A 129,848-nucleotide genomic window follows, 5' to 3' on the forward strand; every position below is an offset into this window, starting at 1 on the left:
AAAGAAAGAAAGAAAGAAAGAAAGAAAGAAAGAAAGAAAGAAAGAAAAAGAAAGAAAGGAAGGAGGAGGGAAGGAAGGAAGGAAGGAAGGAAGGAAGGAAGGAAGGAAGGAAGGAAGGAAGGAAGAAAGAAAGAAAGAAAGAAAGAAAAAGAAAGAAAGAAAGAAAGAAAGAAAGAAAGAAAGAAAGAAAGAAAGAAAGATAGACGGGTCTTTGTGATTCCCAAGCTGCTTGCTGCTTCTTTGGCTTCCCTCCCTCACTGCTCACTCCTGCAGACTCCTTTCCTCCCTTCATTTGTGCGCTGAGACAGGTATTTGTTTAGGGTACTGTGGAGACAAAGATGTTCTCAGCCTCTTCCTTGGTGAGCTCCTTCATCTTCTATCCTCGGCTATTCCTGAGTATGGACTGTTGGTGGGGGACGGGACCTGGAATCGCCTAAGCCCTGGGGGGGCGAAGTGACTTTTCCAAGCCAGTCTACTGGTGAGGGACAGGACTCACCCTGACTCTCCGCCCAGGGTTTCAGCACGCCAGGCCTTGACGGGGGCCTCTCTCTCCAGTGTCATCCTCACCCCTGGCCTCTGTTTTTCCTCCTCTAAGAAGTTCCTCATCCTCAATAAAGACCCAAGAATTCACTACTACCTAGACCTTGCCCAGAAATGCAGGGTTTTATAGGCATTCCTGGCTAACCCACTATCAACAGAACCCTCAAGGGCTGAGGAACCCCAGACCAGGAATCTCCCAGGCTAAGGATAGATGTTTGGTTCTCATACTCAGGGACACCCCTCAGTACATTTAATCATTTTGTCATGCATCCATGAATTTATGCAAGATTTCCTGTCAAGCGCTGGGCACCTTGGAGCTGTGGATGACAGGAACCAGCTCCTGGGCTCAGGGCTTCGTCTGGTGGGGAGACAGCTCTGGGGACGAACGATGACATAGCAGCTGGAATCTCATCCACGTGGGGGAGCCCACAAAAGGAAGCGGGTAGCTCCCAGCTAGTCATTCTGTTTTGAACGCTGACCTGACCCCTGTCACTTAAGCCTTGGCTCTAATGTCACCTGTTGGAGAAGCCTTCCTGAGCAGCCTGCTCCCTGCAGTCTGAAGTAGTTCCTTTCCCGAGTTTCTGACATATCTCCCTGTTTTATTTCCGTTGATGGCAAGTATCACCATCTGAAACCATCTTCTTTATTCATTGCCTGTCTCTCCCCTCTAGAGTGTACACTCCAAGAGGGCAGGTCCTTATCCATCTCACTCAGGGCTGTATGCTCAGAACCTAGCAGGCACTCCATATATGATTGTTCAATGTACAAATGTTCAAATGTTCTCTGCAGTGAATCCCCCAATACAGGAGGTCCTGGGCTGTGATCTTGTGGAGAGAAAGGGCTGCAGAGGTGAGGCTGCCAGGAAGGAAAATGGTCATTAATGGAGGAAGGCTCCCTGGGGACAGGGTATGTGTGTTTGTGTGTGTGTGTGTGTAGAGGGGGGAACTGGAGTTTCCATTTAAAGGGGACAAATTGCGGTAAGCCCACAGCCTAGTGCTGCCCTGAGAAGCTGGGCCCCTTGCCTCACCTCTCCCTGCCCCACCTCTTCCTCCCCATTTGTTCATCAACACCTCTGGCAAACCAGAAAGATGAAGGGTGGGGTAGGATTGCCAGTTTTATCACTTTTATCAGATAATCAAGTGACAATTTCCCTCCCGGTTGTGAGGCCCAGGAAGTTTCAAAGGTTGCAGAAGAAACACGAGACAATCTGTGTTTCTCATTACTGTGTGTTTTCAGTTTCACAGCGTTGTAACATTTGCTCAATGCCAAGTTTGGCCAATTTCTAGCAGACTCACCTTGGACAAATTACCTAACTTTTCAGTGCTTCTTTCTTTCTGGAATAACCATACTTACTTCTTGTAAGTATGGGGTGCCTGGCTGGCTCGGTGGGTGGGACACGTGGCTCTTGATCTTGGGGTTGTGAGTTCAGGCCCCACGTTGGGTGTAGAGTTTACTTTAAAAAAATTAAAATTAAAAAAAAATCAAAAAGGAAAAGTATGCAGAGTTCTCAGACCAGAGCCTGGCATGCAGTGGCCACTCAACACGGTAGTAGTTTCCAACTTTGTGGCCTGCTGTCTTCCCCTCTCCTAACACAGGCCACCTCTGTGTCTTAGCTCCTGTGGCAATCTGCCACCCCCCCAATATGGAGTATAACACTAATTTCCTAAGGTCTTTATGTCTTTGGGGATTCCAGGAGGCTCCTTGCATTGCTGGGGAAACCAGGTGGCTGGTTTTAGAGGAGGGAGGGGAAGGAGGAGGTGGCAAGGCAGACTGGTGCTAAATGGATGGGAGGCCAGTGGGCAGGAAAGGGCTAGGCCCTCCTGTCTAGCAGTGACTTCCCCTACTCTTTTTCCGATCCCCCTCAAATATAACCTTTAAAAAGGGTTAATACTGAATTACACAGTAAATGTAAGAATCCAGCCTCCTTGTAAAAAAGGAAATAATAGGGTTATGATCTTATTCTCCTTTGATCCTCCTCCCTTCCTTCAATTTTACTTACCTCCCCCTGCAGGTAATCACTGATATCCTTTTGGTCACACTGTCCTTTTGTGACATCTCCTCCTCTTCAGGGCTGCCCAGATCGTATCAGGCTGCAATGGCTGGGGAGATGCCACTCAGTCCTCTCCCCCTCCTAACCAATCCTACACAGGACTCATTAACTTACAGAACACTTTCCAGAAGCTTCCAGTTCACACCTTCTCTCCCTCCTCTGAAGTCCTACGAGGACTTATCTCAGGTTTACAGAGGCCCAGTGTTCCCTGTCAGTGGCCAGTCTTGTTTTTTCACTAGAGTTTAAGCCCTTTGAGGCCAGGCCCTGTGGCCTCCGCATCCTCTATATCCGCAGAGTCTCTCTGGCAGAGCACACAGTATGAATGAGGTCAATCAAAGTCCTGAGGAGTGAAGAATTCCCTCTTTACCTATTTGAACAAGGGAGGGCCTTGGAGTGTCTGCTTCTGGTCAGCACTCTAACCAGCGGTTGAGGGATTTCTGCTAAGGATGCCTAACCCTATGGCCTCCCCGATGAGAGAGGAGGGAGAGCTATGCCGTCAGGGGCCCAGACACCGGATTCAGACAGATCCTTGCTCAGCCACTTCCTGGCTGGGTGACCTTAGACAAGTCATTGAACCCTTCGGAGCTTTCCTCCCCTGTAGAATGCAGACCGCACCAGTCCCTACCTTACAGGCTGCTGTGAGGATCAATGGGGTAATGGGCTTAGGCTTAGGCTGTTTCTTTTCTTTTTTTTTTTTTTTTTTTAAGATTTTATTTATTTGCGAGAAAGAGAATGAGAGACAGAGAGCATGAGAGGGAGGAGGGTCAGAGGGAGAAGCAGACTCCCTGCTGAGCAGAGAGCCCGATGCGGGACTCGATCCCCGGACTCCAGGATCATGACCTGAGCCGAAGGCAGTCGCTTAACCAACTGAGCCACCCAGGCGCCCAGGCTTAGGCTGTTTCATGAGGTTCCGGGGTTACACAGGTTTGAACACTGACTTAGGAAAGATAAAAGAGTAAGATTTGTGAGCATCTCTCCAGCAGACCCTGGCGGGGGCAGTGTGTACGTGGGGTGGCTATCTCGGGGTGGGCGGGGGGTGGGGGGAGGAGGATGCCGCCGCGTAGACTACGAAGCTCTTCACCTCTCCAAGTCAAACGCTGCCACGTCTGTCCCTCTCACTTTCCATCCCGAGTTTACCTCCAAATATTAGACTATGGGAGAAAAGATCAAATAAAACGTTCACTAACCGAGCACACGTCCATCGCCGGGTTGTCGTGGGTCGCCGGGCACGTATCTCCAGGCCCCGCCCCGCCCCGCCCCTCCCCGCCGCCGCGGGACTGCTCATTGGCCCGCGCTGCGTGACGTTACGCGCGGCTTTTTAAGGCGGAGTCGCGGGGCCGGCTCCGCAGTGGCAGCAGCGCCGGCGGTGCTGGCGGCCGTGGCACGCGCTGGGGGCGGGCGTGCAGTTTCGCGTGGAGGCTCGGGTGGCTGGCCTGGGGAGAGTGCGGCTGCCGGAAGGTAAAGGGGCTGTTCAGGCGGAGCTGAGGTGGCTCCGGTGCGGGGACCTGGGGAGCTGGAGTCGGCGATCCGGGCAAGGCGAAGTGTCACGGGACAGCGGGAAGGGGGTCGCGGTGTTAAGGAGGGTCGTGTCAACCGCTTGGGGACGTGGAGGGCAGGCGGGAGCGGGCCTTACTCTCCCGTCTGAGCGCCCGTACCCTAACTTAATTGGGGGGCGCTGCCCGACCTGCTCCTTCCTGTGAGGATTCTCGCGTGGGGAATGAGGGTCTCTGCGTCTGCGACCGCGCCACGAGCTCGGAGAAGAGGCGCGGGAAGCCGACCATCTCCAGATCAAGGCCTCACCCCCCAACCTGTGTCCAGGACCCGGGGGTCTCTGTAGATCTCGTCTCCCCTGAAAGCGGGGAGCGCCTCTGTTACACTTGGAGCTGTTTAAAAAAACAAAACAAAAACTGGAATTTTAAAAAGGAAGGATGGGCGACTGATTTAGGACAGGATCTAGAAGTTGCACATATCATGTTTATTTTTAAACGTCTCCTTTTTTTCTCCCCTGACTTTTTCCCGTTCAGATAACCCAGCCGCGGTCCCCAAAGCCTGCAGTTCAAGGCCACCTTCCTGCCTCTCCTGTGTGCCCCCTGACCTGCACCTTAGCTGGAGCTCACCATGGGGAACCACTTGACTGAGATGGCTCCCACTGCCTCCTCTTTCTTGCCCCACTTCCAGGCCCTGCATGTCGTGGTCGTTGGGCTGGACTCTGCTGGAAAGACCTCGCTCCTTTACCGCCTCAAGTTCAAGGAGTTTGTCCAGAGCGTACCCACCAAAGGCTTCAACACAGAGAAGATCCGGGTGCCCCTGGGAGGGTCCCGTGGCATCACCTTCCAAGTGTGGGATGTCGGGGGGCAAGAGAAGCTGCGACCACTGTGGCGCTCCTACACACGTCGGACAGACGGGCTGGTGTTTGTGGTGGATGCGGCCGAGGCTGAGCGCCTGGAGGAGGCCAAGGTGGAGCTACACCGCATCAGCCGGGCTTCGGACAACCAGGGTGTGCCTGTGCTCGTGCTGGCCAATAAGCAGGATCAGCCTGGGGCGCTGAGCGCTGCCGAGGTTGAGAAGAGGCTCTCGGTCCGAGAGCTTGCAGCCGCCACGCTCACGCACGTGCAGGGCTGCAGCGCTGTGGATGGGCTGGGCTTGCAGCCGGGCCTGGAGCGCCTGTACGAGATGATCCTCAAGAGGAAGAAGGCAGCCCGGGTAGGCAAGAAGAGACGGTGACCCGAGGCTGTCCCCTTCTCACCAGTAGGGGTCTGTACACCTGGACAGCCAGGCGGAGCCCGTGGCCCCTCCCTCAGCTCTGGGCTGCAGGACCTGTCCGCCTCAGTGAAGGACCAAGGAGCACACTGGGGGTCCTGTTCTAGTGCAGCACTGGGGAGGGGAGGGGAGATGGGATGTCTTCTCCTCTCCCTCCCTCATCCCCACCTCTGGAGAAAAGAGGGCTGCAGGACTGGGGAGGCTTAAATGTAAGCCGTGACTCTACCTCGACCCTGTTTCTTCTTTTCTTCTCTGGCTTGTTGATGAGATGTGTTTTGGAGCAGAAGAAGGTTGTTTGGAGCAAAAGAAGGTTGTTTGGAGAATGCATTTGGGATGAACGAGGACTGTCTCCCCACCTCCACCCCCCCAACTGGGGGTGTCCCCCAGGCTGCTTTTCTAAGGATGCTAGTCACAATAGTCTTTATTTTTGTGTCTGTGTGAAAGTGCCAGGAACCCTTCCCCACATTTGTAGATCCATAACTGTTTTTATAAGCCGTGTGTGTCCTCTGTAGTATTATTAACTATTTTTTAGCATTTGCCTATAAGTTATTAAAGACTGATGATACTGTAGCTCTGACCTTGGTCTGGCATTTTCTTACCCAGCCCCAGGAGTAGTCCCAGATTTCTGTATGGGTGGCAGGAATGGGTGGGGGGAGTTTTATCTTGAAGCTGAATTTGCAAAGGAAACACGGGATGGCTGGTGGAAATTACAGATGGAGTTGAAATTGCCCTCTCCCAAGCTATTACCTGATTTCTGCAGGTTTTTTTGGGGGGTGTCCCTTCTTTCTCCTGCTTCCTCCCCCCTCCCCTCATCCCCTGGCTCTTACTTGCCCCTCATACCAGCTGGTCCTTGGGGACACTTTCCTAGGTTTATATAGGTAAGTCCTCAAGGAGCCATTCTGTTCTCATCCTCCCCCACTCCTTGGCACTCAGGCTGATCTGTTTTTTTTTCCACCTTGGGGGATCCTGTGAATATGGAAAGTAATTCCTTCCTGGCTTTCAGCCATCTCCGTGTGCTGAATCCTGCTGACCACAGCTCACCGGCAGCAGCGGCAGGGGCTGGTGCTGGGGAGGTCTGGGCTGGATTGAGCCAGCCCGGCCCTGGTGACTAAGCTGTGAGTTGTCCAGCTCTGGGAATGGTGGCTGTTCCCACAAGAGGGGCTGTAATAGCAGTCGCGGTTTGTGCCTGGTGGGAGTGTGGACTACTAGACATCCACTCCCCCCTCCAGGGGAGGAGGGGGAAGGTGTAGGCCACCAATAGTGGTAATAAGAATAATATGCTAGGGGCACCTGGGTGGCTTGGTTGGTTAAGCGTCTGCCTTTAGCTCAGGTCATGATCTCAGGGTCTGGGATCCAGCCCTGTTATGGGCTCCCCGCTTAGCAGGGAGTCTGCTTCTCCCTCTCCCTTTGCTCCTCCCCCTGCTCATGCTCTCTCTCTGAAATAAATACAATCTTTAAAAAAAAAAAAAAAAGAATAAAATGCTAATGTTGTGAGGTCCAGAGGGCCTCTGCCCAGACTTTCAAGTCTGCCCCCTCCACCGACACCCAGGGCTGGCTGAGTCTGAGATGATGAAAAATCAGATCCTCCTAATCTGGATGGGGGTAGTGGGTAAAAACCAAGCACAATTCTTTCCATCCTTCAGCCCCCCAGTCCCACCCCTACCCTTTGTGCAAACGTGGGATCCAGAGCAGGTTCAGAGTCCCCACTCCAGAATCGAATAAAGGACCTTGGGAGGGAGAGAAGGTGCCGGCAATCCTGTCCTGGGGGACTTCCTAAGGAATTTGCTTCTTCCTAGCTAGGGCCAGCAGAAGCTGAGTTTTGCTGTGGAGTCCGGGCTGGTTCATATTTGTCCCCCTTCACAGCTGGCAGGATGCGGGTAGGTATGCATAGATCCGGAAGGGTGCCCGAGTGTGCGTCAGTGCAGGGCCTGCTTGACAGAGCTGCTGGGCTGGTTCTGCTGGGGACACATGCTACCTGGCCCCCCTCTACGCACACCTGTGACTCATCTCACTCAGTCCTCAGGGCAGAGTCCTCTTCTGCCCAGGAACAGGCTGGGGAGGACTTGGCTAGAAGGGCCTCTGTCCTGCTGGGAGATCTTTCCTCCTCACTCCACCCCAATAATGCCCTTTTGTCTCAGAATCTCCAAGGACATGTTTTCTCCATTTCTGGTCACCTGGGGGACTGAGTCTCCAGATTGGAAGAAGAGCACACCCCCTCCCCCTGCAGAGGGGCCTCCATGGCCCCTCTTCTGGCTCTGCCAACTACCTGACCTCCCCCTCTGGTTAGAGTCATCTTCTGCTCCCCCAGACTCCAACCCTGGGCAGGAACCATGGTTCACAGGAGACTGCCAATGTCCCAGCTCTTCCCCACATTCCTCTGGCCTGACCAGCTGGTGGGGGTGGAGGAAGGGGTGTTGGCAGCCAGAGAGTGAGATGGAGAAGCCAACTGCTTTGAAGGGGTTGTGGGGAGAGGGGAGCCCTGGAAGATTCTGGTAAGAAAGCTACATTCTGGCTGGGTGGGGATCAGGAGCTTTGGAATAATCCTCTTGCCTCGGTCCATCCTGCCACAGGGATTCTTCTTCTTTTTTTTAAGATTTATTTATTTATTTAAGGGGGGAGGGGCAGAGGGAGAGACTCTTTCAAGCCAACTTCCCCCTGAGCACGGAGCCCCAGGTGGGGCTCGATTTCAGGACCCTGAGATCATGACCTGAGCCAAAATCAAGATTCAGACACTTTTTTTTTTTTAAAGATTTTATTTATTTATTTGAGAGAGAGAATGAGAGAGAGAGAAAGAGAGCACATGAGAAGGGGAGGGTCAGAGGGAAAAGCAGACTCCCTGCTGAGCAGGGAGTCAGATGCAGGACTCATCCCATCCCGGGACTCCAGGATCATGACCTGAGCTGAAGGCAGTTGCTTAACCAACTGAGCCACCCAGGTGCCCCCAAGATTCAGACATTTAACCAACTGAGTCACCTGGGCGCCCCTGTCCCAGGGATTCTGCATGCTGAGCTCTGGCCACAGGCTTGGAATGGGGGTGGGATCAGGGTTGGAGGTAGGCTGTATTTTCCTTGTCCCGGCTTCTTTATCAAGTAGAATTTCTTTGAGGCCCTGAGATGGATGTTGAGGAGATGCTGAGGGCAGAGGGTCTCAGGGGGCCAGGAGTGGTTGTTAGGGGCTGGTGGTGGGGGGCTGTGGGTAGGGTGGAAGGCTCCCTCTGAGCTGCCCTTCCCCCACCAGCCACCTCCTCTCCTTGCACAAGCTGGATGGTAACATCCAGGTAGACCCCACTTGCCCTGGGGGCCTTGCCCATCCCCCAGCAAAGATGGCAGTGGTCCCTCACCTCCTCTGCCCTCTCCAGTCATCCTGTGCTGCGAGTGCTCCAGGCAGAGAGAAAACAAAGAGGAAGGAAAGAAGTCTCTAAGGCCCAGAGGATGCAGCAACTTGCCCAAGAACACATAGCTACTTAGTGGCACATCCAGATCCTTCCTCCCAGGCTGGCTTTTTGTACTCCCAGGGCCAGACAGATAGGAGATGGGCCACAAGTCTAGCAATTCAGAGCTCCCACTGCCCCTTCCCTCTCTCCTTCCCTCCCTGCGTCCCTTCCCTGATTAGTTCAAAGGCCAGCTTTCCGCTCCCCTGCTCCCCTTCCTGAGGAGTTGGAGCTTTATCTCTGAAGTCCAGAACTCTGGCCTTAAATCTGGCCAGAAGTCCCCACCCTCCTTTCCCACTGACCGCATGTCATCCCAAGTCTTGCTTGAGATGGACTCCTCCACAGGGGCCTGGGAAGCACAGACTTCCACTGAGGCACTGGGGCGTGCACAGGACAGTGTGTTCTCCAAAACAGGCCTTTTGTGAATGGAGGCCAGTGGGAGCAGAGGGAGTGAAGACAGTAAGGGAGGCCCAGGCCAGCACTGGGCTGTAAAGGGTGGGCAGGGTGTAGCCACACATCACTTCCAAGGCCATCAGCTGGGGAGTTTGTGGGTGGGTGTCATGGGACCTCCTCCCCTGGCTAAACCAGAGGAGGGGATTTGTTCTTCCTTCCTTTACAAAAAAAAAGTGTTGTTTTTTTTCTGTCCACCCCCCCTCCCCACCTGATTACAAAAGTAACAGATCTTTTTGTAAAGAAACTTAGAAAATGGAGAACCCCTTAATCTAAATTTCCGAGCTAGCTAAATGTCGGGGACAGGTTTTTATATATAATCTTTCAGATATTTTTTTTCTCTGCATATACAAAGAGGTATGTATTAATATCCAACACACAGGGAATTATAGGACGCATATGGTGGTAGAGTTTTGCTTTTCTCATTTATATCTTGGGCATTATTCAATGATGGGACATATGGGTTTTTCTTGTTCTTTTTGATGACCATGTGAGATTCCACCATCTGAATATGCCATCATTTCTTTTTTTTTTTTTAAGATTTTATTTATTCATTTGAGACACAGAGATACAGAGAGAGAGAGAGAGAGAAAGCATGAGCAGGGAGAGAGGCAGAGGGAGAGGGAGAAGCAGGCTCCTCGCTGAGCCTGGAGCCCGATGCGGGGCTCGATCCCAGGACCCTGGGATCATGACCTGAGCCGAAGGCAGACGCTTAACCATCTGAGCCACCCAGGAGCCCCTATGCCATCATTTCTTAATTAAATCCTCTGTTAAATCCACAGTGTGTCCACAGCGATGACCTCCTTGCACATACTTCTTAGGTATGTAATCACTGTGTCAAAGGGTATATGTATTTCACATTTTCATAGATGCTGCCAAAATGTGTGTGTAGAGATGGTTTGGGGGGCAGGAACTTTAATCCAGCCTTCTCATCCTCCATCCCCAGATTTCAAGGCCTCTTCAAGCCAAGGTCTGTGGGTGGGGGATAGACATTATAGTGCCCTTGCTTTCAGGGAGGTAAGAGAATCTCCAGCCACTTGGCAGAAGATTTGCAGGTGTGGGAGGGAGCTTGGGCTGATTTTCCTGGTCTGGGAATTGAACCGCTTGGGGGCTGCCTGGCTGATGGTGGAGGTGGGCAGATGGTGAGGACTCCCTAAGCACCCAGCTTCTCACAGACGTCAGGCAGAGTGGGCGAAACATCTCCGGAAATAAATCCCAGCACTCAGGGAGGGAGCGTGGCTGAGACACAGAGTGCATGCTCCGAAGGCAACATGGAGAGGAGCTCTTCAGTCTGAAGAAGGGCAGCTGAGACCCTGGACTTCCCCCAGGGTGATCCCCACTCTTCTAGCAAGGTCCCCCCACCAGCTGCTCTCGAGCATGGACTCCTGGAACAGGAAGCAGAAGCCCAAAGTATTAGATACCTCGGCCACTCTGGGCTGTGTGGGGTACCACTTCTCTGTTCATTCTGGGCCCTGGGCTAATCTTGGGTCCGTGCCCCTGCAGAATGGGGTGGGGAAGGCGGGAGGGCTTATCTCTTGAGCACCTCCCACACCCTCCTATGAAATCTGGTGAGCAGTTTGGTGGAGTTGTGCAGGGATGACAGCTGGGTTTTAAAGATTGCTGAGAGTGAGGTTTTGTGCTTTTGATTGTGTTTGTTTTTGCAAGATTATCCATTGCTTTCCATTCCAGAGGCTGACTCTTATCCTTAGGGAGTGAGACGGCAGAACTGCTTACTCACTCTCTGGAACTCTCCCAGGCTGACGTGGGGAGGGACAGAGCCACCCGTCTGACCAGGCAGCACCTCAGAAAGGACCCCACAATTGGCCTCAGTTTACACATCTGTAAAGTGAGGGGGTTGAGTAGACAATATTGGATCTTTTCTGGTTCACTTTCTATGGTTCTCAGTACAAGGTGGGCATGGGGAACTCCTTCATGATCTTTCTGCCTTCATTTTATCGCCCTCTGAAATTACCTTGTTTGTTTTGTTTTTAAGTTTGTTTGCTGTCTGCCTTCATCTCTAGGCTACCCATTCTAGGAGGACAGCCCTCATTCATTTTGTTCACCATGTATCCCTAGGACAGTAGTGGGCACACAGTAGGAGCTCATCTCATACCTGTGGAATGTGGGGTGTCCACTCAAGGGTTGGAGGGCTGGGTATCACCCCAGTGAAGAAGTGGTTTCCGTCTGTAAATAGTGACAGCAACCAGGAAAGAAGCTATCAAGCAAGGTTGGAGAGTTTATCTGGGAAGGCCTCTTGGAGGAAGTGAAGCAGATTTGGAACCCAAGTTAAATATTCTGATTAACAAGGGACTTGGAGGATCATGGGCTTCAGAGCATTTTCTTGCCTCTACCTACTGCTCAGGAGAAAAGATCTGAATCTGAGGTTTAATAAACATAGTTTCGTTCCTCCCTTCCCAGTAATTAATTACCTGACCTAGGACGCTCCCTAGAGTCTGTTTACCACTCCCCTACCCCTGCTCCTCCCAAGCTCACCCCAGGATAGTCAAGTTAGATTGCCATTCTTCCACCCCAGAGGAACTGAGTGTAGGCTGGTGTCAGGGAAGGGACCCCCAGGGAACTCTAGACCCGTGCTGTCCAATATGGCAGCCACCAGACACGTGTGGCGACCAAGCATAGGAAATGTGGCTGAACTGAACTCAGATATGCCCTGAGTGTGAAATACAACAGATTTCGAAGACTTAGTAAGAGAAAAGAATGTAAAATATCTCATTAATACTTTTTAAAATTATTTTTTAATTTTTAATTTTATTTTTAAAAAGTTTTTATTTATTTGAGAGAGCCAGCGAGCACGAACAAGGGGAGGAGCAGAGGGAGAAGAGAAGCAGGCTCCCCGCTGAGCACAGAGACCAAACTACATGGGGCTCAATCCCAGGACCCTGGGATCATGACCTGAGCTGAAGGCAGACACTTAACAGACTGAGCCACCCAGGTGCCCTCACATTCTACTTCTATTGACAAGGCAGGTCCAGATATTTGGGGGAAGGAGCATCATGGGGAAAAGAATGGGAGATCCATAGTTCTTCCTTTCTTCTGAAATCAGAAGAGAAACAGACCAAACTGCAGCAGTCTGGCAGGAGGGTAGATTCTAGGAAGGCCTTCTTGATGGGGAGAACTGAAAAACCTGAAAAGTCTGTGTACTCTCCTTCCTGGAAAGCTTTCAGGATAGGTAAAGACTTTGTGTATCTTGAATTATCTTAAAATATCTTATCAAATTATATGATTCTCAATGATCCCAACCTGGTTGTCTAGCAGGCGATGTTCCTAGCTTCATTCAGGGTATTTTCACTCCTCTATAAGACAGCTCTTTAAATGTCTCTTTCATGTGGAGCCCAGATACCTGGAATCCACACAAAAATCCTAAGGTGATTTTATCCAGTGGTTTCTGATCTTTCACCGGATGGCTGTGAGAGTAACAGCAGCGCTGACTGACTGAGTTTGCATCATCATCTTGCCCTCCCCTGCTGCCTTCCTCTGCCCAACCCTACCAGCTCCCTCAACCTCCCCTCCCCCCAGCACAAAGGTCCTAGAACAGGCAGGTGATGGGAAGATGCCAGCCAACTGGGGGTCTGGATAATCCACAAACTGGATTATCTGCCCCTGCGTTTGCACACATACATAAGCTGGTGGCCTAGATGCAGACGGGATGTACTGGGATGAGCCAAGGGGATAAGGTTAACACCTTATGTGTGACTGTGTGTGTGTGTGTGTGTGTAAGTGGGGGAGGGGGCAGTCCTACAATAAAAACCCCACCCACTTATCTCCCATCTTGAGCATTAAGCCAATCAATCACTCCTTTCAATCAACCACATATAATATTTAGCATTATTGTGCATGGCCATATTGTCCTAGGCACTGGAACTAAGAGGTGCGATTTGTACAGAGAGAAGGTGTCCTGGTTTCCTGGATGCAGAGCCTGAGACAGGGATTCAGGGGGTGCATGGTTTATTGAGGGCACATTTTCAGGAGAAAGGGAGGGAGGGAAGTGGGAGGGGGCAGGGCAGGGGCTAAACAAGGACGTGCTCTCACAGTTGGAGTCTAATGTTGGCTTGCTCCTGTGGGGAAGCTCTGGTTAGAGAATTGCACCTCAGAAAAGATCCCCCAGAGGCAGAGAGCCTGGTCTTTTATACCGTTCAGTCAGCGAATTGGCCGCTGTTTGCTCAAGTCTCCAGGGAATGAACAGCCAGGAGCCATTGGAGTCAACATTCACAGTCAGCGGAGGGCATCTGGGTGCCGTGTCAGGGGCATCCCCTCAGGGTGGAGCCCGAGAAGAGAAGAGCAAGCTGCCCTGGGCAGGCCCTGAGTCCTGACAGCTGTCCTTGTTTGGCAATCCAGTCCTCTTTCTACTCTCACTCTCGGCCTTGGCCTCAGCCTTTATCTGCCCTTGTCCCGCCTTGTCCCCAGCTCCCGACACCCGCCCTTGGTTTCTGCCTGGGATGCTGCCCTCTCTCTTCTGGAGATGTATCTGAAACTCAAGATGGAATGCTGAGTTTCTTCAAGAGCCTACAGGAAGCTGGGGCTACTGAGTCATCCCTGTGGACCTCTTCCCTTGCCAATGGGTCAGCGGAGCCCCACTGCTTCCCTGGGCAGAAAGCTTTGGTGTGCCAGGGGATATTGAAACACACCCCTTCTCCTGGGCCCTCCCTTTCCTGGATGTGCCCATCCTCATCTCTCCTACAGAAAGGACAGTTCAGGAGAATTCATTCTCCAGGCTTGACTCCTGCTTAAACATCACAGGATATGTCCTCTGGAAGGGAAGGGTGGGATCTGGGTTGGCTTCCTTAGAAACTTCAGAACAGAAAAGAAGTCTCCTTTCTCTGCCCCCTCCCAAAGTCAAACAGGGGCTGTCAGAGAGGAAGAGATGATTGTGTCTGTCCAAATGCTGGGTGATTGATGGTCTGATCTCTGAAACTTTTTTTTTCTCCGGCACAACCTGGTTTGTAGAGGTACCAGAATTCTGAGGCAAAAAGCAAGAGAGAGAAAAAGAACATTCTTTGAGGGCATTTGGTTGCAATTTTACACACAAAATGACAAAGAGAGGGTCTAGTGTTAGGTCCTCCCATCTTCCTGTGGTATGTCACACCACACACACACACACACACACACACACACACACACACCCTCACATTGTTGACACCAGAGTGCTGGCTCCAGGGAGGGGAGTGAGGGAACAGCTGTGGACAGGTGTGGGTGGCCACATACTTCTCTTTTGGGAGGTAACACTTCCAGTACACCTCCACAGGTTTCATCTGAACCTCACCCTAGCCTTGGCTCTGTGTGGTCAGGGTGGGCACGAGGGACAGAGGAAGAGAGCTGGCCCAAATACCAACAAGGAGTGCATCCTTAACAGGCTCCTCAAATGCCACCAGATCAGTTCTCCCAAGAACCAAATCTGGAGGAAACTGAGCTTAAAGAACAGCAACAGGAACCGGGCCTAGATCGCTGGGTGAACTTCAGTGGTTCTGGAGAAGTTTGGGGAAGCACCCATCCTCTAGTATTTGTCTGAAGGCAGGGTGTGGGGCCAGGATAAAGTTTGGGGTCTGGACTGGGGAATATGACCCTGGCAGCCCAAAGCATTTGGCATCTCGGAATCAGGGCAAGGGACTGGACTGCCTGGCTGGACGTGTCACCCCCATTAGGCTGGGGCTGAGGCTGTAATTGCTGTAATTCGTTGATGAATGCAATTTGCAGCTGGCTTCTCTCCCCGTGACAGGCCTCAATTAGAGCTGCCAGAAGGATCTGGAATGGGAGGGGGAGCTGGGTGGTTTCCAATGGCTTCTCCTGGTCCCCTTTCAGCTCTCTGCTTTGCCCTAAAACAAAAGGGGGTCTTTAGGCTGATATATTATCACCGTCCCCTTACTCCTGAATTTGCCCCCAGAGATATAATTTCAGAATAAGTGGCATGGAAGTTGAGAGGGAGAAAGGCGTAAAATGAAGGATGCCTTCCTGCAGGTTGGTCTGGGAAGCTATGGGTTTAAAAACTCAACCATGTTTAATTAAGTTTAGTATTTTCTCATTTATTTTAGAGCTTCTAAAAGTCCTAAAAGAAGGAAGTCTTTTGAGCCATAATACTTATTTCTATCTTGTAGTCCCCACTCCATCTCACCAGACAAAGGAAAAAACCCAAGTCAGAAGGATAGAAAGGAGAGAGAGTAAAAAAAAAAAAAATCAGGTCCACACAAATATATAATTTTAATTTTAAAGGACTACAGGGACATTAGAGATCATTTAGTCCAGTGGTTTTCAGACTTTTTTTTTTTTTAAGCAATGAGTAAACAAAATCGAACACAGAAGCTCAGTATGTAGGATATGTCATGGCTGATCCAATTAAAGTGTACATGGGGGTTCTGAGCCCCCTGGACTGTCCTTCTCCCCGAGACCTGCCCCCCACTTCCTGCCTCCATGGCCTCCTTGTGATATCTGACTTTAGAAAGTTCTGCGTCCCAAGAAATCACTCAGACGTGGGCAAACTGGGACAGTCGGTTGCCCATATTTGGGCAATGGAGCATAGTCAAAAAACCATTGATATAATCCTTTTGATCTATTGAAGACACAGCCCAGGAGAGGTGATGTGGTTTGAAGTCTGGGTCATGGGTAGATTCCCCATGCCCAAGAGTAGCCTATAACCTTGGGAGGTAAATCCTGCCTCTCTGCCCTGTGCCCCTTGTGAGAGTTAAGATTGCCCACCTTCAAATTTCTCTTCTCTTTCAAGACCCTTTCTTTTTTTTTATTTAAAGATTTTATTTATTTGAGAGAGAGAGAGAGAGCACATGAGAGGGGGGAGGGTCAAAGGGAGAAGCAGACGCCCTGCTGAGCAGGGAGCACGATGTGGGACTCGATCCCGGGACTCCAGGATCATGACCTGAGCCGAAGGCAGTCGCTCAACCAACTGAGCCACCCAGGCGCCCTCAAGACCCTTTCTTATGAAACCTTCTCTGATTCCCCTGGAAAGAGTTATGTCCACTCTTCTGAGTCTTCTTTTAAAGTACTTACAGGGTAGTCATTTTTACTTTGGGTCTTTCTTCTCATTTGGACTTGAAGATTCTTGATTCCCTGTCTTATTTATTTCATATCTCTCAGTGACTAGTAGAGTGTAGTACATAGTAGGCATTCAAAAGACGTTTTTAGATAGATAGATAGATAGATAGATAGATAGATAGATAGATAGATAGATGATAGATAGATGATAGATGTTTTGAGGGATAGATGGATGAATGGGTGGATGAATGGATTAATTAGAAGACGGATAGATGGAACGAATGAGTGGATAGAAAGATGGATGGATAGAAGCCTGCGTGTTGCGTTGAAGTCCTAAGGATGGGACAATTAGGCAGTTTCTAGGCAGGTTCCTCTTGCATCAATTCCCCTGAGATGACCATTTTGCTTGAATTTGATTTTTGGAATATCTAACATACCTATATTCAGATGCAAGGACCAAAGTAGTTTCTCAATTAGAAGTCATTTAAATTGATCATTTTTGGATTTCTTGTACCATTGCTTTCCTCTACAGAAAGTTACGGTTTAAGAACACAAATACAATATCTGATGAAAATACCTCAAATAGGCAGCTGATGGCAGTGACGAATACTGTCTGAAAATAAAACAGTTTAAAAATATCAGACAAGGGAGAGTGTAGGAGGCAGGGAGAGAGGGTGAGCAGTTGGTGAATACAGTGAGCAAGACAATCAGGACTCAGGATTGCAAAGGCTGGAAGGTTGATAGGAGGGATTCGAGGTAGGTGTTCAAAGGACTTCCCAATTATCAGGAACAAGAGACAATAGGATAGAAAGTTTTGAAAGAAAGAGGGGAATGTTGCTGATCATGTGTGGGAGTAAAACATTAGGCTAAATAATTATCCACGACTTTTCCTGGACCTACTATTCATTCAAGTACAATTTAATTAGCATCCATTCTGACCCACGTGTCAGACACGTTATCTCAGCCCATTGTGGCTGTGGGCAGGAAGATGGCGTCTATACATTCTCAGACATGCGGATTCTCCTTGGGCGATCTCATCCATACCCATGGTTTTAACCACAGCAGCTACACTGACTCCCAAGTGTTCATCGCTAGTCCAGACCCCTTTTTGAGTCCCATACCTTACCTCCACTGTCGAATCTCTCTCCCTGGATGTCTGCAGGTGCCTTCAACTTGAGAGACCCCATGCTGAACTCATCTGCTTCCTCTCTAAACTTGCTCTTCTGCCCAGATTCCCCATCCCCATTCATCTGACCCACTCAACACCCAAGTCAGAACCTGAGCATCATCCTCTTCTCCCTATCCCCCACTCTGCCCCTCCATGCAGGTCACCCTGTCCAGTAACTCTACTCCCCACATACTTCACAGATTTGTGTCTTCCTCTTCTTCCCACGGGAATGGCCCTAAGTTCAAGTCACCATTTGTACCTGGGTTACCACCCTCCCCTCCTCAGTGGTCTCCCACTCCCCCATCTTGTATTCTGGGGATCCATTCCCCACTTGGTTGCCAGACTCATTTTTCCAAAATTCAAATCTGATCAATCACCTCTTCCTAAAGCCTTATGATGAAAGCTCAACTGTCTCTAACTTTTTTTTTTAAGTTTTATTTATTTAAGTAATCTCTACCCCCAACATGGGGCTGGAACTCACGATCCCGAGATGAAGAGTCGCATGCTCTTCCAACTGAGCCACCCGGGCGCCCCTAAAGCCCAACTGTCTTTAAAATAACATCCCAACTCCTTCACATGTGTGACCTCCTGTAGTTTCTCCTCCAAAGCTCTCATCCTCTGACCACTCCTCTTCTACACCCTTAACTAAATCATGGCGCCTATTCTTGCTGCCTCAGAATGCCTCTCCTCCTGTTTTCACTGATCTCATTCCACTTTCTCTTCACACAACTCAGCGTGTTGAATGTCACCTTCTCCAGGCAGACTCTCTGCTGACCCTTTGCTCTGGAATCTGGGTGAAGTGCCCCTCCTCTGACCTCTTCCCTGTGTCCAGGGCTCCTCTCTCCCTTACCCATGCTCGCACTACAGCTGCCCGTTGACACGCCTGTGGCCCTCACTCCAACGTGAGATCTCCCGGGAGCAGGTACGCTGTCTTTCACATCTGCCTTCCTTGTGCTGTGTGTGTTGCTCAGCACGTAGTGTGCCCAGGAAATGTTTGTGGCATGAATGTGTGACCTCCTGTAGTTCTCGGTCATCTCTAGGCTTTTGATCTTGTCCTCCCTCTTGGGGAGGCCAATTCAGTACACTTGGAGATAAGACTTTAAGATAGGACTCAGGATGTGCCGTAGCCATCAGTGCATTTTCTTTCTCTCCCTCCCATCTCTCTCAGATTTTGCTGGTGGCCACACCCTTGGCGCGGACACAAGCAGCTCAGTCTGCCCAACGTCAGCTGGCAGCAAACAGCCCCTCCCTTCCTCCCCGGCTCTGTCTTCGCTCAGCACAACCGTTTTTCCTTTTTGGGTGTTCAGAGCTCTGATAGCAGAGGGCTGGGTGGGAGGGTGGCAGCATCGGCTGTCTGCAGGGAGGCAGAAAAGGGGGTGTGGGAGAGCCAAGACGTGGGTGGAAGCATGCTATTGGGCCCTTTCGAGGGAGAAAGAAAATTTAGCTCTTTGGGGCTGTCCTGGTTGGAGCAGCTTGTCCCCTTTTGCTCCCTGGGAGCTGAAATTGCCCTGTTGATATTTAGCCTTCTAAATATTGGTGGGGGGCGCCTGGGTGGCTCAGTTGGTTAAGCAACTGCCTTCGGCTCAGGTCATGATCCTGGAGTCCCAGGATCGAGTCCCGCATCGGGCTCCCTGCTCAGCAGGGAGTCTGCTTCTCCCTCTGACCCTCCTCCCTCTCATGCTCTCTATCATTCTCTCTCTCTCTCAATAAATAAATTTAAAAATCCTTTAAAAAATAAATAAATATTGGTGGGCTTTCTTTTTTTTTTTAATATTTATTTATTTGACAGAGAGAGACACAGCGAGAGAGGGAACACAAGCAAGGGGAGCGGGAGAGGGAGAAGCAGGCTTCCCACCGAGCAGGGAGCCCGACGCGGGGCTCGATCCCAGGACCCCGGGACCATGACCTGAGCCGAAGGCAGACGCTTAATGGCTGAGCCACCCAGGCGCCCCTAAATATTGGTGGGCTTTCTACGGGAGAGAGGGAGGGGGAGAAAGAGAGAGAGAGAGGGAGGGAAATAGATTATGGATTTCCAGATCTGGCCCCATACATTCCCTTACCACCGAAGCACCGGACAGAATCTTGGGTGTCAGGCTACAGCTGTTTCCTTGTTTTGAAGAACATAGGAAAAGAAGATCTGCCACACACCTCATCCATTTTTTCACTCATTTCCTGGTTGATGCCAGATGCTGGGGCACAGGGGTGAATAAGGCTCAGGGCTCCTGGAGCTCACAGGTGAAGGGGGATGGGCCGGTAAGTAGGATTGTTACAACCCAGCAGCCTGGTGCGGTCAGGGAGGGCTGTGAGAGCAAGGGCTTGGTGGGATTGGAGGACAGGTCACTGTCCACAGAAAGGCATCGGCCGAGAAGGTGACATCAGGAGACATTTTTGTACAGTCTTGTTCTCACAACGCCTCCAACTTCAACTCCTCAGAGACTGTTGAACTCTGGCTGAGGACAGAAGTATCACATACGGTAGAAAGAGTGCCAGATTCAGAGAAGACAACACATCCTTCAGGTCCTGGCTTACTGACTCCTTCATTCATTCATTCACTCACTCATTCATTCAGTAAATGCCCTTGATCAGCTGTGAGACCTTGAAAAATTGACAGGCATTCTCTGAGCTTCAGTTTTCTCATAATATAATGGATACTGTGACACCCACCTCGTCATTCTTTCTGGAGGCTTCCGTGTGCTGATGTGACAATGCTTTGTCATCTGTAATGTGCTTTGCAAATGTGATCTGTTATTTATCCTTCCACTTAGGCACTCATTCCATCAGCCGGGAACTATGGAGTGCCCTCTTGTGAGGTCTGACTAGCCCCTGTCTGAGGCAGGAGACTGTTCCGCGCACGCGAGGGTGTGTGTGAGGCTCGGTGAGGGACTACAGCGTGCCTTCATCAAGCAACAACCGTGTGTGTTGTCTGCACGGGAGTCCTAGCCTCCCCACCCCCCAGCCCTCATTCCCCCCCCCCACCCCGGGGTGCAGGCGGGCAGGGACATGTTCTCCCGCCTCTCCCTGGGCCATGGATGCTGGTGCCCGGAGGAGGCCAGCCCCGGGCGTGTGACTCACCCGCTTTAGTCACGTTGCCTATGGGACTTCCCTTCCTACAAGATGAGGACCCCAAATACAAGTGGCTGAAGAGCGAGGTAGCATTCCAGGCTGTGTCTCCTGCGGCGCATCTGAGCCTCCAGGAAGGCAGCCGGATTCACCATTTGCTTGTTCCCCAGCTTCCCCACCACTCACAGCAGGGACAACCCCAGGGCTGAAGGGTGGCAGAGGAAGAGGCGCTGGCCTGGGGGTGCCTGGGTGGGAGACTGGAGGTCACTTTCCCACCATCTGTCGTGGTCTCAGCAGATCTTGGCCAGCCACGTCCTCAGCTCCAATGTTTATAAAGCGATTTCACACACTTTCTCTCATCGGAGTCCCGCAAGAGGCTGTTAGCGGAGAGACCAGAATAGCACAGAGGTACAGCGTGTGGCCTCTGGAGCCCAACTGCCTCTCTGAATCCAGTTCTGCTGCTTTTTCAGCTGTGACGCTGAGCAAACCCCTTAACCTCTCTATGCCTCAGATTCCTCATTTATTTTTTATTTTTTTATTTTTTAAAGATTTTATTTATTTATTTGACAGGAAGAGACACAGCGAGAGAGGGAACACAAGCAGGGGGAGTGGGAGAGGGAGAAGCAGGCTTCCCGCTGAGCAAGGAGCCCGATGCGGGGCTCGATCCCAGGACCCTGAGATCATGACCTGAGCCGAAGGCAGACGGTTAACGACTGAGCCACCCAGGTGCCCCCCTCATTTTTTTTTAAAGATGTATTTATTTATTTTAGAGAGAGAGAGCGTGCGTGAGAGAGCAGCTGCAGGTGCAGAGGGTGAGGGAGAATCCTTAAGCAGGCTCCCCACTGAAGGCAGAGCCCCTCATGGGGCTCAATCCGATGATTGTGAGATCATGACCTGAGCTGAAACCAAGAGTCAGATGCTCAGCTGACTGAGCCACCCAGGCACCCTTCAGATTCCTTATTTTATTTTATTTTAATTAATTAATTAATTAATTTTTTAAAAATTCTTTTTTTTTTTTTTAAGATTTTGTTTATTTGACAGAGAGAGACACAGCGAGAGAGGGAACACAAGCAGGGAGAGTGGGAGAGGGAGAAGCAGGTTTCCCGCTGGGCAGGGAGCCCGATGCGGGGCTCGATCTCAGGACCCTGGGATCATGACTTGAGCCAAAGGCAGACGCTTAACCGACTGAGCCACCCAGGCACCCCTATTTTAATTTATTTTTAACTAGGCTCCATGCCCTGTGTGGAGCTCAATGTGGGGCTTGAACTCATGCCCCTGAGATCAAGACCTGAGCGCAGGCTGAGTGGGATGCTCAACTGACTGAGCCACCCAGGTACCCCCAGATTCCTCATTTTAAAAACGGGGATCACTGGGGCACCTGGCTGGCTCAGTCAGTAAAGCATGGGACTCTTGATCTTGGGGTTGTAAGTTCGAGCCCTATGTTGGGTATAGAGATTACTTAAAAATAAAATTTTTAAAAATTAAAAATAAAAAAATTAAAATGGAGATCACAAGGGGCACCTGGCTGGCTCAGTCAGTGGAGTATGAGACTCTTGCTCTCAGGGTTGTGAGTTCGAACTGTGAGTTGAGTGTAAAGATTACTTTAAAAAAATTAAAAATGAGGATCATGCTAGCACTTACTCTATATGGTTTATTTTATTTTTTTAAAGATTTTATTTATTTATTTGACAGAGAGAGAGACAGTGAGAGCAGGAACACAAGCAGGGGGAGTGGGAGAAGGAGAAGCAGGCTTCCCACTGAGCAGGGAGCCCGAGGCGGGGCTCAATCCCAGGACCCTGGGATCACAACTTGAGCAGAAGGCAGACGCTTAACGGCTAAGCCACCCAGACCCCCCTTACTCTATACGGTTTTTGTAAAGATTAACAATTTACTTGTTTATTGTCCCTGTCTCTCCAAATTAGACCACAAATTTTAAAGATTTTATTTATTTGAGAGAGAGAGAGAGGAAGAGAGAGCACAAGTGGGGAGGAGAGGGAGAAGCAGGCTCCCCGAGAGCAGGGAGCTGGATGCATGGTTCGATCCCAGGACCCCATGATCATGACCTGAGCCAAAGGTAGATGCTTAACTAACTGAGCCACCCAGGTGCCCCTAGACCACAAATTTTAGAAAGAAGCGATCTTTGTTTTGTTTGCTGTCTGGAGTGTTTAGGACAGTGCTGGACACAGAGGTTTTTTGTTTGCTTGTTTCTTTTTTTTTTTTTAAGATTTTGTTTATTTATTTGAGAGAGAGAGAGCGAGCACAGAGGGAGAGGGAGAAGCAGACTCCCGGCTGAGCAGAGAGCCTGACATGCGGCTCAATCCCAGGACCCTGAGATAATGACTTGAGCCCAAGGCAGTCGCTTAACCGACTGAGCCACCCAGGCGCCCCTGGACACAGAGAGGTTTGCAAGATACTTACAGAATGAATGAACAAGCCAGGTGCATAGTATGTCCTATATGTTAGCTATTGCAGTCAGTTTGGAATGCCGTAACAAAAATACCATAGACTGGGTGGCTTAAACACAGAAATTTATCCTTCACAGTTCTGAAGGCTGGCAAGTCCAAGATCAAGGTGCCGACTGATTCAGTTCCTGGTGAGATCCTTCTTTCTAGTTTGCAGAGGGGTGCCTTCTTGGTGTATGCTCAGGTGGCAAAGAAAGAGCTCTTGTGTTTTCCTTTTCATAAGGTCCTTAATCCCATCATGGGGGGCTCTACCATCATGACCTCATCCAACCCTAATTACCTCCAAATACCCTCCCATTGGGGATTAGGTTTGGACATGTGCATTTGGCCTGGGGGACACGAACATTCAGTCCATAGCAGTTATTATAGGATCTTCCCTATTTGGAGGCTGTAGAAACTGATGTTTAGAGCATAGAGATTTAGACTCACACAATGTTGGAGCTGGAAGGAATCTTAGGGAGAATAGTCTAATCTTTTTACTTTATATGTGAAAAAATAAAAACCTAGGATCATTCCACTTGCCCAAGAATATAATACTTGCTTAAAACAAATTTCCTCGGGGCGCCTGGGTGGCTCAGTCGTTAAGCGTCTGCCTTCGGCTCAGGTCATGATCCCAAGGTCCTAGGATAGAGCCCAGCATCGGGCTCCCTGCTCCGCGGGAGGCTTGCTTCTCCCTCTCCTACTCCCCCTGCTTGTGTTCCCTCTCTCGCTGTCTCTCTCTCTGTCAAATAAATAAAATCTTTAAAAAATAAAAAATAAAACAAAACAAATTTCCTCGAGGGGCACCTGCGTGGCTCGGTTGGTTAAGCGGCTGCCTTGGGCTCAGGTCATGATCCCAGGGTCCTGGGATCGAGCCCTGCGTTGGGCTCCCTGCTCAGCGGGGAGTCTGCTTCTCCCTCTCCCTCTGCTGCTCCCCCTGCTTGTGCTCTCTCTCTCTCTCTCTGTCTAATAAATAAATAAAATCTTTAAAAGAAATAAAAAACATCTCCCTGAGGGGCACCTGGGTGGCTCAGTCAGTTGAGTGTCGGAGTCTTGATTTCGGCTCAGGTCATGATCTCAGGGTCATGATCTCAGGGTCCTGAGATCCAGCCCCGTGTGGGGCTCCATGCTTAGTGGGGAGTCTGCTTGTCCCTCTCCCTCTGCTCCTTCCCCTCCCCATCCCCCCACCGAAAGCTCTCTCTCTCCCTCTATCTCTAAAATAAATAAATAAAATCTTAGGAGAAAAAAATCTCCCCTAGAGGAAATGCGGTGAAGCTTTACAGGGACTCTTTTTACTGTTACAACTTTACAACTCTTTCGTAAACCTAAAATTATTTCAAATAAAAACAACAACAGCAAAAAAAAAAAAAAAAAAAGCCGTGATCATAAGGCATGGAGGGGATGAGGGTGGGTAGGGATTGTAAGGAGAGGTGGGGAGGTATTTAAGAATATTCTTCTCCAGTTGCCTTATTCCTCCCCCAAAGAGACAGTGATTGTATTTCAGTGCACTTATCCCATCTCTGTTGTAGCCCATCTGTTAAACCCATCTACCGCTTTCTTATTTTCAGTGTCAATTTGATCTTTTTCTTTTCTTTTTTTTTAATATTTTATTTTTAATTATTTGACAGAGAGAGAGAGAGCACAAGCAGGGGGAGCGGCAGGCAGAGAGAGAAGCAGGCTCCCAACTGAGCAAGGAGCCCGATGTGGGGCTCCATCCCAGGACCCTGGGACCTGAGCCGAAGGCAGTTGCTTAACCAACTGAGCCACCCAGGCGCCCCTTGATTTTTTTTTCTTATGAAATAACTGATTTTTTGTTCTTATTCTCTGTTGAAATTCTCCATTTTCATCCAGTTTGTACATCTTTTCCTCTACTTTTTGAATATATATATATGTATCTCCAGGAAAAAAAAAATATAAAATATATATATTTTTTAGAGAGAGAGGCAGGGAGGGGCAGAGGGAGAGAGAGAATCTTAAGCAGGTTCCACGCCCAGTGAGGAGTTCAACTCAGGCTCAATCTCACAACCCTGAGATCATGACCTGAGCCAAATTCAAGTCAGATGTTTAACCGACTAAGCCACCTAGGTGCCCCTATTTTCTGAGCATAGTAATAATAATTAATAATAATTATTTTAAAGTCCTTATCTTAGGGGCACCTGGCTGGCTCAGTCAGAAGAGCATGAGACTCATGATCTTGGGGTCATGAGTTTGAGCCCGTGATGGGTGTAGAGATTACCTAAATAAATAAAACTTAAAAAAACAAAAAGAAAATCTTTAGGAAGATCATTTGCAAGGAAATGCCAGCCTAAATCATTTTTAAGGATGACCAGTGTCTTGCTTTCCATGACATTTCCCCTGAAGCACCAACACGTTTTCTGGTGATACCCAAGAAACATATATCCCAGATTTCTGTAGCAGAAGATGATGATGAAAGTCTTCTTGGACATTTAATGATTTTGGCAAGAAACGTGCTGTTGGGATGCCTGGGTGCCTTCAGCTCAGGTCATGATCCCAGGGTGTTGGGATCGAGTCCCACATCGGGCTCCTTGCTCAGCAGGGAGCCTGCTTTTCCCTCTGCCTCTGCCTGCCACTCCCCCTGCTTGTGCTTTCCTTCTCCCTCTCTCTCTGACAAATAAATGAATAAAATATTTAAAAAAAGAGAAAAAAACATGCTGCTGATCTGGGCCTGAAGGAGGGGTATCAAATGATAGTGAATGAAGATTCAGACTGTCTATCATGTTCATCTTCATGTTCTTGGAGGGTGGCAGATGAATTGGCTTCCTGACTAAGCATGTTTTAGGGATAATTTTTCTCTTCTGTAGACAATGATCAATATTTGAAGTTCCAGGTGTCTGGGTGGCTCAGTCGGTTAAGGGTCTGCCTTTAGCTCTGCCTTGCATTGCGCTCCCTGCTCATCAGGGAGCCTGCTTCTCCCTCTCCCTCTGCTGCTCCCTCTGCTTGTACTCTCTCAGTCTCTCTGTCAAATAAATAAATAAAATCTTAAAAAATTTTTTTTGAGGTTCCAATACGTTAAACATATACTTATTTTTGTCTATGTATGGAGAGATTGAGGAAATAATTTAAAAAACCCATGCATAATAAAAGGCAATGTTGCATGGTTAAAAAAGTAAGTAAATAAATAGATACAATAAGTCCTTGTCTTTTAATTCCAATGTCTATATCATCTGTGGACCTATTTCTAGTGTATATTTTTTTCATTGGATTAATAGTCATACATTCCTGTCTCTCCACATACTTAGTAATTAAAAAAAATTTTTTTTTTAATTTATTCATTTGAGAGAGAGAGAGCGCAAGAGCATGAGCATGGGGAGGGTCAGAGGGAGAGTGAGAAGCAGATCTCTTGCTGAACAGGGACCCCAACATGGGGCTCAATCCCAGGACCCCGGGATCATGACCTGAGCAGAAGGCAGACACTTAACCGACTGAGCCACCCAGGCGACCCCCTCCCCCCTTTTTTTTAGGTAAGCTCTACGCCCAACATGGGGCTTGAACTCACAACCTTGAGATCAAGAGGTTCATGCTGCACCAACTGAGCCGGCCAGGCGCCCCCATACTTACTAATTTTTTATTGAATGTTAGAAATTATATATAAAAGCACTGTAGAGGCTCCACAAGATGGCTATTTCCTACCAGAGACAGTTCATGCTGCCTTCCCAGTGTGGCTGATCCCCTTAATCCAATCAAGATCTCAGCTGGGTCCAGGTTGTATCACAGATTTGGTAAGCCTCAGTACATAAGAAACTTCTCAGATAGAGTCTTTGCTGAAAGACTCATGGACTGAATGACATTAAATAAGGATTACAGTTCTCTTTTTCTTTTAAAGATTTTATTTTTTAAGTAATCTCTTCCCACAGTCATCTCTACCCTGAAATCAAGAGTTGCATACTCTACCAACTGAGTCAGCCAGGTGCCTTGGGATTACAGTTTTCAGAGTTTATTTTGCTTACAGTTATAAAAGCTAATTCAGCAAACAATTCTACAAAGACTAGATTGAGGATAAAATAACTATCATTTTGCCTTATATTATCATTTAAATTTTCATAAATGTTTCATGACTCAGAAAGGCTATATTCTTTTCTGTCAAGTTTTTTAGCTCAGTGTTACTCAGTGTGGGTCCCTCAGACCAACAGGATCATTATCACCTTGGAGCTTGTAAGAAAGGCCAATTCTTGGGCCAGCCCAGAGACCTTTCAAATAAGAATGTTAAGGGGCGCCTGGGTAGCTCAGTCGTTGAGCGTCTGCCTTCAGCTCAGGTCATGATCCCAGGGTCCTCGGATCAAGTCCCACATCGGACTCCCTGCTTGGCAGGAAGCCTGCTTCTCCCCCTCTCTCTGCCTGCCACTCCCCTTGCTTGTGCTCTCTCTCTGACAAAAAAAAAAAAGAACATTAGAAGATAAGCCTCCTAGAATCTGTATTTTAATTAGCTTTCTAGGTGATTCTGATTGTCCCTAAGTTTAAGAAGCACTGATATAGGGGTGCCTGGCTGGCTCAGATGGTGGAGAATGTGACTCTTGATCTTGGGTTCATGAGTTTGAGCCCCACATTGGTTGTAGAGGTTACTTAAAAATAAAATCTTTTTTTTTTTTTTTTTTTTTTTAAAGATTTTATTTATTTATTTGACAGAGAGAGAGATAGCGAGAGCAGGAACACAAGCAGGGGGAGTGGGAGAGGGAGAAGCAGGCTTCCCGCCGAGCAGGGAGCCCGATGTGGGACTCGATCCCAGGACCCTGGGATCATGACCTGAGCCGAAGGCAGACGCTTAACGACTGAGCCACCCAGGCGCCCTTAAAAATAAAATCTTAAAAAAAAAAGCACTTATCTAGCCAACACACTGTCCTTATATTTACATAATTGTCTATTTATTTCTTTAGACCACCATTTCAAAGTTCTACACTGTTTTTATATAGAGAACTGCCAGTTTTCACATTGTTAAAGCATTTTTATCTTGAGCTCTTCCCCCAAGTGGCCTGAGGTGACCTCTGAAAATGGTTCACTATTCGCTTGACCCAGAAAACCCTACGAAATCATGTAAATCAAGAGGTTCAAATCTCCGTGTTCACTTTAAGAACCCACGTGAAACTGCCAAGGCCATCAAGGGTCTGCAGATCCGAAAAGCCACCAAGTATCTGAAAGACGTCACTTTACAGAAGCAGTGTGTGCCATTCCGTCGCTACAATGGTGGAGTTGGTAGATGTGCCCAGGCCAAACAGTGGGGCTGGACACAGGGTCGGTGGCCCAAGAAGAGTGCTGAATTTTTACTGCACATGCTTAAAAATGCAGAGAGTAATGATGCACTTAAGGGTTTAGATGTTGATTCTCTGGTCATTGAGCACATCCAGGTGAACAAAGCCCCCAAAATATGGCGTAGAATGTACAGGGCTCTTGGTCAGATTAACCCATACATGGGCTCTCCTTGCCACATCGAGATGATCCTTACTGAAAAAGAGCAGATTGTTCCTAAACCAGAAGAGGAGTTTGCACAGAAGAAAAAGATATCCCAGAAGAAACGGAAGAAACAAAAACTTACAGCCCGGGAGTAAATTCTGCACAGAATAAATGCCAAAAAAAAAAAAAAAAAAGCATTTTTACCTTGAGACAGTAATTTCAACACATGGGGCGCCTGGCTGGCTCAGTTAGAAGAGCATACAACTCTTGATTTGAAGTCTTGAGTTTGAGCCTCACGTTGGGTGTAGAAATTACTTAAATAAAATCTTTAGGGGGTGCCTGGGTAGCTCAGTTGGTTAAGCCTCTGACTTCGGCTCAGGTCAGTGGTTCGGGATCCTGGGATGGAGCCCTGTGTGCCTGGCTCCCCACTGAGTAGGGAGTCTGCTTCTCCCTCCTCCTCTGCCCCTCCCCCTGCTCGTGCTCTCTCACTCTCAAATAAATAAAATCTTAAAAAAAATCCTTAGGGGCACCTAGGTAGTTCAGTTGGTTAAGCGACCGACTCTTTTTTTTTTTTTTAGTCTTTTTTTTTTTTTTTTAATTTATTAATTTGACAGAGAGATAGCACAAGTAGGCAGAGCAGCAGGCAGAGAGAAAGGGAGAAGCAGGCTCTCTGCTGAACAGGGAGCCCGATGTGGGGCTCGATCCCAGGACCCTGGGATTATGACCTGAGCCGAAGGCAGCCGCTTAACCGACTGAGCCACCCAGGTGCCCCAAGCGACCGACTCTTGATCTCAGCTCAGGTCTTGATCTCAGGGTTGTGAGTTCAAGCCCTGCATTGGGCTCCACACCGGGCATGGAGCCTACTTAAAACAAAACAAAACTTAAAAAAAGTAATCTCAACACATAGAGCACACAAGGAGATTTTCACTCCAAGTTACGTTGGGAATGCTTGCCTGCATAGAAATGGAATATTCACATGTATCAGTACATTGGAATGACATGCCCTGCTTGTATTACTGATGTTGTTATACGGGTGAGATTTGAAGGCAAAATATGTGGCTACATGATCACCAATCATATACAAGATCAGAAATGCCGTTGAAGGAGACAGAAGCAGGGTGTGCTTCCGTCTTCCAAAGGCCAAGGATGAAGCTGAGGCAGAACAGCACGTTTTGGTCCTATATTGAGATCAAAGCAGAACTTTGAGGCATCCCTGGTAGCTATTATTAACTATCAAGGTGACATTGTGCTATTCAGGGGCCTTGAGGGGTTTCAGTCTTCTCAGCATACCCCACCCCCTACCCCGCCAACCCCAACTCCCAGGGAGCTCAGAGCTTTTCATCTCCAAGAGACATTTCCATCTATTTAGGTGCCCAAGCCAGAAACTTCTAATTTGACACCAAATTCTATGAACTGCATGTCTTAACTTTCTTTCGGCTGCATCCATCTCTGTCCCTGAGCCCAGCCCTGGTTATTTCTTACAGCTTTCATTCTTCCCACCCTATAATCTACTTTTCACACAGCAGCCAAAACCAAAGTCTATATATAAACCAGGTCCTGTTATTGCCCTGCTTAAAACTCTCCATTGGCTTCCCATACTTTGATTATGAACTTCTATCTATGTACTCTAGCTTATCAGGCTCTCCTAGCTCCTGCCTACTATGTCCACCTCCTTTGGGACCACCCTCCTTTTGAATCGCAGGCCAAACAGGACTCTTCTGTTCTGTGAACACTTCCAAGCACTTTCCTGCACTGAGACTATGCTCCCCCTACTTGAAGGCTCCTCGCTGCTACTCTTCTCCTTGCTGACTCCTTGCCGACAGGATGGGCCAACATGACATCCTTTTCATCTTTCAATTCTTTGTTAAACATCACTCCCTTAGAGAGGTCTTTTCCTTTTCCGATCACGCAATGTAATGTAGATCCTTCCTCCTCTCCCCTGTTTGTCCCGTAGGGCCCTTAACAAATGTGTATTTATATATTGATGGGTTCATTTGTTTCACATCTGTCTCCCCACTACGCAATAAGTGCCCTGAAGAAAGAAACCATGTCTGTGTTGTACTTTAGTGTGTCTCCTGTGCCCAGCCCACAGCAGACCTCAATAAATACTTGCTGAATGTTGGAGGAACTCCTGTCTCCAGCCTGGGCCCTGGGGCATTGTGGGTGGTACCAGGCTCTCTGCGGAGACAGCACCCAGCCAGTCTTCTTTGGATTTTGGAGCAACATCCCATGCTGTTTCAGCTCAGATGCCCTTTCCTCTGAGAGGCCTTCCCTGATCTCCCCAGCTACTTATCCCCTTCCCTCAGTATTCTCTGTGATAGTCCCTGTTTCTTGAAAGCCTTTACCATAATCTGAAATTATCCTGTTCATTTATTTATCTATTTGCTGTCTTTCTTCCCTGACTGGAAGGAAAAGTTTGGCTCAACTTTGCACCCCAAGCATCTAAAATATAGTAGGTACACATAAATACCTGGTTGTTTCTACATCATCTGACCTTCCCAGGTTCTTCTAGGTATATGTAGGCTTAGGGGGAATTGCTTTGATTATAATAAAAGTCAACAAAGCTGTTCCACTTGGCAAAAGAAGAAGGATACAAAATTGTACATAATAACACACTGTCAACATGTAACAAACGCACATACACACAAAAAGACAGGAAGGAAACATGCTAAAATGTTAATAGGGGTTTTCTCTTGGGGGGTAGGTTATGGGTGATTGCTGCCTTTTTTTTTTTTTTAATTATTTCCTGTGTTTATCCAAATGGTTAAGGGTTATTTTATTTTATTTTTATTATTTATTTATTTTTTTAAGATTTTATTTATTTATTTGACGGAGAGATAGAGAGAGAGAGAACAAGTAGGCGGAGAGGCAGGCAGAGGGAGAGGGAGAAGCAGGCTCCCCGCCGAGCAGGGAGCCCGATGCGGGGCTCGGTCCCAGGACCCTGGGATCATGACCTGAGCTGAAGGCAGCCGCTTAACAGACTGAGCCACCCAGGCGCCCCAAGGGTTATTTTATAAGAAAACATCTGAAAAAAAGATTGAAGTGGATAAATAAAATTAAAAAGAAAAGTGGACCCACCAACAAGTGCGGAGACTTCTCCAGAGGACCGGTTACTCCTGCAGGTATCTCTGCCCTGAGAGGCTTGGGTCTTAAGAGTCTATTGCACCAGCATTTCAGTGGTGCTTGGGTTGACTCTAATGCCCCAAGCTGGAGTGTCTCCCGGGAGGATGGGCCAACATGACATTGGGAAGCTTGAAGCCAGATACAGGCTCTATTTGGAATGCCTGGCCAGTTGGGACCGGGAATATTCCAGGCTGGGAATAAAGAAACCGAGGCAAAGCATTTGGTTGGCCCGAGGATAGGTTCAAGCTCTCTATCCAATTCCTCTTTAGAATGTGTAGTGTTTTCAGAGGAGAAGATGGCTTTGCTAATTGGAAATAAGGCAAGAAGGGAGGCAGGGGATGTGCAAAGAGGCAAGGGAGTAAAGTGGAAAGAGGGTTGGGCTTGGCTCAGGTTCCAGCCCTGGCTTTTTTATTTACTTGTTGGGCAAACACAAGTAGGCACTTTGTTCCTTTGAGTTGGTTTTTGTTTGGTTTTTTTTGCTTTTTAAATCTGTTAAATAGGAAATGTAATCCCTCTTGTAGGATTAATTCATCACAAATGGGAAGGGGATTCTCTGCCCTGATTGTATCCCCGACAGAGGTAAGAAGTTTCTTACTGAATCTGTTTAGGATTTCATTTGGTTTATTTCCTCTTCTTTCCCAACCTGTCAAGGTGATTGGGGATATTGCATGTGATGATACCAGGTGTGAAGGTACTTTGTAATTCAAAGGGGACCAGGAGAGGGGCCCAACCAGATACCTTCCTATCAGAAGGTATGATCCCAGTGACACATTGTCCCCCGATGCTCCCCCCACGCCGACCTCGCCCCATGGACACATGGTGGTTCCTGAAGAAATGCCCTTTGAGGAGTGTTTTGTGGTCAGAATATATTCTCTACACCCTCTCATTCTTTCATTCATTTGTTTGTTTGCTCACATGGACAACACCTCTTGAGTATAACTCTATGTTAGTCCCTATTCAGGGCACTGGGCCGACAGTAGTGTGAAAAAGGCAGATCCGCTCCTTGCCCTCAGGCAGCAAACAGTCTAAGGGACAGAGAGAGTCCTAGAGGATTCCAATGCTATGTGATTGGTGCCAGGATAGAGGGACACATTGGGGCTCTAGGATCACAGAGTCCTCATCTGCCCAGCATGGCCTCCCCCAGACAACCCAAGATATCCCTTCGCTCTAGGTCATGGGTCTGGGGTGAACAGCAGTTGGGGGAGCTCTAGGAAGGCCCCATAGGAGGAATCGAGGTTGGGCACATGCCTGCTCTAACCCTCCTGCCCAGACGCCTGTGTTTCCCCCAAGATGTCAGAGAGCAGAGCCGGTCACACCTTTTTTGCCTTCTGCAATTAAGCATCACGAAGCCCGGGAGACTTGGAGTGCAGCCTGGCCAAGGGGTTATTTATTCCATCGCTTGAATCACAATACATCTCCAAATTTCCCTTGATTTGGCTAATTCAAGAGATTAAGGCCCAGATGTGATGGGGGCAGGGTTGCCACTAAGTGTCACAAACCCTTCATTTTGTACCAGCTGATGGGAGACCATAATTGCCCAGATGGTGGGAGAGCATGATTTAGTCCTTCTTTTGTGCCAAGCCCCAAGGGAAATGGGAATTAATCGTGGAGCTGGGGTAGAAGAGGCTCTCCTATCTTGCTCTCCCTCTCAAGCTGGCAAGGAGGCCCCTGATGAATATGCAGGAGAGGAAGCTGGTCAAGTCTTCCTGCTTAGCTCCAGTCAGGTCTGGCTATAGCTCAGGATTCTAGCGACTCTGTGCTCAATATAGCTTTTCGCTCCAAGGTTTTTCCCTCTGGCTGCATATTTTCTTTCTTCCATTTGCCTGCACACTTCACTTTTTTTTTTTTACCTCCCACTCACCCCTTTCAATATGTTTTTGTGTTCTTGGCAAGACTCTTAGCAAGGTCAAGAGTGACCTCCTACTCACCAAGACTAACGGCCTCCAGGATTGTCCTCATCTATTTGACCTCCCTACTAATGTTTGAAGCTGTTGGCCACTTCCTCCTTCTGGGAATTCTCGTTTCTTGTCGCCTAGAACTCCCTCCTCCTGCTTTTCTGGTCTTTTCTCCTCCATCTCTACCTCCCTCCCCCCCCCCCACCATCCCAAAAATGTTGACAAGTTCCCAGTTCTGTCTTTGGCCTTTGTCCATTCTCTCGGCTCCTTCAGGGAGTGGAGGGTACTGTTGGAGGCCCATTCCACATTGTCTTTTCTTCTTGTTCAGGGAGGAAGACCCCTCCTCTCTGCCCGGGGATGAATCATGATTGGTCCAAAAAAAAATCACAGTAAAAAATGTGTCTTTATACTTGGGGCACCTGGGTGGCTCAGTGGTTAAGCGTCTGCCTTCGGCTCAGGTCTTGATCCCAGGGTCCTGGGATCGAGCCCCACATCGGGTTCCTTGCTTGGCTCGGCGGGAGGCCTGCTTCTTCCTCTCCCTCTACTGTTCCCCTGCTTATGCTCTCTCTGTCAAATAAATAAATAAAATCTTTTTTTTTTTAAAAAGTGTCTTTGCACGTGATTTAAGGGTGGGCACACGACATAGCCCTGGCCAACGGCCCATGAATAGAAATTAAGGTGGGAGGGATTTCAGGAGACCAATGTGTGAGGAGAAGCAGCCCTTCCTGCCTTTAATCAAGAGATGGGGAAAGGGGCACCTGGTTGGCTCACTTGGTGGAACATGCAGCTCTTGATCTCAGGATTGTGAGTTTGGGCCCCAGGTTGGGTGTACAGATTACTTAAAAAAAAAATCTAAAAAAAAAAAAAAAAGATACGAGGATATAGTGCCAGAAGCCGTAGCATCCATCTTGTGAGCTTGGGGAGAAGAAGCCACAGGCTCGGTCACAGCCATGCTGCCCTGGAGCTGTGATCTAGTTAAGGCGATGAATGCAGCAGTCCTGTGCTGGCCCTGCAATTCTCATTTTTAAGCTGCCAAAAGCATCCCTGACTGATATACTGAGAGATGCTAACGTCTCCCATGACTTCAACTGCTGGCTTTCCACGGATACCTCCCAGGTTTATATGTTTAATTCAGACCTCTTGCCCACAGCATCACGCACATCTTCGTGTGGATGTCCCTCGAAGCTAATGTCTAAAACGAAACACCATCTATAATCCTCTTGTGCTCAGACCAAGTCACTTTGCCTTCTGCCATCCTGCAGTACTTTATTCTTACTTCTGCTAGAGCACTTTTCCCATGGGTCTATTTGTTTTAACCGTCTTTCCCTCTAGAATTTAAGCTCCCAGAGGGCTGGAAACTCATCCATCTTTAAATCCTTGGTATCAAGTAGGAGCTCATTAGGTTCTTGTTGAACAAATCAATTTGCAAATGTTTAGAATGTTCAGATGCATTCAGCTGTAAGTGATACATTACCTAAAGAACAGTAACTCCAATTGTAAAGGCATTTCATTATTTCACAAAACATAAGGTCTGGGGGTAAGTGGTTCCAGGATTAGTTAAGCCACTCAGCAAGGTCAGGGCACTGAGTCAGAATCTCAGGGGTTCTCTTGACTCAGGATCTCTGAGAATCTGAGATTCTTCATGGTTTTAAGGTAGCTGTCACAGTTCCAACACATCCTCCCGCAAGCTGCCTCCAAACAGGACACAACAATGTGGATGGTCAGGTCTTGGTGGCAGGAAAAGGGATTCCGCTTCACATACTTCTCCTTTTGGGCAAGGCAAATCCTTTTATTTTATTTTTTATTTTTTTATTTTTTAAAGATTTTATTTATTTGACAGAGAGACACAGTGAGAGAGGGACCACAAGCAGGGGGAGTGGGAGAGGGAGAAGCAGGCTTCCCGCGGAGCAGGGAGCCCGATGCAGGGCTCAATCCCAGGACCCCGGGATCATGACCTGAGCTGAAGGCAGATGCTTAACGACTGAGCCACCCAGGCGCCCCTAGGCAAATCCTTTTATTGTTGATAGCTCCAACCATTTATATGCTCCCTTGGACCGATTGCTGGCCAAGGGGACAGCAATTAGCAGGAATGGCTTAGACCAATCCCAAGTCATCCTTGGTGCTGGGCACAAGGATGGGAAAAGCAGGGTTCTGAATCAAGGCAGAAGAGGGAGTATCTGCTGGACGGGTGATCAACGATACTTGCCACTGTTGTGTTCTGTCCCGGTCCAAGTTCTTCCGGAACCCTCACTGCTTTCTTGGGCACTTCCAAGATACTTGTAGCTCTGCGATGAACCTGTCCCTATATGCTCCATGTTTAGTGACCATAGTGGAGGCTGATGATGGGCAGTCCCGCAACTCCCCCAGTATCAGAGCTGCTGCAGATAATTGTGAGGGTTGGTTGTTGCACAGAGGGGTTAGAGTCAAGGGGAGCAAGCCAGGGTTGAAAATCCATGCTCACCGAGCCATGCTCTGTGGCATGGGGTTGTGTCTACTTGGAGGGAGGGGCATCTTGCTCCAATTCTCACAAAGGTACCCTAAGGGCTAGGGCTGCCCTGCCTTCTGGAAAAGCTGTGCTAATTTATACACCCACCAGCAGTATGTGAGAATGTGGGTCTCTCTGCACGCCCTCCACTACTAGATCTTATCACTCTAGAAAATCTTTAATAGGGGCACCTGGGTGGCTCAGTCGTTAAGCGTCTGCCTTCGGCTCAGGTCATGATCCCAGGATCCTGGGATTGAGCCCCACATCGGGCTCCCTGCTCCGCGGGAAGCCTGCTTCTCCCTCTCCCACTCCCCCTGCTTGTGTTCCCTCTCTCGCTGTGTCTCTCTCTGTCAAATAAATAAATAAAATCTTAAAAAAAAAAAAAGAAAATCTTTAATAATCTCTTATGTGGTCCTGCGGACTTCTCTATAAATTTGCTATCTACCCTCAGATTTATCTTCCCCCAAATCTTAAATCAGTCACCTCCTTGCTCAAGATCTTCTCGACTATCTCTTAGGTTTAAGCTAAACCCCTTGTTTGGTATTCTGGGCCCCTCGAGATCAGGCCCCACCCGGCGCTCCCGGCCTTATTTCTCATGACGGATCTTTTGCCTAAGCCAAATGTGTCCTTATGGCATTCTCCACCCTCAAATTCCTTTCCTCTTTTCTGCTCCTTCTTGAAGCCATGGCTCAGATCCCATCTCCTGCAGAAACATTCTTGGGCCACTCTGCCCTGTCCTCTTATCACCTCTGAATTCCTTCAGTTCAGTGGTTTTCAACCTTGGCTGCACGTTGGGGTAACCCAGGGAGCTATAGAACATACTGACGCTTGGGTCCACCCACAGACATTCTGATTTAATTGTTCTGGGTGCCAGACTGGACACTGGGATCTTTAGACTCTCCAGGTGATTCTAATGTACAGCCAAGTTCCAGAACCACCTCTCTCTCTCTTTTTTTTTTAAGATTTTATTTATTTGACAGGGAGAGAGAGAGACACAGTGAGAGAGGGAACACAAGCAGGGGGAGTGGGAGAGGGAGAAGCAGGCCTCCCGCGGAGCAGGGAGCCCGATGCGGGGCTCGATCCCAGGACCCTGGGATCATGACCTGAGCCGAAGGCAGACACTTAACCACTGAGCCACCCAGGTGCCCTAGAACCACCTCTTGAAATCACATGGACTTTTGCCTGCATACGGGAGAGCTCTCTGGGGAGCTTTCGAAATCAAATTCCTGGCGGGCACCCCACACAGGTTCTGATATCTCTCATCTGTTTAAAGCTCCCCAGGTGATCCTGATGTGCAGCTTGATTGAGGGCCACTGTGCTGCCATGCTTATAGACATATTTGTTTATACTTCTCATGGGGCCAGGTACGGAGGAGGTGCTTGATAACATCAAAGTGTTTCTACATCGACTAGGGAGAAATAGAACGACATAAATGTGTAAAGGAGAGTTGACCACTGTAATGGGCTGTGCAGGTATAATAAGAGTTTCTTCTTTTTTCTTTAAAGATTATTTATTTCTTTATTTGACAGAGAGAGACACAGCGAGAGAGGGAACACAAGCAGGGGAAGCGGGAAAGGGAGAAGCAGGCTTCCCGCGGAGCAGGGAGCCCGATGTGGGGCTCGATCCCAGGACCCTGGGATCATGACCTGAGCCGAAGGCAGACGCTTAACTGACTGAGCCACCCAGGCGCCCCCTTATGACGTTATTTTTAAAGAGCTCACTAAGACCCCTTTGTATGTTTACTCCACAGTTTTTATTCTTCTATCCTTGAACATTTTAAAAATATTACAAATGTCACTGCAAGGAGTATCTGTGCACCTTTGATTTTTTTCCTCCTGCTCGGAATAAATTCCTAGAAGTGTGATTTCAGTGGCATGGGATTTGCCTGATTTTTAGGGCCTGTGACACAAACTGCCCATTTGCCCTCCAGGAAGGAGAGCAGAAGAGCGGGCTGCCCACTTCTTGCGTCCTTGCCAACACTGGGTATTAGAATTCCTTTTCATCTTGGTCAATTTGAGAGATTTTTTTAAAAAGATTTTTTTGACGGCAACTGTAATGCCATTGTGGTTTTTCCCACCTCAAAACCAATGTTTGCAGGTCATGATGTAGAGATACACGGTGGCTTTCCCAGTCCTTTGTCTCCTAGGCTGTTGCTTCTGACACCTTGTAAGCCCCCCAGTGAAGACAGATAAACAAATGACTTGATGTGGGCTGAGATTCCCCAGATACCTGCTCCCAGATAAATATTTGGTGGAGAGTAAGGTCGCTAGAAGTCTGAAGTTAAATATCCTCTCACCCCTCCTCCAATAAAGGGAGGCAATATTTTGGAACTGATGTAAAAACATCTTTGTGATTTTGCCTAAGCAAACAAACCTGACACCCTGTTTTAAGTCCAGGAGCTGGGGATCCACCCCCGGGGTAGATGTCCTGTCCTTTCACACAGCAGGTGGTGCCTTTGTGTGGCTTCAAGGCTCTGCGGGCTCTTCGGGAGTTTGATTTGGGAAAGGGGGGAACAAAAGACGACTTAAATTGCTGCCATCTATCCCCAGGATGAATGGCTACATGATGGTGCTGATGAACAATTTGCATCTAAGAGGTGGTTTGGGAGTTTGGTGAATAGCCTATGATTGCAGACAAACACCACCTGCCACGCTGGCCCCCGCAGCTCCCCTTCTGCTTGGGAGGGAGAGTTTTCTCCTGGGCAGAAAAGCTCTTCTCCTTTTCCTCCACTCCCCAGTGCTTCTATGCTAATGCTTTGGAGCTTGCCGAGAAAACTGGATTTACGGGAAGTCTAGCCAGTTCCTCTGGGCAGAAGGAAGAGCCGTTTCCAGTGGAAATTTGTCTACATTTTGATTCAGTTGCAAAAATGGTGGTTGCGAGGCCTTTTCCCAGTCTGTGGACTGCATGCTTGCAGGAATGCACATTCCATGGCCCTACACCAGACCCTAGATAGGCCGGAATCTACATTTTTAACAAGCACCCCTGGGTGATCTTACGAACTCTAAGGCAATGGCTTCTAAACTTAGGTGAGCCTCATAATTCCCTGGAGGGGGTTAAAAACCATAGCTCCTCAGGCCCTAACCTCTGAAGATTCTGATTCCATAGACCAGGAATCTGTGGGTGGAAAGTGGGAAGGTTTCTCCCAAGGGATTTTGGGAAGCAGCCAAGTCTGGGAATCACAGTCCTAAGGAATATATCAGAGGTGAAATATTGGGAGCCTCTCCATTCCTTCTATAGTACCTGGAACAGAAAAGCAGGGAAGGAGGCTGAGGTGCTGGGATCCCCTCTGGGGGTTGTCTTTGCATACCTCTTTAGACCTGAGCCTTACTTGGCAAGATGGGTGATAACTCCAGAGGCTGAGAGGCCCTCTGCACCAACCCCTCATGTAGTCCTGGGTGGGAATTGCATCCTATAACCTGATTTCAGCACTGAGCACATCTGAGCAGGGGGAGGCTATGAGGTGGCCTGGAAAGAGCACTGGACTAAGCAGGTAGGAAACTTTCCTTCTAAGTTTGACCAACTCCATGAACTTGGGCAACTTTACCTCACCTCTCTAGTGGGGTTTTGATGTGTAAAATGAAGATAATAATTACCATTCTAGACACTGTGTACAATTTATTAATATAAGGAGGAATGCAATAATAAACAGCAGCAGGAAAACACATGAAATCACAGAAATGCAAATTTAAGTCAACTTGAAATACCACCATTTCACATACGTGGACAATTATTTTTTTAAATGAAGAGTCCTTGGGGCGACCAGGGGGCTCAGTTGGTTAAGTGTGCAACTCTTGGTTTCGGCTCAGGTCATGATCTCAGGATTGTGAGACTGAGCATCACGTCGGGCTCTGTGGAGCCTGCCTGAGATTCTGAGACTCCACGGAGTCTTCCTGAGATTCTCGCTCTTCCTCTCCCTCTGCCCCTCCTGCTATGGTCTCTCTCTCTCTCTAATAAATAAATAAATCTTGGGGAAAAAAAAGAAGAGTCTTTAATGCTGGTGAAGTTGTAGTGAAATTGGTGCCCTCATAGACTGCCAGGAAACAACGTAAATTGGTGCTTATTTCTTGGAAAGTGATAAGGAACTTTGTTCCAAGAGCCATAAAGATGTCCACACCCATTGCCTCAATAATCCCATTTCTGGGAATTATCTGAATAATTAAAACAGAAGCAGAGTTATGTGCATAAAAATATGTATTGCAGCATTACCGATAAAGCAAAAAACCAACCAGTAAACCTGGAAATTAGCTAAACATTTAGCATTTGGAAGTTTGCTTAAAATTAAAGTAGATCCTTTAAAAACGCTTGTAATAAAGATGTTTTTAAGGACCAATAATAATAATAAAAGTAGATCAATGCAATGGAACACTGTGCAGAAGGCCATGTAGCAACATGGAAACCATTTATAAATGTTAACCGAAAACAGCAGAAGCCCAGATGGTTGCTCTTTGACTATACCCTGTACACTGAGAGCGAGTGTAGATAGGGAATGGAGGTAACACGCAAAACAGAGTAATTATGCAGGGAGTAGGAGTATAGGTACTTTTCTCTTTCCCAAAATTAAAAAAATGCTGCATTCTTTTCTCATAATAGGAATGACTCATTTCTAAACTGTGAAAACTGTGGTATGTTTGTGAAGGCTTGTTGGAGGTGAATCTACCATGTATGACTCATATTTTAATCCTTATTATTTTAGGTTGATAAGATTGGACACCTCCATTCATTCAGTGCTCAGCCATATCCTGGCGGTGAGGACTGTAGGCACCTTCAGGCTCTAGGTACAATGCGTGCTCTTCACTGTGGAGTGAGTACATGCACAGATCCCTGGGCCGGTTGCTAGGGAAGGAGGAAAAAAAGACACATGGATATTAGGTCTCAAGGAGCTCACAAAATAAAGAGGTAGACACCTTTTGGGGGTGTCTATTTATCCCACTGGTTCTCTCCTGAGGCTGGTACTCTCCCCTGGGAGCATTTTGATCGTCACAATGATTGGAATGATTAGTACTGGCATTTAGTAAATAGGGTTGAGATAGCCCTGCACAACAAATGATCTGGCTCTCAACCCCCATAGTGCCCCTGTTGAGAAACATTGATCTAATCCTTATTCCATAGTCAGGGCTGCTCTATACGGGTGTACAGGTTGCCCACTGCACAATTCTTAAAGGCATCATTCACATGGTGGTTAAATATGTGGATTCCAAAACCATACTGCCTGAGCTCAAGTGCAGGAAGGGTTGGAAGACCTTAGACATGTTGCTTTATCTTCTGTGTATCTTAGTTTCCTCATTTATGAAATGGCAATAGTAATAGTAATGTACCTCAAAATAATAATAATGATGATGTAAGGGAGCGCCTGGGTGGCTCAGTCGTTGAGCGTCTGCCTTCGGCTCAGGTCATGATCCCAGAGTCCTGGGATCGAGCCCCACATCGGGCTCCCTGCTCGGCGGGAAGCCTGCTTCTCCCTCTCCCACTCCCCCTGCTTGTGTTCCCTCTCTTGCTGTGTCTCTCTCTGTCAAATAAATAAAATCTTTAAAAAAAAAAATAATGATGATGTAAGGATAACCTCATTGGATTAACATGCAGGATTTAGAACAGTGCCTGGCACACGGTAAATATCCAATTAATGTTAGGTGATTATTATTCTCTGAGCTCTAACTTCCCCCACCCACTAGAGTGGGACCCCAGTTTCTACTCCCTGATCTTGACCTTATATTCCCGGATTCCTGCTCTACCTTTTCCTAGTCCCACCTGTAATCTTATTGTAAACTCCCTTGTTGCTTAAACCTTGAGTTGGTTTTTGCAATTTGCAACCAAAAGTCTTAATAACTAAGACAGGGAGAGGAGACTTCATCAAACAAGAGTGGATAATACAAAAGCGCCTTCAATTAAGTGTGAGATTGCTTCCCCAATAAAGTCCATGAATGCCACAGACAATATCTAATCATAACTGAATGAAATTTCAATTCAAACCACAGTCATTTTTTTTTTTTTTAAGATTTTATTTATTTATTTGACAGAGAGAGACACAGCGAGAGAGGGAACACAAGCAGGGGGAGCAGGAGAGGGAGAAGCAGGCTTCCCGCTGAGCAGGGAGCCCAATGCGGGGCTCGATCCCAGGACCCTGGGATCATGACCTGAGCTGAAGGCAGACGCCTAACGACTGAGCCACCCAGGCGCCCCTCAAACCACAGTCATTAAGCGACTGGAAGGCTGCTAGCTACGATCTCATTCTCTGTTCTAAGAAAACAGGATCCAAAAGATCAGGACTAGGACAGTCACATGCCTGAAAAGTCAAGGGAAAGAGACCCTCTCCTCCAAAACCACCCCTACTAGCACCTCAAATTCTATCCTTAGCCATTCATGCCTTTGGTTGGCATCTGGTCTTCTTTGAAAATGTGAATGTCCCTAAGAAGGGTCATGAAGAAAGCTTGCTACATCCTGCTGAGAATGTGTTTTTTAAGTGGCTCCTTCCCTCCTCCTCCACGTTCCTATCCCCAACTACCAATGGGAGCCTGAGCAGGACAGAAGAAGCAAGGCACAGCAGAATGTACTCTCCTTGAACTGTTGATGGTCTCATCAACCACATGTTTGCGGAGAGAGCAGTGGCCATTAAGGAACTGGAAGGAATGTTCTAATTTGTTTCTGTCCAGCTTGGTGAACAGCAGGAATGATTGCATCTGTTCTTTTGGCCAAGGACAAATCCGATCTGATTTCTCTGAAGTCAAGCGGGGGAGGGGGCTGACTTTTGGTTCCCTGGGAATGGTTGTTCATCAACCATTTGCTAAGCCGGTGGTTCTCAAATTTTGTTGCATGGTAGAATCCACCCTGGAAGCCTTCAAAACTCTCAGTACTCAGCTTGCACCCCAGATCAGTTTAATCACAATGTCTGGGGGTGGTTGCCAGACATCAGAAGTTTATAAAGATCTCCAGGTGGTTCCAATGTGTAGCTGTTGGGGAACCACCATCCTAAGCATTTAGTGTGTGAGACACAAAACAGGTGAGAACCTGGTTCCTGCCCTCCAGACACAATGCTTACTTTTTTAAATTTAATGAAAATGTTTTCTGTTGATGTACAGTTCTAGGACTATTTTTGTCCATACAATTCACATACTGTAAAATTCACCCTTTTGGGGTGGGCAGAGGGAGAGAGAGAGAATCTCAAGCAGGCTCCACACCCAGTGCATGAGCCTGTTGTGGGGCTCGGTCTCATGACCCTGAGATCACGACCTGAGCTGAAATCAAGAGTCAGACACTTAACCAACTGAGCCATCCAGGCGCCCCTCACCCTTTAAAAAAATATATATTATTTTGGGCGCCTGGGTGGCTCAGTCGTTAAGCGTCTGCCTTCAGCTCAGGTCATGATCCCAGGGTCCTGGGATCGAGTCCCACATTGGGCTCCCTGCTCGGCAAGAAGCCTGCTTCTCCCTCTCCCACTCCCCCTGCTTGTGTTCCTGTTCTCGCTGTATCTCTCTCTGTCAAATAAATAAAATCTTTTTTTAAAAAGGTATTATTTTTAAGTAATCTCTCTATTCAATGTGGGGCTCGAACTCACAACCTTGAGATCAAGAGTCATGTGCTTCACCAACCGAGCCAGCCAGGAGCCCCAACTCACCTTACTTAAATACATAATTCAGTATGTATTTAAGTACATAATTCAGTGACTTTTGGTATATTCCCAAAGTTGTGCAACCATTGCCACTAATTCCAGAACATTTTCGTCATTCCCAAAAGAAACTTTGTACCGTTTAGTAGTTACTCCCCATTTATCCCTCCCCGCAACCCCTGGCAAACATGAATGTACTCTCCCTCTCTGTGGATTTGCCGGTTCTTGACATTTCATATGAATGGGATTGCACAATCTGTGGCCTTTTGTGTTGGGTTTATTTCACTTGGCATGTTTTCAGGATTCATCCATGTTATAGCATATATCAGTACTTCATTCCTTTTTATTGCCAAATAATATTTCATTGTATGGGTGTACCGCATTCTGTGTATCCATTCAACGGTTGGTGGACACTTGGGTTGTTTCCACTTTTTGGCTATTATAAATAATGCTGCTTTGAACATTTGTGTGCAAGTTTTTGTGTGGACATATATTTTCATTCTCTTGGGATAGATATATTGAAGAGTGGAATGACTGGATCCTATGGTAACTCTATGTTTAACTTTTTGAGGGACTGCCAGGTTGTTTTCCAAAGTGGCTGTACCATTTTACATTCCTTCCAGCCATCTGTCAGTGTTCCAATTATTTTACATCCTCCCCAACACTTGTAATTATCTTTCTTTTTGGTTATAGCCATCCTTTTTATTTTTTTAAAGATTTTATTTATTTATTTATTTGAAAGAGAGAGTGCATGAGGGGGGCGGGTAGAGGGAAAGGAAGAAGCAGACTCCCTACTGAGTAGGGACCTCAACTAAGGGCTCGATCCCAGGACCCCGGGATCATGACCTGAGCCGAAGGCAGATGCTTAACCGACTGAGCCACCCAGGTACCCCTGGTTATAGCCATCCTAATGGGTAGTTCGTTCTTTTTTTTTGTTTAAGTTTTATTTATGGGTGCCTAGGTGGCTCAGTTGTTAAGCGTCTGCCTTCGGCTCAGGTCATGATCCCAGGGTGCTGGGATCGAGCCCCACATCGGGCTCCCTGCTCGGCAGGAAGCCTGCTTCTCCCTCTCCCACTCCCCCTGCTTGTGTTCCTGCTCTCGCTATCTCTCTCTCGCTGTCAAATAAATAAAGAAATAAAATCTTAAAAAAAAAATAAAAAAAGGTAAAGTTTTATTTATTTAAGTAAGCTCTACACCCAATGTGGGGCTCAAACTCATAACCCCAAGATCAAGAGTTGAATGCTCTTCCAGCCAGGTGCCCCCCCCAGGGGATAGTTCTATAAGTTTTGACACATATATAGGTTTATATAACCACCACCATAATCAGGATACAGGATTGTTCCATCACCCCAAAAAACTCCCTTATGTTATCCCTTTATTGCTGTCCCTTCCCCACCCCTATCCCTTGGCAGCCACCGATCTTTTCTCTATCCCTCTAGTTTTATCATTTGAGAATGGCATGTGAACGGCATCATACAGCATGTAACCTTTTGAAGCTTGATTCTTTCCCTCAGCATAAATGCCTTTGAGAGTCATCCAAGTTGTGTGTACTAAAAGTTTGTTCCTTTTTATTGCTGAGTAGGATTCCATCGTATGGATGTTCTACGGGGTTTTTTAAATCCATTCAACCATTGAGAGACATTTGGGCTAATACCAGTTTTTGACAATTATACATATAGATGCTATAAATATGCATTTACAGGTATTTGTGTGGACATAAATATTCATTTCTCCAGGGTCAATGCCCAGGAATGGGAATATTGGGTTTCAGGGTAAATGTATGTATGTTTAGCTTCATAAGTAACTACCAAAATATTTTCTTTTTTCTTTTTTTTTTTTTTAAGATTTTATTTATTTATTTGAGAGAGAGAATGAGATAGAGAGAGAGAGCATGAGGGGGGAGGGTCAGAGGGAGAAGCAGACTCCCTGCTGAGCAGGGAGCCCGATGCAGGACTCGATCCTGGGACTCCAGGATCATGACCTGAGCCGAAGGCAGTCGCTTAACCAACTGAGCCACCCAGGCGCCCCGCCAAAATATTTTCCATTTTGCATTCTCACCAGCAATGGAGGAAAGTTCCGTATCATTGCCAGAACTTGGTATTATCTGTAGTTTTTATTTTAGTCATTCTAATAGTTGTGTCGTGATACCTCATCATAGTTTTAATTTGCATTTCCCTAATGACTAATGATATTGAACCTATTTTCATGTGCTTATTTGCCATCCTTATAATATCCTCTTTGGTAAAGCATTCATGTCTTTTGCTCATTTTTTTTTTTTTAAGATTATTTATTTTAGAGAGAGAGTGTATGTGACCGGGGGAGGCGGGGAGAAGCAGAGGGAGAGGGAGAGAGAGAAAGAATCTTCAAACAGACTCCCCGCTGAGCATGGAGCCTGATGAGGGGCTCGATCCCACCACCCTGAGATCATGACCTGAACCAAAATCAAGAGCCGACCGCTTAACCGACTGAGCCACCCACACGCCCATATCTTCTGCTAATTTTTAAATTGAGTTACCCATTTTCCTCTTTGTTCAGTTATGAGAGTTCATTATATATTTTGGATACAAATCCCGTGTTGGGTATGTGCTTTGTAAATATTTTCGCTCAGTCTGTCGCTGAGACACAGTCCTCTTTGTACATGGGTCTGAGGAGAGAAAGGAATGGCACTGATATTTATTGAGCGCCTACCACGTACTAGACCTCATATTGGGTTGCCGGAAGAATGGGGGCATGAGTAAGGCAGAGTCCTGGGCCCAAGGGAGCTTTCTCCCGCATGGGGGTGGAGAGGGATACCGGGACACCACCTTCCATACCACAAGCAGAAACGTCTGAGCCGCTTGAGGGCAGAAGAAGGAAATGGGAGTGCCCAATGGTTCAAAGCGAGGGCTCTGGAGTCAGCCTGGTCCCAACAGCTCACTTGCCCCCTGTGTGACCTTGGGCAGGCTACTCAACTCTCTGTACCTGAGTCTCCTCACTTGCAAAATCGGGGCAGTAATAACACCCACCTGGAAGGGCTGGGGGGGCAATGAAAGGAGATGATACAGGTGGCACGTGGGAAACTCCACCAATGTTAGCTGGTATTTCTTCCTCTTCTTCTTCTTCTTCTTTTTTTTTTTAGAGAGGGAGAGAGAGAGAGAAGGGAGGGAGGAGCAGAGGGAGAGGGAGAGAGAATCCGAAGCAGGCTCCACACCCAGCGCAGAGCCCGACATGGGGCTCGATCTCACGACCCTGAGATCATGACCTGATCCAAAAATCAAGAGTCAGGGGCGCCTGGGTGGCTCAGTCGTTAAGCATCTGCCTTCGGCTCAGGTCATGATCCCAGAGTCCTGGGATCGGGTCCCACATCGGGCTCCCTGCTCAGCGGGGAGCCTGCTTCTCCCTCTCCCTCTGCCCCTGCTTGTGTTCCCTCTCTCGCGGTCTCTCTCTGTCAAATAAATAAAATCTTTAAAAAACAAAACAAAACAAAAATCAAGAGTCAGACGCTTAACTGACTGAGCCACCCAGGTGCCCTGCTATTATTTCTTTTTGCAGCAACATCCTTCTGTGGCAATCAGCGAAAGCTTCCTGGAGGAAATCTTCCCTAAACGGAGCCTCAAGGGTGGGAAGGACTTCCAGAAACCGAGATGGGGACGGTGAAAGGTAGAAGGTGCACTTTGGAACCATATATTTTGTCCCAAAGCTTGTATTTCTTCTCTCGTCCTTAGTCGAGCCCCTCTCCTCTTTCCTTTCCCTACATTTTCCCCCTTCTGATTCCCCACTGGTGGCCTCCGTGGGCCCTTCTGGTGCCCTTGGCCTTATGAGGTCACCGATCGCTGGACTGCCGCCCTGAGGCTGCAGGGCCACCTTTGTCCCTTGATGGGGACTCTGCACCCCACTCCAAAAGGAAGCCAGATGCTCCGTGGAGGATTCGTCCCCTGCAGCCAGGTGCTGGTGCTCCAGGAGAGATGGACTTAGCGCTGGGTCACTTCCCGTACAAACTGTTGAGCGGTTTTCCATGTGGATGTCAGGCCTATGTTGGAACAACAGCTGCACCAGCTCAGGCGTGTAATAATTTACTGCTGGGGAAATGGGAGTTAAATGAGCCAGGAGACATATTTTGTGTGAACTTTGAGATACCTCTGACAGCAATTTGTGTAATTTTTCCAGGAGGATACTAAAGCTGTCTGAATCCTAATGTCCAGCCTGCCACACTGACCCTCCGGATCCATTTTATTAACATGGTTGCTTTTGATTTATGTTTATTTTATTGCTTTGGTTTCTCTTCTGAGCTCATGACCAGAGCAGCAGTGAGTATGGAAAGTGACCCTGTGAGGAAATAGGTTCCCAGGTGTCCGAGGAAACCTAGCAGCTGCCATGGGTTTTGTCTGCTTTGCAGGGCTGGTTGTCTTGCGGCAAAACCGCCCCCTTCTGCCCAGCTGGTCACTGGGTGTGTGCAGGGCCGGCTCCCTGGGGCGGGGTGGGGGGGGCTGTGCAGTGGGGGCAGGGCCTTTCATTTGCAAGGACCCCACGCTTGATTTCATGGTCTGCTGCTACTCTTTGAAATTCTTAATAATTTATGAATAAGGAGTCCACCTATCGTACTGGGCCCTGAGAATTACGTATCTGGTCCTACTTGTGTGCCATGGTTTTTTGTTTTTGTTTTTGTTTTTTTAAGATTTTTTCGTTTATTCATTTGAGAAAGAGAGAGAGGAGGAGAAGCAGGCTCCCTGCTGAGCAGGGAGCCCGATGTGGGGCTCGATCCCAGGACCCTGGGATCACGACCTGAGCCGAAGGCAGACGCTTAACCGACTGAGCCACCCAGGTGCCCCATTAATAGATATTTGTAGCAATACATTAGCTACAATGAATGTCTTTGTGAACACTTCCTTTTGGCCCACGAGAGGATATATTTGTAGGATTATTCAATTCTTTTAAAAGTCTGGTAGAAAAAAAATAAATAAATAAAAATAAAAGTCTGGTAGATTCTGCCAAATTGCCCTCCACAGGCCTCTGACAGTTCTTGGCTGAGTTGTCTAATTGTATTCCTGCTCATCACCTAAAGCCATTTGACCTTAGGAGAACTTCCCCCCTGAGGTTGCCCTAAATGGAGGTCAGAAAGGAGCTGAAAGTACCAACCTCATTACACCACCCCTTTATGCTTCTTCCATCAATTCATGCCAAGAAACGAGGAATTTTAGATGCAAATGGCGGTAGATAACATCTGGCTCATCAGGGTCCCCGGCTATCTTGTCCCCAGAGACGTTGGAGGAGCCCCTCGGGCCCTGCCAGCTCCTAGTGATGGATGGCTTTCATTGGTTGGGTTGTCCCAGAGGCACTCTTGGGTTCATAGTCCACCTGCCTCCCAATCTTCCAATCTGTCACCAGCACAGGACGATTTAATCATTGTAACGAGGCTGTCACTGAGCATGCATGGCCACCTCTGGTGAGAAAGTGGGTTCCATATCTTCCGTGGCCAACCTCAGCACATGTGGTCTCTCTGCTTACCATCCACTGAGATCTGGGCGAATCCAAGGTTACATGGAGCAGAGGGGACATGGTGTTAAGATTTTGCAGCTAGGAATCTGGATGCTTGGATCTGGAGCCCTGTTTCACCACTTCCTGTATTAGCTGGGTGACCTTGAGCATCAGTTTCCTCTGCAGGAAAAAAGGGGCTAATAACCCCTACTTATTACCTGGAAGGTTCGTCATGAAATTCAAATCAATAATTTATGGGGAAAGGGGAGTGAAAATTATGATGCATCCTATAAATATAAAATATTTTGAGGTTGGCAGTGTAGATGGCATAGGGTCAGAGTGGTTTTTGAGTTATTATTATTTTTATTATTTTGTTGTTGTTGTTTGTTTCTTTACCAGTGTAGCTTCAAAATTTCTCTCCAAGAGGGCTTAAAGGGCCACCACATGGAAAGTGGGAGTGAGAACTTGCCCTTTAGAAAAGATGGGGAGGGCGCCTAGGTGGCTCAGTCGTTAAGCGTCTGCCTTCAGCTCAGGTCATGATCCCAGGGTCCTGGGATCGAGTCCCACATTGGGCTCCTTGCTCAGCGGGAGGCCTGCTTCTCCCTCTGCAGCTCCCCCTGCTTGTACTCTCACATACTCACTCTCTCTGGCAAATAAATAAATAAAATCTTAAAAAAAAAAAAAAAGAGGGGCGCCTGGGTGGCTCAGTCATTAAGCGTCTGCCTTCGGCTCAGGTCATGATCCCGGGGTCCTGGGATCGAGGCCTGCATCTGGCTCCTTGCTCAGCTTCTCCCTCTCCCACTCCCCCTGCTTGTGTTCCCTCTCTCTCTTTGTCTCTCTCTGTCAAATAAATAAATAAAATCTTAAAAAAGAAAAAAGAAAAAGAAAAGACTGGGACAGTCAATATCAATAAGGCCCGGGGGCAAGGCAGGTCACTAACAGGGAATGGGTGAAGCCTCTCTTAGCCACCCCTTGGTGACCCCACTGTCTCCTCCCAGGACTGGGAACTGGGGTGTCTGCTCCTCTGGGTTCCCTGTTTCTCTATGTAGAAGACCCTCTCACGTTTGCTCATCAGGACAGACGATATTGACTCTGCCATATTCTAGAAACTTGCCATTACCAAAGAGGCGACCGTCCAACCTAATTTGAGATTGAACTTCTTCTAAGTTCCCACCTTGGCACCTGGCAGTTCCTGGCGGGAGCTCTTGCAGTGCAAAAAAGAAGCCAATTTGTCAGCACTCTGGGGATCGGAGAGCCTTCCGAGAAGCGGCTGAGGAAGTGCTGAGCCCTGGGGCAAGGGAGGGTACTTCATTCTTACACCACAAGGAGTGAAGTCCTGACCCACCCCTCTCTACCTGCCGGATCTGGGTTTTTGTCTCTGGACTCCTTTTTTCCCTCTGAAGGAAAAGGTGGCAAATCACAGTGTGTGTGTGTGTGTGTGTGTGTGTGTGAGAGAGAGAGAGAGAGAGAGAGAGAGAGAGAGAGAGAGAGATGCAAAAGGATGCATTACTGACCTGGCCCCTTACCATGAGGACCAGTGACTTTTGTCATTGTGAAGTACCAGTGACCTGCAAATTCAGAACGATTTCCAACGTCTACTTGCAGTGTAAATTACCCCCCAAAGCACCATGTTACATCTTCGAGGCTGCCCTCGTAGAGATGCCTTTCTTTGCCAGTTGTTGGGCCTGACAGCCTTACACCCCGGAGGTGGGAAATCCACAAGAATGAAAGTGGGTTCGTCCCGGCTGCTTGGGGGTGGGGGGGACTTTCCCTGGAGAAAACAGACCTAACCAGAGCCGACCACAGTGCCCCTTATCTCACGTTCAGCACCTGGGGGCAGAAATAGATTCTGAACTCTAACAAAGCAGAGAAGTGAGAGGTGGTTGGCGCTTGCATGCTGGAAAAATCTAGTATAATCTTTACAGGACTTGTCCTGGGTGCCTCCACTCCCTCCAGCAAGGGAGATATGCATCTGGCAGAGGGAGCCTCCCAAGTCTGGAGAGGGTGACTGGCTCCTGCCGGGTGGGTGGTGGCCCAGCAGTGTTTCTTCACCGGAACTCTTACTTCCTTGGGAGTTCAGATTAGAAAGCTGGATGAGTCCCTTTCAGGGTTCTGTTCCAGGCACAGGAAAATGGGCAAGTGGAAGAAGGAAGTGAAAATCTTCCCATTCTCCAACCCCATTCCCAGGACTCCCCTGCCCACCTATAGTTCTGAAGTTTGGAAACATGTGGACTTTTCCAGAAAGTGTCAGTTCCCTCCTGCTCTGCTTCAGCTCCCCTGACCTCCTTTCTGTTCCTGGAAGCCGCCTTCCTGCCTCAGGGCCTTTGCGTCTGCTGTTCTCCTGCAAGGTTCGGGGAGAGACTTCCTCTTCAAATCAAAAGTCTCTTCCTTAGAGAGGCTTCTCCTGACCACTGCTTCTAACATAGGATCCCTCCTTTTATCCCCACACTCTCTATTCTCTAGGAGCTGGAACATAAGGTCCAGTGAGCAGGGATCTCTGTCAGGTTTTGCTCATTGACATATCTCCAGCACCTAGCAGTGCCCGGCCCATCCCAGATGCTCCTACTTCTTGTTCAAATTGAACACTGAATGAATTAATCCCCTTGTTTTATATTTCCCATAGCCCTTATTTCTATCAAACATCATCCTGTTTACTTATTTATCTGTTTGCTTGTTTGTTGCCTATAGGCACTATTATTATCCCACTTCACAGATGACAAAGTTAAGGCTCAAAGAAGTTAGGAGAACACTTGCAGCAGCAAAGGAAGCAGCCAGCCTCTGGGTGGGAATGGGGATGTAGACCTATGCCTTTTCTTGGCTCAAAAGATTTTTCAAAATGTTTCCTACTTAAAATTTTTCTAGAATCTCTGAGGCCAGAAGCATTTTTCCTAGACCTGTAGCCTGCCCAGATTAGAACTGGAAATCGGGACCAGGACTGAGAGCCAGCTTTCCCCTTTCACTCACCCAACAGATTACTAGCCTGCAGTTAGTAAGCTTCTCTCAAATGCAGAACTTGCCACATGTCCCTGGTTTTCCTGAGTTGGCCAGAGTCGGGCATCTCCTATGTGAGAGGTCAGGCCATTGGATGCTAATGGGTGACTGATGAGCACATGGGGAAATAATTACCTGCAGCAGAAGCTGCAGGGGATGTCTCTGCTTCGGCCCCTCTGGAAGGGCCATCGTTTCATTTCAGGCACCTTGGTCCATTATTCATCTGTCACCCTGAAGGGCTCCCAATTAATTTTCATCTCTCCCGGTGCTTTACAAGAGGTTCCCTTCCTGGGGTCCTGCAAAAATCTTTCCTTTTTTAAAAATAATACCCTGTCATAGAGAGAATAGATCTCTTTAGAGCTGAGTGATAGACGAAGAACTTTTTGTTTTGTTCTGAGGAGGGAGTGGGCCTGATTTGCCAAAATTCCAATGGCTGGCATTGATTCTGCTTTCAGATAGGATGCAATCAAAAGGGGGCATTTGCTTTTGTTCTATTTTCTTGTTACCGTTTAAAAAATAAACCGTGATCTAATGGCTGTGTGAAATGTAATTTAATAATTTGTGGTACAATGCACATAAAATCGACCATCTTAACCATTTTGAAGTGTACGGTTCCGCGGCCGTAAGGACGTTCATCCTTGTGCAACCAGCACCACCATCCACAAAACTCTTTTCATCTTGCAAAATTGAAACTCTCTACCTTTTAAACAATAACTCCCCATCCTGCCCCCACCCTTTCTTTCTTTTAAAGATTTATTTGTTTCAGAGAGAGAGAGAGAGCAGGGGTAAGAGGAGGGGTAGAGGGAGAGAAGCGGACTCCCCGCTAAGCAGGAGACTGACCTGGGGCTTGATCTCACGACCTTGAGATCATGACTCCGAGATCGTGACCTGAGCAGAAATCAATGGCGAGATGCTCCACTGACTGAGCCACCCAGGCTCCCACCCCCACCCTTTCTTTTGACAGTATGTTTTCAGATGGTCAGAAGGAGCATTAATAATGTGGATTTGTCCCCCTTAACTGATTCGGGTCCCTGTTTATCACTGTTTCTGGGAAGAAATGATTGAACAACCACAGGAATCACACACCTATAATGGGGTCAAGTGATTGAGCCTTTTCCCCTTACAGATGTGGGCAGGAAAGGGACCTTGGAGTCACAAATCACAGAAGCCTATCAAGTTCAATGGCAAGCTCACTGGGTAAGTAATGGTCCAGACAATGGTCAGGTGGGACAGATGCTGGGCTGACATCATTCTGAAAAAAAGATCGAGGAATAGAATAAAAAAAAAACAGTTAAAAAAAAGGAAAGATAATGGGATGGGGTAACTGGATGACGGGCATTAAGGAGGGATGTGATGTGATGAGCACTGGGTGTTATATGTTACTGATGAATAACTGAACTCTACCTCTGAAACTAATGATGTACTATATGTTGGCTAATTGAACTTAAATAAAAAAAATTTAAAGATAATGCTCCGTTGTAACTATTTAAACTGTACACAAGGATATAGAGAAAATTAAGTGTCCTTTCTTAGTTCTCTCTTCTGTTTCTTGTGCTTCTTTCCAGATTAGATATGTATAAAAACATATGTTTCTAAGTGTGTTTATATCCATCTGTATCATCTATTCTTTAAGAAAGAAGAAAATAATGATATCATAGCACTGTGCCAGTTCTCGGCTGCTCACCATATGGCTGTCCTGCAATTCATTTAACCATTTCCCTGGTGATGGGCATTAGGGTGATCTTCACTAACATAAGCAGGGGGGCGATGAACATCTTTGTGCTTCTGGACATGTAACCTCGCATGTTTCTGTGCACACGTCTGTAGCATACATTCCTAGAAACAAGATTTAAAAATTAGATGGATATTGGGGCTCCTGGGTGGCTCAGTCGGTTAAGTGTCTGCCTTCGGCTCAGGTCACGATCCTGCCAAATACTGAAACATAAAATTTTTAGGACAGCTGCTGACCTCTTGAGAAGCTTTCCTCAGGGCCTCATGACTCTATAAACCTAAGAGATCCTCACCCAGTAAGTCAGTTAGGACCATCCAACTGATAGAGGGGCCATGTGGTCCAGGCACCTGCGTTATTTCAGACTGGAGTACTCCTAGCACTGGGAAGGTGCATGTTCATTATAAAGGGTCAACGTGGCCTGATTAAGTCAGTCTCTTGGTGACTTTGGTGAGCATTTTTTTTTTTTTAAGATTTTATTTATTTATTTGACAGAGAGAGAGAGAGCAGGAGCGGGTGGAGGAGGGACAGAGAGAAGGGGAGAGGCAGACTCCTCCATGAGCAAGGAGCCGATGCGGGACTCAATCCCAGGACTCCGGGATCATGACCTGAGCTGAAGGTAGACACTTAACTGACTGAGCCCCCCAGGCACCGCGCCTGACTTTGGTATTAATAAATTCTCTGGATACTGTTCATCAACGTAGGTGGACCAATGCAGTTTACAATCTCCTTCCTTCACTTGAGGTTTGAGGTGGTCAACCATGGGGTGGCTGCACCACCAAGCATTTATCCTGCACCACTCAGTCGTTCTGCTGCATTGCTGGCTTGAGTTACCAAGTGCCTGGAGCCACCCTGGGACCTGGGATAAATCTGAGCGCTCATTTTCTCCGGAGCCCAAGGGGATGCCAAGGTGATTGTGGCTCACTGACCCCAAAGAGGCTGCCCTAAGAAACAAATCATCTTCCCCTGGGACTTACTCTATTTATTTCCTCGGGATTGGGTCTGGTTGGAATCTAGCCAGGAACTCGGATTGTCCAAGACAGATCTGAGTTGGAGATTCACACCCAGCTGATTCTGCCTGCCCGGGGAACAGAAGCATCTGTTGGGTGCCGGGGGAGTTAGTGACAGATGGCTCCCAGGGGGTGCAGGAAGAGCTTCTGCAACTTCAGCTGGAGGAGATTCCCCAAGTGACAGCAACGCCTTCATCCCCATTTAAATTTTGATCTAATTTCTGCATGAACCGATATTCTTCTCGTGACAAGGGAATAAAGCAATGACAGGCCTCAATCATCTTCACGTGCTCAGCAGGAGAAATCACGTTTTCTGCCACTGGGACAGCCTGCTATAGAAGGGCAGGGTTTCCAGTTCCCTTTTACAACTTGGGCAATGGAATGTCCTTCTGCCTCCTCGAATTAGCTTCGCATGCCATTGAGAGTAGCAAAAAGGGAATTGGGACTGCATGTCTGATCCATGAATCACTCACTAGCTCCTGTAGAAATCACTCTTTTTTTTTCTTGAGCATTTTTGTGCTGGAGTCCTAGGTTTCTGAAACAGCTTGCTTGGGAAGCAAGACCTTTCAATGCTAGAAGGTCTAATAATGCCTATGGCCGGTAAACATTTATTTATTTGAAGAACTTTCGGCTGGCTGGCAAGCCTGAGAGGTGGCAAAGGGCACTGCCTCTCTCATGCAGTAGAGAATTAAGGTCTCTGTACTTGCACTACGTGAATTCATGAATGGGTTAGAAATGCTCACAGCATCTTGTAGTCGGGTGCAGAGCGATGCAACCCAATTTTTAGTGCCCCCTCTGCCCTTGATTAGCTGTGTCACATCGGACAAGTCACTTCATGCCTTGGCCCCACATTTTTCATTCATCAAATGGTCGCTGAACATCTGAACATCGGTAGCGCATGAAGTGAAGGGATGAGTTTAATGAGCACCTACTATGCTCCTTGCACTGGGGCACATATCTTTTCACAGTCTTCTCTGTAAAGTATAGGTTAATAACCGCACCTGCTCTCTATCCCTCTTGGGTTGCCATGGGACCCAAAACAAGATGATGCGTGGGAAGGGACTTTGGGAGCAGCAAAGCATATAACCATGGAGAGGCCTGTTATCTTTGCCTTTAGCTCACATTTTCTACTTCTTTTATTTTCCCTTCCCATCCTCCCAAGCCTGTATGAGTTTGTCTGGGTGTGGCTTCATAGGGCTGATTATTCACCATGCCACCCAAGTCCAGTGTAGACACATAGCTAGGAGTGTAACATTTCCTTCCGAGCACATGCCCTAAGGTGCGCATGTCATGTTCCCACAACATCGGTGGGAACATCGGCTTCCCACACTCTGTGTGGGAAACTGAAGCTGAATATGTGTGCGAATCACGTGAGGCTGAAGGGCTGGTTTGATGTCTTTGTGCTGTTCATTCTCACATTGTCTGGGACAAGATCTGAGCAATCAGGTGAACTTGATCTACTGTGGCAAAAAGAGCCACAGGCTCAGGGGTCACCTCCTCTAGTCCAGGCCTCTTTACTCCCCAGTTGCCAGGTGCATAAAGACCACTTGACTCAGGTTACACAAAAAGGGGAATTTAGTGGGAGGATCCAAGAGCATCTAGAATTGGGGATAACTGGAGTCAGGGCCTTAAATACCTCCAGGACACTCTCTCCCGTGGATTTTTTTTTCCCCCTCTCTAATGTGTTTGGCTTTATTCTTTCCGTTTGGCTTTCTCTCCAGAGAGGGGATCATGCTTTCTGGTAGCTCTTGTGTCTCATGGATCATAACTTTACCATTAGAGAAGGTCTGGTCTCTTTCCTCTCTTCCAATACCAAATATCCTAGAAAAGAAGTCTGATTGGCCTGGCATGGGTCAGGTGTCCGTCCTAGACCAATCCGATGTGGCAAGGTTAGGGAGGGAGGGTGTCAGGCAGCAGAGACAAAGCTATTTCCAGAGATCCGGGAAATTCACTGTGAGCCTGGCTGATAACCCAATGATACAGTGACTTCCCCTCTGAGACTCAGCTTGATCGTATGTAAAATGAGACTAATCATACCATCCAATGACATAATGACATTTTGACACTTCCATCCTACCCTTAGATCTAGCTAGTACTGGGGGTTGAAAAATAATGAGACAAACCAGGAATCTTTAATGTATTAATACAAAGAAATTTGGTGACATGCAATATTTACTTTCACATACCAAAAGTATGCAAAGCAGTTACTTTTAAATAAATTATTTCCTGGGCAAGACCTAAATTCTGGAATTCAGTGTCTAATTACACAATACCTTTAAAAATGGTGAATGAAACTCTGTGAGTATTAAAAAATGCAAACTGATCTGAAGCGTATTATTACAGAATGGACAAAAAGACAAAAAGCACTGGTGTAGGCCTAAAAGAACATAACTGAATGTGAAATCTTTCTTGTTTTCTGTAAACCAGGTTTAAAATGAATAAAGGGAAAGGTAAAATGTAGAAAATTATAAGGAATAGTTTTTTTATGAATCAGAAATTTAAAATTATAATAAGCAAGTATATTGATAATATGGATTATTATAGATGCAATTTGTAATCTACAAGAGTATGTGCCATTAATCAGTTTTTCTATTATATTCATAGAAATAGCTAGATGATACCCAAAGAGGATCTTCCCTTGTGCTCTGGAGGAAGAAAGATCTCCTTGTGAGCCGGAGTGATAGTAACACTGTCTCCTAAGTGGCCAAGGGGATAGTTTCTTGATCACAAACTCAGCTGGAATTTACACGTAGCTGTGAATGACTAGTCCAGGCCAAGGAAACTGGGGCAAATGGCTTTTAGAAAGAGTTGGAGGATATAGTTCAAGGTTTAAACCAATCATGCTCAAATCTGCTTCTGAAAAGCAGAGAAATTTGGAGACCCCATCATTTGAGGCCTGGCCAAATGGCCCTGCTGCCTATCTCCCCACTTTCCCATATCTTGCAGTCCCTACTTACCTCCTCAGGCTGTGATGATAACCACTAGGGCATTTAGCCACATGCCTAAGTAGCTACTTAATGAATATTGATTCTCTTTCTATAGCTCAAAAAAAAAAAATTGGGGCGCCTGGGTGGCTCAGTCGTTGGGCGTCGGCCTTCGGCTCAGGTCATGATCCCAGGGTCCTGGGATCAAGCCCCGCATCAGGCTCCCTGCTCGGCTGGAAGCCTGCTTCTCCCTCTCCCACTCCCCCTGCTTGTGTTCCCTCTCTCGTTGTGTCTCTCTCTGTCAAAAAAATAAAAATAAAATCTTAAAAAAAAAAAAAAATCATGGACACATAAACAGGATTGGCTACAGACAATTCAATTGGAAAAGCAGGCCATATGGCTCAAATATTGACTATGGTATCCTCTGATTTGCTTAAAATTGGCCCAGAGGATCCCACAGTGATTATTAATTTCAAAAATATCTCAGTATTCTAAATACTTCCTGGCCCACAATGAATTAGGCAGGCATGAGCATGTTTGGGTGAAGAGTCACATTTCCTCCATGAAAATACATAAAATGCTGATATTGTATCTTGTATTACACAGACACATGGATATAATCATAGTGCATGGTATGCCAAAGGCTCAAAATGGCAGAACACTTATTTAAATTGTAGTTTAGAATTTCTCAAATCACTACCTTTCCTAAGAAGCCCGTGTCCTCATGACATTGTCAGCCCCATAAAAAAAAGCAGGAAATCGTCTATCATCTGAATGTGCAATCTCCATCATCTAGCAAAACATTTCTAACTAGACGTGTGGCTTTGGGCAAAGCTTCTTGAGCCCTTCAACTTGAGGAACATTTTTTGTGCCGACCACGTACAAGGCTTCGGGATGGACTTCTGTGGGATGACTCAGATGTGCCCTTAAGATTTGGAGCCTGAGCAACGTGGAGAATGGGATGTCTTTTAAGCAGCACTAGGAAAAATAGCAGGACGAGTTAGTGGAGGGTTTAGAGATACAAGTTAAAGATCCTAGTTGGATATCCAGCTGCCGCTCCCAGTAGGTAACTGAAATGTGGTGGACTCAGAGCTTGGGAGAGTTGCCGTGGCTGGAGACAGATCTGAGCGTTGCGGGAAGTGATAGTTGAACTTGAATGAATCTGTCAAGGTTGTAGGTTCAGCTGATATAATAGGGATGCCCAAATAATAGTAGCTTAAACCAGACAGAAGTGTATTTCATTTTTTGTTTTTTTGGAAGATTTTATTTTTAAGTAATCTCTATGCCCAATGTGGGGCTCGAACTCACAACCCCAAGATCAAGAGTTGCATGCTCAAGAGTGGCCAGCCAGTCTCCCCAGAAGTATATTTCTTTCTCTGTCACATAACAATTCAGGAGTAAGCAGTCTAGGGCTGGTATGGTGGCTCTGGGAGGTCAGAGACTCAGGGTCCTTTTGTCATTTTGCTTCAACAACCCCGGGGTCATGACCTTGCTCATATGGTCCAAGATGACTCAACACTACCACATCTGCACATCTAGCCAGTGGGAAGTGGGGGAAGTGGGGAAAGTGGGAAAAAGACAGGACCTGAAAGTACTGTAGGATCAGAACCCCAGTTTTTAGCTAGACATGGCTGTCACCATGAAGGTCACATTTCTTGTCTCCCTTGCAGATAATTGGTTAAGGGGAGGTGAGCAAAAGACATGTGAGCAACTTCTAGGTCCACTCTGTAAACATGTTTTGAATATCAATATGTCCTTGCATACTGAGTCAGAGGGCAGTATTGGAGAAAGCCACATTAAGGAGAGTCTTCTTAAGGAGGGTTTTTTTTTTTTTTAAAGATTTTATTTATTTATTAGAGAGAGAGAGATCACAAGTAGGCAGACAGGCAGGCAAAGGGAGAGGGAGAAGCAGGCTCCCTGCTGAGCACAGAGCCCGATGTGGGGCTCGATCCCAGGACCCCGAGATTGTGACCTGAGCAGAAGGCAGACACTTAACCAACTGAGCCACCCAGGTGCCCCTCTGGAGACATTTTTTAACATTTGTGACAACTGGGGGCAGGGGATGCTTTTGGCATCTACTAGGTAGAGAGACCAAGGATGCTGTTAACCACCGTACAATGAGTAGGAAACACCCAACAACAAAGAATGATCCTGGCCCCAAATGTCAGTAGTGCTGAGGTTGAGAAACCTTGCATTAGGGGATTAGGGCAGTGGTTCCCAAACTTTGCTACAAAGTAGACTCATCTGGGAGCTTTTCAAAATCCTGATGCCCAGGTCATACTTAGACCAGTTAACTCAGTATCTCAGAATGAGTTTGATTACATTATTTCTTAAATCTCTTCCAACTCTAAAGGGTCACAGCATGGAGCCCAAAATGGGGCTTGAGCTCACAACCCTGAGACGAAGACCTGAACTGGGATCAAGAGTCAGACGTCCAAGCGACTGAGCCACCCAGGTGCCCCACTCACACCAATATTTGAGTGTAGGCTGTGGAAGTTAGGGAAGATCAGTCTTCCTGGGTCATGTCAAGGCAAATATATGACTAAGAAGAAAAAATATCTTTGTCCCACATATACCCATGTGAGAGAGGTTTATCCTTACTTCCCCCTTCCCTTCTCTCAGCCAGTTTGCAACAAAAGAGGGTAACACAGGGGACCTGGAACAAATGACTTTGAAAGGTGGACCCACAGGCTTGTGTTTACAAGATGAGTAGGGGCACTAGAGAGGGGCAGAGGGGATGCTTGTTAGGACTTGTGATCATTATTGAACCAGGCAGGGGAACCCGGGGCCCCGGAACTCTGCCTCCTTCTGCTGAGGTCTGAAAGCAGGAGCTCGGCTCTCTAATTGCCCCATATGCTGGTTTTATTTGGTGGCTCAGCTGGGTGGAGTGAAGTCCGGGAAGAGATGCATTCATTTTTAGTTACCTCACCAGATTGCTAATTTTCACTCTGGAGGCATAAATCACCATAATTGCTGTAAACCCAAAATGGAGAAGCAGCTCTTCTAGGCATGGGGGGGAGGGGAGGGGGCGGGCAGCAGCTACGCTCCCACCAGAGCTCTGCTCCCTGAGGCTCAGGGCCTGGAGAGCCGGGGAAGGACTCTTGCATGGCTTGCTCTGCGGGACACTCCAGCTTTTGGATGGAGGCCATGCTGGAAACTCATCTTCCTTCACTTGGAAGAAGTGGAGTTTCCAGAGCAGCAGTTTCTTTTGAGTTAGTGGCAAGAACATGCAGATTCACCCAGATCTTTGGTCTGGGACTAAGTGGACAGCTGTTTACATTGTTTGGCTTGCAAACGGAACGTCGGCCCCTCTTTTATTCTGGTCTCTTCCCATCAATACGCTTCTTGGTTGGGCTTGCTTTTTGCATCTTTCCTGAGGAAAGCCTTAGAAGTTCCTAAAGAATTACCTCGAACAGAAACCAGAGGCTACAAAAATCGTTAGAGAAAAAAGAAACGTAATGTATCTTGTCAATTTGTTGCCCATACTTGCAATATTGACTTTTAAAAATTTCCTTTTAAAAAAAACCAACCTAGGGGTGCCTGGCTGGCTCAGTCTGAAGAGCATGTGTCTCTTAATCTCGGGGTCATGAGTTCAAACCCCATGTTGGGTGTAGAGATTGCTAAAAAATAAATAAATAAACTTAAAAAAAAAGAAAACCAACTTTTTTTTTTTTAAGATTTTATTTCTTTATTTGACAGAGAGAGACACAGCGAGAGAGGGAACACAAGCAGGGGGAGTGGGAGAGGGAGAAGCAGGCTTTCCACGGAGCAGGGAGCCCGATGCGGGGCTCGATCCCAGGATCATGACCTGAGCCGAAGGCAGACGCTTAACGACTGAGACACCCAGCCACCCCAAAAAAGAAAACCAACTTAAATTAAGTTTAAGAAGCAGGGTCACTTAAAGGGTGATTAACTCATAAATAAATATGTGAAAGTTCCTTACCATTCTCACAGAAGATGAGAAAGTGGAGATGGGAGAATAATTCTTTTTTACAAAGTTCACCTCATAAGGGTGTCTGGGTGTCTGATTTTTTTTTTCTTTTTTCCTGATATTTTTAAGATAGCCCTGGAAGTGAGGAAGGAGGAAACTTGATTGTGACAAAAAAAAAGAAAGAAAGAAAGAAAGAAAGACAGACCTGTTGAGGAGGAATATTTTTTGCCTAATGCTATAAAGCTTTGGAGAATTTGCAACCAAAATATCCATTATTACTGACGGTAGGTTGATGGCCTAACAAGAGAGGGAATTTTAGGTCAGGGACATTTAGGGCAAAATTGAGGCTGTGCCTGGACATAAAAAGATAAGGCTGACAAATAATGGATTGCAGCAGGAGAAACTGTCCTGTGAGATGACCCTGGCCCTGGTCTGGCCCCTCCCCTCCCCCAACTGCCCCCAGATGACAGGGAGCAGACCTGCTTTGTTTTTTGTCTTCCGATCACCTGCCCTCATGTTTAGGCAGCTCAGAGACCAGAGTTGTAAACACAGCTCTGCCAACCAGCCACAAGTTCAGCATTTAGAGTATTCTAGTTCTTCCTTGATGGCTTCCCACCACCTTCCAGATCTCTAAGGGTCCTTTCCAGAACCTACCAAAGTGCCCGGGTCCAAAGTAGTTTGATGAATTGATTCAAATCTGGAGAAGAATTTGGGGGAAAAGTCAAAGAGGGATTTCACTCCGTCATTTTCTCTGGGGTCCTGTCCCTGTCAGGGAGGATCTCAGATGAAAGGGTTTAGTCCATTTTCATCGATGTCTTTAGGCTGGGTCAGGGCCCCAGTGGAGCAATGAAGGAGGGGCCATTTTGTCTAAAGTCCCCCTGCATTAATAACAATGAATAGCTGAGTGGCAGTTACATGCTTAGAAGCAAATCATTCTGATTTTTGCCTTCCAGAGCGGAGGTGTTTCCCCTAAGATCTGAGTTTTACTCCAGCAGAAAAAGCTAGGGCTGTCTTGGTTGCAGCAATACCATTTTGTTCTGGTGACAGGAAGTCCTGTGATTTTTCTCACCAACTTCCCTGAGGATGCCACCTTTCAGCTACACATACTTAGGTGATTTCTGCCCTCCCCCATCCAATCCAGGATTGTTAAGAGGTTCACTACTTCTCTGCTTCCTACCTTCCCCAACTTCTTACCCAAATGCCAGCAGCTGTGACTAGTCTCTGGGACAGAGCAGAAATAATGCGGGGATTGCGGTTAGGGCCCAACACATATATCAGTCTAGGAATAGGCATCAAAGCAAAGTCCTTGTTACTACAAAGAAGGTGGTGAGAGATCATTCCTTATCCATAATGGGTGGTGGTGTGGGTGGTGATGAAGCACAGGCTATTTGTTTTAACATATTTTTTGGTGAAGGTAAATTATTTACCGGTAACTGTCAATGGCTGTGTTACAAGGGCCACATGGAAGCTGTCCAAGGAAAGCAATATAATAATAATGGGCAATTAAACATATCTGATATAATATTTAGTATAACACTATAAATATTACATATAATATGTAATATAATATATATATATAATAACCAAAGGACAATTAGAATGCATCCACTTTTGGACTACATTTGATTCTGGGTCTCTTAAGGGGAGAGGAAGATCCCATGTGCATCTGTGTTTGGGCTATGAAGTTATCCAGTATGTTTGCTTTTATTTCTTTTCCTTTGGCTTCAAAAAATTCCTTGGTGTTACAGGAAATATGTGTATTGTGTAACAAACCTGCACTCTTGAAAACATGTATATGTAAATAAAATTTAGTAAGTTTTGCTGTTAATATTTACTATTGAGATGTATGTTCAATAATCCCCAAATATCCTAAGAGTGGTAAAAGTTAAACTTTATTTATTTATTTATTTATTTTTTCGAGAGAGAGCACACGGGGGAGGGGGTGGCAGAGGGAGAGAGAGAATCTTTTTTTTTTTTGAAGATTTTATTTATTTATTTGAGAGAGAGAGAGGGAGCACACACACGCGAGCAGGGGGAGGGGGAGAAACAGACCTCCCACGGAGCAGAGGGCTTGACCCCGGGATCAAGACCCAAGCTGAAGGCAGGCACTTAACTGACTGAGCCACCCAGGCTCCCCAATCCTAAGCGTTCTTACAGTACTTACTGCTGCTACCACCACCCATTGTGGTTCTATAGCCCTTTCCCCCACAGCGCTTTTAAGACAAAACAAACTCCATGTTTTCCCCCTTCCAGTTAAATATTGGAGAAAAGCAGAATATAAAATTTCTGAAAGCAGAGAAGCACAGAGAAAGGAAGTCAAATGGAATAAGTCCCTAATATCCTAATTCCAAGCTGGCAAGTTGAGCACGTTGAATCAAGAGCAGGATTTTCCTTTCCATTCACGAGGAAAAAGAATCAGTGCAGCACTGATTCTTTAGGAACTTGGAAACATGGAGCTCTTGGAGTCAGTGAGAGCTACTGCTCCAGGGGTTTCGCTGTCATTTTTTTAGTCCATGGTGAGATGTTGGAGGGACAGAGTCCAAAGGTGCAGCCGTGTAAATGTAGCCTGAAGCTAAAAGCAAAAGGGTCTGATTCCCTCCCTTTTGCTTGCTTGGAGGGCCACTAACTCCGGGTGCCTTCAATTCCTTATTCATCACACAGAACAGTGCAGTGTGGGAAAATCCTTACCTCACCTTAGAGCTGTTGCAAAGGAAAATGGAGACCAGAAATAGAAGTTGGGAGACCCCAGCTTAGGGTCTTAGGTTCACAGCACAGCTGCTTTTGGGGGCACAAGTTCTGAGGGTGTTGGCACGGGAAAATCCGGAGTTGAGAAGCGGTTTTCACAGGAGACGAGCCAGCTGGTTCTCTGGGGTCTCAGACTGAGGGGATCTGAACCTGACAGATGAATTTTACCAGTGACCATTATCTCACGCTTAGGATTATAGTAACCGGCATTCCTAGTGTGTTTACGATGCGTCAGGCTCCTTGCACAATTATCTTTTTTTTTTTTTTTGAGCTTTTATATTTGAGTTTATTCTTCATTTAACTTTTAAAACACTACTATAGTTGAATATTAAAACAAAAACAATAGCAAGTAGTGAGCTATGATTATAGTCCTTCACTCATTCACTACTGCATATAAAATGCCAGCAGTGTTATTCACTGGCCCCATTAAGAGGTCTGACACTGAACACCACCCCTGGGATGATGTTCATCATCCTCATAGGCTTCCCCATTGTAATGGCGCCGTCTTTCCTGATTTGGATCAAAGTCCACCAGTTCTACCTGGTCCATTTCATCAGTCTCTTCTACTTCCTTCCTCTCAGGTAGGAGTTTTTCCAGCAAAGAGAGTTTATCAGGAGAGAGAAAGCCATTCTCAGGAAAGTTTACCTTAAATTCGATGATTAGGCGACCCTTCTCATATGGTCTACGATAAATTGGCATGCCTTCATTTAGCACACACTTGATGTCTCCATGCTTGACAATTTGACCTGGGTGAGAGGTGATGACGATGGTTCGGTTGTCAAGAGTAGATATTGGCTTTTGAAAGCCGCACAGTGCTTCAACCAGCTGTATGTCCATACACATGAAAAGGTCTTCTCCTCGCCGAGTAAAAACAGCGTGGTCCTTCTGATCTAAAACAATGATAATATCTCCTGGTTCCAGTCCTGGTTCTTGGTCTCCTTCACCATGGAATGTTATCTTCTGGCCATCCTTCATGCCTTTGTCAATATGAACTTCTAAAATCTTCTTCTCTCGAACTATCTTCCTCCCATTGCAGCTTTTACATCTATCTTTGGGACTGATCCGTTCCCCATGGCCCTGGCACTCCATGCACACAGACTGAATTTGCTGAACCATTCCAGGTCCTATCTGATGTATTCTTATTTGCATTCCAGTACCTCGGCAATTGGGACAACATTCGACTGCTCCTTTCTTACCACCTCTGCCTTCACATTTATCGCAAATCACATTCTTTTGCAGAGCTAGTTTTCGTGTTGCACCATTATATAAATCTTCTAAGGTTACTGAGAGCTGATGCACGACATTTTTACCTCTCCTTTCTCTCTGCATCCTTCCTCCTCCTCCAAAAAACATATCAAAGATGTCCATGGGGGAGCCAAAACCACCACCAGCTCCACCTTCTTTAATTGCCTGTTCTCCTCCTTTGTCATATAATTCCCTTTTCTTTGCATCAGAGAGTACTTCGTAAGCTTGAGAAATCTGTTTAAACTTCTCTCCTTCATTTGGATTCTTATCAGGGTGGTACTTCAAGGCCAGTTTCCTGTAGGCCTTTTTCAATTCCTCTTGGGTGGCATTGGGTTTGACCCCCAAAACATCATAGTAAGTGGTTTCTTTCACCATTTTCTACAGCCGGTGAGAGGGCCGAGGCCGGTGTGGGGGAGCGGGAAGGAGCGCGTTGCTGGGCGCAGCTCGGGCAGCCGCCGCTCCTCCGCGTCTCACCGAGCGTTCTGGAAAGTTCCCCACAATTATCTTATTTAGTCATCACCCAAGCCCAGTTAGAGCATTATCCCAGTTTATAGATAAGAAAACGAAGTCCCCAAAGATTAATTTGCCCAATGTCACTTAGATAGTGGGAGTGTCAGTTTCCTTATCTGTAAAATGAATTAATAACAGAACTAGACTATCGCCTACTGGTTGTTGTTTTTTTTTAAGATTTTATTCATTTATTTGACAGGGAGAGAGAGAGAAAGAGAGAACACAAGCAGGGGGAGCAGCAGAGGAAGAGGGAGAAGCAGGATCCCTGCCTGAGGTTTGGATGAGAACTCAAGAGATCTGGACTGAGATCGTGGACACCGAGCAGGGAGCCCGAGGTGGGGCTCAACCCCAGGACCCCAGGATTATGACCGGAGCCGAAGGCAGACGTTTAGCCGACTGGGCCACCCAGGCGCCCCATGCCTACTGGTTTGTTACAGAATCGCTCCAGATAGTCATGAGCCACGAAGAGGCAAAGCTCCGGGAAGAGAGGGAACCGCCGTAAAGCAAGTTTGGCCTTTTCCAGGCTTGAATTCGGGTTCCTCTTTCAAAGCGCAGGCGCGCAGGAGGCGTGGGGGTCGTGACCTCCTTGGCGCCCCTTGCACAGGCCACGGTCGCCCTCTGCCGACGGCAGGTGGAAGAACGCTGAAAGTGAACGTGTCCGGGCCTGAGAGCCGACTGAGAATCTCGCTGTCCTGTAGAGGGCGCTGCCGGCGTGCAGGGTAACCTACCCGGCCGTCCCTTCCTTAAGCACTTCCTGTCTGATCTCTATGATTCTTCGGTTGCGTCATGGGAAGTTCCTAAAGTTTTCAATTTACTGTAAACAAAAGGGACGTGCGCCGACCCGGAAGTGGAAACTGGCGCAGGCCCGGAGTAGCTCAGAAGGCCGGCTGTAGAGCTGGGTGGCGGGGGCCGTAGGCATGGCGGTGGCTGTGGCCATGGCGGGAGCCGTCACCACCACAGACCTAGGCCCCGCGGAAGAACTCGCCAAACTCGAGTATCTGTCTTTAGTGTCGAAAGTTTGCACCGAGCTGGACAATCACCTGGGGATCAACGACAAGGATCTGGGTAAGCCCGGGGAGGGCCCTGCGGCCTCTGGGCTTGGGGTCGAGGGAAGCGGAAGGAGAAATGGGGTTGATGGGCTGACTGTGTGTGTCCCTGTGAGTCTCTTTCCCTCTCTGTCGCAGATACCTGGGCCCAGGGAACCCGCGGCCCCCGCCTGAGGACCCTCGGGGCTGAGCTGTTAGAAACCATTGCCTAGAGCTGTCAGTGAAACCCGGAGCGGCTGTCGCTCCTGCTCCTTGCTTCCCCCGCCCTGGTTAATTAAACAGCGTTAACAACGACAGCAGCCGCAGCCGCAGCCGCATTGTAATGACGATCATGATGGCCGACCTTTATTGACAGGGCAGATACTGTGCACAGTGCTTTACTTACATTATCTTACTTGGTCTTCGCACGACCCTGTGAGATAGTATTACCTGTTTTTCGATTAAGAAAACAAGGCTCTGAGTAATTAAGTAATCCTCCTCAAAATTATATACCAAGTGTGAGCCTAATCTGGAATCCCAAGTCTTTTGAAGTCTGCCTTTAACTATTCTCAACCACTTTTTAGGCGTTTGGGGACAGAATGTACCAAAACGTGGAACTGAAAAAGGCCAGGGGGCTAGAGCTAAGGCCACAGGCAGGTGGAGTCCTTATGAAAGCAAAGAGATGGATGGAATCAAAGAGCATGAGTGGAGGGGTTGACCTTTGATAGGTACAGGGATGCTTGATCCATTTTAATAGGAAGGAGGACAGAGAATGTGGTCGCAGATGCAGATAGGTTTAGGGATTGGTGGTAGGACGATGAGGGAGAGACTTCCATTTAATTGTTCTGTTTTCTAAATGAAGAGGAAGTCATCAACGGGAGAGATGGAAGGGAAAGGGCATGTGACAAAAGGGGTCAGGGAGGTTGGATGTGTGACCTTGAGTAAGATACCTAATGTCCCAGAAGCTGTTTTCCTCATCTGTGAAATGGGGATGGTGTGTTTTTCTCGGGGTGACCATGTTGCACCTAGGAAGAAGCCCTGCTGCCAGTATGTTTTAGTTCATTTTTTTCTTGCTTCCCAGTCAAGATGTGCTTGTCCTGTATCATTTTTCTTCATTCTCCTTCTCTTTTAGATGGTAATGAGTGACAATCTTGTAGTTTGCTATCTGGGTTGTATGTTCCTTCGTTCAGCAAACGTTTACTGAGCCAGTGTTAAATCGTTACGATGTTAACCTCATTATATACAAAAATAAAATGAGGTATAAACTCCATAATTTTCTAGCATATATGTAACTGAAGACCCCATTTAATTTGCAAATAAACCACAAATATGTTTTCTTCTGTTTGTAATTCTGACACCATTTATTTATTAAAAATACTTATTTATTTAATTTCTATGGCCAGCGTGGGGCTTGAACTCATGAACCTGAGATCAAGAGTGGCACACTCTTCCGACTAAGCCAGGCGCCCCTGACACCATTTGTGATGTGTGTTTTTGCCAGTATTGGTAAGCAGTTCTGTGACACCAGCTGGTATCCTACATTGAACTGAGTTTTGACACTGTCTTCCTGGAGATAGCATCAGATCCCACAGGTTAAGGACTCAGACCTATAAGACTGCCCCACCCCAAACTTCAGATGCCATTTGCAAGGTCAGGTTGTCAACTTGTGCTGACCCGGTCACTATAGATCAGAGGTTCCAATGACCATACCCCCCCCTCTTGGGTTTGATTAATTTGCTAGAGTGGGTCCCAGAACTCAGAGAAACATTTTACTTACTAGATTACAGGTTTATTATAAAAGGATATAACTCAGGGACAGCCAGATGGAAGAGATGCATAGGGCAAGGTATGTGGGAAAGATTGAGGAGCTTCCAGGCTCTCTAAGTGCCCCACTGTCCTCAAATCTCCATGTGTTCACCTCCCCACTAGCTCTCCATACCCAGTCCTTTTGGGTGTTTGTGGAGGCTTCGTTATAATAGGCATAATTGAAAAAAAAAAAAGGCATAATTGATTAAATCGTTGGCCATTGGTAAAAGAACTCAATCTCCAGCCCCTTTTCCCCTCTCCAGACGTCAGGGGCGGGGTTGAAAGTTCCAGCCTGTAAACACATGGTTGGTTTCCCTGGCAACCAGCCCTCAGCCTCACCCTTATTTAGGAGCTTTCCTCAAGTCATCTCCTTAATGTAACAGAAGACCTTTTTCACTTTCCACACTTTGGAAATTCCAAGGGTTTTTAGGAGTGCCGTGCCTGGAAAGGGGATGAATACCAAACACATATTTCTTCTTATAAATCGCAATATCACAGTGTTAAACACAGATTTATAAAACTAGTAACATTAAAGTTACTAAAGTTGGAAAAATGTGATAGATAGTATTGTTCTGTTGAAACTAAATTGCCAGAGAGATTTTAATAACTAAAAGGTGTATATTTGCTACTTTTATGTTTTATTTATTGACTTGATTCTTTTGATTTTGGCCTTAATGTATTATCTTTTTTTTGGGGGGGGGGGGGGAGATGGGTGGGGAGGGACAGAGCGAGAGAGAGAATCTTAAGCAGACTCCACACCCAACGCAGAGCCCGACGCAGGGCTTGATCTCACCACCCCGATATCATGACCTGAGCTGAAATCAAGAGTCAAGACAGTTAACCGAATGAGCCACCCAAGCACCCTGATGTATTATCACTTAAATCAGTGTCATTATTTTTCCTGTTTTCAGCACTGAACTTGTTTTTAACTACTAATTCATCTTTGGGGCACCTGGCTAGCTCAGTTGGTAAAACATGTGACTCTTGATCTCCGGATCATGAGTTCCAGCCCCACATTGGGTGTAGAGCTCACTTAAAAAAAAAAAAAATCTTGATAGTTCAGTTAATTTAATGATGCCCCCATATAATTCTGAAAATTAAAAAAAAAAAACCTGATTAATGACAGCTGCAGTGTGAATATGCTGCTGATTGCTTTGGAATAGTCTCTAGAGCTTTGCATGCCTAGCACCACGTGACTTACTTTTCCCTCCACATTTCTCTACAGAATGTGGGCTCAGAAGTCAGATTTCCTGGGTTCCAATCCTGGCTCCACCAGTTATTATTGGGTAGGTCAGCATCTCCAACCCTTAGCCTCCTCATCTGCAAAAAAAAAAAAAGGACAATAATGGTACCTACCAATGAGGGTTGTTGTGAGGATCCTGGGGATAACTCACGTGAAGCACTTAGCATAGTGTTCTCTGGGCATGTGGCAGGTGGTCACAGAGCCTTAACCGTTGGCATTGTTATGCATAAGCTGTGTCCATGTAGCCCCATGGCATTTGGCTTTTACTTAATGTCATCGAAAAGGTAAAGGCAAATGCCAGCTTGGAATCGGTATGGTGGCACTAGTTTATGTTAGTTATCCAGATCCTCCATGCTATTATTATTTGTTGTTTTTTTTTTTAAGATTTTATTTATTTGACAGAGACATAGCGAGAGAGGGAACACAAGCAGGGGGAGTGGGAGAGGGAGAAGCCAGCTTCCCGTGGAGCAGGGAGCCTAATGCGGGACTTGATCCCAGGACCCTGGGATCATGACCTGAGCCGAAGGCAGATGCCCAATGACTGAGCCACCCAGGTGCCCCCATGCTATTATTGTTATGTTTTAGGTTTAAAATCAGGATGAAATCATTACCATTTTCTTTACAGCGTGAGGCTTATTATCTCAGCCCCTCATAAAATGCACTTTTCTTCCGTAAGTCTCTTACTTAATAAATAGCTCTAATATTAGACATTTCAAACACTGGGCAGGTTTGTAGAGAAAAATTTGGGGGGGCAAGTGAGTCTTTGATCAACTTGGAGACTGTACCACCCAGCAGCTGCCTGACTCCCGTGGATGGATTGGGTCTGACCTTCCTGAAACTGTAGAAAGCATCCTACTGTGTACGTCCATGAGGGGCGGGGAAAGAGGGCTCTTGCTTTTGGGCATTGTTACCTCTGGAGTCTGTATGGCAATGTGCACAGCTACTAGTCTCATGAGAAGAGTATGATGATCTGGAGAGGAAGGGAGATATTTCTCCCTTTGATGCACTGAAGGGCCTGGTGAGCCATTCTTTAGTAATATCTTCTTTGCATTTCTAAAAATTAACTGGAACATACCTGGATAATCTTGGTACTCTAAATTCTCTTTACTCTCACTGGATGTTGCTCTTTTGGTTTTATGACTGTTGGATAGGCTAATTGGTTTTGCTTTTAATGTACTTGAAAGTGATTTTTTTACTAGTCTCCATTCCAGTTTTAATCCCTTTTCTCTTTTGCAGCTGAATTTGTGATCAGTCTTGCTGAGAAAAATACCACCTTTGATACTTTTAAGGCTTCTCTGGTCAAAAATGGTGCCGAATTCACGGTATGTGTACCTGGAGACCCCTGTTTTGTTTTAATGTCACTACTGAAATTTTGATAGGATTTCACATAGGATTTTGATGGAGAAAGGAGATAATTTGTACATACCAATCAAAGAAACCATTAAGTGTGTAATGTTTTCATGCCACTGAGCAGTGGTGATATAACCGGATTTCCTGCGATACCTTTCTAGGAAAATGGGGCAGGATTTCCATCATTAAGTCTTTATGAGTGTTTATATTCTTGTTCTCTGAATCCGAAGTCAAAAACAAAAGAGTCTAGGTTTTGAAAGTAATTCTAAACAGTGGAAAATAAAAATGGTTGAATGGAACTAAATTACTTTTCCCCCCAAAGAGTCCTAGATATCAGCTTTCTCTGAAGCTATTTTGCTAGGTTCATGCCCATCAAATTCATACTGTGTGCTTCATTTGTTCCAATTAGCTCCATTCAGGTATACAACCACCTTTTCTTAGTTTTTTTCTTTTTTTAAGATGTATTTATTTTAGAGTGAGAGAGAGAGAAAGCGCATGTGTATGTGGCGGGGAGGCAGAGGGAGAGAATCTTAACCCTAAGCTGAGCATGGAGCCCGACATGGGGCTCAATCTCATGACCTTGAGCCAAAACCAAGAGTCAGATGCTCAACGGACAGTGCCACCTAGGTGCCCCTAAAACCAGTGTTTTTAAGCAATAATTCAGGGGCTGATAATTTTTGTTCTGTTTCTTTTCAAAGGATTCTCTTATTAGTAACTTGCTGCGCCTCATACAAACGATGCGGCCTCCAGCAAAGCCTTCTACTAGCAAAGGTGAGTAGAGTGTCTGTCTGCGCTTAGCCTCCAGAACGGTTTAGAGTGTGAGCATCCTGTAAATTGTGTTCTTTCCCTGTCCTGAGCCAAGTACACAGTCTAGTAAAGTTTTACAAATGACTTAAAATTAAACTCATAAGACATAACTAACCAAGTGAATTCTGATGTTTCCCCCCAACACACCCTCCACCACATGACCAGATAGTTTGTCGAGGGTTTTGTCATCGTGTTATTTTTAGGAAATTAAATTATGTTTATAGTAATATGTGAGTAATTTGTAGAAAAATGCCATATTCAGTTTTTAGTTTGATGCAAATCTGATATTGAGGTTCTTTGTTAAAAATCTTCAATATATCGTTTTCTTTTTTTAACCCCTTTATGCTCTTTGATGAAACAAGATCCAGTTGTTAAACCCAAAACTGGAAAAGAAAAGCTGAAGGAACTCTTCCCAGTCCTTTGCCAGCCAGACAACCCTTCTGTCCGGGTACTGATACCATTTTGGGAATGTCTACTATAACTGGGTGTTTCCCCCATCCCTGTTCCTTTTGTCTCATCAGTTCCTAGTTTTAAGTTTGTGTTCATTGTAATATATTTTTTGAATTAAAAGTGTTGGATCACTCTCTGAGTATGCACTATGCATAGAATAGTATTACAGTTCAGAGAATGGTGTTTGAGGGAAATGGGATTGAGAATTGTGGGGAGCAGTGATTAGGGATATGAAATAAGTATGAAATAGCTCTAGAACAGATAGACCTGATACGTGAAATTAGATTTTTTTGCTCTATTACATGTTAGAAGGTCTAATTTTTTAAGTGTTTCTATTTTTATTTATTTATTTTTTAAAAGATTTTATTTATTTGAGATGGAGAGAAAGAGAGGGAGAGAGAGCACATGCGCCTGAGAGTGCACAAGCAGGGGGAGGGGCAGAGGGAGAGGGAGAAGCAGACTCCCTGCCGAGCAGGGCTTGATTCTGGGCTTGATCCCAGGACCCTGAGATCATGACCTGAGCCGAAGGCAGACGCTTAACCGACTGAGCCACCCAGGCACCCCTTAAAATCTATTTTCTATTTATAATCATCACTTGGATGCTTTCACAGGAAGGGTGGTTAGGCTGATTGCCCTCGGTAGGCTTGTATGAAGGACAAAGGGAATTTGCCAAATGTAGTAGTGAGCCTTTGCTCATTCCTTCTGCCTCTCTCTCAAATTGTGCTCGAAATCTCCACCTGCTTCTGCTTCCTTCACATAAAGTGGTCAGTGATCTCGGGGTGGAGTGATGTAGATGGATCTGGAGTGCAGATTCTCACATGATTTCCCCCCCTCTCCTGACTCTGCCGGCCGCTGCTGTTACAGACCATGCTGGATGAGGATGATGTGAAAGTCGCTGTGGATGTCCTGAAGGAACTGGAGGCCTTGATGCCCAGTGCAGCGGGCCAGGAGAAGCAGAGAGATGCTGAGCACCGGTTTGTTCTTAGCGTCTTAGCCTTTGGAGGTTTAGGGTACTGTGATAGTTGAATTTTGTGGACCCACTAAGCAAAATTTTGGGCAAGTTTACAGAATCTAGACTGGCCATGTACCACATTGTTAGATCTACTTCATTGCTCCCTGCAAAGAGTATTGACGCAGCAAATGCTAAGTTGTCCGTAAGATAGAAGTCTGGATCGAAGGAGCCTGAATATGTTTGTGACCTCATCCTTTATTGGCCTACAGGGGTGCCACAGTTAGAGAAACTCTAATTCACTTCGACGCTTAGTAGGCACCTGACGTGTGTGGAGCTGTGCTGCGTGCTTGGGGATGCAGAGATGAAATTGGGCTGGTTTCTTTTTCAAACAGGTGTTTGTTGCTTTGTTAGGGACAAGACGAAGAAGAAGAAGCGGAGCCGGAGCCGCGACCGGGACCGAGAACGTGACCGAGAGCGGGACCGAGACCGAGACCGAGACCGTGATAGAGACCACAAGAGGAGACACCGGTCCCGCTCCCGGTCACGTTCCAGGACCCGGGAGAGGAATAAAGGGAAGTCTAGGTATCGGTCAAGGAGCAGAAGTCAGAGTCCCCCCAAAGACAGGAAGGACCGGGACAAGTATGGGGAGAGGAATCTGGACAGATGGCGGGATAAGCATGTGGACCGCCCTCCTCCAGAAGAGCCCGCCATCGGAGACATTTACAATGGCAAAGTTACCAGCATCATGCAGTTTGGATGCTTTGTGCAGCTGGAGGGATTAAGGTAATGGCTGGTACTCTTCTTTCACACCTGTGATGGGCAGAATTTCTCTTAACATTGGGGATTTTCACATTCTAAAAAGTTATAATTAATGCCGCTTTAATCAAATCAACCATATCAGGTTGTTAGAGTTTGACTTTTTTTTTTTCTTCAAGATTTTATTTATTTGACAGAATGCGCAGGGGTGGGGGGAGTAGTAGAGGGAGAGGGACAAGCAGACTCCATGCTCAATGTGGAGCCCAGTGCCGGGCTCGATCTCACAACCCTGAGATCACAACTTGAACCAAAACAGAGTCAGACACTTAACTGACTGTACCACCCAGGCGCCCCACTATTTTATTTTTTGACCACCTTCTTGGTACTTTTCTCTCAAGTTTTTGTATTTAAGACCACTTCCTATTGTTGAGTTCCAGCAAGGGTGGAAATCGGTTGGGGAAAAGTACTTTAGGCATGCTGCAGATGTGTGTGACTTTCCCTTAGGAAGCGGTGGGAAGGCCTGGTGCACATCTCTGAGCTCCGTCGAGAAGGCCGTGTGGCCAATGTGGCTGATGTGGTGAGCAAAGGCCAGAGGGTGAAGGTCAAAGTACTGTCATTCACTGGGACCAAGACCAGTCTGAGCATGAAGGTAGGTGAGATATCCAGTCTGTTTCTGCATCTGATGGCCAAGGAAACATAAGAGGACAGAGAATGAGTTAGTTCCTATATTTTATATGTGCTTTAGGATGTGGATCAAGAGACTGGAGAAGATCTAAACCCCAATCGACGACGAAATCTTGTTGGGGAGACCAATGAGGAGACCTCCATGAGGAATCCGGACAGACCTACTCACCTCTCCCTCGTCAGTGCCCCTGAAGTAGAGGATGATTCACTGGAGCGCAAGCGCCTTACCCGCATCTCTGATCCGGAGAAGTGGGAGATCAAACAGGTTGGGGCCATTTGCCATTATGGCCACACAGTCATTCTGCATATGTCATACTAGTTAGGAGGGTGAGCCCTGGAGCTCAGTGGCCTGGGGTGATTTCTGGCCGCTTACTAGCTGTGTGATCTTGAGCCAAGCTACTTGACTTCTTTGTGCCTCAGTGCCCTCATCTGTGAAACAGGGCCAGTGGGGGCATTGTGGGGATTAAAGGAAGTGCTTGGGCTCTTGTTTTCACCACTCGTCAGTGCACATCAGAGCCACGGGGCGCCAGGCACTGAGTAGATGCTAGGCTGCAGAGGTGAATGTATCGTGGTTCCTTACTCCTGAGGAACTCAAAGTCCAGTGGAGGAGACAATGGAAACATCATTGTCACAGTTGGATGTTGCAAAACCGGGAATGTGCACAGTGCTGGGGAAACCTGGGAAGGAGCAGGTAACACTTCCTGGGGGTGAGACCCTTGAGCCCTACTTTTAGGCACCATGCTGTGCCCCCTAGGGATGGGATAGATGATGTTTGAGGTCCTGCAGTCCCGGGGCAGAAGAGGAAAAAACCCAGGTTTCCTATGTGGAACCTCTGTATTAACTCCTACAAAGGAAGGGTTTCGATCCTAGCAGGTTACAAAGTGCTGCCTTCTGTCCTTCCACTAGATGATTGCTGCCAATGTCCTTTCCAAAGAAGAGTTTCCGGACTTTGATGAAGAGACTGGCATTCTCCCTAAAGTGGATGATGAAGAAGGTAACTAGCTACTTGGATCAAGCAGGATCATGGATCCTGAGAACCAGGTTCCTCCAGGATGGAGGCAGAAAATGCATTTTTCTGACAGACATTTATATATTGTACTTTTTGGTTATGATACTTTTTTTTTTTTTTAAGATTGTATTTATTTTAGAGAGAGAGGGAGCGAGAGCGGGTGCGCGCTGAGCAAGTTGGGGGAGGGGCAGAGGGAGCGAGAGTATCTCAGGCAGACTCCCTGCTGAGCACAGAGCCCAACTCGGGGCTCAGTCTCACGACCCTGAGATCATGACTTGGGCCAAAACCAAGAGTTGGACACAACTGATTGACCTACCCAGGTCCCCCTATGTTATGTGTTCAGGGTATAAAGAGTTGTATTTTGGGTAGTAAATTTCATCTGATAATTCTTTTTTTTTTTTTTTATCTGATATTCTTAATAATTGTTCTAAAGACCGTGGGTCCAATTAGATTACCTCTGAGTTGCCATGGAAACAACTTTTAACTCAGCCTATTAACAGTTTTTAAAAATTGTGAAATCCAACAATTGGGACATAAAATTTATATAACAGTAATAAGTGAACACTATGTACCTATTATCCAGGTTATGTGGAATTTTACCTGCACCTTTGAAACCCTTACATGTCCCCCTCTGATTAGATGCTCTTCTTTCCTTCTCTGGGTAACCACCATCCTAAATTTTGTGTTAATTATTTCCCTGGTGTTTTTAGCGTTTTCATATCTAAATATCTGTTCCTGACCACTGCCTTGTTTAGTTGGTTTTTGAACTTAATTCCTTTTTTTATCATTCTTTTGATATTTATCTATGATGATTTTTATAGTTGTATTTCGTTTTCATTTCTGTAGTGTTTAATGTATGTAAATTTTACCATAATTTATCCATTTCACTTTCGATGGGCATATGAGCTGTTTCTGTGTTTTTATTTTTGTTTTTAAGATTTTATATATTTTGAGGGCTCATGGGTGCCTCAATCGGTTAAGCATTTGCCTTCGGTTCAGGTCATGATCCCAGGATCCTGGGTTTGAGTCCCACATTAGGCTCCCCGCTCAGCAGGGAGTTTGCTTCTCCCTCTGCCGCTACCCCCCACTCCTGCTCACGCTCTCTCTCAAAAATAAAATCTTAAAAAAAATGTACTTGTAGATTTTATTTATTTTGAAAGAGAGAATGTGAGTGTGGGGAGGGGCAGAGCGAGAGGGAGAATCTCAAGCAGACTCCATACTGAGCATGGAGCCTGACACTGGGCTCAATCTCATGACCCTGAGATCATGACCTTAGCCGAAGGCAGACGCTTAACCAGCTGAGCCACCCAGGCGCCCTTAAGATTTTATTTTTAAGTAATCTTTACATTTAACGTGGGGCTTGAACTCACAACCCCAAGATCAAGAGTCTTATGCTCTACCAACTGAGCCAACCAGGCGCCCCCCCATTTACGCTTCTATCATAAGTGTGAGCTTCTGTTGCTCCACATCCTTGCGGACGTTTGGTATGTCCAGTTGTTCAACCTAATTTTTTTGCCAGTCTGTTGTGGGTTAAGTTACTCCATAATGAAGTTGGATGGCAAATACCTTAGGACCATGTAGAATGTTAGACCACATTTTTCCATAGGCTTAACTTCTTTTGAAGGTAGCTCCTCTGATCAGTTCTTCGGTCAGAGCGTAAATGCCCAGAAGTACCTGGAGGGCAGGAGAAACAGTCCTCTCTATTAGAGTTTCACTTGAATTGCTGGCTTTTTGATCTTGGGAGCTGTCTTTGATAAAGATCACTGGTGCCCATGGAAATCATTTGTTTTGGTGAAAATGATTAGGTTATTTCTCTCTCAGTTTTTTTTCTAATTCTTCTTTTGGGGGGATTTTTAGATGAAGATCTTGAGATCGAACTGGTTGAGGAAGAGCCTCCATTCCTGAGAGGGCACACCAAGCAAAGCATGGACATGAGCCCTATTAAAATTGTTAAGGTGAGCAATGATGGGCCTCTAACCTGGGTGTGCCGAGTGAATTTCTTTTCTTAAAATAACTGTTCAGTTAATTTCTCAGAGCAGGCTATTACATTTGTGGAAGCAGAACTCAGGCTGGAAGATAGTATTGACTGTTGGTCAGGGTCTAGAATGTTTTTGTTTTAAAGGGTGATTGACTTGGTTTTGTTACTTTTGCCTTTTTAATTCTTTTGCTCTCATTCTGCTCTATTTTGGGAAGAAAGGAGGAAATAGGAGAGCTTGATCTACTATTACTGCCCTTGCAGATTCCAAGGCAGTTTTGAAGGGCTCACTTGACCAGTTGGGGCTGGCCCTCAGTAGAAAGCTATAGCACTGGGTGCTGTGGATGGCAGGGCTGTGAAGAGAAGAACTCATGGAAAGTTATACCTTTTGAGGTTTGGAAGAGGGTATTTTAAAGGTCTTCCAGTCCAGTCACCCATACAGTGCTTGTAATTCACTCACGTACCCTTCTGCAGCATTCCTCCCCTGTGGTTTTCTGTCTGCTTGACCTTGTTGGTGACAGGGAATTCGCCAGCCCTTAAGGAGACCCATTCCATCTTCAGAGGGATCTGATCATTAGCTCTTCTTTAGGCGGAGCCGAAATCTCTCTTACCGAGACAGCCATGTTGGTCCTAATTTTAGTTCTTGGGACCATACAGAAGTCTTACCCCTTTCTTGTGTGTCCCATCTCTCTTGGGGTTCTCATCTTCAAGCCAGCAGCCCCAGTTCCTTCAATGTAGTTTAGTACATTGAGATGAATGTCCTTCCAGGGGGGTCTCATTTCTTAGATTCAAGGGGCTTAACCTCTACATTTTATTTCCTGGACATTTACTGCATGCTGAGATCTCATTCTAATGCTGTTTGTCCTCTGTTGCACTAGAACCCGGATGGTTCCCTCTCCCAAGCAGCAATGATGCAGAGTGCCTTAGCCAAAGAAAGGCGGGAACTCAAGCAGGCCCAGCGGGAAGCAGAGATGGATTCTATTCCCATGGGGCTCAACAAACACTGGGTTGATCCTCTGCCTGATGGTAAGACCCTGGGAGGGGCATGTGGACTGTTCAAAAACAATCTGAGCCTTCAGTGGGTTAAGCATCTGACTCTTGATCTCAGCTCCATGTTGGGCGTAGAGCTTACTTTAAAAAAAAAAAAAAATTCTTCTTTATTTTTATTTTATTTTATTTTTAAGCAGTCTCCACATCCAGTGTAGGGCTTGAACTCACAACCCTAAGGTCAAGAGTCGCACACTCTACCGACTGAGCCAGTCTGGCGCCCCAAGAATTTTTTATGCTAAAGATAATACAGCTTTGAAGCTTCTTTTTTCACATAATTCTTTGTATAGTCAATGTTAAGTAACTGCCAGATACAGTCACAAGTGCTCAGTAATTTGTGTGAGGCAACTGGGGAGCTTGAGGCACACTGTGAAGTAAGTAGACGTGATCCCTTCTCTTACGAGGCTTACAGTTTAGTGGGGAAAATGAAAATTAATGACATAGTTACCAGCTAACTAACCACATCATGACCAGTGCTGTGTGAAGAAATACAGGTAATATGGGTCACTTCCCTGAGAAAGTTGAGACCTGAAGGATAAATAGGACTTTGTCTGTCAGAGGGGATGAGGTGAGCTTGGGGCGTGTGTCCTGGGCTGGGGCTGTAAGGTGGAAAGTAGGCCTGTGTGGCTAGACTGGAGTGGTGAGCTGAGTGGTGGGGATGAGGTGGGGTGGCCAGGACTTAGGAATTGGGGCTCAATTCTAGAGTCCACTGGTAGATGCTGCCAGGGTCTAAACAGGGGAAGGGCACGATCAGAGTTGCATTTCCAAGGGATTGTTGAGGGTGCCCTGCAGAATGGATCGGATGGGGCAAGCGTAGACACCTGAGCTGACCTAGGAGGCTTTTCTAACAGAGGAGAGAGGATGGTGGCTTGAACACAGAGGTAGCAGACAGGAGGGATCAACTGGGGAAATGGGATTTGTTGAATGTTGGGGGCAGGGGCACCGAGGTAGCTTGAGGATAATACTAAGTCGCCTGTTTTCCTTTGCAGCGGAAGGCAGGCAGATTGCTGCCAATATGAGGGGTATTGGGATGATGCCCAATGACATTCCCGAGTGGAAGAAGCATGCCTTTGGGGGCAACAAAGCTTCTTACGGGAAAAAGACCCAGATGTCAATCATTGAGCAGAGAGAGAGCCTGCCCATCTACAAACTGAAGGAGCAGCTGGTCCAGGTGAGAAGCCCCTTTATGATGTATTGGTGCGGGAGTAGCGATGTTTTCTAAAAGAAGGATGACATGTTTGAATTGAAATTAGCTGGACGGCTATGTGTACACTTGAAGTGGCTTTTCCAGAGAGGATAGGAAAAAAACAGAACATATCCAAGTACTTTAAAATATATATATATATTAGTCTATACATTTTTTTGGGTTTATTTATGTAAATAAATATCCTGGTGTGGGGCTCGAACTCATGATCCTGAGATCAAGAGTTGCATGTTCCGCTGACTGAGCCAGCCAGGGGCCCCTACATTTTTTTTTCTCCAAAGAGGAGATAAACCTGTTTGACCGAGGGGCCCCTGGAGCGGTTCCGAGTGTTGTGTGGCGCAGAGAAGCATCTCTGGCCAGTAAGAGAGATGGGGGTGCTTGGCCAGGGATCCCATATGGGCAAGACTTTGCTGCAGGTACTTTTTTCCATTTTTTGGAGATTGGATTTGAAGACCAGCAAACTTTCCCTAGGCAACCGAGTTTACTAGCTCTTAGTGAAGCCTTTCAGTGTTATGTCAAACATACACAAGCAAGTACAAATACATCTGTATGTGCATGCATAAACGTTACACGTTTTATGTCTACTATGTGTTTCTAGATGGCAGCATATCGTGCATGTGTTCTGCATCTTGCATTTTCCCCTTAGTGATATAGCTCAGAAAATCTTCCTTTTTTTTTGATGCTCTGTTTTGTGGAAGTGCTCTGGCTTGTTTCACTAGTCCTGTATTAATAGACATATAGGTTGATGGCAATCCTTTGCTGTTATAAACGCTGTAGAAATAAGGTGACTTCTGGGGTGAGGTATTGGAGATTTGGCAGTGGCATTGAGCGGGGAGCCCGTTTTGGGGCTCGATCCCGGAACCCCGGGATCATGACCTGAGCCGAAGGCAGATGCTTAACCGACTAAGCCACCCAGGTGCGCCAGGAACACTTTATATGCCTTTTTTATTTACTGTTGAATTTTTTAACAGTGTGCATATAGTACTTAAAAAATATGTATGTAAAATCAGGGATATCTGGTTGGTAGTTTATGCTTTTAGCATCAACCTTAATGTTCTTATGAATTTAAGAAAACCAATAAAATTTTAAAAAATAGTGTTGAGGGCGCCTGGGTGGCTCAGTTGGTTAAGCGACTGCCTTCGGCTCAGGTCATGATCCCGGGGTCCTGGGATCGAGTCCCACATTGGGCTCCCGGCTCAGCGGGGAGCCTGCTTCTCCCTCTGACCCTCTCCCCTCTCATGCTGTTTCTCTCTCGCTCGCTCTCTAATAAATGGATAAATAAAATCTTTAAAAAAAAAAAAAGAGTCAAAAAAAGAATACTCATAAAGTTTCAAGTTTTTAATTTAAATTATACATGCAGTTCAAATAAGAAAGAGCATCGCCCATAGAAAATCACCATTAATATTTTTTTCTACGCACGATTAAAAATAACTTAGACTCTGGTTGTAATCCTACCATACGTTTATAATTGTATCCCCTTTTTCTTCTTTAGTGTTAGAATGTAAACATTAATTATTTTCTTCCAGAGTAATGTGTGGGAATTTTTTTTTTTAAGATTTTATTTATTTATTTGACAGAGAGAGACACAGCGAGAGAGGGAATACAAGCAAGAGGAGTGGGAGAGGGAGAAGCAGGCTTCCCGCTGAGCAGGGAGCCTGATGCGGGGCTCGATCCCAGGACCCTGGGATCATGACCTGAGCTGAAGGCAGACGCTTAACTGACTGAGCCACCCAGGCGCCCCAGTGTGTGGAAAATTTTTAATGACTGTATTTATACTCTTGCTTTCAGGCTGTCCATGACAATCAAATCCTGATTGTTATTGGAGAGACAGGATCTGGGAAGACAACGCAGATCACCCAGTACCTGGCGGAGGCAGGCTACACGTCCCGGGGCAAGATCGGATGTACCCAGCCCAGAAGAGTAGCAGCCATGTCGGTGGCCAAAAGAGTGTCAGAGGAGTTTGGTTGTTGCTTGGGCCAAGAGGTAAGTGGGTAATGAAGCTGTTCTGGAAATGCCGGAAGAGAGAGTACAGGCCCGGATCTCTATCTGTAAAATGGGAATGGTACTATCTTCCTTTAGGTTTCTCCTGAGGGGGAGAGGGTTCTCGTTGTCATCATTGATCTATTTTCAAGTCCAAGGCAGATTTTACTTGAGGAAATCACTGCACATTTTGGTCAAATTCTTACCTGTTAAGATTGCAGATAACGTTCTGACCGGGCTGAAGTCTTGCCTGGTGATTGCAGAAAGGAGAGGTTTGTGTCTGAGGTTTTCAGCTTCGCTTCTGCTTTAGGTGGGCTACACCATTCGATTTGAGGACTGCACCAGCCCAGAGACAGTGATCAAGTACATGACAGACGGGATGCTGCTTCGGGAGTGCCTGATTGACCCTGACCTCACACAGTATGCAATCATCATGTTGGACGAGGCGCACGAGAGAACCATTCACACTGACGTGCTCTTCGGATTGTTGAAGAAGGTAACTAGGTGCTCTTTGGTGACCCTTCCACTGTTGGGGACTGAGTCCTGGGATCGGATCTGAGTCCCTGTGCCTTTTCGCTTTAGTCCTTCTTTTTTTTTTTTTAAAGATTTTATTTATTTATTTGAGAGAGAGAATGAGAGAGAGAGAGAGCACGAGAGGGGGAGGGTCAGAGGGAGAAGCAGACTCCCTGCTGAGCAGGGACCCCGATGTGGGACTCGATCCCGGGACTCCAGGATCATGACCTGAGCTGAAGGCAGTCGCTTAACCAACTGAGCCACCCAGGCGCCCCTCGCTTTAGTCCTTCTTATCCACGTTGTGTTTCCCTTTTAGACGGTTCAGAAACGGCAGGACATGAAGCTGATTGTCACCTCAGCCACACTGGATGCAGTGAAGTTTTCTCAGTACTTCTATGAAGCACCCATCTTCACCATCCCAGGTCGAACATACCCAGTGGAAATACTGTACACAAAGGAACCTGAGACAGATTATCTGGATGCCAGCTTGATCACCGTCATGCAGATCCACTTAACAGAACCACCAGGTGGGAGGAAAGAGCATTTTCCCCTCTTAGGCCAAAAGTCCTGCCGTGGCTCGATTTTCTCTCATCTTTTAAAAAATGCCTTTTAAATATTGGTCTCTCTGTAAGCCTAAGTCTTGCATGTTCGAAGCAGTGGCAGGGTTTAAATGCATCTATTTAAACGTAGACACACACACAAATAAACATAGACACAAATTTTTAAAAGTCAAAAAATATTGAAAATAAGAACACGCTAAAAATGAAAAACCAGAATAAAAACGGACAGATGAAAACCACTTGATTTATTAGAGGTCGGAATAGGAGTGTGTCTTTCATCATTTGGCATTCTTTTCATGTCACTGTGGCCTTCTATGGAGCACACACACAGGACGTCAATGTTCTCTTCTTAGGTGATATCCTGGTCTTCCTGACTGGTCAGGAGGAGATCGATACCGCTTGCGAGATCCTCTATGAAAGAATGAAATCCCTGGGACCGGATGTTCCAGAGCTGATCATCCTGCCAGTGTACTCTGCTCTTCCCAGTGAGATGCAGACCCGAATCTTTGACCCGGCTCCACCTGGCAGCAGAAAGGTAACAGCAGGCAGGGATGAAGCTCCCGTGTGCTCTGGAACCACGCGGCGTGTGCACCTGGCCCTAACAGGGATTGCCTAAGGTGCACGCGAGCTTTGTTTTTTTATGTCTTAGAAAACAGTCCAACCAGTTTGTTAAGGAATAAGGATCTTGTATGTGGCCCCAGCTCCTCACCCTCTCCTATATTGGACAGATATTGAGCATCTACCAGGCTTCGGGGTACACACCAGGGCTGTGGTGTGAGGCCAGGCCTCTCTGCTGTGGGGCACCCACCGGTAGACAGGCTTTGAACGTATGGTGTGAAAGAGCTGCTGGGGCTGTGGATACCCCGAGGGGGAGCCCCTTGCCCAGAATTCTTAGAGGAAGTAAGGATCTGAGCTCATCCTGAAGAGCACGTGGCTGTTCTCTAGGCAAGAAGGGCAGGAGGATGAGCATTCTGAGAGGACAGCCTGTGATAGCCTCGGGACAAGAGAGTGTGGCCGTCTCAGGAGGCTGCGTCCTTCTAGCAGCTGGAGCTCACTGCGTGGGTGTGCATATGAGACAGTGGGAGAGGAGACAGTTGGGTTTTTTTAAATAACAGCCTGACTGAGATATAATTTACGTACCATACAATTCATCCCTTTAAAACATACAGTTGGGTGGCTTTTGGTATATTCACAGAATCGTTTGACCATTAATTGTCATTACTGATGGTAATTAATCATAACCATTAATCACTAGAGTTAATTTTAGAATAATTTCATGACCTCCAAACAAAACCCGGTACCCCTTAACAATCACCCCCATTCACTCCTCTGCTCAGTCCCTGGAAACCACTAATCTACTTTCTATATTTCTGGATTTGCTTATTCTGGATGGAATAAGACTCTATTCATATGACTTCGTTCATATGAATGGAGTAATATAATATGCGGTTCTTGGTGACTTGTTTCTTTCACTTAGCATGTTTCCAAGTTTCATCCACATTGTAGCATGTATCAGTGCTTTTTTTTTTTTTTTATTGCCGCACAGTATCCTATCATAGAATGATATTCTACATCCAGAATGTGGATGTACCACATTTTTATTTTTCCATTCACTAGTTGTTGGATATTCGGGTTGTTTCCACATTTTAGCTATTATGCGTAATGCCATTATGAGCATTTGTTTACAAGTTTCTGTGCGGACATATGTTTTCATTTCTCTTGAGTACATACCTAGGAATGGAAGACAGATGAATTTGAATAACACTGAAGCGTTAGAATGGACGAGCCATAACGGGTACCTGGAGGTGCAGGGGAGAAGGGCAAGGAGAAGTCAGGAATGACTCCCAGTTTTCTGGCTTGGACAGCTGGATGGAAGAGGGTACCGAGGAGGGAAACATGGAGGAGGAAGAGCTTTGGGGAGGGGAAGGATGGCGATTCCTCCTCTGTTCTCTTCCTGATGATTGGACTTCTTTTTTTTAATATTTTTTAAAGATTTTATTTATTTGAGAGAGAGAGAGCGCACAGAGGGAGAGTGAGAGGGAGAAGCAGACTCCCCACTGAGCAGGGAGCCTGATGCGGGGCTTGATCCCAGGACCCCAGGATCATGACCTGAGCTGAAGGCAGACACTCAACCGATTGAGCCACGCAGGCGCCCCATGGACTTTTTTAAGAGGGCTCTGCAGCGCTGTGGCAGGTGGAAGTCTTTCAGGGCCAGTGAGATGCTGGCACAAGGTGGGATGTTCTGGTGCTTCCTCACAATGATTTTTCCAAGCGATTGTGTTTTATTAGCTGAACCTCTGGGTGGAAGAACAGTGGCAGTGCCAAGCCGAGACCAATAATCTTCTAGATCACACATACTGCTGCATACACACAAACCATGAAATTCCTCTGCCGACTTGTTCATTTTATGATCAGAAAAAAAAAAAACGCATCTCTCTCTTGTTCCACATACACAAAGAGCCCATTTTGTAGTCCAGATGTCCCCATGGGGGAAGAAAAATCTCATTTTGCACTGGTACATGTGATGCCAGGAAATCTCTGCTTTCCCAGGGTGCAAGAAAATTAAAATTGTAGTAATCAACATTGGATCTAGAAAATGAGCTGTGTAGCCATTTGCACCAAATGAAATTGGCTTTGATTGGCCTTTGCTTTTTCCTGTTCCACTTCTCCTCTCAGGTACCACCCCGTCCCCAACTTGACCTTTAAGATGAAGGTACCGCCCCTTCCACCCATTTGAGGCCCAACAGATTAAGTGCTATCTAATCATGTAGAGAGGCAGAGAATGGCACAGACCTTCAGGAAAATGTCTGAGGTCAGATGTCCTGATTCACACCTCGGGGCTGAGCCTGGGCGGCTCAATCCACCTGTGTCCCTCTTGTCTGCAGGTCGTGATTGCCACCAACATCGCAGAGACCTCACTGACTATTGATGGCATCTACTATGTGGTGGACCCTGGGTTTGTGAAGCAGAAAGTTTACAATTCCAAGACCGGCATCGACCAGCTCGTGGTCACTCCGATTTCTCAGGTATGGGAGCTTTTACCCACAGCTGTCCTGAAAATCCTCGTTAGGGCTTCTAAATTTTTTATGGTTTTGTATTTTGAACTTGATTGTTTTTTTCTTTTTTTAGATTTTATTTATTTGAGAGAGAGAATGAGAGAGAGCACATGAGAGGGGGGAGGGTCAAAGGGAGAAGCAGACTCCCTGCCGAGCAGGGAGCCCGATGCGGGACTCCATCCAGGGACTCTAGGATCATGACCCGAGCCAAATGCAGCCGCTTAACCAACTGAGCCACCCAGGCACCCTCTTTTTTTTTTCTTAGAGATATTCCTTTTTTTTTAAAATACTGTACTTAGTCATAGACATCTGAGATAGTAATAATTCATGAGATATTAATGTGTTTCTTTGGTAATTGTGGAATAATTTCTTGCCCAAATTATATTTAAAAATGAATAACCTGATCAGCCTTTTTGAGAGCATTTTGGCTACAAGGTGTCCAACATTTAAAAGTTCATCTTTTGAATGTAATGGTTCCACTTGCAGGAATACATCTGAAAGTTTAGTAAGCATGCGTCTGAAGGTAAGGGAAAAGGGTGTTCACCGAAGCATTATTTTTATGAAAGGAAACTGGGGAAAATTCTAAATGAACTCCAAAAGGGAAGTCATTTCATAAAATATGGTACATCCCCGCCATAGAATGTTGTGTGGCGTTAACATGGTGGTGCGCATCTGTATTTAATGACATAAGCATATAATCATGATGTGTTATTTGAAAAAAGTGATCTGAAACATAGCATGTAGAATCCCAACTTTTTAAAAATGAATGGTGCGCGCTTGTGTGCGTGTGCGTGTGCGCGTGTGTGCGAGTGTGCGTGTGCGCGTGCATGTGTGCGTGTGTGCGTGTGTGCATGTGTGCATGTGCGCGCCCGAGACAGCGTGTAGTCGGCGTGGTAGTTGGGTTATTTGTCGGTGGAACTGCTGTTTACTGTGCTGAGGGGGTGAAGTGCGTTTTTTCTCCTTAGGCTTTTACATATTATCTTAATGTTTCATAGAAGGGATGTGTGACTTTCATAATGCATAAAAATCAGAAGGCTGTTGTCATTTTGAACCTTCAGTAATGCTAGCCACCACGTGCAGAGTGCTTACTAAGTGCCAGGCACGAGGTACTTGCACATATATGAACTCCTTGCGTTCTCGCATGCATTCTCGCATCCATCCCCAGTGGTGGATGTTGTTTTTACCCTCATTGCACGGATGAAGAGGCACAGAGGGGTTAAGTGACTTGCCTAAGGTCACACAGCTGGTGGAGCCAGGATTTGAACCAGGGCGGTCTGGCCCCTGCATGTATGCTCCCTACCATTTCTCGGGGTGGTGCATGCAACTCACAGTGATTGAGAAATTAGCTACACTCGTCCTCTCTCATTTGGAGAGAGACCATCTGTTGAATGCTGTGGAGTCTGCCACTGTATGTGATTGCAGCCCGCCTCGGTGTGCTTAGTGACTTTGCATACTCTATCCTTTGGTTTGGGGCTGGAATAGGAATTTGTAAAATCCTGATGCCATTTGTAAGACAGATGGTTTTGTCAGCAAATGGCCCTCTTCAGATTGCCATTCATTGTTTCCTAGCAACCTATGGCTAAACTTACATATATTTTTTAAATTTAAAAATTAGCGCCCCTTAGGGCGCCTGGTTGGCTCCATTGGAACAGCATGGGACTCATGATCTCAGGGTCGTGAGTTCGAGCCCCACATTGGGTGTAGAGATTACTTAATTAAAAAAAAAAAAAAACTTTTTAGAAATTAGTGCCCCTCTCCCCTAAGTAGTGCAGAGAAGTATTACATTATTTTGGGGGGAAAGAGGAGAAAAAATTTTAAATTGCTCATAATCCTCCTACCACCCCTGTCATCATTTTGATGCTTTTCCTGCCCATCTTCTTTTGTTTGTTTCTTTCTTGTTTGCAATCTAGTAGTCTACTAAGTGTGTGGTTTTGTGTATTTTTTGTTTAAATATTTAATTTTCTTGATTATTATGGTATAATAATGTTCAACATCAGATCTTTGATAAAAGTCAATGGAACTGATCTGTAAGCCTACCATGAGAGTTAGCCATAGTTTTAGGGCATTTTGTCCTAGTTTTTCTTTCTGGTAGTTTTTTTTGTTTTGTTTACAAAATTAGTATTGTTCTGTAACTTGCTTTTTCACCTGTGTGCATGAACATTTCCTTCTGTTATTGAAAGTCTCAAGCCTGATTTGGGAGGGGCACTGGGTGGCTCAGATGGTTAAGTGTCCAACTCTTGGTCTCCGGTCAGGTCTTGGTCTCAGGGTCATGAGGTCAGTCCCTGCGTTAGGCTCCATGCTGGGCCATGAAGTCAGTGGAGCTCATAATTCTTTTGTAAATGGAGCCTACTTACACACACATACACACACACACAAGCTGCAGAGTCATCGCTGATATGATTAACATATCATTTCTTTTTTTAAAGATTTTATTTATTTATTTGACAGAGAGACACAGCGAGAGAGGGAACACAAGCAGGGGGAGTGGGAGAGGGAGAAGCAGGCTTCCCGTGGAGCAGGGAGCCCGAGGCGGGGCTCGATCCCAGGACCCTGGGATCATGACCTGAGCCGAAGGCAGATGCCCAACGACTGAGCCATCCAGGGTCCCCTAACATATCATTTCTTTAGTTCACTTAACGTTTTTGGTCCCAACTGTGAGGATGGTATTTTTCATATTGCGTTATGCTTTTTCTTTTATATTGTGCCACATTATTTTGAATGTGCATTTCTACGATCTTTACAATATTTCTTCCATTCACGGTGCTAATATTTGCCTCACTTGAACAAACTTTCCTGAAGTGCCCAGTTTTAGAAAGGGGATGGTAAGAGCATTGATAGTCTTGGAAATGGTTCTAAAGGAAGTGAAATAAACGGCATTTCATGTTTTGAAATGCCCAGTGCCCCCCTTTTAGTCGATTTCCTGGGCAAAGCTGTTGAGCACTGTTTAACAGACATGTTACTTTTATATGCCCTCCCCTGTAGGCTCAGGCAAAGCAGCGAGCCGGCCGAGCCGGGAGAACAGGCCCAGGGAAGTGTTACAGGCTCTACACCGAACGTGCCTACCGGGATGAAATGCTGACCACCAACGTGCCGGAAATCCAGAGGACCAACCTAGCAAGCACAGTGCTCTCGCTCAAGGTAGAAATCACTGTCTTGTTAGAATGGGCTGGTGGAACAGTCCAATTGTATGTCCATAGTAAATGAACGTCAGTTTTATGAACCTTGTTAAATACTTCAGTAACCTCGTGGAACCAGTCCCTTTGAATGGAACGCAAATGGCTGTGGTAACGGCCTCCACCGCGGGTCTGGGGCTAAGTTGGCATGTCTGCTGTGAGCACACGTTTGTTTCTTACCCTCATAACCAGCAGGATGGTTGGTTATAAAAGAGTTTAGTTAGGAGCAAAGGATATTAGAAAAATCTAATGAGTGCCAACCCGTGGACAGGCACACTTCCTTCAACCCCGGTCCAGTTCTCCTCTTTGAGAATGGAAGCGAAACTCCCAGTCCAAAAACTTTGCAAGGAGACCATCAGTACAGGTTTCAGACTGACCCTCTTGGGGCTGGGTTTTCATTCTGAATCATTGCTCTTCCTCTCTCGGTCCCCAGTGAGGACCCTCATTCTCTTCTGGCAGGGGGGCTGCATGAATAATTTCCCAGCTGATGACGTTCCCCCCCCCCCCATGCCGGTGCTGCCCTGGGGCACTGGCGCTCTGCTGTTGCGCAGCGCTCTGTTGGAATGTATTATTTATCCACTGTGAGAGGGGCTGGAACAGAGCTCAGACCAGAAAACCCTGCTCCAGTCTCTGGTGCGAGAACAGAGAAGCATCTGTGGCTCAAACTTCAGCTCCGAGCTCTGTGTCCTCGGCAAATTTATCTGCTCAGCCCTCTGTTCTGTATTCTCCTTTCTAGAAGTGGGCTATTAATAGTATGTGTTGTGAAAATAAATGAGATAATACAGGTAAAGGCCCTTGGCACAGTGCTTGCTGCTTGCTAATATAATTCCTTGTAGTTATTATTCATACGATAAGCATTTATTGGACACCTGCTGTGTTTATGGTCACAGTCACTTTAGGGGAAAGAAACAGAAGGCTTAGGTCCCACCACACCCCGCTTATACACCCTTGGATAGTGCATCACTCATCTGTTTCTTTGATTCATCAAATTAGCTGACAGACACGTCGAATGCCTACTCTTCGCCCAGCACGCAGATTGCACTGTGTTACTGCAGTTTCTTGTCCACGTGTCTCACCATTGTGAACTCTCTGAGGGCCGGGGCCATATCTTCGTCATCTTCACATCCGTGCCACCTGACACAAGGCACTTCCTCGATGCACAGTAGAAATTTTGTATGCAAGAGACAGGACAAGCTGGTGTGTTGTCCTTTTTTAAAAAATTTTGGTAAAATACGCAACATACTATCACTTGTAAGCTTTTTAAGATGTACAATTCAGTGGCATTAAGTACTTTCCCAGGGTATGCAGCCATCACCACCATCCATTTCTGGAACTTTGTCATCATTCCAAACAGAAACTCTGTCCCCGTTACACTGAACCATCCCTTCTCCCCTCCTCCAGCCCCTGGTGACCATTAGTCCACTTCCTGGTCTCTGTGAACTGAATTTCCATGTAAATGGAATCATGCAGTATTTGTCCTTTTGTGTCTGGCCTCTTTTGCTCTGCATCATGTTTTCATGGTTCATTGTGTTGTAGCATGTGTTAGAATTTCATTCCTTTTTAAGGGTGAATAATACTCATGGTGTACGTACACTGTGTTTTGTCTGTCCCTTCATCTGTTGGTGGATATTTGGGTGGTTTCTGCTTTTTTGGCTATTGTGAATAATGCTGCTATGAAAATTAGTGTACAAGTATCTGTTTGTGTCCCTCCTTTCAGTTCTTTTGGGCATATCTAGAAGTGGAATTGCTGGATCATATGGTGATTGTATGTTTTAACTTACCGAGAAATCACCGGTTTACATTGCTGCCGGCAGCGCATCAGGGTCCCTATTTCTCCACATCCTTGCCAACCCTGGTTCTGTTCTTTTCCTTATTATAGCCATCCTAGCGGGTATGAAGTGGCATCTCATTGTGCTTTTGATTTGCATTTCCCTAATTACCAGTTCTGTTGAGCATATTTTCATGTGCTTTTTGGCCATTTTTATAACCTCTTTGGATTGGAGAAATGTCTCTTCAAATCCTTTGCCCATTTTTATTTACTCGTATTTATTTATTTTTTTTAAGATTTATTTATTTCTTTAAGTAATCTCCACACCCAATGTGGGGCTCGAACTCACAACCCCGGGATCAAGAGTTCCAAGTTCTTCCGACTGAACCAACCAGGCACCCCCCCGCCCTTGCCCATATTTAAATTGTCATCTTTTTGGTGTCGAGTTGTATTTACATTTACTCTGAAGGAGCAGTTTTTAAAGTTTCCGGAGAAAGTATATGTTTTCTACTAGTCTGAGTGTTTTGTGTGGCCCAACCCTGGAGGTGACTGCTAAGCTTGCTGATGACTTCCTACCTGCAGTAGAAGAAACAGGAAAGAAGTGGACAAGGACTGTCCCTCCCCATTAATGCTGGCAGGCCTGACCCTCCCGTCACAGTTTTTTCCCTTGTCTTCTAGGCCATGGGCATCAATGACCTGCTGTCCTTTGACTTCATGGATGCGCCTCCAATGGAAACCTTGATCACAGCCATGGAGCAGCTGTACACCCTGGGGGCCTTGGATGACGAGGGCCTGCTCACTCGCTTGGGCCGCAGGGTAGGAGCCAGACTGGACTTCTGGTGCTCTTGGGGACAGTCCCTGGCCAGCCTTCCGTACTCTTTGTTCTGTGCAAAATCAAACTCTGAGGCCCTCGGTCAACTTTGAGTAGAATTCTAGATGCCTGTTTTTAAACTGGATTTTCCCCTATCCCTTAAAATTATTTCTTTACAGAAAAAGGAATTCTGTCCATAGTTTTACTTCAGGATCCATGACTGAGTCTAGCCTTAATTTTGAAAGATGTCTGCAAAATTCCCATCTACCCCAATAGTAGTTATGTTCTTGGTCACATGCATTTCGTTGAGGTTTATTTGGGAAATTAAAAAACAGCCTCGTTCTGATGGAGACCAGCAACTCCCATCATCACGCTGGGGTAAAGGTCCCGTGGGCTGGTGCCCGCATGGACCGAGCAGCGGCTGCCGCTGGTCAGTACAGCTGCGTCTTCCGCAGGGCAGCAGCTGTAGTCCCCGCTTCTCCCTCTAGATGGCAGAATTCCCTCTGGAGCCGATGCTGTGCAAAATGCTGATCATGTCCGTGCATCTGGGCTGCAGCGAGGAGATGCTGACCATCGTGTCCATGCTGTCGGTGCAGAACGTCTTCTACAGGCCCAAGGTGGGGAGATCAGGCTCACGCTCAGGTACGGGGTGCGGTGACGTTGGGTTACATCAGCCTGTTGTCACCGCAGTGCTTCATATGGACACTCGACAGGGCCCGGTAGGACTCTCTGCAACTGCTCAGTGCTCACTTAGTGGCTGGTGGACAGAAAATGATCCTCCGCCCCACCTCTTGGCAGGATAAACAAGCCCTCGCAGACCAGAAGAAAGCCAAGTTCCACCAGACCGAAGGGGACCACCTCACCCTGCTGGCCGTGTACAACTCCTGGAAGAACAACAAGTTCTCCAACCCGTGGTGCTATGAGAACTTCATCCAGGCTCGCTCTCTGCGCCGGGCCCAGGATATTCGCAAGCAGATGTTGGGCATAATGGACAGGTGACTCCGGCGACCTGCCCCGTGTCTGAGTGGAGCCTGCTTGACTCTCCTGTCTGTTCGTCTCTCTGTCTCTCTGTGCGCCTGAGAAGTTAAAGGCTCCTCACATACGCCTTTTCCTCCAGCTCTTCCGTCTTTGTTGTACCCATCCCCAGGCTAGGTTACAGCTGAGAATCACTTCAGAAAGTTCCTGAGAAGGTTACTTCGGAGTAATTGAAAAATGCTTTGTTTATAAGCATCTGGAACATTATAGGTTGAATTGAATAAAATCTCTGGCTCTTCCTGCATCCGTCTTGCCCACTGTAGAGCTGCCCCTGTGGTACACGTAGGGCTGGACTCTGGGGACCCAAGGTGGGGGTGTTGGGCACCATCATTCCGGAAGATAGAACTTCTGATTGCGGAGTAGTCTTGCATCTTTATCCTCTCTTGATCTCTTCTCCTGCTAGACACAAGCTGGATGTGGTCTCCTGTGGCAAGTCCACGGTGCGAGTGCAGAAGGCCATCTGCAGTGGATTCTTCCGGAACGCTGCCAAGAAAGACCCGCAGGAGGGCTACCGGACGCTGATCGACCAGCAGGTGGTCTACATCCACCCTTCCAGCGCTCTCTTCAACAGACAGCCCGAATGGTAGGTGGGCAGGACGCGGGGCCGGGGGCCGGCGTGGGCAGAAAGGACCTGCAGCTGTCCCAGCACTTTGCGTTCAGGTCTTCGCCCAGCCCAGCATTACCTCCTCTAACATCGCTTCCGTTTCTAGAGCGGCAGAAGCCTGACGTAGGTGTGGTGTCAGGCCCATTCGAGAGAGATAAAATCATAGGGCTGAGAGCCTAGGAGGATCTAGAGATCATCTAGTGAGACAGTTTAAACAAGTTTTTTTTTTTTAAGATTTTATTTATTTGTTTGACAGAGAGAGACACAGCGAGAGAGGGAACACAAGCAGGGGGAGTGGGAGAGGGAGAAGCAGGCTTCCCGCGGAGCAGGGAGCCCGATGTGGGGCTCGATCCCAGGACTCTGGGATCATGACCTGAGCCGAAGGCAGACGCTTAACGACTGAGCCACCCAGGCGCCCCTAAACAAGTTTTTTTTAAGTAGCACTTAGACTCTTACGCACCCTAACATCAAACTGCGGTAAAACCATGGGGTTGTCATGCTAGGAGGGGTTGGAGATGAGAACCCTGCTGCTTGGCCTGCCCCAGCCCCTGCGGCAGCCCCCGAGGCACCTCTTCAGGGCCCCAGAATTCTGTGGAGACAGCCTGAAAAACCACCCTCCCATCCCACAGAGCAAGAAATCCAGGTCCAGAGAAGAGGTGTGATTGGCTTCATGTCACTTAACTAGTTAGAGCCAGGACTAGTTAGAGCCAGGACTAGAACACATCCTCACAGCTTTCTTACAGTTAAAGGTGTGCAGCTCCTCAGTATTGGAGCGTGGCTGTCATAAACAGAGACTGTAGCCTCCTGAGGGGCCCCACCAGGGAGGTAAGGGGGTAAAATGCGAGCTCAGCTGAGGGCCGCCAGGGACCACGGGGACTGTGAGTGGGGCCTGCATGGGAGGCTGCAGCCTTCTCTCTGTCCCCCACTCAGGGTGGTGTACCATGAGCTGGTGCTGACCACGAAAGAGTACATGCGTGAGGTCACCACCATCGACCCCAGGTGGCTTGTGGAGTTTGCTCCAGCCTTCTTCAAGGTCTCCGACCCGACCAAGCTGAGCAAGCAGAAGAAGCAGCAGCGTCTCGAACCCTTGTACAATCGCTACGAGGAGCCCAATGCTTGGAGAATATCCCGGGCCTTCCGCCGGCGCTGAGGGGCGAGACTTCTGTGTCTGTCTCTCCTGCAGCGGTGGCCCAGGGCTTGGACTCACTCTTACGGAGGAAAAGCTGGTCCTGAGGATACAGCTGTCCAGTGACTATCTTCCCTGGGCCTTTTCTAAACTTGACTCTTACTTCTTCCCTGGTGGTAAAATAGAAACAGAGATTTCTGCCTGGTTCGACCAGAGCCTCCAGCCCCTACCACCTCAAGGCACTGTGGCCAGTGGGGGCTCACGGCCGGCGTGGGAGTACAGGGCATCATCTCCATGAAATGGGCAACTCCTGTCGCCCTAGGAGGGAAGGGGAGTCTCGAGCATCTGACCCCCAGGCTCAGTGAGGGCCTGACGCCCTAGCTGGGACTCCGGAGGAGGGAGCCACGAAGCTCACTGCCAGTGTTGGCCCCACTTCCCGCCCCTGTCCAGCCCCTGTCCTGCTTAACCTCCTAGAAATATTTATTTTCTTAAGGAAACATAAATGGTTTTCTGTGGCTGTCTCTTCTAGCTGGAAGGTTAGGATATTGGCCTGGGCTCAGGGTGGGAGATGGGTGGCTTTGGTGCACGTGATGGAAAGTCCCCTGTAACCAGAGCTCTGGGCCTCTTGGGGCTCAGAGGTGACGCATCACCCAGGCCTGCAGTCCTCTCTCTTGACGCCCGCGCAAGCCCGGCTCTGCCACACGGCCCCGTGATGAACCGCATCCACTGCCCTGGTCTGGGCGCCTCAGTGGTCAGATGCCGCACGCTGAATACAGAAACTCTCCCGGGCTACCTCCTCAGCACGCCACCCAGGGGGCGGCGCGTCCTTTCTCCTTTTGAAACATGCAGGCGACGTCACAGCTTTTATTTTTTTCCCCCCTGGGGTCCTCGATGGGCTTTAACAAAGGGTTTTTCTGGTCAAAGCCTCTCGTCCCCCACCACAAACAAAACCCATAGAACCCCTCTCAGAGCCAGTTTGTACTGCTCTTGCTGAGTGGGTTTCTCGTAGCATTTGGCTGGGGAATGGCCGCCTCCCAGTGCCCCTCTCACGGTGCCTGAGGAAGCTCTCGACTGGGAAAATCAGACAGATGCTGCCAGGCCAGGCAGTGGGGCTTCTGGAAAGCGGGTCTAGGTGTGGAGCTGGTAGAGAAGCCCCTGGGGGACTGGGCACATGGAATATTATGGCCTGCACTGCCTCCCCCATCCCTATTCTAGTAAGTTCTGAAATGATGTAAATACAACTACTGAGTTGTACGCCAGATGCTGAGACTCTAGGATGTAAATATAGGCTGTCTTTGGGCAGCAAACTGACCACCCTAAAGACAGTTCAGAGAGGATGCAGCAGAAAAGAGGCCAGGGTGTCTGCTGATGGAAGTCCCTGCCCTGTCCTTGAGCTGATTCTGTTCGAGTGCTGCTCAGAAAGCCCAGGCCAGTAATTATGGGCAGGGGGTCTTTGTGTGTTCACCTTTAAGGCCTTACAGGGAGAGACAGGCAGGGGCCTACAGAGGAAACCGAACGTGAAGCAGGGGCTAGGCACCCAGCTCCTAGTCTCCAGCTCAGGAACAGACTCCAGGCTTGGCAGCCGCCTGCCCCACTGAGTGACCAGGCCTGGGAGGCATGGGCACCTAGGAGATCTTAAGGCCCTGGGGGCGGGGTTGGGAGGTTTGGGATTTCAGCTGAGGCTGGGAAGGACATGTTTAACAGGCCAAAGTGAGAGACAGCAGGGCTAGTCATCTTTTGTGGGTTACGTGAGCGAAAAGGACCCTAGCTCGGTGGGTGTTCCTTGAACATCTACCCCAAGAGCTGGGGTCACTTCTCTGCTCTGTCAATATGGCTAGGGGTCTGACCTTCAGACTGTCTGTCAGGAAACAGCATGGAGGCAGCATTGTTGAGCCTGCTCAGAGGGAGAAAGGAGCCAGATTGGGAAGGAGCACTTGTCTGCTGCTCCCACACAATGGGGCCCTTGTTTCTCTTCCTTGAAACAATATTTCCCAGAGATTGAGTGACAACCCAGGAGAGGATGTGGGTCTCCTGCAGGGAGCTGGAATCTTCTAGGCCATTCACCCCACCCCTGCAGGAGCCTAGCTCCGGAGTTTCCTGCCCCTGCGCATGTGCTAAGTGTGCTTGTGTATGTGGGGGGATCATCCCCGTGCTGCGTAAACTGCTCCTCGGTCCAGGGCTCACCTTCATCCAGTCCGGAGCTTGACTGCCTCCTCTGAGTACTGGCCCTCCAAGGTTAGGGATTTGAACAAAGAGCTGTGAGGAGTAGTGTGTTAATAAACACTTCAGAGGGTAGAGGTCACAGATCTCAGGCGGTGGATACCATTTCTCATCCAAATCTCTGTCACTCCTTTACGCATACTCAGGACCTCAGGGTTTCCATGGACTTCTACAGCTTCCCACCGAGATAGTCTGGCTTTAACGTGGAATGAAATTATGTATTTTTAAAAAACATGTATATTTTTTAAAACTTGTATTTTAAAATGTTCTGTTCCTTGCTCTAAATTATGAAAGTTGATGTTTTCAGTTTCTAGGAAAACAGTAACGTTGCTTTTTACTTGTGGGTAGTGGTTGACAGGCATCCGCTCCTTTGAGGGCTCAGGGGCTGGGGACCCAAGCTGCTCAAGCCTTAATGAGGGCTGGGCTGGCACAGCCTTAGCAGGGCTGCAGTTCTGGTTTAACGAGAGCATTTTCAACCAGAGCCTGGGTCTAGAACCTTCCATTCTTCCCCTCATACCTGGACAGTTACCCGTTGTCAGGTCTACTCCCTCCCTTGGTGTTACCACTTTCTCAGCTTTGGCTTTCCCATCCACCCACCCAGGCCCCAGCCTTCTAGTCTCCCCTAAATCTGGGGAAGGAGGCTGTGTTTCTACTCCCCTTTCCCTGAAGACCCAGGATCGTTCGCCTTCACTGGTCAGAACACAGGGCTCTCCCTGCACCCTCTTGCCTGGGTGCCTTTCTTCTCTCCCCATTCTCCAGGTCCTCTCCGTATAAACTCTTGTCCCCAGCTTCAGCAAAAACAGAAACCTGGAGCCACAGCAGAAGCGGGGGGGACACACAGTTGGGGTATAGACATGGGTAGCGCGATCATGGGAAGAGCATCACGGAAACCATAGGCCAAACTCTGCCTGCGGAAGCCCCAGGAGGGCCTCCAAGCTCAGCCCTGTCTGGCCCCTGCCCAGCTGGTAGACAGCTGGTGGCCTGGGGGCACCGGGCCAGATTATAAAGTACCCGTCAATCATTATTTCAGGATCCTGACACAAAAATCCTGGAGGAGGATAGAACAAGGGGGAAGAACAGGTATCACTGAGCCCATTTTTCAGAGGAAAGTTAGAGGTCAACTGTCTTCACCCAAATCCATCTGGGAAGCTAAGTGTCAAGGCCAGGCCCCAAACCCTGGTCATCTGCCCCAAGGCCAAAGCTCTTTCCAACCCCAGGTCCTTCCTTCTCCCATCGCGGCAAAGAGGACACGGGACAACTAACAGGAGAAGCAGGGGCCTTTATTGGGGTCTGGCAGATGTGGAGGTTGGAGGTTAGAGGTGGACTCCCAGGCCTGGGCCTAGGAAAAGGCAGAGAAGAGGCAAAGGGCCCTAGAAGCAGGAAACCCAGCCCTCCCCGCCTCCACCCTGCAGCCCCTCCCCCACCCCAGGTTCCTTACTCCAGCCTCCCCCTGCCTCTGGGAACACAGAGCACCAAGAATGGACAAGCAGGACCCTCCAGGGCCACAGCTTGGAGCGGAGTGCAGGATCCAGGGTTCTGTCTGCCCACAGTGGGAGATCTGGGGAGCTCAACGTGCCCCTCTCCACCAGGACAAAGTGGGAACGCTCCTTCTCTGTCCCCCAGAACAGAGCAAACTCTTGTTCTCTGTGTGGGGGGAGAGGAGTGCGGCTTGGGCCTCTAAGGGAAGAGGCTGGAGGTGACGCCCCCAGAGGAGCTTCTAGACCCCACCTTTTACACTTGCAGCGTTCTCCATTTTTCCTTCCCATCAACTCTGGTGAGCAACTCAGAGTCTGGGCAGGGGCGACTGATGGGCCAGTGGGGATCTGCTCCAAAGACATCTGTGGGTTTCAGAGTGAGGGTTTCCCCAACACCCAATTCATCTATATGTACACAGGGCGGCAGGGGCGCAGTGGCCAGGGCTAGTAAGTGTAGCCGCCCTTGGGGCCAAAGGCCTGGGTAGGGCCAGCTAGCTCCGGGAGGTAGGCAGGGCTCTCGTCCAAGTGGGACAAAGGGACTGTGTCCTCCTCACTGACCGGCCGGTCAAACTCGGCCTTGAGGGCTGGACGCTGATTGTCCGGGAAGGCCAGAGAGAACAGGGCCTCGGGCTCACACACAAACTTGTACACGTAGCGCTCGCCGGCCACCTGTGGGAAGAGAGGGGCTGGGTGGGCCTAGCTCTCCCTCCAGGTCGGCGGGGGACAGGGGGACGCCGGTCCAGCAGACGCGTGGGGCGCGTCTCTCTCCTGCGCTGGTTCCTCCGAGAGGCCCGCTCCCTGCACACTTCCTGTTCTCCAACCGCCCTGTCTCCACACTTCGGGCTTTTCAGTTACCGTGTGGCACTTTCTTGGGAGAGGGAAATCTTGGCCACAGTTTCTCATTCCCTCTGACTGGGGCATTATCTGCTCCCACAGACTTGCTGAGAAACGCCCCCCTGGCCCCGTCATCTTCCCATAGCTGCTGCCCCTCACCCTCCCATCCCTGGGCCCCCGGGCCCCCCACCTTCTGCATGATGCCTTTCTCGTAGTAGTATCGGAGCGAGCGGCTCAGTTTGTCATAGTTCATGGCTGGCCGGTTCTTCTGGAGGCCCCAGAGCCTGGCAACCTGGGGACAGGACAGTTTTGGGATGGTGGTGCTAGCTCAGCAAACAAAAAAATGGGGAGGCGGGGGGACAGGTCAGAAAAAGCACCTGAGATTGTCGGTACAAAATGGGAAGCTGGCCCTGCACACTACACAGCAGCCCCCAGACCCAGGCCTGACGAGAATTCAGGTCAGGTAAGGCAGCTCTGATGGGGAGGCCTCTGCCACATTCCCAGGTCCTCGTATCTCCAGGCCCCAAAGATAATGGGAGGAGAGGTACGGAATCTGAGAGGCCCACCTCCTCAGGCTCTATTAGTTTGAACTCCATCCCCCGGCCGGTCCAGGCAATGAAGTGGGCATTCGTTGGGTCATCCAGCAGGGCCACCAGGAACTGCCACAGCTGCAAGGCCCCCCGGCGCTGGTAGGGCGGTCCCTCTCTGAATGCACCAACCCCTTCCTGCTTGATGTCTCCTGGGGAACACAGAAAACAGGTGTCAGGTTTGTGCCTTCCGGTGCCCCAAGCAACCCCTTCTCCTCTCCGCAGGGGTAATGGGATTCCTGGGGGGGGGGGCAGGTGGGGACACAGAGGGCATGGCTCAGATCCTGACCCTCTCATGAACAGTCACTTCTCTGACCTTCAAATTTCTCAGGAACGACACAGACATCATCTGGGAATGGTCGCAGAGGTTTCTCATAGCCATAACCTTGAGGAGGAAGTTGGGGGTTATTCAGATCTGGGGGGTTCACTGCTATGAGCCCCCAGCGTCCAGAGGGACTCCTGGCCAGGAGACCCTCCCCGACAGCAGGACTCCCCCCTCCAACGTGGAGGGCTTGGCAGAGAGGACGGGGCTGCCTTACCCATGGTCCCGTCACCTGGAGAGTGCCCAGAGAAACCCCCTGTGTGAAGGTACATTGATGCACACCCAGGGACATCTGGGAGGGGAGGAAAGAAGGCTGATGTTACAGGTGACTGCGGGGGGAGGGAGGGTGGCAGTCCTGCCCATATTCAGGCACTTCTTCCTGCCAGCCTGCATTCCGGTTCTTTCCCCAGATGCCTGCCAACCACCAAAGCCCAAGGCAAGTTCACCCAGAGGGAGTGCAAGGCTTGAACCTCTCAGCTTGAAGTCTGGGCCAGAGGGCATGGCCGGCAGCAGCTGGGCTGGGCAAAGCTGTTGCACAAGGCCCAGGATTCCAGGCAACAGCTGTTTCCTGTGAGTTCAGGGGGGAGGCGGGAGGGGAGGGATGAACCTCCGGGGAAAGGGTTCAGTGTCCATGCCTAAGACTCCCTTGGAATGGGCTAACCTCCGGCCAGCAGGTCGGGTTCCTAGCCGGTTCCTAGCGGCGTGTGCATGTGTGTGTGTGTGTGAGCGCGCACATGCGTGCAGGCAGGGAGGAAACAGAGGAGGATGGGGGTTGGGGGAAGACCCGTAGGGAGGGAGGTGGGAGGGAGAGCGAGAGAGCACACCAGAAGGTATCTGGATCTGGGGAAGAGGCGGTGGGCACTGGGCCGTGTTTTTTCAGGTCTGACAGCAGAGCGCATTCACCCCCTTTTCCTTCCATTCCCTAGGATTGAAATAGCCCTACTCCACCTGGAGGAGGCAGGTTGCGTGAAGCCACCCGTTCAAGTTCCAGCCCCTTCTCGCCCTACCCCCTGCACTCCCACCTATGAATGAGATGGTGAAACCCGACACCTCCGGGAGGAGGCGGGAGGGTGGGCTCATTCATGCCTCCATTTTGTGAATGAAATTCCTGACTCCATTGAGAGGAAGCTCAAGGGGGAGGGGCAGGAGTTCAAGGGCATGTAACAAGATCTCCTCCGGTCTACATCCTTTGAAGGTCAGCAACCAGAGCGTTTCCCTCCTCCTTCCTCCACCTCACAGCCAGGCCCGGCTCCGCGTATGCCCCACGTCGGAGAGGCGCACCCTTGTGGTTTCACTCGGGCAGCCCCGGGGGTCTGTGGTTCATCCCCCTCCCCCTAAAACACTGCATTGCAGGAGATGGGAAATTCTAAAGATCTAGCCTGCCCTGAGCCTACTCTAATCTCAGTATTTATTTTTCTCACGCGAACTTGCTGATAAACTCAAATTTGGGGATGTAACAATGTAACAGAAGCCAAGGTTTTCTGGGTCCCTCCTAAATGAGAATGGCCCTCCCTTGGCACCGGAGGCTTTGCATTCTAGCTGGCCAAGAATCTGGCTGAGTGCCCCTCACTCTTGTCAATGGTCAGGTGGAGCTAGAGGTCAAAGCAGCCCTACTTTCGTACCCAGCTCCATCAGCCTGGAGGCTGGAACAGTAACCCTGCGTTCCCGCTGGGAACGAGGAGCCTGGCTCCTTTCAAGTTCATGTTTCTTTTCATTCAAATCCGTTAGTATTTTTAAGCTTCCGTGGGGATGGGGACCAATGACACATCCTATTCATCTTTGTGCCCTCCAACTCCACACAATTCATGCTCCCAGCCCAGCACTTGGGTCTCAGTAGGTAACTGTAACCTCAAACACTTGCCAGAGAGGAAAAGGAAGAGATGCCTCAACTTCCCTGTTAAACCACAAGCTGCCTGAGGGCAAGGAGCTGCACCCTCTTATCTTTTATCTGAGTAGAAGTGTGCTGACTGAAAAATGACAATTCTTTTGAATCTATGACCAAAAGGGAGTGGTTGGGTGGGCTGGGAAGGTAAAAAAAAAAAAAAAGAAAAACCTGTAGGGAGACCTTCTGGGTGTCATGGAGCTCTTCCTAGGATCACATGCCACCCTCCTCAGCAATCCCAGCAAAACTCCTCCAACCCCCTTCCCCAGGAGCATTTCTTACCTGAGTCGTAGGCGAAGTCCGTCTGCTCCTGTTTGATCACCACCCCCGCCCCTGGGTACCTGTGCCCATTGACTCCACCCTGGCCCACCGGGGGCTGGCCTGCCTGTTCATACAGGGGGTCCAGGTATTCCTGCTTGAAGCTCTGCGGGGGGTAGGGCGGGCAGGGCTCCGACAGCTGGTGTGGGTAGGGGGCTGGGAGGGCTTCCCGGCCCCCTCCCTGGGAGGAGGTGAAGGAGTGGCAAATATCCAAGGGCTGCTGGAAGACAGAGCTGGATGTGGTTGGGTGGAGAAGGAAGAGAAGATTAACTTAAGCGGTCCCTGTGCCCGCCACTCCCAGAGCTTGCAGACTGGGCTCTGGGGTGGGGGGGTGTCAACGTCCCTTCTTCCCCACCTCCCCCCACGCCAGGTCTCTTAGGGGCAGCTGGAGAACACTCAGGGACTGAGGAAGAACCGGTGAGACCTGGGCCCACAGGTTCTGTGGGCCTCCTTGTCTCCTTACCTCTGCTCCCCGAGGTACCCGTGGCCAGGGTGGGGCTGGGAGGTGCCAGAGGATCTCAGGAAACTCCGTTGTTCTGCCCGGGGGAAGGGCTGCAGGGGCGACTGTCCGGGGGCACCGGGGGCAGGGGACTTGATGGTGATTTGTCTAGGAGGGTCATAGGCACTGGAGGTGAGGGGGAGACAGGGGTGAGGGGGCAGAGAAGCTGGGCGAGCATCTTTGAACCCTTTATCCCCAGAGAAGGAAAAGCAGGGCACGCTGGGAAAGGAATGGCATGAGCGACAGGGGGCCCCAAGTGAACTCTCTCTCCCTTCTCATAAATCCTGAAAATGGGTATAATCCTGAGAATGCCTCTCCCCAGCCCACAGCAACTGGGCTGGGCAGGAAAATGGCTTCCTCCAGTGGAAATGCTCTGCCCGGGCCTTAGCACACACCCCTTGAGCCCCCTGCTGCCGTCTCCTGACCACTGGGAGGAAATCCTGAGCCGCGGGGCTCCCTTACAGGGGCTCAGAAATCCTTTGTGTTGTCTAACTTGCATCCCATTGCTGCCTTTACTCCTCCCTCCTCCTCCCTCCTCCCCTTCCGCGGGCTGGGCTGGGGTTCACCTGGAATAAAGGCACTGCTCGCCATGGTGGTAGGGGAGTGGCAGCTTCCTGCCGCAGGACAGGGCCGGCTCTGCGCGGGGACTCTGGGGCTCCTTCTTGATCCTGGTGGTGGGGCTGTGGAAAGCTACTGCAGGAGGGGGAGGAGGCAGACCAAGGCCAGAGAGGGTCACAGAGGACGCAAGGAGAGCTCCCCACACCTTCTGCTCTTTGAGCACCAGCCGGGAGATTCCCTGGGGCTCAGTTTTCAGAGACTCCTGGTCAGACACTTTTAAGGGCAGTTGGGCTATTTACACTATGTCTAGTTTTATACGTCGGGCTAATGTCCAATATTAACCAAAGAGACTGTCTAAAATTCAACATTTAATGCAACCCCAAACCCCCAAAAACACCTTTGTAGGCGTGAGCACCTCCAACATAGGGCCTGTGGTTTTCCTGAGTGCCCTGGAAAATTCCAAGGGAGAGACATGTTTTCTTCTTTGGGGCTATAAAGGATCTTTCTTTTTCTGGTTCAGGTTGGATATTCGCCCACTTGCATGTCAGCTGACTACCATTAAGCACATGCTCCTAATTATCTGTGAAGAACATTGGTCTTTCCTGTGGCCCCTGCTGGGTCCGCAAACTCCAGCCACCAGACTGAGCCGCAGAGCTGGTTCCAAGCGAGTGTGAGGTTCTGTCTTACGGTGTTGAGCCCAACGCCAGTGGACTGTTCTGTTATCGGCTGTTTTCCTTTATTTGTGCCTTAGTTCATTTCAACGGTGAGTGAAGACAGTTGAGAACGGAGTATCTGACATTAAAGCAGGGTTTCTCAACAGTGCACTGAGGACCTCTGGGCCAGATAATTTTTCTTGTGTGTGTGTGTGTGGGGGGGGGCTGTCCTGAGCATTATAGGGTGTTTGCAGCATCTCTGGCCTCTACCCACTAAATGCTTGTAGCACCCCACTCTCAGTCGTGACCACCAAAAAATGTCTACAGATGTTGCACATGTCTCCTGGAGGGGCAAAATTGCCCCCCCCCAGTTGGATGAAAGTAACTTAGAAGGGTAGAACTGGGCCCCGCTGAACTGGTCCAAGCCCCTCATTTCAGAAATCAGGAAATGGGGGGAGGGGAGCAGAGAGAAGTGTCCACTCGCGGGGCACAAACCCTGATTTGAACCAAGGTCTCCAGCTCCCAGTCACTGCCTTGGTCTTGGCGTCCAAACCCAAGAATGGGGAGCCCCGTTCTTCCCCCTTTTCTTTAGGAGAGAACAAGTTGATCTTTTGTGATTCTCTATCCCTGTGACTCATTTCCTGCCCTCCCCCACTCCCCATTCCCTCAACCCAGGGCCCTCCACTCACAGTTTTCAGAATGGAAATCAGGAACAAACTGCTCATCACTGTCAGGTACCTGGGCTGCAGAGAGAGGTCAGAGGTGAGTCTGGGTGGCGGCCCCTGGATGGGAGCCCCCGGGAGACACCACTAAGGCAGGCCTGCAGATTAGCACTGGCCCGAAGGGGGAAACAGCCTTCCGAGGACTGAAAGTAACCCCACCCCAGGTCCTAGTGCCCTCCATCTCTGGGCTCCACTCAGACCTTGGAGGTAACGCTGCCAGTTCCCAGAACCTGTCTGAGCAGATTCCAGAGTCTTTTCCTAGATGCTTTGTCTTTATTCCCTGCATTTTTCGGAAGTGAAGGCAGCCCTGCCCCTCAGAGTTCACAAAACTCCCTCTCCGGGCTCCCGGCAGAGCCACATCTGGGATGGGCAGGCATTACATTAAGGGACAGGTCCATTATCCTGTGGACCTAGAATAACATGCGGGAGATTCTGAATCGGGGCTGGGCCCAGGAATCTGTGTTTCATACAACCTGCTGGGTGAACCCTGGAAATGGAGAACTTGGGAAAGAAGATGGAGAAAAGGGGGTGGCTCAGGAGAGGTGAATAGGAGGACAGTGGGAGAGGAAGTGGCTGGGGACATGGGCAGGTCACCGTGCCTCGTGTCTTCAGCATGTAGCTAGGAGAGAGGGGAAGGTGTGAGAAGCGCTCCCAGGATGTCAGCGGGGACGGAGCTGGGTTTGGGAGTGAGGCCTCGATAGCACAGCAGTTCACCCGTGGCCTCCAACCTGGACCTTCGGGCTCTGATTTCTAGTTTCTTACCCTGGCCTCTCCAACTCCTTCAGGTGGGCATATGGCTGAGGACCACCCCTGACCCCAGAATCTTTGACCACTTTTGCCCCTCTCTCCAGAACAGATCAAAGCAGGAAGGGGAAGGGTAGACACCAGGAACTTCCTGATAGTCCAGAAAGAGTGGCTTGAAGGTGAGCGTTTGGAAGACGAGGAGACTGCTCTTAGAGTGGACAATGGGGAAACTGACGGATAAAACAACCAGAGTCGAGAAAGGCTGGTAAGGATGAAGGACACGAGGACACAAGGCTGGGGGACAGCTTCACGCCTAACTCTACCCGAACACACCCCAGCCTCCGCGGCTTCCCCATCAGCAGAGGCTCCACAGTTTCTTCCTGGGATTTCAGCCAGAGCCTCTGTTGGAACTCCCTCCTTCCATGCTCACCTCCTACAACAGGTGGTTCTCCACACAGCCGTCAGAGTGGTCTCTCTGCAAGAGAAGTCCACTTCCTTCTCTCCTTGCTTAAAGCTCCAACCCCAAACTCTTCCTCTTGGCCAGCCCCTGAGGTCCCACGGGGTCTGGCCTGCTTACCTCTCCCACCTGCCTTTCCTCTCCAGAGCTCTTGATTCCTCTTTTCCAGACCTTTGTCTGCCTGTTTTTTTCTGGCCACTGAAGGCTTAGCTCACTTCGTCACTTCCTCAGATGCTTTCTCTGACCACCCACACCAAAGTGGTCCATCCCGGCTCCTATCACAACCCATGTTTATTTTTGTCCTAGCGTGTATGCCTCTTCTTAATTTATTTACATTTATGTGTTTGTTGCCTACCCTCTACCTTCTCTGCTTGAAATTTAAGCTCCCTGAGGGCAGGGGCTTTAACTGTCTTGATGATTCCCCACGGAGGGGAAACAGGGTCTGGCTAAGAAAAGATACTCAAATGCTTTATTTGTTGACTAAGTAATAAACATACAATGACCCCGTCCTCAGGCTGGTGGGTGTCCTCTTGGTGGAACTGGGAGCAAGAATGGAAGGGATCCTAAGCAACCAGCTCTTCCTTCTTCCTGGGGGCTTCCCTGTGCCCCTACACAGGGTAACTATAGAGGCAGGCCCTCCCTCCAGAGAAAGCACACCTCACAAGAAATACTTTGGGCTGTGATTAATTGCTTGGCAGGATTCTTCATCAACTTGCTTTGAATATCAGAGGTGCCAAGTGCTTTAAAATACACATTTATAGGGGCGCCTGGGTGGCTCAGTCGTTAAGCCTCTGCCTTTGGCTCAGGTCATGATCCCAGGGTCCTGGGATCGAGCCCCACATCGGGCTCCCTGCTCGGGGGGAAGCCTGCTTCTCCCTCTCCCACTCCCCCTGTTTGTGTTCCCTCTCTCACTGTGTCTCTGTCAAATAAATAAATCTTAAAAAAAAAAAATACACATTCATAGATAATTGCCTTCTTGACAGAGGGATGGGACTGAGGGGTTTAAGAAACAGAAGCCACCAGCAGCTAAAGAAGAACTCCATGAAAAGTCAGCAGAAAACTATTCTGAAGTGATCGAATAAGTGAGCAGGACACGAAGTCCCTTGGCAAAGACAGGCAGGCAGCGTGTATGTGTTCAGGAACACAACTAAGGCACAAAAGCAACCATCCCCAAACTGATCTAAATCAAGAATCCCCAGTTTATTGTTAAAAATACGCATTCCTGGGGCGCCTGGCTGGCTCAGATGGTAGGTAGAGCATGTGACTCTTGATCTCGGGGTCATGAGTTTGAGCATAGAATTTACTTAAAAAGAACACACACATCCCCCGTCCCCACCCCCGGAGAGTCTAATTCCATAAGCATTGGGCTGGGGTCCAGGCATCTGTACTTTTAACAAGCACCCTCGGTGGCCCTTAAGAATAGGCAGGTTTGGGAAACACTGGATAAAGGGAAGGAGCAAAGCCTTCTCAGGGGCGCAAGGGCCAAACTCATCCCTGATGTGCCCTCTGGCCTGGCCACAGGCGATACCCCCAAAGCTGGCAGGATGGGGGTGATGGGAGCAGGATGAGCAACATTTACATCCCTGTTACCTTGGCAAGGAGGGTCCCGAGGGCAGAGGAGGTGGAGAATGTGGGGGAGGCTGACGCATTCTGGGCCCCCTTTGGGGCTTCATTAACTGCCAGTTTCCACTGAGGTAATGGGCTGGGGGCATTTCCTGTGGCGTCAAAGGCCAGTTCACATGATGCTACAGAGCCCTAGGGGTCGTCTTGCCTTTCCTCCCACCTCAGGCCTGAAGGTCTGACCAGAACCCCCACACCCCGGCGGTTCCCAGAGGAGGCTACCCCCGGCACATGGACCGTACCCCAGAAGAGGTGCCATCTTCTTCCCAGGGCCAGGAGAAATCAGTCAAGACAAAAATGCGCTGCGGTGTGAATCCCAGTCTCTGCTTGGCCCCTCCCCAGAATACTGGCTTCTCGAACCAAAGGGACAGGATAGGGCCTCGCTCAGAGACTGCCAACGAGAATAGAAATAGGAACAGTGACACAGAGCCCCGAGTTCCTGGAGAGCAGGAGAATTTCTAACTACCATGTTCAGGCTTGAGAATATGCCACTCTACTTATTTGTTGACTTGGCTGAGTTCTGGCTGCCCAGCTAGTGTGCCAGGGGCTGCCCTCAACGCCATCCTGGCCCGAAGGCGGAGTTTACGTGCCTGGGGACATGGCAGATGATTAAGGAGGGGATGAGAAAAGTGCCCCGTCAGCATCATGCCCAGAGAGGAAAGAATTTTAGGGAACGTCCCTCCAATGCAGGGAGGCGGTGGGGGGGGGTCAGTAGAAGAGAAGGGGCTTGGGAGCCTCCCAAGCTGGGCTCTGAGAGAACTGGGAGGTTAAAGCAGCCAAGCAGTTAAGCCCACCCCAGCTTGGCCACCTACCTACATCATCTATGTCCCATCACCTTTTCCCCTTCCTGGGGTCCAATCACTGGGTGAAGGGGTCTCTTTAGGAGTTCCAGCGGAGGTGGGGGAGACATTCTCCGCAGCTTCTTCTCCATTGTGTCACCACTGGCCTTGTCTCTCACCCTTACCCTGCCCCCACCCTGGCAGCCTCTGTACTGGAAGGAACCAGTTCTCTATCTATGGAGGGACATTTGTCCCCAAGAGCCTTCTGGAAGGGGAGGAGACAGAAAGATGTAGAAGGAGGCATTGTAGCTAGGAGAAACTGGGGGAGGGGATTAACCCCATCTCGTCCCACGGACATGCCGAGGCACCAGCGTGCACACACACGGATTCACACACACACCCTACTTCCTTTTTACTACACGGCAGCACACGGGTAAAACGTATCCTCCATGCACACCCTTCACACACCGGCTCTCTTTTTGGACTTGCAAATGTGATTGGGGGGGTGGGAACCAAAAGGCAAAGGGACTGAAGACCTTAGAGGAAGCTTTGGGAGATTAAACCTTCTGAAAAGGGGAGCAGAGACCCACCCTTTTAAGAATCCCCTAAAGCCTATGGATCTTCTCTTCATAGAAAAATCCATATTCCTTTGTGTATGGTGCACCCCTAACAATTTTGCACACGATATCGGAGGGCATAAGGACCCCTGCAACCTACCCACAGAGCTTCCGTGAATCCAGACTCTCCGTTATAGACCCCAGCCTCATACAAAGGACATATGTGGCCCAGACTCAATGTTCCTTGCTACCAAATAGACCCAAGTCATTGTCCCTGAGGGTTCCCGAGGGAGGGTTCCCGAGGGAGGGCTCCCGACAAGCCTGGAAAGAAACCTTCAACCAGAAGCAGTACATTTTGACCCTAACCAGACACAGCTTGAGCTCAGCCTGCCTGAGCCCGGGTCTCCCTACAGCCCACTGATCCTTTCTGTAGCGACTCAACAGATCCCAGGCACCCGAAACAGACACACCCTCTTAGCCTTATCTTAACCCCCCCCCCCCACACACACTATCTAGAAAAACCTCAAACCCAAAGATGTCTAAGCTGTCTCTCCAGAGCCCACTCACACTCACCCCTAAATAAGCCCAGACACCAGACTGAACCCACAACCCCATCCTTGCGGACCCAACCTGGCATCCCCCAAATTCTTCACAGCCCCACCCACACTACAAGGACCCACTGCTTCTCTCCAAATTGGGGCTTTAAAAAAAAATCAAACTTGCAGTGGGGTGGTTGGGTTCCGGCCCCCATTCCTCCTGATGTACCCCACCACTGGCAAGCTTCCAAAGAAGCTAGTCCCCCCCATCACCCCAAAGCTCCCTCTGGGCTCTGGGGGTCACTGACCTGGTGGGAAGAGGCAGGAGAGGAGGCTGGGCTGGTGCTGGGCTGGTGCAGGGGGACAGGGCCCCGGCAGCTGCATCTGTCTCCGCAGAGAGAGTGAGAAGCAGCGAGTGGCCTCAGCATCCCCCTCTCAGGCCTGGCCATCCATCGCCAGCTGGGAACCTGAGCTGCTCCCTCAGAAGGAAGGAGAGGGAACCAAGGAGATCCCCACCCCCACCTCCCCACCCACTGGATTTAAATGTACAGGGACTCCCAGGGCAGCAGCATGAAACACACACACTCGCCCTCACACTGACACATGCGGATAGACACACGTACACTCTCTAGACCCCCACCGCCAAGGGGTGGGGCTTCCAAGGGTGAGAGAGCGTTTTTTTTCCCTCCCCTTCCCATTCCAGACCCAGGCACAAATGGACCAGCTGCTGCCAAAATGCCAACCCCTGAGCCTACCCCTCCATCACAGCCCTGGGAGCTGCCCACTGTGGGGGGCAGAGGGACCCTCCGCTGGCAGACAAGAAGGCTGGCGAGCCAGACAGAAATCAGGCATTGGGAAAGGAAGTCTTTGAGAGACCGTGGAAACTGACACCCCTGCGTTCTTCAGCTCCAGCCCAGCTCCGGAACCTCGGGAGGAGGATGGGCAGACTGGGCACATGCTCTGCCTGTATCTCAGAGCTGGGCGCACGGGGCTTGCAGGGTCAGGAAGGTGTGTATCATTCCCTCCCCAGAACCCCCGGATCCCTCCAGCCCCCATACAAGCCGTTTGGCCACGAATTCCACAAAAAGTCTTGAGCGTTTGCTCTATGCTAAATAGCCGTTTTGTTAATACACATATTTTTTGGGATACCATGGTAGTCAAGACAGATAGTCTCACTCCAGGGTTCCAGTCAGGGGTCCTTCCCTTCTACCTCGGAGCTTTGAAAGATGGTTCCAGAGGAGCGGGGTTTGAGGTTAAAAAAAATCACCAAAGATACCCAGGTGGAGGGATGGGGAAATCCTAAAGAAAAGCCCTTAGAAAGGGGTTCCTAGTGTAATGGTTTCTTGGTTTTCAGAGTGTTAAAATAAAGGGACCCTAAGATGGGATATTAACCCTTCCCTCTCAGACTGTCTAAACACCATAAGCCTTCTACCTGCCACTCCACCAGTGACACCCTGAGGCCCCACAAAAACGCACCAAGGGATCCAACCAGAAGACCCTGAGAACACAGCTCCCTACCCAGAGGAGGCCCAGCTCCCGACCCCACCCCTGCCAGCTCGAAGTTAACCCCCCAGCAAACGCCCTAGCCAAAGTAGGAGGAATTTGCCTGGGGCAGAGGTATTCAGGAGAGAAGGGGGAGGGAGGATCATTTGCCATCAGAATTACAATCAAGGCTATTTGTTGGGGAAGCCCTGGGCCCTCTCTGCCAAAGTGCTGCAAAAAAGAATTATTTAAACTTTTGTTGTGTTTTTGGCTCAGACAGTAAATTGTTTAGCGCTGGGGGTTGGGAAGAAGAGAAACCCAGGGGGCAAAAATCAATGTTTTGGCAAATCCTAAAGATAGGTTACAAATTAATTGCTCTTTCTCCACATCCTCCTGTCCCTTATCCACCCCCCCCCCCCCGCCCCAACACACCAACACACACCTCGGCCTGGCGGCTGCTGCCAAACAAACTTTGCAAATGAAAATTTCAACCAGGAAAACGGGCCTGGGGCCAAGTTCCATTCAAATAAGCAAATACCCCACACAATGGTCTGATTCATCCCCAGGCCTAGTTACACAAGCCTGGCTCAGGGCAGAGAAAATAAATATCAATATAAGTGTCCACAATGGGCGCTGGGGAGAGCGGGGAGTAAGGGGACTGGGGGGGGTGTCTTTGGAGAGTTCCTTGAGGCAGGGAGAGAGGAGAAGTGGGTTAGGTTGGAATATCAGGGGTAGAGAGCATCCCCCGCCTCAATAATAGAAAAGGTCACAAAACTACTCACCTTCAGCAAGCCACGTCTCCTGGAAGTGACTGAGATCCTGGAAGAGATCTGAGGGGGTGAATAATGGAATTGGAGGTGAGGTGGAGGAGATGGTAAGAGGGAGGGAGCCCTAGCGAGCTGGGTGGTGACCGCCCCCCCTCTTGGTTGTAGGGGCCCAAGAATGATCAGAGTTCCTTGGAGGGGAGTCTTTTGGAGAACAGGGTGGGGGCTCCAGGATCAGCCCTCGGGGTGTGTGAGGTGAGGAGGGTCACGGTTTGTCTCGCGGGCTCTTTACCTTCGGAGTCGGGGGGCGGCAGGGAGCCCGGGTCCATGAGCTTCCCCTGCGGGACCATCAGCGCTTCGCGCAAGCTCCCATTTCCGGGCGATTTCTGCGGGGAAGGGGAAGAATGCCCCCGGGTCACCCTGAGGCCGCCCGGTCTGGGGGGGCGGGGCTGGGGTCCCCGGGTGACACAGGGGCCGGGCAGCGCTGGACCCCGTGGGGGCCGCGGGGAAGGGGCTGTGGTGCGGGGTGCAGGGCGGGGGCGGGAGTGGAGGCCGGCGCGGCGCTCACGCTGCAGAAGGTGTAGGGCACTTGCTGGTCCAAGTATCCGCCTTTCATCCTCCGCTCCATCCGGCCGCTCCCTCCGGCCGCACAGCCCGGGCCCCGCGCGGGGGCAGAGACCTGCGGGGGGGGGGGGGGGGGGGTGCCCCCCCCCCCCCGGGGGGGGGGGGGGGGGGGGGGGGGGGTAAGGGCAGCAGGGAGGGGCAGTCCCGAGGCTCTGGGTCCGACAGCAAAACTTCTCCGACTCACTCAGGCGATGGGGAGGTTTCCGCCTGCCGAGCTGAGCGCCGCCACCACTCCCCTCCCGCCAAAGGAGGTCCCACCTGCTCCTGGGAGCCGGGCTCGCCGTTTCGGCTGCTTTCTGCAGCCCTGCTCTGCCCAGGCTCGGTTACATAAGACGTGTGTGTGTGTGTGTGTGTGTGTGTGTGTGTGTGCGCTCGAGCGCGGAGGAGCGGGCGAGGCGCGCACCATTCGCACGCCCACAACTCCCGCACCCCCTCCAACCCCGAATCCCAGCGCCTCCCACCCCCCCGCCCTAGGATCTGCGGAGGCGGCGGTTAGAGAGTGCAGTGTGTTGGAGGCGAGGCGAGGAGGCACAGACGCTCTCCCTCCCTCCCCCTCCCGCAGCCTCACCTGAGGCCGGGGCGTCTGAGCTGGAGCCGCGGGGGGTCGCGAGCTTGCCCCGGGGCCGCACCGAGGGCCGCGGGGCTAGGCCGGAGCGAGGCAGCCCCGGCCCCAGGTCCCCCGCGCACCGGCTTGTTTTCCGGGCGCCGCCGACAGTTGTGAGCCCCGGGGAGCCGCTGATTGGTGCATTTCCTTCGCCTCGGCCTCGGCTCTCTTACCCCCCCCACCCCGTTCCCTTTGTTTCATTGACTTTTGTGAATGAAACCCCAGGGCCGGGCACGCCCGCCAATCCGGAGACTCGCCCGGCCGAGCCGTGGAGGGCGGAGTTTCCCAGACGCGGGGGCCAATCAGAACGCGGGGGCTGGCTCCCGGCTTCATTCACGGCTCGGGCTCCCATTCATAAAAAAATAAACTCCTCAGCGGCCGGAGTTCATTCATAAAGAGCTGAGAGAAAAGGAGCGAAGCCGAGGACCCGACGGCTTCCTTGCGGGGTTCCGCGGTGTCCCTGGGTGTGAGGCTCGGCGAGCTCCTCGGGCTGGCCCGGCTGGCGTCTGCACACGTCTCTGCATCTGCGTGTACGTGGGAGTGTGAACATGTCTGTGTGTGCGCCCCGCGGGGAGGCGAGCGGACTTGTGCCCAGAGGAACAATAATAACTAGCATTTATGAAGCGCTCCGCTTCCACGTGCTCATTTCATGCCCATAACCTGGCGAAGTGATTCCATTGTTTCCATTTTACAGAGATTGAGAATGAAAACTCAGTGAGGGGTGATGACTTGGCTGCAGTAACTCAGCGCAGCTGGGGTTTACAGCCCCCAATCTCCCACATTATCCTGTACAGCCCTTTGAGGCCACAGTTAAATGAATTAAGGCTTTGTGACAACAACTGATACACAGTAGGCCCTCAATAAATGTAAGTTAGCACGGAATCCAGGCTTTTCCTCGAGGGTCTGCTCTGCAGAGCTGTTGTGTGACCCACTTTCTGTTGCTTGCAGCAGAAACCAGAGGCCCCCGAATGGACCTCTGAAAGTGCAGTTCCCTCTCAGCCATCTTTCCTCTTAATCCTGGGAGCAAACATAAGGTCTTAGGGATCTGATGACCTGGGGGTAGGACTGGTTTCAGGGCAGCTGGTCATAGGCTCTGGTCCCTTAATCATTCACCAATTCATTGGATAAACATTAATTGTGCCAGACACAGTGCTGGGTGCCAGGCAGGCAGCTGTGACCGAGACAGACCCCCGATAAGAGCTGGGCTGTTTAGGCTGTAGCCATGGGGGCACACAGTACATGAAGTCCCCCAGGCCCTTTTTCTGAGACAATCTCTGAGTCTACAGTCCATACACTCCTTTGAGGAGAGCCCGATTTTGCCCCCTGCCTACCTGTGATACACACTAGAGACTAGCTGAACCCCAGGCCAGTTGGGGCTGCTTTCAAAATTCATCTAACCTGGGGCGCCCGGCTGCCTCCGCTGGTAGAGCATGGGGCTCTTTCTTGATCTCTGGGTTGTGAGTTCAGGCCCCACATTGGCCGGAGAGTTTGTGTAATAAACAAACCACAAAAATTGTCTAATCTAACACTTCCACTTTACAGATGAGGCAGTGGCATTTCAGAGAAGGAAATGATACCGGTAAGCTCTTTAAGCTGCTCAAGGTTAGAACTGGGATTCGAACACCAAACCTCTAGCATCTAGGGCTATTTATTTTATTTAGTGTTCATTCCAGGAGATCATCGTGGGCAGATGAAAACAAACTTCTCTCTCTTCTCTGAGGAGCTATTCTTTGAGGCTCATGTCTATTGCCCCTCTCCTCCAAGAAGCCTTTCAGATAACCTGAGTCAGTTCCTAAAGGACCCCCCAACATTCTCGCCTATATCTCTGTTGTAGATGTCTTTCATTCTGCCTCACGGTCATCCCTAAGTATGGAGAGCTCTCCAGGTCCTGAGGAGGAGGTCTCTTTTGTCTCCTAAAATCTTCCCCAGCTGTTTCATGCTTAGGAGAGTCCCTTGAAATACTAGTTCAGTAAATAGGTGCAAAAGACCAAACTAATCGAGCTTAGCAGGAACCCTGCCCAAAGCAGGAGAGACAAGCCCCAGCAAATCCCATCTTTGGGCTGGATGGAACCAGCTTAGGGAGGAGCATGTGTCTCAAGGCCAAAAGAAGTGGGGGAGGAGGACAGAGGATTCTTCCAGGAAAGCAGCTCTGATGTAGTCTCCATGACAATGAAGAAGTTTCCTGTTGGTCCCAGAGCGGGCACTCCAGGTGGGGGCTCTCTCAGTGGTTCTGAGCTTTTGCATTTCTCTGGAAGGCCCCTGGCTCTCTGGAGAGTAAGTGTTGCCTTTCTATTCCCCATCCGGGGTCCCAGCTGAGAGCCACCCCCCTCCTCCTGATCTTCCTCTGGCTCTGGCTCAGCACGCTGGCTGAGGGAGAGAAAATGCCCCTGCCGTCACCTGGCCTCTGATTCAGTACCCAGGCTCGGAGCAGCGACATCTCTAGAGGGAACATTCGAGCCTCTTCCAGGGCTTGAGATAGTTAGGGAAAGGAAGGAATAAATGGGCCGGAGGTTTCTGTTGGAAATCACGTCATGATAAGCAACATTTCCTGAGCATGTCCAGTGCTTGACTTGCATTAACTCATGCAACTTTCACAGTGGTCCAGTGAGGGGTCTTGTCCACTTTACAAATGGGGAAATTGAGGCCTTGCAAATACACATCTATCCCAAGGGTCCACTCAACAGACTGGGGGCACCCCAAACAGACTTTTTGTCACAGAGACTCTTCATTGAGGGAACACACAACAGGCTGGCTGGAGGACTCTCCTGAGCCAGGACACGGACAGGACATGTGGACTCACCCAGATTAAGGATGTTCACAGTCCCCTCTTGGACACACGGCTTCGCTGCTGAAGCACAACATACTCCCTGGTACCCCGCCCCCCCAACACACCGTGGGGGTGGTGCCTGGGTAAATGTTTCTTCCTAGTATATTGGGGCTGGACTCTGACCTGTTTCCCAGGAGCCTAAGTTATAAAATGTCAATGTGGGTTTTAGATATGCAAATACTCATATAAAAGCAGCCTGGGGCTTGCTCAGAGGGCTGGACTGAGCACTGCAATGGGAAGGGAGAGGCCCCTGGATCGGACAGGGAGGCCCAGGAGCCATCAGAGAAGCTGGCTTTCCCAGGCAGCCTTGCGAGAGCGTAGTGGAGGGGCGCTGGGTGACCTGTCCAGCCTACCTGTGAGTGTGAGGGAGGACAGAAATGTCTCCAAAGGCCTGGCTTCCACAGTGTCTGGAAAAGCTCAGAGTCCCATTGGCATAAAGGGTGGAACTCAGGAGGTAACCCAGGAAGACAGCTCGGTAAGGCCAGATGGATGAGATAAACAGGGTCAAGTGGTGTCCTATGTCCCTTTAGTGGCTCCCAGACTAGATCTGTCACCAGGGGGAATGAACCAGAGAACAGGGTCAGGCAGTAGGGGTGGGGAATCATGGGGTCTTCCCCGTGGACTGGTGGGTCAAGACCACCAAAAACAAAGTGCCACTCATGGGCTTCCTTTTGTCCTTGACTCCCAGTCCCACTTTCACATTGCTCCCTCCAAAGCATAGGGCATCTGAAGCCAGAGTTCACTGATGTGCCACCCACTGAGGCCAGCTGCTGCGTTGGCGTGTGCATGCACATATGTTCTTTGCTGACGAGAGGGGCCATGGCTTTTATCGGGGTCATCACAGAGCAGGTCTGTGACCCCCCCCCCACCTCCTCCATCTCCAGGTTAAGAACCACTGTGCTAACAGCTTTCATCATCTCTTGCCAATATATATTACCTTAAAAATGGTTGGAAAGGCACTATTTTGGAGGATGTGCCTTTTTTGGAGGGAGTGGTGTGCAACTGCTTCCATGTTCATCTCTACCTTCCACTTAGCCTGAGACCTTTCTTTTTTTTTTTAGATTTTTATTTATTTGACAGAGAGACAGCGAGAGAGGGAACACAAGCAGGGGGAGTGGGAGGTGGAGAAGCAGGCTTCCTGCTGAGCAGGGAGCTCAATGTGGGGCTTGGGGCTCGATGCGGGGCTCTGGGATCATGACCGGAGCCGAAGGCAGACGCTTAACGACTGAGCCACCCAGGGGCCCCCTAAAGATGAAGTCTTAGAAGGAGCCTCTGGGTGGTGCAGTCGGTTGACCATCTGGCTCTTGATTTCGGCTCAGGTCATGATCTCAGGGTTGTAAGATCGAGCCCCGCATCCAGGCATCCAGGCATCCAGGCATCCAGCTCCTGTGCTCAGTGCTCAGCGTGGAGTCCGCTTGGGATTCTTGCTCCCTCTGCCCCTCGCCCTGCTCGTACTCTCTCTCTAAAATAAATCAATAAATAAAATCTTAAAAAAAAAAAAAAAAAGAATCCTTGGAGACCGGGCTTCTCTTTCTCTTGGGTATTGTAGGGTGGTTATACTCAAGACCTTGGGAGAACTAGAAGGTGATCGCACCAGTCTAACTCCCGCAGCATGGGAACCCATGACGGAGCAGATGGCACTGGCAGTCAGGAATCTGAGGGGGGAGGTTCCAGTTCCCGGCAGAGACCTGCTTCTGTGTCCAGCTGTGATATTCTCAGGAGGAGACGGATGGACACAGTGACCTCCGTGGCGCCAAGCCAACCCCTGGGAGCGGCTGATTTTAGGATTCCTCCTGGGGAGCCATCTTTTGGGGAGCTGTATAAGAACTTGCCAGAAATCCAGTGAAGAGCATTTAAATTTTTTTTTTTTTTTAAGATTTTATTTTTAAGTAATCTCTACACCTAGTGTGGGGCTTGAACTCGAAACCCTGAGATCAAGAGTTGCGTGCTCTACTGACTGAACCAGCCTGGCGCCCCTATATATATTTTTTGTTTTGTTTTTTATATATATTTTTAAGTAAACTCTATGCTCTACACCCAACGTGGGGCTCAACCTCATGACCCTGTGAGCAAGAGTCACATGCTCTACCGACTGAGCCAGCCAGGTGCCCTTAGCATTTCAGTATTTTTAAACAAGGCGGAATACATGTGTCCTCCTTTCATCTGGAATATTGTCCCAAGGAGAAAGGTTGAGCCTAATGCTGGCAAGAGTCTGGAAGTTCAAAGAGAGACCAACCGTGCCCCCAGGAGAGTCATTTTTATTTTTAGAAGGTGTTGGTGACTTCAGCTTTTCATATTTGCTGCCTGCAGCCAATCGGGACTCCCCCAAAATGCAAAAACTTCCTTGTTCTGTTCTGTCTCTTCCCCTATTAATTTAGCTCTCAACCCTCTACTTAGAGACCAAGTGCCCCAGCTCAAGTTCAGGCCCTGTCTGAAAGCTGCAGGATAGAAGATGCTTTTTCCTCTTTTGATTCCCCCCCTCTCCGCTTTTTGTCAAAGAGGGACAAACAGACAAATGTCAGCAGCCTGAAGGATTAGAATGGAATTGGTACCAATTGGGCAGAGTCCAGAATGCTCCCCTTTTTAATTAAGTGCAGACTTGAGTGATGAGGGGCCGCAGCTCCTGTGGGGCGGGGCTCTACCAAGTAAAGGCAACTTCTCTTTTTAAAGACTAAACACCCTTTATTTCACTTAGTCTCTCCTCAGTTCTCTGAGAGTGTCTATATCTGCTCTTGTCATCACGAATAATGAGCAACTGAGGGGATGCCCCGACTCGCTAAGACTGTGGCAGGGAATGCCACGGCTGGCAGAAGCCTGGGCCCTTGACTCATTCTGGACTGTTTTGGGGGGAAGACTGGTGGCTGTGGGGATTCCCAGTTTTATTTCTGAGTGTTTTTGTTTTTCACAACAGAAACTCCTCTGTCACCATCCCCGCCCCCAGGCCCTGACCGCTCCTGAGGCATCGTGGGGGCTCCCCTGTGACTCAGGGAGCCCCCGCTGTAGATTTAGTTCTGTTGCTTCTCATCCATCCCGCGGGTGACCCCAGCCCAGAGTTACCTGGTAATTTACAACCACATTTGTTAATTTACGGGCTGGGACGGTGGAGCCCAGAGCCCAGGAAATGACACTTCCCCTCTGGGGAAGCTCTGCTTTCTTCTCTCTCCGTGGGGACCAAGTGCCTGGGTGGAGAAAGTGTGGCAGGGAGGAAGGACTAGGAGGGGGACGCATGCCGAGAGGACATAGTACCTAATCAGAGGGGACCAGGCATTCTGGATCCCAATTCGAGTTTCCAAAATACGGTGTTTGCACACACGCTTTACACTTTATTGCTTTCCTAAGCATTTTCAGATATGTTCTCTTATATTTGCCTAGCACTCCTTGAAATTGGTGTTTTAGTTCCATTTTATAGTTGAGCGCCCTAAAGTTCAGGGAGCAATTTGCCTTATGTCACCGGGGGTGGGGACCAAACTCCTAGCTCCTGAGTCCCACCCAAGCTCCACCCAGTTCCAGGGTTAGCTATGGCTTCTGAGGGGAGAGAGGAGACAAAAGCAAGTTGTTTTTAGCAGCTCATTCCTAGTCCTCCATACCCTGACCCCACCTGACCCTCCCTTCCCTGACATTTCCTTTTTATGTTCTTCCCCCCGCCCCACAAGTCCCACTTTCCTGATAAGAAATACCTGTTAGGGTCTTGTCTTGTTAATTGTGGATCTTCTTAGGGGGTGGTTCGGCATTTTCTTAAATTGTGCATCAGACATGAATGTCTCCCACGAAGGGAAAACTGATGGGGGTGGGGTAGCATTTTGCTTCCTAGAAATTAGAATGTAAAGTATATTTAATTAAAATGATAAATCTGATTTTCAGTTTTGCTTTTACTACTGCTTAAAACTAATCTATTTTATGCACGTTTGCAGAAGGTTGCAGCCATCAAATCAGAGAATATTAGAGCTATGAGGCACCTGGAGATCTTTCTGGGCCAAACCCTTCATTTTATAGACAAAGAAACGAAGTCTCAGATTGGTGAAGGGTCCCCTGAAGTTCCAGTGATGTGTGCGGGGCTGGTTCTCTGTGCCTCCACCTTCTTCCCCTATTTTGACTTCCCGGTGTATCTCAAGGGCTGGAATCACGGGCTGGGCTCCTCTCTCTTTAAATGTCTCCCCCTTCCCCCCACCCAACCTCAATGCAAACTCATGCTGGGAGGGGCTTGGCCTCCGGAGCCCCTTTCTCTGCCTCCCTAGTTGGTACCAGATCTCTTCTCTGCCCAGTTTCCTCCCTCGCGCTTTCCTGACTTCCCAGGCTGGATCCTTATTCCGCATGAATCCCATTTGGTGAGACTTTAAATTGTATTTGGTTCTCTGTATTTGTCTCTCTGCATTGTTATGACGCAGTAACCAGACCTTTGATTTTTGGTCCCAGGTAGGTCGGCAGAATTGAAAACAGAAGTTACCGAATTCACATTTTATGTTGTTTTTGCTTAAACCAAGGTTGTAAACGTTGTAAAGCACTTATTTATTTATTTGAGTAGGTAAGACATCCACATGGTACAAAATTCCAAAGTCATATAATATTCTCTGGTGAGATTTTATAATCTCTCCCCTGGCAACCCATTTGGCCTTCCTAGAGGCAGCCAAGATGTTCAGTTTCTTGTGTGCTCTTGGTGACGTAGACCCTGCATATCTATATACAGCAAATCCAGACCTCACACTCAGACAGTAATCTGTCCTTTGTTTACACACATGGTGTGGAACTGTGAGCACCGAGGCCTGAATCTATCATGAGCCAAAGAAACTTCATCCCGACAGAGCCTGGCACAACCAGAGAACAAGTAGTTCAAGAAGCAATTCATGCAGCTGGAGTTTGTTCTATGTATTGTTAAGATGGTTGTGCCTATTGTCCCACCTGCCATGCAATTAAAATACAAACAATAGAAACCATAGAATAACTTAGAGGAAGTCCAGAAAGGTTTGATTTTTATCCTGACTACCAATACCAAAGTCTGTATGTATGTATGTATGTGTTTTTAAGATTTTTATTTATTTATTTGCCAGAGAGAGAGGGAGAAGCAGGCTCCCCACTGAGCCTGGAGCCCGATGCGGGACTCCATCTCAGGACCTTGGGATCCGGACCCCAGCTGAAACCAAAAGTTGGCTGCCCAACCGACTGAGCCATCCAGGTGCCCCTATACCTAAGTATTTAAAAGAAAAAAAATTTGGTGCTTCTGCTTTGCTAGAGCCCTAGGCTCTGGGGTTAGTGGCATGGGTTTTGAGATGGACAGGCCTGGATCCAAATCCTGGTTGTGCCTCTGATTAGCTTTGTGATCTGGGTCAGTCAAGCAATCTCTTTGAACATCAGTTTCTTCATCTGTACCGTAGGGATAATAAGATCTCCCTTGGCTCTTTTTTTTTTTTTAAAGATTTTATTTATTTATTTGACAGACAGAGACAGCGAGAGAGCAAACACAAGCAGGGGGAGTGGGAGAGGGAGAAGCAGGCTTCCCACAGAGCAGGGAGCCTGATGCGGGACTTGATCCCAGGACCCCGGGATCATGACCTGAGCCGAAGGCAGACACTTAACAATTGAGCCACCCAGGCACCCGTCCCTTGGTTCTTGATTTCAGTGACCTCATAGGAGTGAGAGGACTAGAGATAATGTGTAGTCAATGCCAAGTTAACAGGAACAAGCCATTTTCTGGTCTCTCTCTGTATGTCTGGGCAACATATAGGCATGTGCGAGGTCCCCGTGGCTGTCCCCTTTTCCTGGTACACCCTCACTTCGCTGCCTCCTTCACTTCAGGCTCCCAGTGTACGGGCTGATGTTTGGACAGGCAGCATGGCCTGTGGGCAGTGGTGGGCTAGCTTCAGGGTCAAGGGCACCCACGGTGGGAGGGGCTGGGTCCCAGTCACCTGAGAACTCTTCTCAGAGAGATCAGTCAGCCCTGGTGGCCAGGGTGAGAAGGAGAAAGCAAGAGGTGTAGGGGTGGGGGGAGAGGGCTCTTTTCAGCCCATCCTGACTATTCCTCCCACTTCTCCGCATGCTGCTTGGGCATGCATCAGGAGCTGTTCAGCCGTGGTTCTGGTTTGCCGGCTTTGAGGGAGGGACCTGTCCCATTCCCTGGGTGTTGGTGGCCAGGTTCATTTGGATTCTAGGGGAGTTGGCTTTGAGGCCCCCAGAGCCCAGTCTGCTGTGGCTATTGGGATGTCTAAGAGACTTCACCTTTTTTGGCAGAGAAGTGGGGGGTCCAGTTACGAGGCAGGAGGTGGCTGTCAGAGACAGGAGGATTGTGGGTCCCCGTGTGTGTGTGTGTGTGTGTGTGTGTGTGTGTGTATACACACACACAGATAATAGTCGCAGCTTCCCTTCTCATTTTCAAGAAGTCAGAAGGCTGCAGTAATTCTTCCAGAATGAGGAGTCTCCTCTGAGACTCTTACGTTGTGCCCAAGACAGCTGGTGCGTTCCCTGGGAAGTGCCTTTCTGGGGCCTGGGGAGCTGGAGGAAATAGAGGGAACAACACAACCTAGTTGGTTCAATTTCCATCATATCTTTGTCATCCTTGGGGCACCTGGGTGGCTCAGTTGGTTGAGTGTCTGACTCTTGATTTCAGCTCAGGTCATGATCTTGGGGTCCCTGTTTAGCAGGGAGTCTGAGGATTCTCTCTAACTCTCCCCCCTCCCACTTGTGTGGGTGTGCTCTCTCTCCTTCTCTCTCTCTAAAATAAATAAATAAATCTTAGAAAAAAAATCTGGGGCACCTGGGTGGCACAGTTAGTTAAGCATCAAACTCTTGATTTTAGCTCAGCTCGTGATCTCAGGGTTGTGAGATCAAGCCTCTTGTCCAGCTCCACTGAAGTCTGCTTGGGATTCCCTCTCCCTCTCCCTCTGCCCCTCTCCACCTCTCTCTCTCTCGCTCTCTCTCAAATAAATAAAATCTTAAAAAAAACCTTTGTCATCCTCTTTCCCAACCCCAACCTCAATTCAATCTCGACAAACATTTACTAAAATATACTTTGTGCAAAAAACATGTTCTTGGGAGCCAGAGGCTCAGAAATGAGTTAGGTCCCTACCCCTGCCCTGAGGAGCCCACCATCCGGTGACGGCATTATGGGTATGAGGCCAGGGAAATAGCTAACAGGTCACAATGTTTTTGTGCAAAAGCCAGAGAGCACCCTTTGTGTGGAGGAAGGTAGACTAGGGGTGACCAATTCTTTCCTAGAGTTCCTGTTCCCACAAGTTCATCTCCAATGTCATTTCCTCCATGAAGTCTTTCTTGGTACATTTCTTCCCCCGGGGAAGCTGGTTACTCTCCTCCAGCTTCGCCAAGCACATCGCCAGAAATTTATTCACTGGACGAGATAAGGTCTCTCTCATGACGCTGACCTGCCTCCACCTTGTATTAGACTCCTCCTTGGACTTGTCTTGGACACCCCCTTTGGGTTCAAAGCTCCTTGAGGGCAGTCTGGGGGCCCCACTCCTTTTCTGTACCCCCTTGTGGTGCCCAGTCTGGCCCCTGGAAGAGTGAGGGCTTTGCAAACGGCCTGCTGAAGCTGAATTGAAGATGAGTTTGTGGAACTGAATTTGTGGCCAGGGAATGCTCGCAGGGCAGATGCGGAAGGACTGGAGTCTCCGAAGCAAGGCTTAGGAAACTGTGGCCGGTGGGCCAAGTCCGGCCCAGTGCTTATTTTTGTATGGCCTGTAAGCTACAAAGGGTTCTTACCTTTTTCAATGATTGGAGAAAATCAAAAGAAAAACAACATTAAAGACATATGAAAAATATAAGAAATTCAACTTTTAGTGTCTATAATTAGTTTTACTGGGACGCAGTCATGCTTACTGGTTTCCATATTGCCCAGTTGCTTTTGTGTTACAACAGAGGGGTTGTTCAGCTGCAGGAAAGATGGTATGTAAGACTCTCAAAGTCTACATTATTTACTCTCTGTCCCTTGACAGAAAAAGTTCACCGAGCCTTCCTCTAAAGTGTAGAGGACCTAATTCAGAGAGTAGGAGTTGGGCATTGAAGGTTGGGCAGTCCAAGGGAGGGGCCCAAGTATCTCTGGGCAAGTCAGGGGCAAAGGCAGCCCATTAGCCATCTTCCCAGCAGGAACCTTCCCAGGGGGCCGAGAAGAACCTTTGCAGGTGTATCCTCCCCAGGTCAGGAGAGCTGAGCTGAGCGGGAGTGGGGTGGGGTGGGGTGGAAATTTAGGTGACAAACGGTGGGGGCTTTGGCTCCAGTTCCAAGCTTCTTCCCAGAGCCCTCCAGAGTATGGAGGAATGGGGAACCCACGTGAGGGGAAGAAAGGGCTCCAAATAACACCATACTCTTACTTTCCTGAAGCCTGACTTACGGATGAGATGGAGAAGCACATTTTAGAATCCTCAGGGAAGAGCCCGGCCCGTCACCACAAGCCCCATCCTGAGGCCACAGGATGAGAAGTGACAGCTTCTCCCAGAGCAGAGCTCAGCCCCCATGTCACTGGAGTCCGCCCCGGCCTGCCCTCCGCCGCCTACAAAGAAGGGGTTCGAGCTGGGTGCTTGGTGCTCCCCACCTCATTCCTGCACTTCTCAGTCAAATAGCAATAGCTCACATTTATTGAGAGCTTACTAGGTGCCAGATATTATTCTAAGCCTGTTGAGAATAATGTAATCCTCTCGAAAACTCTGTCGGGGGAGAGGAGAGCCTATCATTATCCCCTTATTATAGCAGGGAACACACAGGCTCAGAGAGGAGAGGGAATTTGCCCAAGGTCGCCCAGCTGGGAAGGGGCAAAACCAGCCTATTAACCCAGCCTTGTCTGATTTCAGAAGCCAATAAATATTAGCGAAGGAAGGAAGGAAGCAGTGAGTGGGTTCTGGGGAGTGGGGCTTGTCCATGGAGATAGAAAACAGGCCTCTACCTGCCAGGGGCTTCCTGTCTAGTCGGGGAGGTGGGTGGGGAGGGGCAGCGTGATGTTATAATAATAACATTTTTCATAACTCAAGTTTGAGGGACCAAAGGCAACCCAGCCGAGTGGAAGTCAACATGAAGTGGGGGGGAGCCGCTCTCAGAGGGGGCATCCCCAATTCTAGCCCGAAGAGGTTCAGAGCCCCCTGCTCTGCTCACCAGTGGCTTCTCTTGGAGGTCCTTCCACGCTGGGCCCCTCACACCTGTACTTCAGGGTGTCAGGCCCTCATTTGGTCTCTGCTGCTCTAGCCGAGGATGGAGTAAATTTATTTCTTCATTTTTTAAAAGATTTTATTTATTCATTTGAGACAGAGAGATACAGAGAAAGAGAGAGCATGAGCAGGGGAGAGGCAGAGGGAGAGGGAGAAGCAGGCTCCCCGCCGAACAAGGAGCCAGACGTGGGGCTCGATCCCAGGACCCTGGGATCATGACCTGAGCTGAAAGCAGACGCTTAACTGACTGAGCCACCCAGGCGCCCCGGTGGAGTAACTTTAGAGCCACATGGATCTGTGTGTCTGTCCTCCCTGGGGAGAAGGAGGGAGCCTTGAGACTTTGGGTCCCCCCTGTTCCTTCTCTAGGAGTTGCAGAGTGTGCTTTCTCTGCTCAGACAGCGCTGGGGAATCAAGCTGTGCCTTTTGTCTTAATCCAATTCCGGCAAACGCACGTGACAGGGAAGCATGGCAGTCTGGAGCCACACTATGGTGCTTGGCCACATAGGTGCCCCCGGTAGGAGGGTGTCTGTCCATGCCCTCCAAGTCCCCTACCTTCCCACGGCCGGGGTAATGGTGATGACTCTGTATCCCACCCCTCTTCTCTGGTCCCCTCCGGATCTCAAACTCTGGAGACCCCAAGACATTTAGCTCTGACCCCACCCTACCCAGTCTCCCAGGGCAGGCAGCTGTCACAGGGAAGGAGCTGCCATCAGAATAATCTCTGTGTGGCTTTATGTGGCTGAAGCTCACCCATCTCTACAGTATCACCGCAACCTGGGCTTTCAGAGAGGGTAAGTGACTTGCCCAAGGTCACACAGCCAGGAATGATAGTTGGAGCCCGAAGCTCTCTGATTCTGTCTAGTGCTCTTTCCCTTGTGTGAATGGACTCAACAGACTGAGAACGGGAGATACACAGCCTGTCCCAGATACCCCCATCCTGAGGAGCAGGGCGAGGAAGCAGAGTCCCTATTGAGGACTCAGTTGGTTTCAGATAATAGAGATCATAACCAGAGCCAGAGAAAGGAAAGTGAACAGGAGAGGGATGGCTGGTGGAAAAGCTCTGGATTCTCCAAATTTGGAGGCAGGGCATCCTGGACAATGGTTCACGCCTGTGACTCCTAGTTCAGGATGCCTTCTGCTGCCTGCTTTATGGAGTGGAGGGGGAGTGGGGACATGGTGTTCATTTGTGTGGAACCCTGGAGGCCCTGCCCTCCAGAGGAAATACCAGGCTGATGGAAACAGCGACAAGATGCTACATTTGGGGTCCCAAACTTGGACGCCCAGCAGCATTTCTGGGGTTGGGGGGGGTAATTAATTAGCTATTTTACCCATTTTATTTATTTATGAAGCAGCTACTACATGAGAGCTGGTGTGCCAGGGGATGGGAATGCATAGACCCCGACAGCCAAAAATACAGCGAATCTTTCTTTCAGGGCTCGCCTGTGCCAGGCTAAACATTTTATGGGTGCTACTCCCTTGTTCCACACCAGACATGGGGGGCTCAGAGAAGTGAGTTTCCTGAAGTCACAAAGCTAGTAAGTAGCTGGGGAGACAGCTGAGTAAGCTCGTGTCAACACTGCAGCCGACCAGGTTTTCTTCCCGGAGAGGTGTGCTCCAAGTGTCCTGGCAGGTTTCGGGAAGTGGAGAGGCAGCATTTGAACTGGGCCTTGTGAAATTTCATCCGTAGGGGAGGGGAAATGGTTCCAGGTCAAAGAAACAGGATTTACAAAGTTGCAGCAGCCCAAAAGGAAATTTGGGTCCCAGGGTCATGGAGTGGGGGCATTCACGATAGGGCTGGGGAGTGCGAACGTTCTGGAGACCTTGTTAAGGACCTCGTATCCTACAGACAATGTGGAGTCACGGGGCAGTGGGGGTGTGGAGGTGTGGGGGGTGTTAAGGTGATTCTGAGGATCAGAGGGAGGGAGGGAGAGCAGGGCCTCGGAACCTTGAAGAGTAGCTCATCCCTAATCCTGTCCTCTGAGGCCTCTACCTCCCCCATCTTGCTCCATTAGCGGTGATGTCATCATTCAGCTCAGACGGTGGAGGCATGACCACGTGGCAGAGGAAAGCGCAGACTTTGGAGGCTGATTCTTCTTGCTCTGCCACCAGCGAGCTATGAGGACCTGAGCAGATGAATGTCTCTTTGCCTCAGTTTCCTCATCTGTCAAAGAGTGGTTAATAATAGTACTGACTTCAGAGTGTTGGGTGTGAAGACAAAATGCGATGACCTGGGGGAACACAGTGTCAGGCTGTTAGGAAGGGTTCAATAAATGCTAGTTCTTTTTAGCAGATGTCACCTCCCCACCCTGCCCTGGTCCAGTCAGTTCCTCTCCTCGGGGTCCTGACTGTCAGGAATGTGTCGGGTCTGATCTAAATCCCTCCTGTTGGAGATGGATTCCAGCTTCCCTGACAGCCCTTCAGAACCCGGAACATTCTGTGTTCAGCGCTCCCTTACCTCATCCCGCCCCTCTAATCTCAGCTCTTTCCCTCTCCCCTCCCCTGTGATTATCACAAACCCCCTGGAGCTAGCTAGCAGGCAGGCTTGGCTGGGCCCCATGCCCCTTTGAAGTCCCAAGCCAGGTTCCCAGTCCCACACACTGACTTCTGAGAAAGCTGCTTCCCATCAAATCCTGCCGCCAAAAAGACTCCCCTCTTAGGTATTCCTGCCAACTCCGTTTTATAATCTCAGTGCTGGGGAGGGAGGAGAGTACAGGCACTTTGTGTGCAGGAAGGAAGCAATTAAATTATTAGCACTTTGAGAAATTAAACGACATAACTTATGGCGGAATAAGTTTAGCAAAAAAAAAAAAAAAACCCTTGTAATGCGAGAAAACAATTAAAAAGAATTATATAAGGTTGGGCTCTCTCCTTTATTGCAATAGAGTTAGCAGTTCATTGATTCTCGTCTTGTTATAATGCAGGAGGATGGCGCGGGCTGCCACGGAGACAGCGACATTCAGGAAGCAAGGCGCTTAACTGGGTCCTGCAAGAAGACACAGAGGGGCTGAAAGGTTTTCTAGGAGGGAAGGGGGAGGGGAGGATGGGGTCAGGGGAAGACCAGCAGAGCAAGCTCTACCTTCTCCCACCTCCTGCTTTGGTAGAACCTGTCCGTTTCAGTCTGCCCAGGCCCTGTGCCTCAGCAATTCCGCTCCTAGCTATTCATCCCAGTGAAATGTACACACAGCTCCGTAAGGGGAGATGGATGAGCATGGCCGTTGAGGCATCCCATGTGTCCCTTGCTGGCAGAGTGGAAAGGTAAAATGGGGTGGATGTGCCATGGAGCAGCAGTGAGAAGGAACAGACTGAATGTACACAGAGCAACGCGGCTAGATCTGAAAAACTTAGTGCTACACAGCAGTTAAAAAGAGCAATCTACTGCTACCCATACCACATGTAGGAATCTCCCAGACAAGCTGAGCACAAGAAGCAGGACATGAAAGAGGACCCACTGCAGGATTCCATGTAGATGAAGTTCAAGAAGGGAGGCCTGGGTGGCTCAGTCTGTTAAGGGTCTGCCTTTGGCTCAGGTCAGGATCTCAGGGTCCTGGGATCGAGCCCCGCATCGGGCTCCTTGCTCAGCGCGGAGCCTGCTTCTCCCTCTGCCTGCAGCTCTCCCTGCTTGTTTTCTCTCTCTCTCTCTCTGATAAATAAATAAATAAAATCTTTTATTAAAAAAAGATAAAGTTCAAGAACAAGCTAAACTAATGAGTGGGAACAGAAGTTGGAAGAGTGGTTATCTCTGGCAGCAGATGGGGGAAGGGAATAGTTTATGGACTGGGAAGGGGTCCAAGGGAACGTTTTAGGGTGCTGGAAATATGTCTTATTTTGATGTAGATGGTGATGACACAGGTATGTCCATAGATAAAAAATTGAGTTTTATACTTAAGACCAGTGCACATGACACATTTTACTGTATGCGTGTTATACCTCAGTAGGAGAGTAGAGAGGAAAAATGTTGCCAAGGGAAAAAGAGGACACAAGAAAAAAATGACACAATACCATTTAAGTAAATAAAAAAACCACATGCATATAAAATAACACCACCCATTCTGTAAGGTCTCAGCAAACAGAACGATAGACACTATCATATGGACTTGGGCTATGGGGATTAAAGAGAATGAATGAATGAATGAATGGGGCCAAGAGCATGGCCCTGCAAAGACTAATTATGATAACGGGCCATGAACAGAGTATGGTTAACTCAAATCAGAAGGCCTTTGGGCTGGATGTGGTATGTGTAGCATGTTGGGGCATTTTCATCTGAGAGCTGTGTGTGGAAGCAGTCACTGATGACCGCCAGGAGGTTAGGGAGGCACCTATCCCATGTTTCTATCCTTCTCAGCTGTTTGCCAAGCAATGCCATCATGCCCACTGCCTTAGAGGCCCTCACATATGGCAGGCAGCTCCCCAGAGTGGGTGGATTGGAGCCAGGTGCCCACACTTAGCTCAGACCTCCTACTCCCAGCTGGGGGCCCCACCCCCACCCCCACCCCCACCCCCTGGTAGTTGCCTTAACCTCTCTGGATCTCAGCTTCCTTTTCTATTATGTGGGGATGATCAAAAAGAGTGCCCAAGGTGAGGGTGGTTTGGAGTAGGGGTCAGCAAACTTTGAGTGTAGAGAGCCAGATAGTAAATATTTTCAGCTCTGTGGGCCATAATGTCTTTGTTACAGCTGCTCCGGAAACAATCAGACGTAAATGAATGTGCAAAGCTGTGTTCCGATAAAACTTTATTTCTGGACACTGAAATTTGAATATCATAGTT

General features: G+C 48.5%; 5 protein-coding genes across 6 annotated transcripts; 3 read left to right on the forward strand and 2 right to left on the reverse strand.

Annotated features, from left to right (window-relative positions):
• The first annotated feature begins 3,951 nt into the window (after positions 1-3,951).
• On the forward strand, positions 3,952-5,921 carry ARL4D (ADP ribosylation factor like GTPase 4D). Its single transcript, XM_032396504.1, has 2 exons — positions 3,952-4,048; positions 4,615-5,921. The coding sequence occupies exon 2, from the start codon at positions 4,709-4,711 to the stop codon at positions 5,312-5,314; it is 606 nt and encodes a 201-aa protein (XP_032252395.1). The 5' UTR covers positions 3,952-4,048; positions 4,615-4,708; the 3' UTR covers positions 5,315-5,921.
• Positions 5,922-27,901: 21,980 nt separating this feature from the next.
• On the forward strand, positions 27,902-28,456 carry LOC116627017 (60S ribosomal protein L17-like). Its single transcript, XM_032396648.1, has one exon. The coding sequence runs from the start codon at positions 27,902-27,904 to the stop codon at positions 28,454-28,456; it is 555 nt and encodes a 184-aa protein (XP_032252539.1).
• A 36,004-nt stretch (positions 28,457-64,460) lies between these two features.
• On the reverse strand, positions 64,461-65,925 carry LOC116626910 (dnaJ homolog subfamily A member 1). The gene has a single exon (XM_032396490.1). The coding sequence runs from the start codon at positions 65,806-65,808 to the stop codon at positions 64,615-64,617; it is 1,194 nt and encodes a 397-aa protein (XP_032252381.1). The 5' UTR covers positions 65,809-65,925; the 3' UTR covers positions 64,461-64,614.
• A 935-nt stretch (positions 65,926-66,860) lies between these two features.
• Positions 66,861-97,471, forward strand: DHX8 (DEAH-box helicase 8). 2 transcript variants are annotated; one of them, XM_032396516.1, is made up of 24 exons: positions 66,940-67,008; positions 70,000-70,060; positions 71,254-71,339; positions 72,066-72,138; positions 72,537-72,622; positions 73,489-73,598; positions 73,988-74,359; positions 74,837-74,981; positions 75,078-75,281; positions 75,923-76,010; positions 77,883-77,980; positions 78,879-79,026; positions 80,037-80,218; positions 82,040-82,234; positions 82,542-82,727; positions 83,061-83,271; positions 83,658-83,839; positions 86,190-86,330; positions 89,343-89,498; positions 91,980-92,117; positions 92,601-92,729; positions 92,911-93,107; positions 93,551-93,730; positions 94,682-94,901. In XM_032396516.1, exons 4-24 carry the CDS (start codon positions 72,105-72,107, stop codon positions 94,899-94,901), a joined length of 3,402 nt encoding a protein of 1,133 aa, XP_032252407.1. In that variant the 5' UTR covers positions 66,940-67,008; positions 70,000-70,060; positions 71,254-71,339; positions 72,066-72,104. The 2 variants fall into 2 exon arrangements, with proteins under 2 accessions (XP_032252406.1, XP_032252407.1); XM_032396515.1 differs by lacking the exon at positions 70,000-70,060 and having other exon boundaries at positions 66,861-67,008; positions 94,682-97,471.
• Positions 97,472-98,374: 903 nt separating this feature from the next.
• ETV4 (ETS variant transcription factor 4) lies at positions 98,375-112,809 on the reverse strand. The gene is made up of 13 exons (XM_032396496.1): positions 112,695-112,809; positions 112,455-112,565; positions 112,179-112,272; positions 111,905-111,952; positions 104,915-104,968; positions 103,581-103,707; positions 102,979-103,122; positions 102,480-102,748; positions 100,533-100,607; positions 100,310-100,378; positions 99,973-100,145; positions 99,597-99,698; positions 98,375-99,241 (listed from the first exon to the last, which is right to left on the reverse strand). The coding sequence occupies exons 2-13, from the start codon at positions 112,512-112,514 to the stop codon at positions 99,017-99,019; spliced, it is 1,440 nt and encodes a 479-aa protein (XP_032252387.1). The 5' UTR covers positions 112,515-112,565; positions 112,695-112,809; the 3' UTR covers positions 98,375-99,016.
• Between the last annotated feature and the right edge of the window lie 17,039 nt (positions 112,810-129,848).

This window comes from Phoca vitulina, unplaced genomic scaffold, assembly GCF_004348235.1.
Source record: "Phoca vitulina isolate PV1807 unplaced genomic scaffold, GSC_HSeal_1.0 scaffold92, whole genome shotgun sequence".
Taxonomy (NCBI): domain Eukaryota; kingdom Metazoa; phylum Chordata; class Mammalia; order Carnivora; family Phocidae; genus Phoca; species Phoca vitulina.

What these genes read in the sequence shown, in the direction of transcription:
- DHX8 (XM_032396515.1), top strand. Translation starts at nt 66,861, where the DNA reads ATGGCGGTGGCTGTGGCCATGGCGGGAGCCGTCACCACCACAGACCTA. An exon ending in GCCCTATTAAAATTGTTAAG is followed by an intron (nt 77,981 to 78,878) that starts GTGAGCAATGAT and finishes CTGTTGCACTAG; the next exon opens with AACCCGGATGGTTCCCTCTC. An exon ending in CCACTTAACAGAACCACCAG is followed by an intron (nt 83,272 to 83,657) that starts GTGGGAGGAAAG and finishes TTCTCTTCTTAG; the next exon opens with GTGATATCCTGGTCTTCCTG.
- ARL4D (XM_032396504.1), top strand. Translation starts at nt 4,709, where the DNA reads ATGGGGAACCACTTGACTGAGATGGCTCCCACTGCCTCCTCTTTCTTG.
- LOC116627017 (XM_032396648.1), top strand. Translation starts at nt 27,902, where the DNA reads ATGGTTCACTATTCGCTTGACCCAGAAAACCCTACGAAATCATGTAAA.
- ETV4 (XM_032396496.1), bottom strand. Translation starts at nt 112,514, where the DNA reads ATGGAGCGGAGGATGAAAGGCGGATACTTGGACCAGCAAGTGCCCTAC. An exon ending in TGATTTCCATTCTGAAAACT is followed by an intron (nt 103,708 to 104,914) that starts GTGAGTGGAGGG and finishes CCCCTCCTGCAG; the next exon opens with TAGCTTTCCACAGCCCCACC. An exon ending in TCCAGGTGACGGGACCATGG is followed by an intron (nt 100,379 to 100,532) that starts GTAAGGCAGCCC and finishes TTCCTCCTCAAG; the next exon opens with GTTATGGCTATGAGAAACCT.
- LOC116626910 (XM_032396490.1), bottom strand. Translation starts at nt 65,808, where the DNA reads ATGGTGAAAGAAACCACTTACTATGATGTTTTGGGGGTCAAACCCAAT.